The sequence below is a fragment of the Lolium perenne genome, chromosome 4 (assembly GCF_019359855.2).
Source record: "Lolium perenne isolate Kyuss_39 chromosome 4, Kyuss_2.0, whole genome shotgun sequence".
Classification (NCBI taxonomy): Eukaryota; Viridiplantae; Streptophyta; class Magnoliopsida; order Poales; family Poaceae; genus Lolium; species Lolium perenne.
Genome location: NC_067247.2, coordinates 291,908,810 through 292,052,988, shown reverse-complemented (window position 1 = coordinate 292,052,988; position 144,179 = coordinate 291,908,810). Strand labels below are relative to the sequence as shown.

Here is a 144,179-nt window from a genome sequence, read left to right as displayed (position 1 = left end):
CCTTGACAGAGTGAGGAATCTGTTGCGGTATTCCACCACGGACATCCTTCCTTGCTTGAGTTCGTGGAACTCGTCTCTCATCTTCTTGATCAATCCTTGGGGCACATGGTATTTGCTAAACTTGAGCTTGAAGTCTTCCCAGGTCATCATTTGTCCGGCATTCATTGCGCGGGCACTCGTCCACCAGGCTCTGGCAGGCCCTGATAGGTAGTGGGTGGCGAACAGTACTTTTTCCGCGGCTTCTACTCCCGCAACTTCCAGGTTGTTCTCCATTGTCTGGAGCCAGTCATCAGCGTCCAGGGGCTCTTCTGTCTTGCTAAACATGGGAGGGTTAGTGTTCTGAAAGTTCTTCAACTTCGATCCAGGGTGATCGTGGTTTCCATGGCCTTGATTGTTCTGAGCTATCTGTTGCAGTGCAGCAATATTGGCTTGTCGTTCAGCTCTCTCGGCTTCGCGGTCTTCCATCATCATCTGGATCATCTGCATCATTGCGTCTTGGTTGGTGCTGCGGGTTGGTGGGGCCATCTGAATATGGAGGTAGATGATAAGATAAGAGGGAAATTTCTATGGTTTGTTTGGTTTAAGTTTAAAAATTTCAAAACTAGAAAACTTGAGTAGTGTTGAGGGGGTAAAAACCAACAACACTTTTTCATTCATACCAAACATCACACATTACAAATCTAACACACTGTTGGTTTGAAGAACCATTCATTCGCTCTACGATACAAGGGGACAGATATAAACTCACACCTACTCAAGTGATTTAGTGATACTACTCTTCATGGTGGGTTCTTCATCTTCATGGGTAATGTGCTTAGCGAAAGGCGCGGGCGTTGTCCAACTCCTTGCGGGTCTTGTGAAGCAGGAAGTCCAGGCATGCGACATAGTAGTTCATCTCCGGGTGCGGTGGCATGGTTAGTGGTCTTCCCATGGGGTCATGTCTTGGGTAGTAAAAAAAGCGAGTGTTCTTGATCTTGTTCTCATTTTGTCCACACAGACGGGCAATTGCTTCCTGCATGGCTTTGGCTATTCCATCCTTCCAAGAGTTCCTTGTTACAGAAAACCATATGGTTTCCCATATTGGGGCTCCTAGCTTTCCTCTCAGATCTGCAGTAACTTCCCACCAAGGTTGTCTTCCCGATGGGTTGTTGAGTGGCACTCCAAAGAACTCGGGATACGGGCGTCCTAGATATTCAACTAGTTTCTCCAGATCCTTCTCAAACATTAGGTCTCCTCCGTGGCCAAGCTGGTAGGACTCACATTTGTACTCCATCTATGAACAATGAGGATGAGTAAGTTAGAGAAGTGACCAAGTGTGTCAAATTTTATGTAGAATTTACAAAGAAAGGTAGAGTATGGATTTCTCTTTTGAAAAGATCTCAAGGATAAGAGTGAGAATAAGTTTTCATAAATATTCACTTCATTGGTTTTGAAACTAAGTTTTTCAGACGTCCATTCTAACTAGGGTCTCCTAAGGTCAAACAATGGCTCTGATACCAACTTGTCAACACCCGGATTTTTAAGTCCAGATGCCTATTATGCCATTCATCGCAATCCCAGGAATATTGTTTTTGCGAGACATAATAGATTGATATCACAACACATCATTCCAAGGTTTTCAAAGTCATTTCATTTCACCTGTTCCCATCTAGAGTAGTAACTTTTATTGGTTAGCACTAGCAACTAGTCATGAGGGGTGCTAACTAGCTTGTAGCTTTCCAGGCTAAGTGTGATGTTCTTGTAATACTCCATAGCTAAACCAAGTGAATCATGACTCCAAAATAATCTTTGATAAACCAAAGTCAAAAACTTGTAAGGTAAAAACTTGGGATAGGATCATTAAGCATAAAGTAAATTGTGATGAGGCCTTTCTCTTGTAGAGCTTTGCCATAGGGTAGCTTGCAAGAATATTAGCTTGCCTTGGTTGGTGTACTGATCAAAGTGGTCTTCTTCTCCTTGGAAGTAGACCTCCTCCTCCTCTTGATACTCCTCGGTACTAGCGTCTAAAAAGGGATACGGAGTATATAATAACCAAACACATCTTAAAACTAGACTAAGCATACCCATGAGTCACACAATTTATTCTAGCATCACAACACTGTTATTATCATGTTGGTTGACTTTGTTTTTCTTCTTTAAGAAAAATAATTTCCTCTCATTACAAATATTGATTAGGGTTTCTATTTAATTCTTTGAGAAATAATTTCCTCTCACTGAATCTTGTTAAGATTTAAGTTCCTCAAATAATAATGTATGAACCCATGTTGACCAAAGTCAACACTTCATAATCATCATTTGGGAAAATGATTTAAATGAGGGAATATACCTCATGCAATTTAATACTACCTTATTAATAATTTAATATCATCAAATAATACAACATGAGATTTATTAGACTAGGGTCACCACCTCATGTTGAATCATTGGAGACAAGATTTAAATGAGAATAATACTTCTCATATTATTTAATAAATCATTTTGAATAATTTAAATGGACTAGAAATAGCCATAGAGCCATTATTTAATCTAGACCATGATCCTATGAAGCAACCATGTCATATTATTAAATATTCAGATAGACAATATGAAATGTGAATTTTGAGAGTTGGAATCAACTCAAAAGCATTTTTGGTTGATTTTTATTAATTGTTTGAAGTTTGAAAAATCCCTGCCTTGTTATTTTTACCACATTAATTCTATAATGAATCTAGGGTTGAGGCTAGTGTAGTTATTTAGATAATTTCATAAGCTTTCCAAATATATAAAATATATTAAATTTCGTTCAGTAGATTTTATTCTATTTAATTTTGCAAGCAACATCTGCAAGGAAATTAATTTAATTCGAAATATTTGAATTTGAATCAGTGGGCTAGGCGGGAAAGGAATTGGGCCGAAACAGTTTAAAAACAGGAAAGCCAGCCCACCACGCATCCAGCACGCGTGGGCTGCCTAACAAGGTGGGCTCCACCCATCAGTCTCTCTTTAAACCGCGAATCGGTACGCAGGAGGTGAGCCGTAGGATTAGAATAGAGATCAACGGTCCACGACCATCGCCGTCTCCGACGAGATGCGGGCTTGCTGGCGGCGAGGGTCGGGGGTTGGAGAGCCTACCGGTGCTCTGGCGGTCGTCGGCGAGGTGCGCAGCGACGTTGGCGTGGATGGCGAGTCGACTGGTACCGGCGGCGTGTCCTGGGGCGGCGTCTATCTCCGGCGAGCTTCTGCGGCGGTCACGGGCTCCGATGGTGAAATTGTGTGGCTACAGCGGCTAATCGAGAAGGAGAGGTGGTCGAGGAGGTTGAGAATGAAGAGGGGAGGCTGCTGGGGTGGTGAGTTGAGCGAGGGGAGCTCGCTATTTATAGCGGCGGAAGGATGCAGTGTGCTGCGGCAAGGGCGACCATGGCGACGCGGTTGTAGCGAGCTAGCGAGCTAGGCGAGGGCACTGCGCTGTTCAGCGTGTCCAGGCGGTCCTCTTGGCGGCAACGGCGAGGCTGGGCGGTGCCTAACTTTGTCGGGCGCGTGCGAGCATCTGCGCGGCTGCGGTGGATTTTGTTTCCGTCTCCAGCGACGGCGGGCGTGGGTCGGGGACAAGTCGATGTCTCGCGTGTCCGTGGTGCTCTGGCGAGTCGCGGGGTAGAAGAGGGGGTCCGGGGGAGGTCTGCAGCGTCGGGGCGACGCGTGCCCGGGGCGCGCTCCATCGTGCACACGTCGACGTGGCCATGCCGACCCTAGCGTGACTGGGCGTCGCGGGCGCCACACATGTCCGGCGTGGTGGTGCTTCTCTCCGACCAAAGCTAGTCCAGGCGTGTCCAGTAGAGTGTGGGGAGGCAGAGGGACATGGTCTGCCAAGCTAGAGAGGAGGGAGGCTAGGGTTGGCATGGTGACATGCATGGCACGGCCGGCATGGGCATGGCATTGCCATGTTGGCCGTGTCTAGGGTGAAAAAGGGTTGGTTTGGTGTTGGAGGGGACCAGGGGACAAGGAGAAACAAGTTGGGTTCAAATTTGGGGCCAAACACTATTCCAAATAGTGAAAATGATTTGGTTTGATTTCTGCCCACAAGGTGTTTGACACAATGGCCGCATGAAAAATATTTTCAAATTTTTGAATGAAATTTGGTGGAGTTGATTTATATGATCAAAGGCACACAATGGTGGTGGTGGTGAGCAAAGGGGAGTTGATTTGGAAAAATCCAATTTGGGCATGATCTTGAATCTGCTTCAAGGTTCCATCTTGGCTTGAGCATAACTTTGAATTCGGCAAGAATTTGCAGGGGTATGCTTTACCAAAGTTGTTCACCTTGATGTGGTATTGGATGAGGTGCCAAGAGTTGGAATTGTTTGGTTTGAAAATCTCTTAATACAGAAGCTCAAAGTAGGCATCAGGTTAAGAATTACAGTTTTGACCATTAGTGCATGTGAGCACAAATTGATTTCAAATTTGATTTGATTTGAGTTTCTTTGATTCCAAAAGTGTTTATAAGTGTTTAGTAACATTTTACAACTAATGGCACAAGCCAAATTGGCCTAGTTTAAAGATTTGCAAAAATGGCCATAAGCACATATGTGCATTTTATGTTTTTATTTTCTTTTCCCTTTCTTTGACCAAGGGTCTTTGTTTTGAGTTCATGGAGTGTTAGATTAAGTTTAGTAAGGGTTTCAAACCATTTGGGCCAAGTATAATGGCATAGGTCAAGATTTGGTATTAGGGCTATGTGCCACATATGCCTCTATGTATAATTTTATTTTCTTTTTGTTTCACCTTGGATTTAGTTGGTAAGTGATAGGTCGGGTTTGTTGAGGTTTTGCAAACCATCTAAACAAGTAGAACATGGCATAGTTGATTATTTGTAAAAATAGCCATAGGCTTACATAGGCCTTTCTTTTCACTTTAATTTCTTTTTATTTTGTTTTATCTTGGATGGTGAAATGAAGAGTGAGGTTTAGGGTTTTGGAACATTTGATAAGCATACCAACAATCATCATGGCAATAACACAAGGATTAAGTATGAGCACTATGCACAGTCATTGATTTAATAAAAGTTTTTGTTGGTTCTCATTTTTGGAAAAAGGAAATTCATTTTCTTCTTTGTTTGAAAATTTGGGATGTTACACTGCCCCATGACATGGGAGCATTCCCATACCAAAATGACAAGACAAATAGACAATAAGCATCCCAACAATCTTTTTATTTACTATGGGTATATCTTTTTATTGAAAATGCTTCATAGAATGCTCACTATGGTTCGCTGTAAATTTCCACCATGAATGATGCATGGCTTAGATTAGCGGCCCAGGCGTTTCTCTAACACATATACAAACTCCATGGACTTACAAGTTTCCATTTTATTTCACACCGCTAGGCATCCATAGACAAAAGAACATGACATCAACTAAATACGATAAGTGCAATGTTGAAAGTGTTCCCCATGAAATCATGGTTGTGCTAACTCCCAACTCGCAATTTGCAGACATATATATAAACTTCATAAGATAGTCACAATAATCGAATTTATTAAGTGCAAGAAAGTAAATGTGCCATCAAGTTCGTGAGAGCGTTACTGACTAATTTTCTCATGCCAAAATTTAATCTGGAAGATAAATAAAAGCATGATGAACATACTTGGAATAGCAATAATGCTAGTAGGTAGATATGGTGGACACAATTGGCAAACTTTGGTTTTTGGTGGTTGGATGCACGAGTAGAGCTCATACTCAGTACATATGAAGGCTAGCAAAAGACTGGAAGTGACCAACTAAGAGAACAATAGTGGCCATAATCATGCATAGAGACAAAACATTATTAATCAAAGCATAAAGTGATATTACAAGTTAAAAACTAAATGATCATGCATAGAGGCTTTAGTTGACTGGTTATAGTCATAACATGGTATAAGCATGTGCCAAGTCAACCCAATAAAGCATCAAAGGAGAATACCACAACTTTATGCTTTTTATGATGGAAACAACACATGATTCTTTCAATAGCACATTATGCACTCTCGGCTATTTCGGAGAAGTTATGATACAACAATAAATACTAAGCATATGACAAGAATAACATCCAACATGATATGCTAAAGTCTATGCCACAGTCTAGACAAGCTTCCTTTTGCATCACTATAGGCATGAAACTTTTTACTCGTCTCCAACACCAATCAACTTATTTGAAATAGCTCTCAGAGATGAAAAAAAATATGGACCAGAGTGCTAATCATACATAAATAAAGAATACTAACGAGCTCTAAACAAAATTCGAGTGAAAGAACAAGAGCTAAACGTGGTACTAGAAAACTAGAACACTCGTGGAACAATAAGAGCAAAAACTAGAGTGTTCTATGCAATTAAACAGAGCGTGTGTCTCTCCAAAACAAATATGTTGGGATCCAACCATATGCTACAGCAAACAAAACTAAACTAAACTAAAAACAAAAATAAAGACGCTCTAAGAACAACACATAGCGTATGAAGCAATAAAATTATAGCGCACAAAGAGATGACCGGCCTATTGCTTTGTTGATGAAGAGGGGACGCCTTGGGCATCCCCAAGCTTTGATGCTTGTACCTCTTGGATATTTCTTGGGGTGACATGGGCATCCCCAAGCTTATGCTTTTGTCCATTCTTCATCTCATCACATCATTCTTCTCTCCCCACACTTGATAACTTACTTCATACAAAACTTCACACAATTCTTTATTAGCAGCATTAGTACAATCAAAATAACAAATCCACTTGGGTTCAGTTCTAACATATATCAAACACATATCAAAGAATTATATACTGTAGCAACTCTTCAAAAGCTCTTTGATCAAAAGAACTCAAAAAGAAAGAGATTAAGAGGCAAATACAAATAGTGGCAGAAATATGTCAAAACAGAACAGTAGGTAAAGATCGATTTTTTTGAAAATCTTCTGTTGCTCAGCTTGAAAAGTTCAAAACTAACGAAAGTTAGATAATAACCTGGGGAATATGCCAAAAAAATCGTAAGATCAAAATTCTGCCCTGGCTGTTCATACGAATTTTTATGGTGACAGCACAGAATCTGTTTTGAGGACAGCAACTTTCCAAATCTTACTTTTTTCCTATTAGAGGCTATTATTGGCACAAAACACGAAATAAAAATGATAAGGAGATGTTATTACAGAGACAATTACTTCCAAGACTCAATAAAAGAAAATTTACAGTAAATAAACATGGGTTATCCCCCAAGAGTGCTTTTCTTTAACGCCTTTCAGCTAGGCGCGGAAAAAGAGCTAGCATCAAGTATTATCAAGTGAAGAAGTATCAACATCATAAATATTTCTAATAATAGAGTCATATGGTGACTTCTTTCTTTTCCGTGGGAAGTGTTCCATACCTTTCTTGAGTGAGAATTAATATTTAATAATCTCATCTCTCATATCAATAGCAGCACCAACAGTTCTAAGAAATGGTATTCCCAAAATAATTAGACAAAAAACATTGCATTCAATATCCAAAACAACAAAATCAACGGGGAAAAAGTTATTGTTAACCATAATAAGAACATTATTAACTCTCCCCAAAGGTTTCTTTGCAGCAGTATCAACAAGATGAACATCCAAATAACATTGTTCCAACGGCGGCAAATCAAGCATATCATAGATTTTTCTAGGCATAACAGAAATACTTGCACCAAGATCACAGAAAGCATTGCAATCAAATCCATATACTTTCATATTAATGATGGGCTCCCAGCCATCTTCTAACTTTTTTGGAATAGAAACTTCACGCTTTAATTTCTCTTCTCTAATTTGCATGAGAGCATTTGTAATATGCTTCGTGAAGGCCATATTTATAGCACTAGCATTAGCACTTCTAGCAAGGTTTTGTAATAACTTAATTACTTCAGAGATATTGCAATCATCAAAATCAAACTCATTTTTATCAAAGGTGAAAGGACTATTGTCTCCCATACTCCGAAAAATTTCAGCACACTTATCAGAAACAGTTTCAGTGGTTCTAGGAAATTTTGTAGAAGGAGTGGGGATTTTTCCTACACCAATTATTTTACCATTAATAGTAAGATTGTGGCTAGAATTTGAGACTTCGTTACTACTGCTGGTGGTGATGGTACAAATTTTAGTCAAATTATTATTTCTAACAATTTCATATTCTCTTTCCCACCTAGCATGCAATTCCGCCAACATCCTAACATTTTCATCAATTCTAACTTGAATGGCATTTGCAGTATCAAAGGGATTTTCATCCATAGCTATGGGTTTAGAAGCCATTTTCTTAATCAAAGAAGTTTGTGCTTAGACAAGGATGAAATACAAGTTTCAACATTGGAAATTTTGGCTTGCAAACCAGAAATTTACCTATTTAAATTCTCAAGTTGATGGCTAATATTTTTCAACATAGCAGATTGTTCTTCCATGGTTTTAGTAAACACTTTATTTTGCTCATATTGCATTTGCATAAATGTCGGGGGGGAAGACCCCGGGTAGGGAAAAGGACTGAGAGCAGCCGGCTCAAGGCCGGCTGGCCCGCGGCAAAGGCCGGCTGAGGAGCAGCCGGCTGCCTTGGGAGCCGGCTGGCTCAAAGTCTATGTTGGTCTGGCCATGGCCGTCTGCGCTATGGCTGGGCCGGCTTCTACATGCCATATTGATGTCTACGCACGCTTCTATTCCTGTAGACAGTGTTGGGCCTCCAAGAGCAGAGGTTTGTAGAACAGCAGCAAGTTTCCCTTAAGTGAATCACCCAAGGTTTATCGAACTCAGGGAGGAAGAGGTCAAAGATATCCCACTCAAGCAACCCTGCAATTACGATACAAGAAGTCTCTTGTGTCCCCAACACACCTAATACACTTGTCAGATGTATAGGTGCACTAGTTCGGCGAAGAGATACTGAAATACAAGCAATATGGATGAATATGAGTGGTAATAGCAATCTGAAATAAAGATGGCAGCGAGTAAACATGTAGCAGAACTTGTTGGAAACGGTGTTTCAATGCTTAGAAACAAGGCCTAGGGATCATACTTTCACTAGTGGACACTCTCAACATTGATCACATAACTGAATAAACAAATACTACTTTCTCTACACTCTCTTGTTGGATGACAAACACCATTCATTGTGTAGGGCTACAAGAGCACCTCAATGCCGGAGTTAACAAGCTCCACAACATTCGATGTTCATATTTAAATAACCTTAGAGTGCATGATAGACCAACGCAATTATACCGAGTACTAACATAGCATGTGCCTATCAACATCAGCTATGAAAGGGGGAATAGATCACATCAATACTATCATAGTAATAGTTAACTTCATAATCTGCAAGAGATCACAATCATAACCTACGCCAAGTACTACATGATGCACACACACTATCCACATTACATCATGAAGGAGGAATAGACTACTCTAATAACATCACTAGAGTAGCACATAGATGATATTCAACTAGATCACAAAGCTCATGATCACATAAAGATCACATGGGGGAGAGAGATGAACCACATAGCTACGGTAGAGCCCTCAGCCTCGGGGGAGAATTACTCCCTCCTCATCATGGAGACAGCGATGGCGGTGAAGATGGCGGTGAAGATGCCTTCCGGGGGCACTTCCCTGTCCCGGCAGGGTGCCGGAACAGAGACTTCTGTCCCCCGAATTGGAGTTTCGCGATGGCGGCGGCTCTGGAAGGTTTTCTGGTGTTTCGTCAATCCGTGTCGAAGATTTAGGTCAGGACGGCTTAAATAGGCGAAGAGGCTGAGTCGGAGGGGGTCTGGGGCAGCCAGACAACAGGGGCGCGCCCCCCCTTGGGCCGCGCCGCCACCACGTTTTGGGCCCCCAGGGCTCCCCTCCGGTCCCTCTCTGGCTCTCTAGAAGCTTCCGGGAAAAATAAGGTTCTGGGCGTTGATTTCGTCCGATTCCGAGAATATTTCCTTTGTAGGATTTCTGAAACCAAAAAACAGCAGCAAACAGCAACTGGCCCTTCGGCATCTCGTCAATAGGTCAGTTCCGGAAAACGCATCAAAACGATATAAAGTGTGAACAAAACATGTAGGTAATGTCATAAAACTAGCATGGAACATAAGAAATTATAGATACGTTTGCGACGTATCAAGCATCCCCAAGCTTAGTTCCTACTCGCCCTCGAGTAGGTAAACGATAACAAGGATAATTTCTTAAGTGACATGCTACCAACATGATCTTGATCAATACTATTGTAAAGCATATGAGATGAATGAAGTGATTCAAAGCAATGGTAAAGATAATGACTAAACAACTGAATCATATAGCAAAGACTTTTCATGAATAGTACTTTCAAGACAAGCATCAATAAGTCTTGCATAGAGTTAACTCATAAAGCAATAAATTCTTAGTAGAAAGCTTTGAAACAACACAAAGGAAGATATAAGTTTCAACAGTTGCTTCCAACTTCAACATATATATCTCATGGATAATTGTCAACATAAAGCAATATAACAAGTGCAATAGGTAAACATGTAAGAATCAATGCACACAGTTGACACAAGTGTTTGCTTCTAAGATAGAAAGAAGTAGGTAAACTGACTCAAGATAAAGTAAAAGAATGGCCCTTCGCAAAGGGAAGCATGGATTACTATATTTGTGCTAGAGCTTTTATTTTGAAAACATAGAAACAATTTTGTCAACGGTAGTAATAATTCATATGCGTTATGTATAAGACATCCTATAAGTTGCAAGCCTCATGCATAGAATACCAATAGTGCTCGCACCTTGTCCTAATTAGCTTGGATTAACATGGATTATCATTGCATAGCATATGTTTCAACCAAGTGTCACAAAGGGGTACCTCTATGCCGCCAGTACAAAGGTCTAAGGAGAAAGTTCGCATTGGATTTCTCGCTTTTGATTATTCTCAACTTAGACATCCATACCGGGACAACATAGACAACAGACGGTGGACTCCTCTTTAATGCATAAGCATTCAACAACAGATAATATTCTCATAAGAGATTGAGGATTAATTGTCCAAACTGAAACTTCCACCATGGATCATGGCTTTAGTTAGCGGCCCAATGTTCTTCTCTAACAATATGCATACTCAAACCACTTGATCATGAAAATCGCCCTTACTTCAGACAAGATGAACATGCATAGCAACTCACATGATTTTCAACAAAGGTGTAAAAGTTGATGGCGTCCCCAGAAACATGGTTACCGCTCAACAAGCAACTTATAAGAAATAAGATACATAGCAACATATTCAATACCACAATAGTTTTTAAGGCTATTTTCCCATGAGCTATGTATTGTAAAGACAAAGAATAGAATTTTAAAGGTAGCACTCAAGTAATTTACTTTGGAATGGCAGAGAAATACCATGTGGTAGGTATGTATGGTGGACACAAATGGCATAGTTTTTGGCTCAAGGATTTGGATGCACGAGAAGTAATCCCTCTCAATACAAGGCTAGGCTAGCAAGGTTGTTTGAAGCAAACTCAAGTATAAAACGGTGCAGCAAGACTCACATATGAACATATTGTAAGCATTATAAGACTTTACATCGTCTTCCTTGTTGTTCAAACACCTTAACCAGAAAATATCTAGACTCAGAGAGACCAATCATGCAAACCAAATTTTAACAAGCTCTATGTAGTTCTTCATTAATAGGTGCAAAGTACATGATGCAAGAGCTTAAACATGATCTATATGAGCACAACAATTACCAAGTATCAAATTATTCAAGACATTATACCACTTACCACATGAACCATTTTCTGTTTCCAACCATATAACAATTAACGAAGCGGTTTCAACCTTCGCCATGAACATTAAGAGTAAAGCTAAGAACACATGTGTTCATACGCAACAGCGGAGCGTGTCTCTCTCCCACACAAGCATGAATTTATTCAGAGAATGAAAATAACAAAACGAAAATAAAAGCACACAGACGCTCCAAGTAAAGTACATAAGATGTGATTGAATAAAAATATAGTTTCACTAGAGGTGACCTGATAAGTTGTCGATGAAGAAGGGGATGCCTTGGGCATCCCCAAGCTTAGATGCTTGAGTCTTCTTGAAATATGCAGGGATGAACCACGGGGGCATCCCCAAGCTTAGACTTTTCACTCTTCTTGATCATATTGTATCATCCTCCTCTCTTGACCCTTGAAAACTTTCTCCACACCAAACTCAAAACAAACTCATTAGAGGGTTAGTGCATAATTGAAAATTCATATATTCAGAGGTGACATAATCATTCTTAACACTTCTGGACATTGCACAAAGCTACAGAAAGTTAATGGAGCAAAGAAATCCATCAAACATAGCAAAACAGGCAATGCGAAATAAAAGGCAGAATCTGTCAAAACAGAATAGTCCGTAAAGACGAATTTTTCTGGGGCACTTAACTTGCTCAGATGAAAAAGCTCAAATTGAATGAAAGTTGTGTACATATCTGAGGATCACGCACGTAAATTGGCAGATTTTTCTGAGTTACCTACAGAGAATTCTACTCAAATTCTTGACAGCAAGAAATCTGTTTCTGCGCAGTAATCCAAATCTAGTATCAACCCTAATATCAAAGACTTTACTTGGCACAAAAATGCAATAAAATAAAGATAAGGAGAGGTTGCTACAGTAGTAACAACTTCCAAGACACAACAAAACAGTAACAAAATAAAAACATGGGTTATCTCCCAAGAAGTGCTTTCTTTATAGCCATTAAGATGGGCTCAGTAATTGTAATGATGCTCACATAAGGATGAGAGTTGAAGCAAAAAAGAGAGCATCAAAAAGCAAGTATGAAACAAATTTAAGCCTAACCCACTTCCTATGAAAAGGAATCTTGTAAATAAACAAGTCAATGAAGAACAAAGTGAATAGCATAGGAAGACAAAACAAGTGTAACTTCAAGATTCTCAACATAAAGAGGGGAAACTTAATATTATTAAGATGCATATAACCATGTTTCCCTCTCTCATAATAACTTTCAGTAGCATCATTGATGAAATCCACAATATATCCATCACTTAAAACATTCTTATCATGGTTCATGTGCATAAAAGTATCATTAATTTTGGCATAAGAAAAACTCTTCTCATTAATAGTAACTAGCTTGATGACCCGCGCAATTGGGCGGCTAGATATATTATATTTTGTTTACTCTTATTCCTTGTATTATTTTTTAGATGTTGGCATGCGGTTATGTACATTCCGAGAAATAGAAAACGTCGATCGGGGCCAAACTGTACTATGTAGACAATTTAATTTAAAATATATTTGGTATTATTTCCTCGAATATTTTATTTTATTTTCTCGTATATTTGGTATTATTTTAAAAAAAATCGCCTGCCATTTGGTACATAATACATAATAGGAAACCTCTACCATAGCCAAACTACACAATGTAGAGACTATAATTTAAAACCTTACATTCGACCTATTTTTTGGTGGCATACGATAATGCAAGTATGAATATATATATTCACAAAGTTGCATGCCAATTAAATCTTCGGGCCCAATGCAAAACATATCTTACAACTCTTTTATGTTAACTGGTTCTAGCCACTGCAAACTTCCCTAATGGAGACGAATTCATGCATATCTATACTCTTGCTGGATTTCAAATTTAGGATGATTTTCATATGTAGATCATCTAGCTACAGATTCCATATACATCTTGTTCCAAAGTTTCGCTACTTCTTCACATTATATAGAAGTATGTATGTGTTTGTTCAACAAAGTTTAATATTTTTTACCATTTTGTTAAGCAATATATTCCTATTATACTGTTTTTACAGTGGTTATAATGTAATATACGTGATTACTTATGCCAGGATAGAGTTTAGGCTGCATATGTATTAGATGTCCTTACATGATCTTCATGACTCTCATCATTAATTATGACGTAAGAGAGATGTTGATATGTTCATTGGATGTGAGAAAGCAGCTTAAGTATATGAGGTAATCATGCAAAAAAACAGATCCAATTGATAATTGAATCACACTTTACCTGACCGGTCTGGTTTTTCTCCAGTCGGAAACTGGCCGGAAAAGCGATGCATCGCGTGCAGAGCTCGTTGGACGCTCCAGTTTTTCTCGGATCTGCCAACCGTCCAGCCATATTGATGCATCACAGAGCTCCATGGATGCGTCCAGCGACTGGCCATGTTAACGGATCTGTTTTGATCGGCCGGACATGTCGAGGCAGCCTGATGTTTCTATCAGCTGGTTAGTCAACAATACTGTATGAAATCTGGATAGACGGATTTACCGGTCTGCTTTTTCTCCAATGTGGTAACCGGCCGGCCTAGCCATATCAATGCATCGCAGAGCTCCATGGATGCGTCCAACGATTGGCCATGTTGACGGGTTTGTTTTGAGCGGCCGGGCATGTTGGTGCAGCGTGGTGTTTCAATCGGTTAGCGATAATACTTGAAATCTGGATAGATGGAACTGTTTTGATCGGCCGGATAGTCTGAGACAGTATTTGTAGTCGGGAGAGATTGGATTTAACCTATCTTGATTGGACGTGCAGGTACCGATTCCGTTTTTTTCTAAGTAACGTCTCGTGCATGTCTCCTTTTCCTTCTTCCGTTTTGTTTTTCCTTCGGAGCAAGTATATGAGACGGTTCGGTTAATCTAATCCATTGATTTTACAATGCTTAATCTTTACCGTTTATTGTCTTCTACTTTAATTATATAATAGATTGGAGCAGGATCATTATCAAGAATTTGAACATGGTAAACAAGTTGCATACTAAGGGAATGGTTTTTGGCAATCCCATCATAACTATGAAAAGTTTCATAAGGATAATTATAACATGTGTCATAGCATTCTTTATAATAATCATCAAAGATTGGAGGCACAGTGTCATCATAAGAAATAGAATAGTTATCTTTCACAGTATGTTCATCTGTGATCATACCATCATTGTTACTAGAAGGAGATGTATCAAACATATAATGATCAGTAGCAAAAGGATTTTCAAACACCTCATCCCCAAGCTTAGAGCTTTCTATATCATTATGGGAGGAAGCATGGATAGTATTGATACTATGGCAATTATTAACATTATCATTTTCAGAATTAGTTTCCCAGAGATTTGCAATATCAAAAGTAGTGTGCTCTTTCAAATCATGATTACTAATGTAGGTAAAGGGCATAGGAAGATCATTTTACTCAGATTCATTATCATAATAATCATCAGGAGCAACATACTTACGGTTACCTATCGTTATCTCATACACGCGGGGATATGTCGTTACCTCTTTCTTTTTATTCCCCCTCTTCTTCTTCTTCTTCTTCTTCTTCTTCTCCTTCTCCTCGTTCCCTTCTTTAGGAGGAAGAGGCTTGAAGGGAGGCTTTTCCACAGAACCTGATTTATTTCCAGAAACAATAGAAGAAACTTGGGAGGATTCCTCCTTTTCATTAATAAGTTCAAAACACACAGAGGTCCTATCATATTTTGGCAAAGTGTCGTCTTCTAAAATATTTTGTATGTAAGTATTTGTATGGCAATTATCAATGCAATAAGAAAAACACCCATGCAGGACATCATCAATATCAAGATCACTCATATGTAACAAAGAGATTTTTCTTGATAACTCTTCACACCACAAAAATAAAGTAAGTTCATAATGCTGATTAGGAGTAATTTCATCATCACAATACAAATTTGCAGCACTCATGGGGTTCGAATTATCATTGGAGGAGCATTGAAAATTAAAATGTCCCGCTCTATGGCAAAGTTCACAAATAAAGGATAGAGGGCACAAACTTTTTTACCAAGATCATCTAGAGCCCTAGACCACTTTCTAGTTTTTTCATTTCTGTGATGGATACAATATTCATCTTCGATTTGATTAATTCCACACGGTCTATGTATTCCACAAAAATTAACATGCTTATAGGAAATAGCATTCTCAGAAGTTTGAGCATGTTTATTGCAATCATTAACAACAATTTCATTTTCCATGCAAGTGTCTTTGAAAGGTTCATGATACTTATCAAAATTCTTCCTAGGCAATTCAAAATGAGAGGCAAAAGCTTTATAAAGATTTGCAACAACTTGAGAGTCAAGACCATAAGTAGCACTCATATTTCGAATTTTATCAGTATCCATAAAAGTTTCAATGCATTCATAATTATAATTTATACCTGACTCTTTACCTTTGTTGTTCTCCCATCCTTCAGTATTCTCCTGAATCCGATTAAGAAGGTCCCATTTAAACTCTTCTTTATTGCGCGTGAATGATCCAGAACAAGTAGTATCCAGCAAGGTTTTATCTTGAAAAGAAAGTCTTGCATAGAAATTATCAATGATGATATTACCAGGAAGCTCATGAATGGGGCATTTGAGCATTAAAGACTTCAATCTTCCCCATGCTTGGGCAATACTCTCTCCATCATGAGGCCAGAAATTATATATGCGGTTCCGGTCTTTGTGAATTTCACTTGGAGGATAAAATTTGGAATAAAATAGAGGCACAATATCCTTCCAATCAAGAAAATGCCCATCCTTCAGCAGTTTATACCAATGCACCGCTTTAGCAGACAACGACATAGAGAATAATTTTTTCTTCACTTCATCCATAGAGATACCTGCACACTTGAATAACCCGCATAATTCATGTAGAAACAGTAAATGATCTCCAGGATGAACAGTTCCATCCCCTTCATAGCGGTTATCTATAACTCGTTCAATAATTTTCATGGGTATCTTGAAAGGAACACTTTCAGTAGGTGGATTTAAAATATCACAAGCATTATTAGAGTTATCGCATATGGGAGATAAAGCATTATCAGAGCAAATTTTCTCCCCTAAAGATGGGAAGCTAAAAAGATCATAAAAACTAGCTTCCCCAAGCTTAGACTTCTCCATACCATTAGCAGTAATTGCGTTCATACTAATAACATTGCTACTAGCATGCAAATAAGGTTCCATAGGTTTTTTAATTTTCGCATCAAACAATTCTAACACAGGAAAAAGATTAAAAAGCTCACCAAATTTTTTATTGTTTTTCCATTATGCCTAACTAGTGAAAATAAAAACAAGAAACAAAAATATGCAATTGCAGGATCTAAAGGAAATAGCTTCGAGCACTCACACACCGGCAACAGTGCCAGAAAATAGCTTATGTCTACGCACGCTTCTATTCTTGTAGACAGTGTTGGGCCTCCAAGAGCAGAGGTTTGTAGAACAGCAGCAAGTTTCCCTTAAGTGAATCACCCAAGGTTTATCGAACTCAGGGAGTAAGAGGTCAAAGATATCCCTCTCAAGCAACCCTGCAATTACGATACAAGAAGTCTCTTGTGTCCCCAACACACCTAATACACTTGTCAGATGTATAGATGCACTAGTTCGGCGAAGAGATAGTGAAATACAAGTAATATGGATGAATATGAGTGGTAATAGCAATCTGAAATAAAGATGGCAGCGAGTAAACATGTAACAGAACTTGTTGGAAACGGTGTTTCAATGCTTAGAAACAAGGCCTAGGGATCATACTTTCACTAGTGGACACTCTCAACATTTATCACATAACTGAATAAACAAATACTACTTTCTCTACACTCTCTTGTTGGATGACAAACACCATTCATTGTGTAGGGCTACAAGAGCACCTCAATGCCGGAGTTAACAAGCTCCACAGCATTCGATGTTCATATTTAAATAACCTTAGAGTGCATGATAGACCAACGCAATTATACCGAGTACTAGCATAGCATGCGCCTGTCAACATCAGCTATGAAAGGGGGAATAGATCACATCAATACTATCATAGTAATAGTTAACTTCATAATCTACAAGAGATCACAATCATAACCTACGCCAAGTACTACATGATGCACACACTGTCCACATTACATCATGAAGGAGGAATAGACTACTTTAATAACATCACTAGAGTAGCACATAGATGATATTCAACTAGATCACAAAGCTCATGATCACATAAAGATCACATGGGAGAGAGAGATGAACCACATAGCTACGGTAGAGCCCTCAGCCTCGAGGGAGAATTACTCCCTCCTCATCATGGAGACAGCGATGGCGGTGAAGATGGCGGTGAAGATGCCTTCCGGGGGCACTTCCCCGTCCCGGCAGGGTGCCGGAACAGAGACTTCTGTCCCCCGAATTGGAGTTTCGCGATGGCGGCGGCTCTGGAAGGTTTTCTGGTGTTTCGTCAATCCGTGTTGAAGATTTAGGTCAGGACGGCTTAAATAGGCGAAGAGGCGGAGTCGGAGGGGGTCTGGGGCAGCCAGACAACAGGGGGCGCCCCCCCCTTGGGCCGCGCCGCCACCACGTGTGGGGCCCCCAGGGCTCCCCTCTGGTCCCTCTCTGGCTCTCTGGAAGCTTCCGGGAAAAATAAGGTTCTGGGCGTTGATTTCATCCGATTCCGAAAATATTTCCTTTGTAGGATTTCTGAAACCAAAAACAGCAACTGGCCCTTCGGCATCTCGTCAATAGGTTAGTTCCGGAAAACGCATCAAAACGATATAAAGTGTGAACAAAACATGTAGGTAATGTCATAAAACTAGCATGGAACATAAGAAATTATAGATACGTTTGAGACGTATCACATATCCGGCTTGGTTTACACCTCCCCTGACCGGCTCGAAGCTGGTGAGCCTTGCAGGAGAAGGAACTGGAAGGGCGATCCGGCTGCTAAAGTCCACGCTGATCGCACCTCCCGTGAAGTAAGGGGCACTGTGGAGCAATAGTGCCCCCGTCGAACAGGCTATCATGGCTCAGGCTGCGCCGTACCGCTACAGGCCATCGAGGGTGACAGAGACATTTCCTCCATGCCGCTGACCTAGGCAGCAGGATGGGATAGGCCTCAACGCCTCAACGAATCCTAACGTCAGTACCTCGGGAAGGAGCGGGAAGCAGGAGCCGGCGCAGTCGGCCACTAGTCATAGGGACTTCTCTATAAACTGCCAGCGCCTATATAAGCTGTGCCACCTCTCTCGTGCGGGGGGGGGGGGGGGGGGCGATCGATCCTTTAGCCATTCTAGTCTTATCGCTACTCTCCACTACTAAGAAAAGGCCTATAGATGGAAATAGCACCCCCGGCGCACCAGCAAATCCATGCGCCGGTGGCAAATAGTGTCGGCGCACCTATATGTCGCCGCGCCGGCGATGGTGTCTTACTGCCGGCGCACAGGCAAAAAAGATGCGCCGGCGATAAAGTTCGAAGGGGACCAGACCAAATCAAAAAAATCGAGCTCTTACCGCCGGCGCACCACCATGTTGGTGCGCCGGTGGTAAATTACTTACCGCCGGCGCTGCAGCATGATGGTGCGCCGGCGGTAAGGGCTGCCATGGTTTTCACTCCCCACCCCCCCCCCCCCCTCCCCGTGGACCGCCTTTTCAGTTTTCGAAAAAATAAAAGAAAATGATAGAAAATTCAAAAAATTAAATCCTTTGAGATTCTCATGTAATATGTCATCTAGGTTTAGTGAAATTTTAAAAAAAATGAATTTTGATATATTATGCAAAATGACATCATCTTTCGGTAAAACGGGATTTCTAGTTGCATACGACCTCCGATTAAAAACTTTTTTTATATCAAAATCTATCTACGCGAAATTTCCTATCCGAATTCAACCGCCTACGGCCGTTTGGACAAAAAATGGATTCGTCAATTGGAAAACAGAAATAGGACTTTTTTGAGATTTAAGATTTGGGTGAAAAAAAAAGTAAAAATACCCCCGGCGCACAACCCTACTTGGTGCACCGGCGCTAACATCTCCTATATATAATGCAAACCGTCGACCTCCTCCTCACTTTCCTCACTTTCCCCTCTTCCTTCTCTTTTCCTCCTTCTCCACCTCCGACGGACTCCACCAACTGCTGCACCGTCGACCTCCTCCGGCCTCCTCCGCATGGCCTCCTCCGGCCTCCTCCGCATGGCCTCCTCCGCATGGCCTCCTCCGGCCACCTCCAACAGCCTCAACCTCCTCTCCGGCGTCGTCCACCTCCTCCGGCCTCCTCCGCATGCATGGACTTCTCCGGCCTCCTCCACCGGCCTCAACCTCCTCCGGCCTCCTCCGCATGGCCACCACCACCTCCTCCGGCCTCCTCCACCTCCGGCCTCCCACTCCTCCACCTCCTACACCGGCGCAGCAACAAGAACGACAACCTCGGCCTACTAGACTGACAAAAAAATGGCACCACAACCGCAGCTCACGAGATCTAGATCTAGATCTAGATCTAGATTTAAATTTTTTGTTTTATGGTATAACTTACCGCCGGCGAACAAGGCAGGTGCGCCGGGGATAAATCGAGTTACTGCCGGCGAACCATCAGGTGCGCCGGCGGTAAGCCATTATCACCGGCCTGTTCCCACCGGCGGGCGCTAGTGCGCCGGTAATAAGCAATTTTGGTCCGCCGGCAATAAGCCTTTTCCTAGTAGTGCTCGGAGAGAGACCTTCGTCTACCTTAGCCTCCCCGAGCAGCCGGATATAGCTCAAGGAGCACCATTGTACTGTGATATTGCTTATACACTCATAGCAGGAGTAGAGGTGTTACCTCCACAGGAGGGCCTCGAACCTGGGTACGTCGCCGTGTCGCTTGTGCCCATACCCGCATCCAGATACCGCCGTAGAACATACTAGGAACCACTCTCATTAGCCACCCTATGGCATATGCCGTGACGATACCACGACATTTGGCGCCCACCGTGGGGCCTTCAGCGTCTGCGGCCGGTGTCTTCATCCGAACGGGCCTCACCATCACCACCAGCGAGCGAGTCGCTTCAGGCTTGATCTGGAGATTCGGCTCCCTCGACTGCGTCAGCGACAACGCTGGCTGCTTCGCCGACCACGACGTCTACGTCGCCACCGTCGCACCGCCGCGCTACCCGCGGCAGGTGCTGCACTGCGCAAGCCCTCCTCCTGGAGCCGGCGCCAGCGGCAACCTCACCAACCCCTGCACCATGCAGGAGGTCATGACCACCGCGGAGGAGAACGTGGACAAAACCACGCGAATCCGCGGCCCCGCCTTAGAGCGTGCAGGCGCAGACGGCGCATCCGGCTCGGGCCCAAAGGAGCCTTAGCCACCATCCCGGTTGGATGAAGTCCGGGCAAAGTTGAGCTCCCCGCTCACAGCAGGCGGCGACCCCACCACCATTGAGGCAGACCTGGAGGCGCACCGTCAGCTCCTCCTCAAGCAGGCTGCAGAGCTGGCTACTGCCAAGCGCCAGCTGGAAATCACCCGGCGCGAGTATGACCGCGCCCACGGCTTCACGCCAGCCGGCGACAACCCAAGCCGAGCCGGCCAGATTCGCCGGAGGGGAGGCGGCCTGGGCGCCGAGATCAACAGAGATGGCGCGGAAGCGCCGGCTCCATCCGCGGAGCTGCCATTCTACAACACCCCCGACAAGAACATGCGCGCGGCTCAAGCCGCCGCAGAAGATCTGAGCCGCCTTGAAGGCGAAGAGTTACACCGCCATACGAGGCGGGTGACTGACCTGCTACACGCCGCCACCGAGCAGGCGAAAAACCCCAGGTACGCCAATGCTCCCAGAGCTTCTCACGCTCTTGGTGCCGCAGGCAACGATAGGGACAGCCCCAGGGACACGGCCGAATCCTCCTCACCAGCACCAAGCCGGCACCGGGACTCCCGTGCCACCCACGCAAGTTCCAGCCGGACAAGCCGGCTGGGAAGCGGCAACAGCGGCCGCAGACGGCCTCCACCAAGCCGGAACCAGGAGCAAGGCTCCGAGCAACCGGCGCAGAGACGCCCGCACTAGCCAGCCCCAGAGGCAAGCGGCCACCGCCAGCCGGCGCACTCCCGGCTGGGCCCACGCATTGAGCCGGCAGACGCCAGAGACCGCCTCAACCGGCTGGTCGAATCCCGCATCGCGGAAGAAGAAGGGCCAGCCGGCCCAAAGTGCTTCGGGCTGCGGATCCTAAACGAGCCCATGATCGACGGCTTCCAGCTCCCGCGCGACACCCCCAAGTACGACGGCACCGCCAAGCCGTAGGACTGGCTGCTGGACTACTCCACCGCAGTCGACATTGCCAAGGGAAACAAGCGCTGGGCTATGCGCTACTCCCACTGATGCTGCTCGGCTCCGCCCGCACCTGGCTCAACAACCTCCTGGCCGGCAGCATCAACGGCTGGCTGGACTTCGAGGAAGCCTTCGTCAGCAACTTCACCGGCACCTACCGCTGGCCGGGCCGCCCCCAGTAGCTAGAGATGTGCAAGCAGGGCCCAGACGAGACGGATCGCGCATTCCTGACGCGTTGGTGCGAGATGCGCAACTCTTGCGAGGGCGTGCACGAGATCCAGGCCATCAGCTTCTTCATGGGCGGCTGCCGGCCCAACACCATGATGTGGCACAAGCTGCATCGCAGCGAGCCCAAGACGATGGCCGCCTTGATGGCCATTGCCGACAAGTACGCGCTGGCTGAGGAAGCCAGCAAGGCTCCGGCTGAAGCTTCGCCGGCTCCGTCCAGGCGCGACAACCACAAGCCGGCCGAGAACAAGCCGGCCGAGGGCGTCTCTCATGGCAGCCGGCGAGACAACTACCGCGGCAAGCGGCACAGCGACTAGCCGGACCACCGGTACGGTTCCGCCCATGTGGCAGCCGTGTTGGATCATGCGGCGGCTGGCGGCAGCCGGCGCCAGAAGCAGGACCGGCCCTGGAAGCCGAAGTTCACTTTTGAGCAGATGCTCGACGTGCCGTGCAAGTACCATAGCGGCAAGAACCCCTCCAACCACACCACCCGCGAATGCCACTTCACCAAGCGGCGAACCGCTCCCGCCTCCACCCCCGCCTCCACCAGCCGGCGGGCCGGGTGGCCAAGCCGGCACAGAGAACGCCAACCTCGAGAACCACGAGGCTAACCAAGTGCACCATGGCCGATACTTGGCCGAGGACGCCACCCACATCGTCTTCACCACCGAGCCCGAGGACAAAACGAGCCAGCAGCGCCGTTCCCTTAAGGTAAATGCGGTCATGCCGCCGGTCCCCCAGTACCTAAACTGGTCAGAGCAGGCCATCACTTTTGATCACCGCGACACACCGGCTGTCCTACCGAAGCCGGGCAGCTACGCCATGGTGTCAACACCCAGATTTTTAAGTCCAGATGCCTGTTATGCCATACATCGCAATCCCAGGAATATTGTTGTTGCGAGACATAACAGTTGAATATCATAAGTCATCATTCATTACATACCGTAGTCATCTTACAAATAGAGATCACATGATCCATATTACACAAATAGTTGATCTATTGATCAACATACACCAAGTTCATAGTTTCATCGCGGAAGCGTAAATAGAAGGGACTCTCTAGTCCACAGGCCAACGTCTGACGTCAGAAGATTCCCTAGTTGTCGTGGGCGTCCTGCTGGTCGTCCTCTTCATACTGCTGTTCTGCTTCACAGTCTGGCCATTTGAATAGCCAGGGACACAGCCGTGAGTACTTTAAAGTACTCGCAAACTAATACTAATGAAAGTACTAACAATTCTAGTAAGGGGTGCTAAGCTCTAGTTTATTTTGCATAAAGCCAATTTTATTTCACAAACATTTTTGTAAACAACTCTTTCTGTACTAACTAACTCAAGTGGGAACATTAGTGTCATTCCCACAATTTCCGTTGTGATTCAAAGTCAGAATCACCTTTCAAATTCAAATTCACAAGTCACCATTCACCATTTTGAGAAAAGTTCTGATGACGGAATAGTATGGCCTTTCCAACTGTCCATAACCGAGGACGCGGCTATTCGAATAGGTTTAACTCTGCAGAGGTTGTACACTTGTGCCACAACAATTGCAATAGCTCGTCGGGGAGTAATCGGCCTGATTTATCGTACGCAGTACGCGAACTACCAATCATAACCTTTCATTTACATACCCTAGTATAGGCACTTCTCCCCATGAGCTTGGCCTCCCAGTGAAGACAGACAGTCAGCCTGGGAACTGCATAGGGCTTGGGCCGGACATTCACCTCATTTCGCATCATATCATATCATCTTAGTTGTTTGTGGCAGAGGCAGCCTTCGGCATAACCCCGATGACGCTTGTTTAGAGGGAACCCATACTAAGACACACAAACTTCCGGTTAAGCCCTACCCAGATTCAGGTATTGTGGGGGTACATGTAAAATTGGAATGGTATCGCATCCGAACCCAACCATCAGTGTTTTTTGTAAAATTCACCAAGTCATTCCCCGGTCATATTCACCTTCAAAATCTTTCAATAGAATGACTCATCATTCCAAGGTTTTCAAAGTCATTTCAATTCCCAAGTTCCCAAATGGAGTAGTCACTTCCAAATTTAGCACTAGCATCTATGTATGAGGGGTGCTAAGTATTTTGCTTGCTCCTAGGCTAAGTTTGATACTCTTGTACTAATCCAATACTAACCCCGTGAATCATGAATCAAAAGTACTTTGATAAACCAAAGTAAATAAAGCTTGTAACGGAAGGCGGGAAAATAGGATCATAAGCATAAAGTAAATAAGGTAATGCCTTGCGCATAGTGAGCTTTGCCAGTTGCAAGATTATTATCTTGCATTGGGGTCAACTTGCAAAGGTTTAGTTTGCATTGGTAATAGCTGGCTAACTTGACTACTCGAGTAAACTTCTTTACTTTGACCAAAGTTAACTATAAAAGTAACTCATTTTAAAAAAAACAGTAAACTTGTAAAGTAAAAACTTGGGATGGGTTTGTATAGGAAAAGATAAGAATCAGGGTGCCTTGCCCCAAGGGGCTTTGCACTTTGCAAGAATATTAGCTGGCAACATTATAACTTGCAAGAATAACAGCTTGCAAATAATATCAGCTTGCTTGCAAGAGTATAGCTTTGCATTGATAATAGCTTGCAATAAGATAGTTTCTATCAGTGTTAGCTTGCCTTGGTTGAAGTGAGGGTCCACGTTTTCTTCTCCTTCCTTGTTGTAGAAGTCCTCCTCTTCTGGATACTTCTTGGCACTAGCGTCTAGAATACGAATACGGGGTATACAATCATCATACCAAACTTACATACTAACTAAGCACACACGAGTTTTACACAACTTAAACTAGCATCACACACTACTATTACGTGGGTGGATGTGTTCCTCTTATTTAAGAAAAATAATTTCCTCTCATACTAACTTAGGTGTTACTTTTAATTACTTAGAGAAGTAATCTCCTCTCATTATCTTATTAAGATTTAATTTCTCTCATGAACAAAATATGACCTAGGTTGACCAAAGTCAACCTCTTCATACTCATCCTTTAAGAAAATGATTTAAATGAGGTTCCATACCTCATACAATTTAATACTAACATGGTAGTGATTTAATGTCACCAAATAACTCAATATGAGGTTATATAGACCATGGTCACCACCTCATGTTGAAATACTTGAGACCAAGACTTAAATGAGAGGGAAACCTCTCATATGATTTAACACATAGTTGTAACTAGGTTAACAATTATCATTGAGGTGATTTAACATCCTCAACAATTCATTGGCTATTCTAACATTACTTGTATTTACACCAATTATTCTATTCACACCAATACTACAATTGGGGTGCATTGGTGGTGTTGCTTGAGGAAAATAATTTCCTCTCCTTACATATGTAGGTGAGAATTTCCATAGGGTTCTTGAGAAATACTTTTCTCTCATTGAAAACTTCTCACGATTTAATTTCTCAAACAATCATGCATGAAATCATGTTGACTCAAGTCAACCATTCATTATCATCATTTGAGAAATAGATTTAAATGAGGTGGAGTACCTCATACCATTTAGTAACACTACATATGATTTAAATCTCTAAGTAATTCATATAAGTGAGTTTGGCCAGGGGTCCAAACATCACATGAATTCATTTGAGACAAGATTTAAATGAAGTATAAGACTTCATATGGATTACTTAATAGTTTTGGGACAATATCAACTAGTTAAACTAGCCATATTATCCACTACTTAAACTAGGGCATGATCATGCAAAGTGACCACACCATTTTATTGCATAAACAATTAGTGTAAGTCAAATGTGAGTTATTGGAGTTGGAATTAACTTCATATCTATTTTGGTTGATTTTTAAGAATTATTTGAATGTGCCAAAGTCCCTGACTTGTTATTTTTGTCAGATTAATTCTACATATAATTTTGAGATGGGACCAGTGGCATTTGATAGATAATTTCACTAGCTTTCCAAATATATAAAATTCATAAATTTTGGTTCAGCAGATTTGAAACTATTCAATTTCAAAGTGGGGTTCAGTATTTAAATTTATACTAAATTTATCTAACCGGATTTGAAAAATGGGCCGGCGGGAAAATAAACGGGCCCAAGGATTTGAAAATGCCAGGGGGCAGAGTTGGGCCGGCCCAACAGTGCGTCCAGCGCGCAGCGGGCCAGCTGACAGGGGGAGGTCCACATGTCAGCGACGGTGGCTTACCGAAACGGTATGGAGGATCGTGGGCGGTTGGATTAGATGCTGATCGGGCGGTCGAGGCGCGTCGTCTCCGTCGAGGGGAGGGCTTGCTGCCGCGGCGGAGGTAGGGGTCGGCGGCGAGCTGGGACTCCGGCGAGGGTCAGCGGCGGCGCAGGACGGCGTGGTTGACGATGAGGAGGGCGCTGGTACCCGCGGCGTCGCTCGGGGAGGCGTCAATCGACGGCGGCTTCTGCGTCGGGTTCCGGTGATCAACGGAGCAATTGGCGAGCTCCGGTGAAGATTGGAGAGGGGAAAGGGGTCGAGGAGATCGAGGAGAAGGAGGCGAGCAGGTTTGGTGTGGAGATGAAGGCGCGGGGATGGCTCTATTTATAATGGCAAGGTGGCCGTGTGGGGTGCAGCGAGGGTGACAACATCGCGGCGGCTCCGGCGAGGGAATTGGGTCGGCGAGGTAGGCACTAGCTAGGCGGCGTCCAGACGGTGCTAGGGAGCTAGAGAACTAGGTGGGGGACGGTCTGGTTGGCGCGCGCGACGTCGAGCTCTGGCGGCACGGGCGCGGGATAATGGCGATGATGTCGACGGCGACATGCGGCGCGGGGACACGGGACCGTGTCAGGCGGGTTGGCGCGGTGACGGTGATGCTCAAGGTGCAGAGAGGGGGGCCAGGGGCTGTGCAGGTCGTCGGGGTGGCAGGTGGCCGTGGCGCGCGCTGGGGCGTGTCCACGCCGTGATCGGCATGGCCTGGGCCACTCTGGGCGCGCGTATTTCGGCCGCTGTCGTCGTTCACCTCGACAGGGGCATGGCTAGGGAGGTCTATGGAGGTGAGGTGGAGCCAGAGGACAAGGTGGCCCGAGGGTTAGTCGAAGGGGAGAAGGGGAGGAAGAACATGGCCGGCATGGCCATGTACATGCAAGCTAGGCTTGCTCCCTTAGGGTTTCTGTGGGTGGTGAGGCAGAGAGGGGACAAGGGAACAAGGTGGAGAGATTTGGGGCAGGGTAGGGTTGGCTAGGACACTATTTCAAATAGTGTGGTATTGTTCCATAATTGAATTTTGATGTAACTCACCAAATTTGGTTTGATTCAATTGATTCGAAAATTTGAGAATGGGGTAGTTGAATGAGTTGCAAAAGACCAGAGCCAAACATGTGTGGTGGTGGAATTTTAAAATTCAAAGGAAAGCAAAAAGTGACAAAGTGAGATTGTTGATCCTAATAAAAAGTCCCAACTTTGGATGAACCTAGCTATTGATCAAAGATGATTTTGGCATGGCGGGCTTTACCAAAGTTGTTCACCTTGATGTGCTCTTGGATGACATGCAAAGAGTTGGGAAAGTTTAGTTTGAAAAACTTGAAATAGAGAGGCTCAAAGTAGTGACCAGAATATAAATGGCAGATTTGACCATTATCACATGTGATCCCCTATTGAGTTTGAAAATCATTTCAATTGTGTTTCTTTGATTCCAAAAGTGGTACTAAGTGTTTATAGACATTGTTCAACTAATGGGGAAGCCCAAAATGGTCTAGGGTCAAAATTCATAAAAATGGCATAAACCATATGTGAGGTTTTTGTGAATTTCTAACTATTCATTCTTTTATTTTTCTTGGCCTCACTTTGACAAGGGTGAGGTTTATTTGATGTTAGAGTGTGTGGGGACAAAGGTTCCAACCATTTTGAGGCAATGGGGGTGTCTAGGTCAAGATTTGCAAAATTGGCTAAATGTGTATGTGAGTGAAAATGGAATTTTCTCACTATTTGATTTCTCTCCATTTGATTTGACTTTTCTTGACTCTAATGTGATTCTTATTAGTTTAGAAACATTTTCAAACCATTGAAACTATTTCAAATGGTCTTGTTCAAAGATTTGCAAAAATGGCCATAACACATAAGAGGTGATGTGTCAAATTTCATTAAACTTGTAAATTGTTCCCATTGTTTTACTTGGGCATGGGTTAGGGTCAATTTAGTGTTATATTAGGTTGGGAGATGGTTTCACATCATTTGGGGAAGGTTTAAAGTCATAGGGCAAGGATTGGGGATTATGGCTATGTGTCATATATGCTTCTATGCATATGTGGCATTTGATTTTTAATTTGACTAGGCTTGACCCAATTGATGTTGTTGAGTTTTGAAATGGTATATAGGAGTGATCCAACCATTCACTATAAGTCTTAGGGTCAAGATCCTTAATTTCACAAGTTTGATATTTTGCTCTCATATGCCTCTATGGCATTATTACTTTCTTTTTGAAATCTCTTGTTTTATTTTGGATTGGGTTGGAGAAGTACTAGATAAGGGTTAAGAAGGTTTTCCAAACCTCTAAATAAAGTAGAAAGGCCTAGGGTAAAGTTTTACAAAAATAGCCATAGGCACATATGCCTCTTTCTTAAATAAGATTTTTCCTTTTTATTTTATTTCTCAAAGTTTGATGACCAGAGGGATGAGGTTTATGGTTTAATAAGTTTTGTAATGGTTCACCACCATTTAGCAAAATAAGGAAAGGTAGGGTTCAAGATTCACATATTGAGGCTATAGGCCCACATATGGCTTTTTCCTTTATTTTAGGTTTCTCAAAATATATCCAAGGGATTTTGGAGAAGGTTAGGGTTTAGGGTTTTTCTTATTTGATTTCTTTCTCTTTTAATTTTATTTGGTTTGTGATCTTCACTTGATCACTTTAGGTTTTTAGGGTTTATCACATAAGCATAATAACACTCATCATGGCAAAAATACAAATAAGAGGTAGGAGCACTAAGCATAGCACTCTATTTAAGAAAAGTTTTTGTTGGTTCTCATTTTTGTAAAAAGGAAATTCATTTTCTCTTTATTTTGAAATTTGGGGTGTTACAAACCCTTCCCCCTTAAACAAATCTCGTCCCGAGATTTTAAGAAGAGTTAGGTTCCTAAGAGAGATTGAGTGATATGATTTAGCAGGAAACATACTTGGCATGTTCTGAGGTGATTCTTGCGCTTCGGTGGTCGTCATGTTGTAGTAGCGACCGTTGCGGTTGTTCGGGTAGTTTGGAGCAAACTTTCTCCTAGTTGCGATATGGCGCTGCTGCTGTGCAGGTGCAGCGGTGTTGGCGGCCATCTTGGCAAGCTTCTTGGGGCATTCATTGGAGTAATGACCCACAGTTCCACATTCATAGCAGGTTACCGTTGACTTGTCTGTTTGTGCGATGGGTACAGCATTGCTTCCAGTCCTTGGGGCATTGTTGGCGGCTTTCATCGGGCACTTGTTAGAGTAATGACCAGTAACACCACATTCATAGCAAGTCACATTGGACTTGCCTCTGGGGGCATGGTGGGGTATTGGGATACGCTGCTCCAGTGATGCTATCTTCACGCGGAGGCGAGCAATGAGGTAGTCCTTCCTGGCGTGCTGATGGCGAAGTGCCTTGCGCTCCATTGCAAGGATGTTGATGGTGTCAGTCATCTTGGCGTGCTCAATGTGCATCTGGTTGGCCTGGGCACGGGAGTTGTTGCGGGTCGGAGGGGCCATCTGAAGATTGAGGTAGATGATGAGATAAGAGGGAAATTTCTATGGTTTGTTTGAGTTAAAGTTCAAAAGTTCAAAATTTGAAAACTTGAGTAGTGTTGAGGGGGTAAAAACCAGCAACACTTTTTCATTCATACCAAACATCACACATTACAAATCTAACACACCGTTGGTTTGAAGAACCATTCATTCGCTCTACGATACAAGGGGATCCTGATACAACTCACACCTACTTAAGTGCTGGGGTGATACTACTCTTCCGGGTGGATTCTTCTTCTTCACGGGTGAGGTGCTTGGCGAGAGGTGAGAGCATTGTCCTAATCCCTGCGGGTTTTGTACTGCCTGAAGTCCTGAGGTGCTTCATAGGGGTTCATCTTTGGTTGTGGTGGGGGCATGGTCATCGGTCTTCCCATGGAGTCATGCCTTGGGTAGTAGATGAAGCGAGTGTTCTTGATCTTGTCCTCATTTTGTCCACACAGACGGAAAATTGCTTCTTGCATAGCTTGGTCTAGTCCCTCCTTCCAAGTGCTTTCCTTTACAGAAAACCATATGGTTTCCCAAACCGGTGCATCCAGCTTCCTTCGTAGATCAGTAGAAACGTCCCACTGGGGTGGTTCTCCTGACTGAGCTTTGAGGGGTATTCCGAAGAACTCGGGGTACGGGTGTCCTAGGTAGCCCACTAGTTGCTTCAACTCCTTTTCGAACTTTAGGTCGCCTCCGGGACCAAGCTGATAGGACTCCCATTGGTACGTCATCTGTGCACAAAGAGGAGGAGTAAATTAGAGAAGTAGTCAAGTGCGCAAAATTTTATGTAGGCTTGCAAAGAAAGTAGAGTATAGATTTCTCATCTTTTTGAAAAAGGATTTCAAGGATAAGGGTAAGAACAAGTTTTCACAAATATTCACTTCATTGGTTTTTGAAACTAAGTTTTTCAGACGTCCATTCTAACTAGGGTCTCCTAAGGTCAAACAATGGCTCTGATACCAACTTTGTCAACACCCGGATTTTTAAGTCCAGATGCCTGTTATGCCATACATCGCAATCCCAGGAATATTGTTGTTGCGAGACATAACAGTTGAATATCATAAGTCATCATTCATTACATACCGTAGTCATCTTACAAATAGAGATCACATGATCCATATTACACAAATAGTTGATCTATTGATCAACATACACCAAGTTCATAGTTTCATCGCGGAAGCGTAAATAGAAGGGACTCTCTAGTCCACAGGCCAACGTCTGACGTCAGAAGATTCCCTAGTTGTCGTGGGCGTCCTGCTGGTCGTCCTCTTCATACTGCTGTTCTGCTTCACAGTCTGGCCATTTGAATAGCCAGGGACACAGCCATGAGTACTTTAAAGTACTCGCAAACTAATACTAATGAAAGTACTAACAATTCTAGTAAGGGGTGCTAAGCTCTAGTTTATTTTGCATAAAGCCAATTTTATTTCACAAACATTTTTGTAAACAACTCTTTCTGTACTAACTAACTCAAGTGGGAACATTAGTGTCATTCCCACAATTTCCGTTGTGATTCAAAGTCAGAATCACCTTTCAAATTCAAATTCACAAGTCACCATTCACCATTTTGAGAAAAGTTCTGATGACGGAACAGTATGGCCTTTCCAACTGTCCATAACCGAGGACGCGGCTATTCGAATAGGTTTAACTCTGCAGAGGTTGTACACTTGTGCCACAACAATTGCAATAGCTCGTCAGGGGTAACTGGCCCTGATTTATCGTACGCAGTACGCGAACTACCAATCATAACCTTTCATTTACATACCCTAGTATAGGCACTTCTCCCCATGAGCTTGGCCTCCCAGTGAAGACAGACAGTCAGCCTGGGAACTGCACAGGGCTTGGGCCGGACATTCACCTCATTTCGCATCATATCATATCATCTTAGTTGTTTGTGGTAGAGGCAGCCTTCGGCATAACCCCGATGACGCTTGTTTAGAGGGAACCCATACTAAGACACACAAACTTCCGGTTAAGCCCTACCCAGATTCAGGTATTGTGGGGGTACAGGTAAAATTGGAATGGTATCGCATCCGAACCCAACCATCAGTGTTTTTTGTAAAATTCACCAAGTCATTCCCCGGTCATATTCACCTTCAAAATCTTTCAATAGAATGACTCATCATTCCAAGGTTTTCAAAGTCATTTCAATTCCCAAGTTCCCAAATGGAGTAGTCACTTCCAAATTTAGCACTAGCATCTATGTATGAGGGGTGCTAAGTATTTTGCTTGCTCCTAGGCTAAGTTTGATACTCTTGTACTAATCCAATACTAACCTCGTGAATCATGAATCAAAAGTACTTTGATAAACCAAAGTAAATAAAGCTTGTAACGGAAGGCGGGAAAATAGGATCATAAGCATAAAGTAAATAAGGTAATGCCTTGCGCATAGTGAGCTTTGCCAGTTGCAAGATTATTATCTTGCATTGGGGTCAACTTGCAAAGGTTTAGTTTGCATTGGTAATAGCTGGCTAACTTGACTACTCGAGTAAACTTCTTTACTTTGACCAAAGTTAACTATAAAAGTAACTCATTTTAAAAAAAAAAGTAAACTTGTAAAGTAAAAACTTGGGTTGGGTTTGTATAGGAAAAGATAAGAATCAGGGTGCCTTGCCCCAAGGGGCTTTGCACTTTGCAAGAATATTAGCTGGCAACATTATAACTTGCAAGAATAACAGCTTGCAAATAATATCAGCTTGCTTGCAAGAGTATAGCTTGCATTGATAATAGCTTGCAATAAGATAGTTTCTATCAGTGTTAGCTTGCCTTGGTTGAAGTGAGGGTCCACGTTTTCTTCTCCTTCCTTGTTGTAGAAGTCCTCCTCTTCTGGATACTTCTTGGCACTAGCGTCTAGAATACGAATACGGGGTATACAATCATCATACCAAACTTACATACTAACTAAGCACACACGAGTTTTACACAACTTAAACTAGCATCACACACTACTATTACGTGGGTGGATGTGTTCCTCTTATTTAAGAAAAATAATTTCCTCTCATACTAACTTAGGTGTTACTTTTAATTACTTAGAGAAGTAATCTCCTCTCATTATCTTATTAAGATTTAATTTCTCTCATGAACAAAATATGACCTAGGTTGACCAAAGTCAACCTCTTCATACTCATCCTTTAAGAAAATGATTTAAATGAGGTTCCATACCTCATACAATTTAATACTAACATGGTAGTGATTTAATGTCACCAAATAACTCAATATGAGGTTATATAGACCATGGTCACCACCTCATGTTGAAATACTTGAGACCAAGACTTAAATGAGAGGGAAACCTCTCATATGATTTAACACATAGTTGTAACTAGGTTAACAACTATCATTGAGGTGATTTAACATCCTCAACAATTCATTGGCTATTCTAACATTACTTGTATTTACACCAATTATTCTATTCACACCAATACTACAATTGGGGTGCATTGGTGGTGTTGCTTGAGGAAAATAATTTCCTCTCCTTACATATGTAGGTGAGAATTTCCATAGGGTTCTTGAGAAATACTTTTCTCTCATTGAAAACTTCTCACGATTTAATTTCTCAAACAATCATGCATGAAATCATGTTGACTCAAGTCAACCATTCATTATCATCATTTGAGAAATAGATTTAAATGAGGTGGAGTACCTCATACCATTTAGTAACACTACATATGATTTAAATCTCTAAGTAATTCATATAAGTGAGTTTGGCCAGGGGTCCAAACATCACATGAATTCATTTGAGACAAGATTTAAATGAAGTATAAGACTTCATATGGATTACTTAATAGTTTTGGGACAATATCAACTAGTTAAACTAGCCATATTATCCACTACTTAAACTAGGGCATGATCATGCAAAGTGACCACACCATTTTATTGCATAAACAATTAGTGTAAGTCAAATGTGAGTTATTGGAGTTGGAATTAACTTCATATCTATTTTGGTTGATTTTTAAGAATTATTTGAATGTGCCAAAGTCCCTGACTTGTTATTTTTGTCAGATTAATTCTACATATAATTTTGAGATGGGACCAGTGGCATTTGATAGATAATTTCACTAGCTTTCCAAATATATAAAATTCATAAATTTTGGTTCAGCAGATTTGAAACTATTCAATTTCAAAGTGGGGTTCAGTATTTAAATTTATACTAAATTTATCTAACCGGATTTGAAAAATGGGCCGGCGGGAAAATAAACGGGCCCAAGGATTTGAAAATGCCAGGGGGCAGAGTTGGGCCGGCCCAACAGTGCATCTAGCGCGCAGCGGGCCAGCTGACAGGGGGAGGTCCACATGTCAGCGACGGTGGCTTACCAAAACGGTATGGAGGATCGTGGGCGGTTGGATTAGATGCTGATCGGGCGGTCGAGGCGCGTCGTCTCCGTCGAGGGGATGGCTTGCTGCCGCGGCGGAGGTAGGGGGTCGGCGGCGAGCTGGGACTCCGGCGAGGGTCAGCGGCGGCGCAGGACGGCGTGGTTGACGATGAGGAGGGCGCTGGTACCCGCGGCGTCGCTCGGGGAGGCGTCAATCGACGGCGGCTTCTGCGTCGGGTTCCGGCGATCGACGGAGCAATTGGCGAGCTCCGGTGAAGATTGGAGAGGGGAAAGGGGTCGAGGAGATCGAGGAGAAGGAGGCAAGCAGGTTTGGTGTGGAGATGAAGGCGCGGGGATGGCTCTATTTATAATGGCGAGGTGGCCGTGTGGGGTGCGGCGAGGGTGACAACATCGCGGCGGCTCCGGCGAGGGAATTGGGTCGGCGAGGTAGGCACTAGCTAGGCGGCGTCCAGACGGTGCTAGGGAGCTAGAGAACTAGGTGGGGGACGGTCTGGTTGGCGCGCGCGACGTCGAGCTCTGGCGGCACGGGCGCGGGATAATGGCGATGATGTCGACGGCGACAGGCGGCGCGGGGACACGGGACCGTGTTAGGCGGGTTGGCGCGGCGACGGTGATGCTCAAGGTGCAGAGAGGGGGGCCAGGGGCTGTGCAGGTCGTCGGGGCGGCAGGTGGCCGTGGCGCGCGCTGGGGCGTGTCCACGCCGTGATCGGCATGGCCTGGGCCACTCTGGGCGCGCGTATTTCGGCCGCTGTCGTCGTTCACCTCAACAGGGGCATGGCTAGGGAGGTCTATGGAAGTGAGGTGGAGCCAGAGGACAAGGTGGCCCGAGGGTTAGTCGAAGGGGAGAAGGGGAGGAAGAACATGGCCGGCATGGCCATGTACATGCAAGCTAGGCTTGCTCCCTTAGGGTTTCTGTGGGTGGTGAGGCAGAGAGGGGACAAGGGAACAAGGTGGAGAGATTTGGGGCAGGGTAGGGTTGGCTAGGACACTATTTCAAATAGTGTGGTATTGTTCCATAATTGAATTTTGATGTAACTCACCAAATTTGGTTTGATTCAATTGATTCGAAAATTTGAGAATGGGGTAGTTGAATGAGTTGCAAAAGACCAGAGCCAAACATGTGTGGTGGTGGAATTTTAAAATTCAAAGGAAAGCAAAAAGTGACAAAGTGAGATTGTTGATCCTAATAAAAAGTCCCAACTTTGGATGAACCTAACTATTGATCAGAGATGATTTTGGCATGGTGGGCTTTACCAAAGTTGTTCACCTTGATGTGCTCTTGGATGACATGCAAAGAGTTGGGAAAGTTTAGTTTGAAAAACTTGAAATAGAGAGGCTCAAAGTAGTGACCAGAATATAAATGGCAGATTTGACCATTATCACATGTGATCCCCTATTGAGTTTGAAAATCATTTGAATTGTGTTTCTTTGATTCCAAAAGTGGTACTAAGTGTTTAGAGACATTGTTCAACTAATGGGGAAGCCCAAAATGGTCTAGGGTCAAAATTCATAAAAATGGCATAAACCATATGTGAGGTTTTTGTGAATTTCTAACTATTCATTCTTTTATTTTTCTTGGCCTCACTTTGACAAGGGTGAGGTTTATTTGATGTTAGAGTGTGTGGGGACAAAGGTTCCAACCATTTTGAGGCAATGGGGGTGTCTAGGTCAAGATTTGCAAAATTGGCTAAATGTGTATGTGAGTGAAAATGGAATTTTCTCACTATTTGATTTCTCTCCATTTGATTTGACTTTTCTTGACTCTAATGTGATTCTTATTAGTTTAGAAACATTTTCAAACCATTGAAACTATTTCAAATGGTCTTGTTCAAAGATTTGCAAAAATGGCCATAACACATAAGAGGTGATGTGTCAAATTTCATTAAACTTGTAAATTGTCGTCGTGGTGAACGAGCAGATGCCATAGGATGGCTTAGATTGGGGCCGAATGGACGCAAGAGGATTCGGGGGAGGGTTTGCGATCAGGTGGGAAGAGATTCCGGATGGTTTCCTCAAGAACTTGGCCAAGGCCAGAGGTTGAAGAAGAAAGACACAAGGAAGAACTCCCTCTAGATCACCATTTTCATTGATGCACAAGCTACAGGCTCTGCCTTCCTACACACGCGCGTACATACTTTTTCTCTCTTTGAGAAGGGCTGCCCCCTCTCCTTATATAGGGGAGAGGGTGGCTTACACTGCAAGAAACCCTAACGGCATCTTTGACTGGACAAACTACTTTACAGAGCTACTGTACAAAGCTACTTTAATCATAGATGACACCGGGGCCTTCTTTTATCGTGGCTCTTGATGTCCTCCGGCTTCTTTGGACGTCACCTCTCTCTTTGGCGCCAGGGCTCTGAATAAAGTTACTTTGCTTGGCTCATCCTTGTCTTCTTGCTCTGAAGAGAATCTTTGACCAGACCTGCCGACAGGCTCTCCTTTCCGGTATCTTCTATACCGGGTTCCGGCATACCCCTTTGGGGATACCGGTTTAGCCTTGCTCTCCCGGATTCCTACTAGGCTTCCGGCAAGAACATTAAACCGGTATCTTGATGGCTCAAACCATCCGGTTTGGCATGCCTTTGGCATACCGGGGGTTATCCCCCCAACATTAGTCCCCGAAGCTGGTATAGTCTGGAGGATCCTATCCTACGGACCATGCCAGGTTTTCATCTTTTTAAGATACCGGTTTAGTCACTCATCTTTTGAGCTTGGTTCCGGCACCTTTACCCTTGTTCCTTTTCTTCTCTTCGCAAGGCTTGTTCCGGCATCTCTTTTCTCCGGCACCTTGTGTCTTTACTCCCTCCTCGGCGAAGTCGAGAATATATCGGGTCCCGCGCCTGCCGATGACATGCGCATCAGAATCGACGCGCCAGTGTCCGCTGTCACATCGTTTCGACTCCCGCGCACGCATTAAATGCAGCGCAGCGGATCCCACTAGCCGCTCTGGATCCTTTGGGTATCTCCGTGTGGCCTCCTGTTTTTGCGTGTATCTCCTTGACACGTGGCGGCCCATGATGCGAACCGCCGTGGGCCGCGAGGCGAACCGCCGCGGCCCAGCGGTTCCACGCCCACTTTCTCTCTCTTATATAAACGCAACTGCCCGTTCCTCTTCATCTTCTTCGCATTCTTCTCCTTCGCGCACAGAGCTCCACGCCTTTGCGCCTCCGCCGCTCTCCGTCCGCCGTCGCCCGTTCGAGCTTCGGTGCCCGGCGAACTCACGCCGTGCCGCCGCCGGACTTCGCTGTGCGGAGATCTTCGGCAGCAACTTCTTCGCGTCTGCCGCATTTGTGCTTCTTCGCGAGCTTCTCCGCCTCGCCGTCGACGGTGCTCGCCGGCGGCTGTAGACCCGCTTCTTCGCCAGCAAACTCTCTCCCCAGCGACCGCGCCGCTCAAGGTTGGTATTAATTTCTCTTTACTCGCCGTTCGCTTGCTTTCCAGATCTTGAGCCTTTGGTGTTCTCATTTGCTCCTTTTTCTTTGGTTTTCCTCTTACTCGTAGATCTTCACGCGGGGTTCGAGTCTGGGATTTCTGTTTCTCCACCTACCCTCGCGATGTCCGACGAGGAATCCTCCTCCGCATCTTCTTCTTCCCTTTCTCTTAAGCGCCGTAGACCTTCTCCCGGTGAATCTACGGCCTCAGATCCAATGGAAACCGATTCCGGCAGCGGCAGGAATCCGGTAACCCCCAAGAGTCCGGCGGCAACCTAGAATCCGGTAGCTTTAGCCAAGCTTCCGGTAGCCAAGAGGCCAGCAGCTCTGGCCAAGCCTCTAGCAGCTCCAGCCAATCTTCCGGCGAGGAGCCTTCCCCACCCACTCGCGGAGCCTGGATGGGCTCCAACGTTACTGAGTTCGAGATTGATTGGCTGTACCGGTCTCGAAGGATTCCGGAAGAAGTTTCCTGTCGGATTCCGGATGACGAGATCGAACCGGATCCGGAAGACGACGAGTTTGTTGTTTTTCTTGCTCACTTTGAGCGTGGCTTCGGCCTTCCTGCCTCTACTTTTTTCCGGGAGTTCCTAGATTTCTACGAACTCCAACCTCACCACCTTCACGGCAACGCCATTTTCTATCTCTCTTGTTATGCCACCTTCATGGAGGCTTACATCGGCATTCGTCCCACTTGTGAGACGTTTGCCCGCTTCTTCAACTTGCGGATCAACTCCGTCCAGGGCAAGGAGATTCCTAAGCCCAAGCCGCCCGTGCAGTGCGGCTCCTGCATCGTCGGCTCCCGCCAAGGGAGCACTTTTCTTAAGTTTACCGGCCTGGAGTCTTGCCGCACCTGGCAAGGAACTTTCTTCTACGTGAAGAACACCGGCCGCGCCGATCGCATCAACCTTCCTCCATACCAAGAGGGCCCCCCAGCGAGCCAATCGGAGCTACAACCCGAGGACAGAACATGCCGAAACCAATCGGGTGGTGCGCTTCTTGGCCTCTTTGAAGAAGGAGACCAACATCTGTTCCGACGATGTCATCCGGACTTTCATATCGCGCCGGGTGCTTCCTCTTAAGCGCGCGCACATAGGATGAGCGAGATGTATGGCCTGTGCGATCCTACCAAGATCACCGGCCGTGCTCTCAAGAAGAAAGATGTTGTTCTCAAGGCTAAGCAGATTTGTCAAACTGCTATGCCTTTTACTTGGGAATGGGGCCTCCTTCCCTCGGTTCCTCTAACCGTCCGACCCAAGAAGTAAGAGATTACGCACTTGGGGTTGTCTTCTTGCCAGTAAGTTTCTGCTTTTGCTAACCTTCTTTTACCTTGTTTCGAGGCCGGGGACCGCTTCCCCTCTATCCGAGGCAGAGCCGCGAGGACCTCTCCGGAAGCGTGCCTTTGACTCCTTCGACCCGGATCCCTACATCTATTGGAAGGACCTGAAGATGGGGAAGACCCCGGCTGCACGCCTTGGCCGGGACCCGCCGGAGCCCACCGGAAACCCCGAGGAGCTGGTTGTGCTCGAGGTATTTTCTTTTCCGGCTTCTTATACTTTGCCATTATCGCTTTCTCGCGAATCGCTTCTTAGCCATATCCAACTCACAGATCCACGAGCGCGTGCCGCCCCTGCGCGCCGATGCCGGTCCTGAGTTTGTGGACAAACTCATGGCCCAGGGCCAGAAGAACAAGCAGCCGGCATCTACTGCCGGCTCCAGCCATGCTCCTCCCTCCAAGCGCTTCCGGACGGAGCCCTTGGGGAGAAAGAAGTGGCGTGCGCCGCTACGGCGCAAAGCGATGCCAACCGCTTCCGGGTAATTTCCTTTTCCGGCTTGCCTCCTTTTTTGCTAAGTTCCTTTTCCGGTTGCTTTTTCTCAACCACTTGTCTTTTCTCTTTTTCTCAGCCCCGCTCTCAAACTTGGCCCGAGGCCATCGGGCTCTGAGGGATCCGCAAGGACCTCAACCCCTCCTCCTCGTTCAAGCCCGGCACCATCTGGTGCCGGCTTCTCTGCCTCCCTTTCGGGGGCACAACTACGTCGGGGCGTGCGGCCCCTTCACTGTCAGATCACCGCACGGAGGAGGATCTTTCCTTCCTCCCGGAACACCAAGACACAGGCGCCAGCAACACCGGCGCCGGAGAAGAAGAAGCTGCCGGGCGGGCGGAGCCTTTTGCTCCTCCCGTCCTCGAAAAGACAACTTCCGCGCCGGAATCTTCCGCGCCGGAAGGCTCCAAGACGGGTGACGCTCCTAGCGCTCCCCTTCTCCACGCACCATCCTCATGCCTCCGCGAGGCTCCTCGCGCCCAGCCCTCCAAGGCCGCTCCCGGCGCGCCGCCGGCTAAGACTTCCGGGGCCTCTTCTACCGCGCCGCCGCCAAGCCCTCCAAGCTCATCAAGGGGAAGGCGACGGCCTCCAGCGCCCCTTCGGGCGGCCAGCAGCCCTTGGTGCTGCACGTCTCCAAGGCTGCCAAAAGCGCCAGCATGAAGGCCACCGGCCTCCTCGGCCGCATTACGGAGTTTCAGCGCCAAGGCCGGGACCTGGGGCACCTCCTGCCGTACGCCCAAAAGTGGAACGCCGCGGACATCACTCCGGCGACCCGCGGCATGGGCAAGGATCGGCTGCCGGCACCTGATCCTGTCGGGGATCGGTGTTCTGAGGAGCACTTCATGCGGCTCCGGGCTGCCGTAAAAGAGCTTGACAGCGCGTGGTACGATTCCACGAACAATCTGACGGTATGTTCTATTAACTTTCAACCTTTGCCGGTTTCTTCGTTTCCGGTTCTGCTTTATCTTTTCCTTAGTTTCATGCCGGTTTCTCTCTTGTCTATCTTCCCAGTCCCCGAGTTTTGTGGTGAGAGCGCAGCTCTTAGCGCAAAACTTAACTTAAGTTTCTAGCGCAAACCGCACTGCCAGTCCCCGAGGTTCGGGGTAAACATCTTCTTCTTACCACATCATGTACCTTAGCAATGCGCACAACCGGCCCTGCCACTCCCCGAGGTTCGGGGTAAGACCTTTGTTCTTAGCGCCAAACTTAACTTAGAAACGCAAAACCGCACCGGCTACCCCCGAGTTTCGGGTTAAGAACTTTGTTCTTAGCGCAAAATTTTACCTTATTTCTTCTTTTTCTTGAACAGGTCACCGCTGACACTCGGAAGGCCCTCTTCGAGGAGCTTTTATGGGAGCACCGGGAGCTCGCTGAGGCACATGACAAGTGCCAAGGTAAGTTTTTCGTTTCACCGGCATCTTTGCTACCGGAAACCTCTTTTCCTTGTGATATTTACAATTTCTGTTCAACAGTGATCCCGGAAGCTTCCATCGATGCTCTCAAGGAGCAGCTCGCCACGGCCCAACGTACTATTTTTCCCTTCTCCTTTGAACTTGGTTTCTTTTCAGTTTTACTAGTGTAGCCTTGCTAACACTCATTTTTTCCGATTCTGAGGGGAAAAGGACGAGCTCAACCGGCAGCACCAGGATGAGCTGAACGCCCTCAAGACCAGCTACCAGGATCTCAAGTCTCAGCTGATTCAGCTGGGGCTCGATCACGCCAAGGCCCTCAAAGCCGCTGAAGTGAGCGCAGCGGCCAAGTTGGACGAGGCTCTGGAGGATGCTTCCAATGCCACTGTGGTGTTGCGGGCAGAGCTGGAGGAGATGGCCAAGGCCCGGAAGGGCGCCGAGGAGAAGGCCGCGGCTGGAGGAAGAGCGTAAAGAGTGCGATCAGCTGATCCTGTGCACCGATACACTTGCCCTCCGTAAGTTGTTTTCTTTTACATTTTGACTACTGCATACGAGCCTTTTTTCTTTCTACCCCATTCTCTTTCCGTTATCTTTCATTCCGGACTCTTTTCCTTCCGGTCTCTTTTTCTTCCGGACTCTTCTCCTTCCGGTCTCTTTTCTTCCGGACTCTTTTCCTTAAACTTTTTCTTTCTTTGCATAGGCCTCTTTCCGGACTCGCAGAGGTACGCTGTCAAGAAGGTCGATGCGCAACGCAAGGACAAAGGCCAAGCGGATCTTACTGTGCCATGGACGCCGAAGGACCATCTGGTCGCGCTTAACGCGCGGGTGTCCCATATGCGCTGCATAGACCGCAATCTTTCGGACATCCCTGATGTAGCTACCCAGCTATACAGGACTTTGTGGCCTGGCGAGGCGGTGCCGGACACCTTCTCCCTCATCAGCGACCGTCTGAAAGGTGCCGGCAGGAGGATCCGCGAGTGGCAGTGCTCTGCTGCCCGCGCTGGAGCGGACTCCGCCCTCCGCGTCGCCTGCTCCTGGTACCCGGAGCTCAATCTGGACGCCATCAGGCGTGCGCGAAGGCGCGCAGAAACGGATCTGGACCCGATCCTCTCCGCCAAGCGGCAGGATCGCGCGTACCGCATCGCGGAGTATGCCGACATGCGCACCTTCATCCCTCCCCCTCCTGGCGTCACGGACTATCTCGACGAGGAGGAGGATGAAGCCGAAGAAGAGCTTCTGGATGACGCTGATGCCGGTGCTGCTCCTCCGGAAACCCCTGCCGCATGATGATTTCCTTTGAAGTGCTTGCTCATTATATCTGTTGGTCCTGTTGCTTTAAGACAATATCTGTTAAATTCTGCCCCGGAATGCCGGGGCTTATGATGTAAAACTTAAGTTTGCCTGTGGTTGTGCTACAACATTTCCTGCCGGTAAGTTATACCGGTAGCTAAGTACTTATGAGTTTGCCTTAACATATTTTGCTTTTGGTTCCGCTTTTATCCTGCACTGCAAAGATTTCTCAATTGCTTCCGCATCCAATTTGATGCATACTTGGTTCTTTTGCCTTGGCTCGCCTGCCTTCTCTGGCGTTCTTTGGCGTATGAGCACAAGGTTCTTTCACCAAACAAGCATCTTCTTGAACTTAGAAATAACTTTGAAATTTTGCAAAAAACCGGTTAAACCGGGGTTAGTTAAACCTTCCGGATTGTTCTTTCCTGCTCTCCCTTTTCGCAGTTCATGTGCTTATCTCCTACCGGTTTATCTTGCTTGCCATGAAGCCGGTTTGCGGACAGCAGCAGAGTCGAAGACTCCGGTAGGATTTAGCACACTACTAAACCGGAAAGAAAAAACATTCAATAAGCAACCGGTAAACTGAAAAAATAGACAAGTTACATGCAACTTAAGTTGGGGTAGTCCCCGAGATTCACTCAAGGTTCCGGCATCTTTTATTCATAGCATATAAGGTACAAAAAGGAACTTCTTACACCACCACTTCAAGAGTAGAAAGGACGCAACAGAGCTACGTTCCATGGACGCTTGCTCTCCTCGCCGGACCTGTCCGCCTTTCCTTTCTTCCATTCCTGTGCATCTATCAAGTAGTATGCATCATTGTGAAGCACCTTGCTTACAATGAAGGGACCTTCCCATGGTGGCAAGAGCTTATGTCGGCCTTCAGCGCTGCACCGTGCGAAGTACAAGATCTCCTTCCCGGAAAACTCTCGGGTTAACCTTCCGGTTATGATAGCGTCTTAGGTTTTGCTGGTAAATGGCTGTTCTTGCCAAAGCCAGCTCTCTTGCTTCTTCTAGCAAGTCCACATCGTTTTCTCTAGCCTCTTTGACCTCTTGCTCAGTATAGAGCTGTACCCTTGGTGAATCATGGATGATATCGGTTGGTATCACCGCTTCTGCTCCATAAACCATGAAGAAGGGAGTGTATCCGGTAGACCGGTTTGGAGTTGTTCTTATACTCCACAGTACTGATGGTAGCTCATCGAGCCAACATCCCGGTGACTTTTCCACCGCATCAATGAGTCTAGGCTTGATACCGGAAAGCACCAAGGCATTCATTCTTTCTACTTGGCCATTGCCCTGTGGATGTGCCACTGAGCACAAATCCAACCGGATGTTCTTTTCTTCACAGAACCTTTTGAACTCACCTTGAGCAAAGTTGGTTCCGTTATCAGTGATGATGCTGTGCGGGTATCCATACCGCAAAATGACATCTTTCAAGAATTTCACAGCTGTATGCCCATCACACTTTGCGATAGGTTTTACTTCAGCCACTTGGTGAACTTATCCACCATGACCAAGATGTGAGTCATGTCGCTTCTTGCGCTTTGAATGGTCCAACCATGTCAAGGCACCAAACAGCGAATGGCCATGTTAGCGGTATTGTCTTTAAACCGGATCTGTGGGGTATGGTTACGCTTGGCGTACCTCTGGCAGCCGTTGCATTTTCTTACCAAATCCTCAGCGTCCTCCAAAGCAGTGGGCCAATAGAACCCATGCCGGAATACTTTTGCTACCAAAGCCCTTGATGAAGCATGATGCCCACATTCTCCTTGGTGAATTTCCTCAAGCATTTCTTTTCCTTCCTCCGGTTCCACACATCTTTGAAGGACACCGGTAACGCTTCTCTTGTACACCTCACCATTGATGAATGTGTAAGCTTTGGACCTTCTTTGTATCCTCCTTGATTCATTTTTCGTCAGCCGGCAAGGTGCCGCTGATCAGGAATTCCTTAATAGGTTTAACCCATGATGGTATTTCTCGAACCAAAAACACCGGTGCATCTATCTCCATGCTATCTACCAGCATCGTTTCTTCCGGTATGGGTACAGCAGTCCCCGAGCCTACCGGAGCAGACCCCGGGTTCCCTTCATCGATATCCATGGGTACTACGTGTGACTCTGGTACAAAAATTGATTCTGATTCGGGCTCGGCTTGATCGATGGCACTCTTAGGTGAGCCAAAGCTATTCCGGGAGGAATTTCTTGCCTAGATGAGCCCAACTTGGACAAAGCATCCGCGGCTTCATTTTCTGCTCGCGGCACATGGTGAAACTCACATCCTTCGAAGAATCCGGCAATCTTTTGCACGTGAAACCGGTACGAGGCCATGTTGGCGTCTTTTGCATCCCAATCTCCTGAGCACTGCTGTACCACAAGGTCTGAATCGCCATAGCAAATGATCCGGTGTGCACCGATTTCTTTTGCGACCTTAAGCCCATGGATCAAAGCTTCATATTCAGCGACATTGTTTGATGCCCCAAATGTACTTGCAAAACATACCGGAGGTGGTCTCCTTTTGGTGAAGTAAGCACCACACCGGCACCTAGACCTTCCTTGAGCTTAGATCCATCAAAGTGCATCTTCCAGTATTCTATCCTCTGATCTGGCGGTTTGTATTGCATCTCCGCCCAATCAACAAGGAAATCAGCCAAAGCCTGTGATTTTATGGCATCTCTTCTTTCATATACCGGCACGTACGGTGATATCTTGGATCGCCCATTTTGCAATCCGGCCGCTGGCATCTTTGTTGCACATGATGTCGGAAATTGGTGCTTCACTCACCACCTTCATGGGGTGCTCCTCAAAGTAGTGCTTGAGTTTTGTGGCGGCCATGTACACGCCATAAGTCATTTTCTGGAAGTGAGGGTAGTTTTGTTTTGAGAGGGAGAGCACCTCGCTCAAGTAGTATACCGGCCTCTGGACGGTTTTTCTTCCTCTTCTCTTTCAACCACAACCACTACACTCACAACCCGGTTTGTTGCTGCTATGTATAACAGCATAGGCTCCCTTTCTAGAGGTGAAGCCAGTATGGGTGCTGTGGCTAGCATCGTTTTTAGCTCCTTAAACGCTGCGTCTGCCTGAGGGGTCCAGACGAACGTGTCAGATTTCTTCATGAGAGCATAGAGTGGCAGAGCTTTTTCTCCCAACCTGCTTACAAACCGGCTCAGCGATGCCAAGCTTCCGGTAAACTTTTGCACATCTTTTAACTCTCGAGGGATAGCCATTCTTTCTATCGCCGGATCTTTACCGGATTAACCTCTATGCCCCGGCTTGAAACCAGGAAACCGAGCAGCTTGCCGGCGGGGACACCAAAGGTACATTTTGCCGGATTGAGTTTCATCCGGAACCGCCTTAGGTTATCGAATGTTTGCCGGATGTCATCGATTAAAGTGTTTTTTACCTTAGTTTTTATCACGATGTCATCCACATAGACTTGCACATTTTTTCCAATTTGATCAAACAAGCATTTTTGCATACAGCGCTGGTACGTCGCACCAGCCGCGCAACCCAACACGCATACTGACCTAGCACTACGCCCCGTGCGGGGTAATGCACGCAGTTTTTAGTTGAACTTCCGTTCTTCAGGGAATTTGGTGGAAACCGGAATAGGCATCCAGGAAGGACAACAACTCACACCCAGCAGTTGAATCAATCACTTGATCGATTCGTGGCAAAGGAAAAGGATCTCTTGGGCAAGCCTTGTTAAGATTGGTGTAGTCGATGCACATGCGCCACACCTTCGGAGCTTTTGCCTCCAGGTTCTCATCTTTCTTCTTTTCAACCATTACCGGATTGGCCAGCCACTCTGTGTGCGTGACCTCCACAATGAATCCGGCAACAAGCAGCTTGGTTACTTCTTCTCCTATGATCTTTCTTCTGTCTTCAGCGAACCGACGCAGTGGCTGCCGCACCGGCTTGGCATCTTTCCGGACGTTTAGAGAGTGCTCAGCCAGCTCCCTCGGAACACCTACCAAATCATCAGTTGACCAGGCAAAGATATTCCGATTCTCACGGAGGAAGCTGACGAGCGCGCTTTCCTATGCTTGATCAAGGCCGGCGCCGATACGAACGGTGCGCTCTGGGTAAGCCGGATCCAGCACAATGTTCTTTGTTTCATTGGTTGGCTTGAATGCCGGTGTGCCCATGTTTTCACTCATTGCCGCCAAACTCATTTGTGAGGATTGAGCCAGAATAAATTGTCTGCATTCTTTTCTTTTCCTCCGCGATCACCAAGCGATTCTGCTAGGTTTGATCCGGCAGATGCGATTTCCGGTGAGATCTTATAGTTTCCCACCACAGTCAATGGCCCACGAGGTGCCGGCATCTTCATCTTGAGGTAAGCCGTATGAGTGGTGGCCATGAAAGCAGCCAACGCCGGTCTCCCCAGCAATGCATGGTAGGGACTGTCCAGATCCACCACCTCAAACTCCAGATTTTCCACCCGGCAATTGTCACGTCCTCCAAATGCCACGTCCACCCGAACTTTTCCTATCGGGGCACAGGACAAGCCAGGGACGATCCCATGGAACGTTGTGCGCGTTGGCTGAAGCATGTTTTCTGTTATGCCCAGCGTTTGCATGGTGTGCTTGTACATGATGTTGATGCTACTGCCATTGTCTATCAGTACCTTGCTGAACTTCACTCGAGTTTGCGGCCCTTTCATGATCGGGTCCACAACAAGAGCATATCCACCCGGATTCGGCATGATCTTTGGGTGATCCTTGGATGACCAGGTAATTTCCTGATTGGACCACATCATGTACTAGGGAACTGCCGGCATCACAAAGCATTGACCTCCATGGAGCGCCGGTGTACACTTTGCCGGTCTGTTGGCTCAGTGACAAAGACAACACAGCACAGATGCGGATCTTCGTAAACATTCCGGCCTAAAGGTGCCGGTGGAGGTGGCTGGTTATCATTTTGCTCCACCCGGTTAACTTGCTGGTACTGCTGCCGGTTTGGCTGCACCGGTAAGGCGTTTGCCCCGGTAAGTGGTGGTGGTGGCGGTAGCTGTTGTTGCTGCCGCGGCATGTCTTGCGGTGGCCGCGCATCTTTCACTGTTCCTTTTTGCATCAAGTACTTGGTCCAGGTACAATCCTTCGTCAGATGGTTTGACGGATGTGCCGGATTCGGCGTGTGCCACCGGCAAGGTTGATCCATGGCAGCTTCCATGGTGTATTTCGCGGGTTCTTGCCAGTTCTTCTTCTGGACCCAGGGTTTCTTTTCCACCCATTGTTTCTTAGGACCCGCCCATGGCTGCGATCCGGTTTTTTGCCTCTGGCTGTCGCTGGCCTCAAAGTTTTCCTGCACAGCAGCAACTTGCTGCGGACCGTACCTTCGATCCGGAAACTCTTCTCTTCTTTTGTTATTCCGGTTGTCCCGATGCTGTTCGTGGCGCAGCTGTTCCGGCTCCGGTTGCACTGCCGGCTGCGTTGGGTCTCCCAACGCATAGCTATCCGCCACACGTATCATCTCTGCCAACGTTGTCGGCATGTTGCGCTGCAACTTTTGCCACAACGGTGAACCTCTTCTGCATCCACTGCTAAACCAAGCAATGGCTTGTGCCTCGATCACCCCTCAGGAGTTCCTTGTGGTGTTCCACCGGGCTAGATAATCCCGGTCTGTTTCGTTCGGGCGCTGCACGCACAGAGCAAGTTGCTGCGGCCTGTTTGGCCTCTGATAGGTGCTGCTGAAATTGCTCACAAAGGCCTCCTCAAAATCCAGCCAGCCATTTATGCTTCCTGCCGGCAAGTTGTTTAGCCAGATTCTTGCCGGTCCAACCAAAAACGATGGTATGATTCTCACGGCCCAACGCCGGTTTCCTCCTCCTGCTACGGTTCCTCCACCGCCTGCAACGTATACCGCGGTCACGTAATCCGCGAGCCAATCTTCCGGCTTTGTGGTGCCGTCATACGTTTTTGTGTCACGGGCAACATAAAGTTGCGAACTGGTGGTTTTTCTTTCATGATCCTTGGGCCAAAACACTTTGGACCTGGAGGACCTTCCTCCTCGATCATTTCTCGACAAGTATACTCTATCCAGACGGTGCCTCGCATCCCGTTCCGGTAAGTATCTCTCTCCCAGGCGTTCTCCCAATGGGTTCCGGTATGCTGCCGGTCTCGTTGAATCGGCTTCATCGTGACATTCCGGTACCGCGGCCCTTGCCTGCCGATACCTTGGGGGATCTATTTCCTCCTCCTCGTACGCTGCCCTTGCAGCTCGATAGTTTTGCCCGGTCTCATATCTACCGGCATGATTGTTTCCGGCATAGCCTCTAGCGTAGCCTCGCTCTGCCCCTTGGCTTTTTCTACCGGCATCGTGTTGCCCGGCTTGTTGCTTTCCGGCAAGAACCGGATCGTACATACGATCATCTGCTGCGCATTCACTTCTTTTTCTCTCCTTTTATCCGGATGGGGACGAAGCCTGCCCATGGGATTTGCTACCGGCATTCTTTGTTGAACGCGCGGATTTTGAGGCCGCTGCCTTGTTCAAATTTTAGCCAGCTGCTCAGCATTTTGCTGCTCAATGGTTTCAAGCAGCTCTCTAACACGCTCTTGCTGCTTTACCAAAGCCTCTCCGGAAAGCGACTCGCACGGCTCTGGCCGGCCTTAGCAGCTCTTATAGTTTTATCCGGGCTGCTATACTTAGGCTTTTCCACGATGCTAACAGATGCAGAGGCGCTCTTGCCGGTAAGAATCTCTTTGCGCAAATCTTGATCTAGGTTGCGAGCTTTTAGCCGGTTTTCCGGCATCCTAGCAGCATGTGCGCTAACAGAAGCAAAGCCATGGGCAGCGTTATACTCACGTACGGTTAGGTTCAGCTCGCGCTGCGCCCTGACGATGTCCTTGCCGCTCTCCAGCATCTTCTGGCGCTGCGCCTCCAGCTCCGCCTGAGCCGCTGCTGGGTCGATGTTCTGCGCGATGGGGGTGGCGAGGACGTTCATCGCCGCCTGGAGCGGTGTCTCCGGTGGCGCGGATGATGCTCCCGCTGCGCCTGCGCCGCGCTCCAGCGGTGGCTTAGCCGCACGGGTCGAAACCGCGCGACCGGCACCTTCAGCCGCAACCTCCTTTCCTGCACCAGCCACACCGGTCATCATTACCTCGACGCTGCCGGCGGCGCGGCCAGCACAGAGCCATCTTGGCGGGTCCGGTGCCACCAGCACCGGCGAGAGGCGCTGGCGCACGGGGACGGTGCCGAAGTAGACGCGATGGCTGCCGAACTCGATGATGCGGCCGTTCTTGGGGAAGACGCCGCCGTTGGCGAAGCAGCCCGCGTTGTCGTTGATGAAGTCCATGGCGTAGATGCTCTGCACCAACGCGGACACCGTACGTTCGCCGGAGATCTCGAGAACGCCCGCCCGAATGTGAACTCCATCAAGCGCCACTTCAGGCCCCACGGTGGGCGCCAACTGTCGTCGTGGTGAACGAGCAGATGCCATAGGATGGCTTAGATTGGGGCCGAATGGACGCAAGAGGATTCGGGGGAGGGTTTGCGATCAGGTGGGAAGAGATTCCGGATGGTTTCCTCAAGAACTTGGCCAAGGCCAGAGGTTGAAGAAGAAAGACACAAGGAAGAACTCCCTCTAGATCACCATTTTCATTGATGCACAAGCTACAGGCTCTGCCTTCCTACACACGCGCGTACATACTTTTTCTCTCTTTGAGAAGGGCTGCCCCCTCTCCTTATATAGGGGAGAGGGTGGCTTACACTGCAAGAAACCCTAACGGCATCTTTGACTGGACAAACTACTTTACAGAGCTACTGTACAAAGCTACTTTAATCATAGATGACACCGGGGCCTTCTTTTATCAGGGCTGCTGATGTCCTCCGGCTTCTTTGGACGTCACCTCTCTCTTTGGCGCCAGGGCTCTGAATAAAGTTACTTTGCTTGGCTCATCCTTGTCTTCTTGCTCTGAAGAGAATCTTTGACCAGACCTGCCGACAGGCTCTCCTTTCCGGTATCTTCTATACCGGGTTCCGGCATACCCCTTTGGGGATACCGGTTTAGCCTTGCTCTCCCGGATTCCTACTAGGCTTCCGGCAAGAACATTAAACCGGTATCTTGATGGCTCAAACCATCCGGTTTGGCATGCCTTTGGCATACCGGGGGTTATCCCCCCAACATAAATTGTTCCCATTGTTTTACTTGGGCATGGGTTAGGGTCAATTTAGTGTTATATTAGGTTGGGAGATGGTTTCACATCATTTGGGGAAGGTTTAAAGTCATAGGGCAAGGATTGGGGATTATGGCTATGTGTCATATATGCTTCTATGCATATGTGGCATTTGATTTTTAATTTGACTAGGCTTGACCCAATTGATGTTGTTGAGTTTTGAAATGGTATATAGGAGTGATCCAACCATTCACTATAAGTCTTAGGGTCAAGATCCTTAATTTCACAAGTTTGATATTTTGCTCTCATATGCCTCTATGGCATTATTACTTTCTTTTTGAAATCTCTTGTTTTATTTTGGATTGGGTTGGAGAAGTACTAGATAAGGGTTAAGAAGGTTTTCCAAACCTCTAAATAAAGTAGAAAGGCCTAGGGTAAAGTTTTACAAAAATAGCCATAGGCACATATGCCTCTTTCTTAAATAAGATTTTTCCTTTTTATTTTATTTCTCAAAGTTTGATGACCAGAGGGATGAGGTTTAGGGTTTAATAAGTTTTGTAATGGTTCACCACCATTTAGCAAAATAAGGAAAGGTAGGGTTCAAGATTCACATATTGAGGCTATAGGCCCACATATGGCTTTTTCCTTTATTTTAGGTTTCTCAAAATATATCCAAGGGATTTTGGAGAAGGTTAGGGTTTAGGGTTTTTCTTATTTGATTTCTTTCTCTTTTAATTTTATTTGGTTTGTGATCTTCACTTGATCACTTTAGGTTTTTAGGGTTTATCACATAAGCATAATAACACTCATCATGGCAAAAATACAAATAAGAGGTAGGAGCACTAAGCATAGCACTCTATTTAAGAAAAGTTTTTGTTGGTTCTCATTTTTGTAAAAAGGAAATTCATTTTCTCTTTATTTTGAAATTTGGGGTGTTACACATGGTCCTCAATCCCACCATCGGCACAAGCCGGCGTAGCGTGCGATTCTCGCGCGTCCTCATCGACGGCGGTAGCAGCATTAACATCCTCTACCGCGACACCGCCCGCAAGTTGGGCATCCAGGAGGCCGAGCTGCGCCCCACCCCTACCGTCTTCCATGGCATCGTTCCAGGCCAGTGCTGCTAGCCGATTGGCCGGATCACGCTGGAGGTCATGTTCGGCAAGCTGGACCACTTTTGCACCGAGTTCGAGGTGGTTGACCTGGCCAGCCCCTACCACGCGCTCCTGGGCTGGCCGGCCCTGACCAAGTTCATGGCGGTGCCCCATTATGGGTACCTGAAGATGAAGCTGCCGGGCCCAAAAGGGGTCATCACCGTAGCCGGCGACTATCGCCGCTCCATGGAGTGCGCCACGCAGAGCTCCAAGATGGCTCAGACGCTAGTCATCGCTGCTGAGAAGCAGCTCATCCACGACGCCGTCACCATGGCCAAAGCCGCGCCGGAGGGTATGCCGGCTGTAGGCAACCCGGCTGGGATGACTCACTTCCAGTCGGCCAACAACACCAAGCAGATCCTGCTGGACCCGGCGCAGCCGGACAAGTACGTCACCATCGGTGCCGGCTTGAACAGCAAATAGGAAAGCGAGCTCACCAGATTCCTCCGTGAGAATCGGGACATCTTCGCATTGTCTCCAAGGAACATGTCGGGTGTGCCGAGGGAGTTGGCTGAGCACCACCTCCACGTCAGGCCAGAGGCCAGACCGGTGAAGCAACCCCTTCGCCGCTTCGCCGAAGAAAGAAGTAAGGCCATCAGTGAAGAAATCGCCTGGCTGCTCGCAGCCGGCTTCATCATGGAAGTACTACACCCGAACTGGTTGGCGAACCCGGTCCTGGTCCTGAAGAAGAACGGCTCCTAGAGCATGTGTATCGACTACACCAGCCTGAACAAGGCGTGCCCGAAGGACCCCTTCCCCCTGCCGCGCATTGATCAACTCATAGGTTCGACTGCCGGCTGTGAACTGTTGTCTTTTTTAGATGCCTATTCAGGCTACCACCAGATTCCTTTGAATCCGGCTGATCAAATAAAGACTTCGTTCATTACCCCGTACGGGGCTTATTGCTACACGACTATGCCATTCGGCTTGAAAAATGCAGGCGCCACCTACCAAAGGTGCATGCAAAAATGCTTACAAGAGCAAATCGGCAGAAATGTTCACGCATATGTGGATGATGTCGTTGTAAAAACCAAGGAGAAGCACACCCTCCTTGATGACCTGAGAGAAACCTTCACCAATCTGCGAAGATTCCAGATGAAGCTCAACCCGGCTAAGTGCACCTTTGGCGTGCCAGCCGGCCAACTCCTTGGCTACCTCGTCTCTCAAGAGGGATTGAAGCCAACCCGGAGAAGATCAGTGCCCTAGAGAAGATGAAACTGCCGCAGTGCCTCAAGGACGTCCAGAAGTTCACAGGTTGCCTGGCCTCCTTGAGCCGCTTCGTCAGCCGGCTGGGGGAGAAGGCACTGCCCCTATACCAGTTGCTCAAGAAATCGGACAAATTCCTCTGGTCGCCGCAGGTGGATGAAGCCTTCCGTGACTTAAAGCGTGTGCTCTCAACCGCACCCGTCCTGGCGTCGCCGGCTTCAATGGAGCCGATGTTGTTGTACATCGCAGCCACCAATCGAGTGGTTAGTGTTGTCCTGGTGGTGGAGCGCAAGGAAGCCAGCAAGGAGCAGCCGGTTCAGCGCCCAGTCTATTACCTCAGTGAGGTGCTTTCCCAGTCGAAGCAAAACTACCTCCACTACCAGAAGGTCACCTACGGCGTGTACATGGCGGCCAAGAAGCTCAAGCACTATTTCCAAGAGCACCCCATCAAGGTGGTGGCCACAGCACCCTTGGCGGAAATCATCGGCAGCAAAGACGCCAATGGCCAGGTTGCCAAGTGGGCCCTGGAGCTGGCTGCCCATACCATCCTTTACGAGCCACGAACGGCCATCAAGTCGCAGATCCTCGCGGACTTCTTAGTCGACTGGGCCGAAATGCAGTACCTGCCACCTGTGCCTGATTCCACACACTGGAAGATGCACTTCGACGGATCAAAGATGCGCACCGGCTTGGGAGCCGGCATTGTCATCACCTCTCCCAAGGGAGACCGACTGGACTACGTCCTACAGATCCACTTCTCCACATCCAATAATGTGGCGGAGTACGAGGCGCTCATTCACGGGCTCAAGCTGGCCAAGGAGATTGGCGTGCGTCGCATCCTTTGCTTTGGCGACTCCGACTTGGTTATACAGCAAGCGTCTGGCGACTGGGATGCGAAGGATGCCAACATGGCGTCGTACCGCTTCCACGTCCAGCAGCTATCCGGCTTCTTCGATGGCTGCGAATTCCATCATGTGTCGCGAGCAAACAACGAGGCGGCTGACGCCCTGTCCAAGATAGGCTCAACCCGGTAGGCAATTCTGCCAGGCGTAGCTCTGCAACATCTGCGGAAGCCGTCCATCACACCGTCACCGGACTCGGATTCCATATTCGTGCCTGCTGACCCGGGGGCTTCTCAGTCAAAGCCGGGGGCTTCATCGCCCAAGTCGGGGGCTTCTCAGCCGAACCCGCCGGATCCACAGCCGAACCCGGGGGCTTCTCAGCCGAACCCGGGGGCTTCTCAGCCAAATTCGGGGGCTTCTCAGCCACACCCGCCGGCTCCACAGCCGAACCCGGCGACCATGTAGTCGACTCCGGAAGCTCCCACGCAGGAGGCCTTGTTGGTTAGCGTATTCGAGATAAGATGCGTACCATCATGGGCACAAGAATTCCTCTCCTACCTCACCGATGGTGTGCTGCCCAATGATAGGGCCCAAGCCAGGCAGATTGAGAGAAGGGCCAAGGCATATACCATCATCAACCACCAGTTGTACAAACGCAGCGTAACTGGGGTGTTCCAGCGGTGTGTCAAACCAGCTGAAGGGATTGAACTCCTACGGGAAATCCATCAGGGAGAATGCGGCCACCACGCCTCCTCTAGATCCATAGTAGGTAAAGCCTTCCGGCACGGCTTCTACTGGCTGACTGCGCTAAAGGACGCAGAAGAATTGGTGAAGAAATGCAATGGCTGTCAGCGCTTTGCCAAGAAAAGGCACTCGCCGGCTTCCGCCTTGAAAACCATCCCCATCACTTGGCCATTCGCCGTGTGGGGTTTGGATATGGTGGGCCCATTCAGAACTGCCCGAGGCGGCATGACACACCTCCTGGTGATGATTGACAAATTCACCAAGTGGATTGAGGCCAAGCCGATCAAGAAGTTGGACGGCTCCACAGCCGTCACATTCCTCAAGGAAATCATTGTGAGATACGGCTACCCCCATAGCATCATCACTGACAACGGCAGCAACTTCGCCCAAGGCATTTTCTCTCACTATTGCGAGGAAATGGGGATCCGAATGGACCTAGCGTCCGTGGCACACCCGGAGTCCAATGGACAAGTAGAGAAGGCCAACGGCTTGATCCTAGCCGACATCCGGCCCGGACTGGTGGAGCCGCTCGAGCGAGCAGCTGGCTGCTGGATATAAGAGCTGCCCTCTGTGCTCTGGAGCCTGTGCACCACGCCAAACCACTCCGTCGGCTTCACACTGTTCTTCCTCGTATACGGGGCCGAAGCCATCCTGCCGACTGATATTGAGCACGACGCGCCAAGAATCAAGCTATACACAGAAGCCGAAGCCAAAGAGGCTTGTGAATATGGAGTCGACCTGGTCGAAGAGGCCCGGCTGCTGGCTGCGTCCAGATCCACAATCTACCAACAAAGCCTTCGACGCTACCACAGCCGGAAGGTTCAACCCTTAGCATTCCGAGAAGGAGACCTAGTGCTCCGGCTGATCCAACGGACAGCCGGACAGCATAAACTATCATCCCCATGGGAGGGTCCCTTCATCATGAGCAAGGCGGTAGGAAATGATTCCTACTATCTCGTAGATGCCCAAGAGGCTAACAAAAACAAGTCGAACCAGACTGACGAGGAGACTAAACGTCCCTGGAATGTCAACTTGCTTCGCCCATTTTACACTTGAGAGAAGGAATGTATGTATCCCTTGTGCTCCTTTTGTAACCTGTGCCAATGAAAAAGCATGCGCCAAGAGCGTCGGTTTCAACAAGTTTTTTCGCGTACTCTATTGCTTTCACCAATTGGCCTGCACCCTCTCACACGGTCGGCTTAGTACTGTGAACCGGCTTCCCGACAGCCAGCTCCCGATCCAACTACAGATCACAACCCGGCTGTCCGGCTGGCGGGGGTAGATGCTTAAGGAGCCGGCACGCAAAAAACGACTAAGGGAAAGAGTGAAGGCGAATTGACCCTTGTCAATTTTTTTCATAAAAGCGCCGGATTGTCCAACTCGGCTCATCCGGCTGAAATACTATCGGCCTCACCCAGCGGCACGCTCTTGATCCGGCGACGGATCGCAAGTCGGACGTACGATCGGAAAGAGCAAAGCCAAAGAGTGGGGCGGATGGGAAAAAGCGAATGAGCAGAGGGAAAACAAGCCGGCGCACAAATGATTAAGCAAACAAACTAAAGTGTGACTTCATAAAAAGGATAATAATATTGTCTTACATATGCACCCGACATTCCGGGGATTTAACCACTTGTCTTGGCGAAAGCAAAATGCAAACAGGTAAAACTAAGCGCCGGCTGGAGGAGGACCAGCCGGGGGAGCGTCTGTCGAGCCGGCCGCCGGGTCCGCCTCTGGCGCATCCGGCGCGTCCTCCATCTCTTCATCATCAGACTCCTCATCCTCGTCCTCTTCAGGAGGGTTTGGATCCTCGATGAAGGTGCCCTTGTTGACGAAGTCAGCGATGGCGCAGGCGCGGGCGAGCCAGGCGGTCTTGTTCTCCGCGCTGAGCTTGTCCTCCACGTCGGCCCGCTGGTGCTCCAGCTGGTCAAGGCTGACCTCGTCATACCAGGAAAGCATGAAGGACAACGCCATGTCGGCTACGGCACGCGCGGCCGAATCCTTCCAGTCGAGGAAGCGGTCAGGAGCCTTCTCGAGCCAGTTGATGAGCTTGGTGAGCTCGCCCGGCAGCGTCTCCGTTGGCCAAAGCAGCCGGAACAGCTCCTCGGCCGCCTTCCGGAGCTCGTAGCCCAGCAGGGTTATCGGCTCGACGCGGGCGGCCATGGACGCCAGATAGTCATCCATGGAGAAGTGATCAGAGCTCTCCTCGCCTGTGGCCTGCCTCCGGGCCTCCCGCGCCCTGCCTGCCGCCTCTAGTGCTACCGCCTGCGCTTCAGGGAAGGCCGCTGCAAAGATGGGAAAAAAGTCAGAAGGTTATAAGTCCGGCTAACAACAGCCGGCAGATCCCAGCCGACTGCAATCAGCCGCAAGCCGGGGAAAGAGCAGAAAAAACGCAAATTTTCGAAGTAAAAAAGAGAAGACTGGCGGCAGCCGGCAAGAAATGCCGCCTGCCGCCAGCCTGAAGATGGAGATCATCAAAAAAGAGAAGACTGGTGGCAGCCGGCAAGAAATGCCGCCTACCCCCAGCCTGAAGATGGAGATCATCGAAAAAGAGAAGACTGGCGGCAGTCGGCAAGAAATGCCGCATGCCCCCAGCCTGAAGATGGAGATCATCGAAATAGAGAAGACTGGCGGCAGCCGGCAAGAAATGCCGCCTACCCCCAGCCTGAAGATGGAGATCACCGAAAAAGAAAAGACTGGTGGCAGCCGGCAAGAAATGCCGCCTGCCCCCAGTCTGAAGATGGAGATCATCAAAAAAGAGAAGACTGGCGGTAGCCGGCAAGAAATGCCGCCTACCCCCAGCCTGAAGATGGAGATCATCAATAAACAGAAGACTGGCGGCAGCGAGAAACGCAGCCTGCCCCTAGCCTGAAGATGGGGATATCTAACGTTAAGTGGTTTCAGCCGCCGTCTGCCCATGTAAGCCGGCAGCCGACAGCAGAAAGCCGGCAAAGGGAAAGGAACAGAGAAAAAAGCAAGGACTTACCCGCCAAGCCGCGGTCGAGGGCGCTAATCTCTTTCACCCAGCGCTTGGCGATAGCCGATAGCTCGTTCGACTTGGAGGTCACCTCTTCACGAAGCGCCAGGCGCTGCTGGTCCACCTCCTCCAGCCGCTTGCTGAGGTCCGCCACCTCCTCTCGCCCAACCTGCTTGGCAGCTTCAAGCTCGGTGAGATGGTTGGCCTCAAGTCGGCGCAACCGCGTCAGCTCCCCCTCAGTCTCCAGCGCCTTGGCGGCTGCTGCCTGGGCCGCCTTCTCGCTCTCAGCGCATCGGGTGCGGGCGGCCCGAAGATCTTCCTCCAGTTGAGGGACCCGAGCGGCAGCAGCTGCAAGCCGGAAAACAGAAGCCGTCAGCCTGATGAACCAAATAAAGAAAAAGAAACAAGTCAAAGCAAAAAATCCTTACCCTTGGCAACCTCGAGCTCACGGGCCATATCGCCCCGCTCGGTCTTGGCCTTGTGGTAGCTGGCCACGAGCCGGTTGTACAGGGCAGTCCGCCTGTCCGTCACCGTCTGAAAAGGAAGAGCAAAAAATAAGCATCCGAACGAAGCCCGGGCCGGCTCCAAGTAGCCGGCCCATGCCTCGGAGGGCTACGAGTACAATACTGAAAATACAAAAAAGAAACACACATATGAACTAACCTTGCCGGCCGCCTCCACCCGCTGCAGGCGGTTCTCGATCTCGGCGGCTGAGGCCTTAACGAAGGCGCGGAAGCTGGAGAAAAAACATCTCCATGGACGCCACGCCCCTACCTCCCTCCCGGCTGGTCACCTTGCTGACGTCCGCCTGGTGCCATTCCTTCTCCATGGTGCCGGCTGAGCCGAGGCTGGAGTCGGGGGCGGACGCCACGTTCAACAACGAGGCGGCCGGAGAAACGTGGAGGCTGACCACCGGCTGCGTCGGCCCCTGAGGCGCCTGCGCCGGGCCTTTTGCCTTCACTAGCGCCCTGGCGTCAGCATCAGCCGGACGGGCCATCTCCTGGCTCACCGGATCCTCCCTGGTCGGCTCCGAAGCTGGAGGCAGCGCAGCAGTGCCTGTCGGCCCAGTGGGGATGGTAGATTCCGGCGGGGCCGGCGCGTCGTCCGAGCTGGTGCCGAGGACGACGACGTCAGGCGCGGCCCTGCCGGCTCCGGCCGCGGGCGCTATAGGCCGGCTGCGGCTCGGAAAGAGATCGTCCAGCGAAGGTTGGCCGGCACGGCGAGCCGGCTCACTTCGGGAGCCGGGTGCACCCGGCGAAGGCGCAGTTGAAGTACCCGCCCTCGCAGCAGGCGGCGTGATGACGGGCGGCGTGCGCAAACGCGGCGGAGGCTGCGGAGTCGGCTCCCTCCTCTGTCGCTGAAGCGGCGACACGATGCTCGAGGCTGGTCCCGAGCCGATGCCCTTGGAAAACTTTATAGCGGCCCTAGACGGTCGAACAAAAAAAAGAGATAAGCAAAAGAGGAAAGAAAAGGAATCAAACAAGAAAAGCAAAAAACTTACCAGGTCGCTTCCGGAACCTTCTTCGGCCCCACCCGGCTGCTTCTTCAGCTTCGCCTCCAGTTGGGCGGTGGTCCACTCGCTGGGCCGCTTGCGCCCCTTGGGCGCAGATGAGGAAGTCGTCGAAGCCGGAGGCAGCCTCACCGACAGAGGCACCGCGCGGAGCGGCGCTGAGGCGGACGGCGCCTGCTCCTCCTCCTGCTCCTCCTCCTGCTGCTGCGGAGACGGTGGCGGATCGTTTTGCCCATGGGCGGCTTCCTCAGCCGCCTCCGGGCTCTCGTCGTCGCCGGCTTGGTCGGCCGGATCAACATGATCCGGCGTCCACTGCTTCGACTCCAGGTTGCCATCTTCAACCTGCTGCCGGGCGAAAAGCTGCAAACAACAAACAAACAAATAAGACGAAGTCGGCCACGCAGCCGCAAGCCGGCATTCGGCCAGAAGAAAAAAGACTTACCTGAGGCGGTAGCTCCTTCCGGCTGTAGGGCTCCATCCCCCAGTCCCAGTTGTCGGGCAACTTCGCCTGGGAGACAAAGTTCACCCGCTGGGCGACTTGAACCTTGGTGACCTCCACCTTGGACGTCCGGGTCGGGTCGAACCGGCCGGACATGTGTCAGATCTTGTGGGCGCGTGCCTGCAGAGGGAGCACCCGACGGGAGGCGTAGCAGCAGAGAAGGTCGGTTGTGCACAGACCCTCCTCAGTAACACACTCCTGGAGGAAATCCCAGAGCATGTTCCCCTCCGCCCGCGGATCCGCCGACTTGTGGTTGGCGCCCCAGTTGAGTCGGCCAGCCGGCGGGTCCGGGTTGTAATCTGGCAAGTTGATGTAGTCGAACGCCGGGTTGTCATTCCTCACATAGAAGAACGACATCTGCCATTTCTTCACCGAGTCCATAGTCGGGATCTTCGGGAAGGGCGTGGACGTGCGTGAGTAGATGGAGGCGGCGCCGCAGGCTCACAGGTGGCCGTCGATGGTCTAAGCCTTGAGGTAGAAGAGCCAGCTCCAGAAGTCCACGTCGGGCCACAAGCCGGCGTAGCCCTCCATGAAGGCCACGTAGCAGCTCAACGTGACGAAGACGTTGGCCGGCAGGTGGTGCGGCTGCAGGCCAACGAAGTCGAGGAAGTACCGGAGAAAAGCTGAAGCCGGCAGCCCCAGCCCCTGATCGAAATGCGCCCCGAAGACGACGCGCTCGCCCGGATCCGGATTCGGCGCCACCTCGTTTCCCGGAGCCCGCGTAATCACTTGCGTCGGGATCCGGTGGAGGCGCACCAAGCTGGCAATGTCCGCCTCGGTCATGTACGTCCCTTCCCAGGATCCGCTCGGCAGAGCCATGGCCGTGGAGGAAGAAGAAGGGGAAGACCAAGAGAGGGAAAACGGCGAAGAAGAACCACTCGGCGACGGGGAACGCGGCGGCGGCGAGCATACCGTGGATGCGCAGGGTCCCATGGAGCCGGATCGGTGGGGCGACGGCTACAGATCGGTGGAGAAGCTTGGCCGCAGCTGGTCGCCGGAGTTCGCCAGAGGTCCGCCGGCAGGATCGACCGGGCGCGAAGAATCGCTCGAACAAGAGGAGAGACGAAGCGACGGGCGCAGCGAGGAAGAAGAAGTGCGGGGAAGATCTGCCTCGGGGCCGTGCCGCCTCATTTATAGGCGCCTGGTGGGAGGCCAAGTGGCGAACGTGGGCCACGATGCACGGATTTATTGCGCCACGATCTCCCCCCCCCCCCCCCCACGCCTCCAAACAGTTACCAGTAACGGACACGCCATGATGCCCACTACCGCAAAGGATCCGGAGGAGGCATTGATGTGACCATATGAGGAGACACAGCAGTGCATCCGTCAGAGCCGGTCAAGTCGGGCGCAAGGCCCGAGGCGGCAGAGACTCCGGTGCGCCCAAGCCGCAGTCGGACGTCCTCTCCCAATCCGGCATGTGTTCTTCCAGCAAGGCGGAGGTGCCTCCAACACTTATGAAAACTAAAACCGCAAAAACAAAGCGGCGTCCGGCTCGAGCACAGCCGGATGAAATCGAGCCGAATGAGGGCGCAGCCGGCTGAACGAAAATTCTCGGCCGGCCCCTCGAGTGCTTTCCAAATAAGATTCGTGGGATCAAAGACTAAACGGTTAGGAAAACCTGCCTAGGTCCTTATCTACGCAGGACCTTGCCAGCTTCAGGGGCTAATGTCGGGGGGAAGACCCCGGGTAGGGCAAAGGACTGAGAGCAGCTGGCTCAAGGCCGGCTAGCCCGCGGCAAAGGCCGGCTGTTGGAGCCGTGGCCGGCTGCCTTGGGAGCCGGCTGGCTCAAAGTCTATGCTGGTCTGGCCATGGCCGTCTGCGCTATGGCTGGGCCGGCTTCTACATGCCATATCCGGCTTGGTTTACACCTCCCCTGACCGGCTCGAAGCTGGTGAGCCATGCAGGAGAAGGAACTGGAAGGGCGATCCGGCTGCTAAAGTCCACGCTGATCTCACCTCCCGTGAAGTAAGGGGCACTGTGGAGCAACAGTGCCCCCGTCGTACAGGCCATCATGGCTCAGGCTGCGCCGTACCGCTACAGGCCATCGAGGGCGACAGAGACACTTCCTCCATGCCGCTGACCTAGGCAGCAGGATGGGATAGGCCTCAATGCCTCAATGACTCCTAACGTCAGTACCTCGGGAAGGAGCGGGAAGCAGGAGCCGGCGCAGCCGGCCACTAGTCATAGGGACTTCTCTGTAAACTGCCAGCGCCTATATAAGCTGTGACACCCCTCTCGTGCGGGGGGGCAATCGATCCTTTAGCCATTCTAGTCTTATCGCTACTCTGGGAGAGAGACCTTCGTCTACCTCAGCCTCCCCGAGCAGCCGGATACAGCTCAAGGAGCACCATTGTACTGTGATATTGCTTATACACTCATAGCAGGAGTAGAGGTGTTACCTCCACAGGAGGGCCTCGAACCTGGGTACGTCGCCGTGTCGCTCGTGCCCATACCCGCATCCGGATACCGCCGTAGAACATACTAGGAACCACTCTCATTAGCCACCCTATGCCATATGCCGTGACGATACCACGACAATAAAGTTCTTAGTGGCCTTTTCAACTTCTAAAATCTTTTTTCTCACTAGGCATAGATCTACCATAATAACCATTGCCACTATTAGAAGGATATGGCATATAATTGTTACTACCAAAATTATTCCTATAAGCATTGTTGTTGAAATTATTGTTTTTAATGAAGTTCACATCAACATGATCTTCTTGAGTAACCAAAGAAGCTAACGGAATATTATTTGGATAACATGTGCTTTACCATTAACAAGCATAGACATAATGGTATCAATTTTATCACTCAAAGAGGAGGTTTCCTCGATAGAATTTACCTTCTTACCTTGTGGAGCTCTCTTGGTGTGCCATTCAGAATAATTTATCATCATATCATCAAATAGTTTTGTTGCAGCCTCCAAAGTAATGGACATAAAGGTACCTCCAGCAGCTGAATGCAGAAGGTTTCGAAGAAAATTTTAGTCCTGCATAGAAAGTTTGGACGATCATCCAAATAGTCAGTCCATGAGTAGGACAATTCTTTACCAAAGATTTCATTCTTTCCCAAGCTTGAGCAACATGTTCATTATCAAATTGTCTAAATTTCATTATGTCGCTTCTCAAAGATATAATCTTAGCAGGAGGATAACATTTTCCAATAAAAGCATCTTTGCATTTAACCCAAGAATCAATACTATTTCTAGGAAAAGATAGCAACCAGTCTTTAGCTCTACCTCTCAAACAGAAAGGAAACAATTTCAGCTTTATAATGTCACCATCTACATCTTTATATTTTTGCATCTCACAAAGTTCAACAAATTTATTAAGGTGAGAAGCGTCATCTTCAGTACTAAGACCAGAAAATTGCTCTTTCATAACAAGATTTAATAAAGCAGGTTTAATTTCATAGAAGGTGGAGCAATAGGTGTACAAATAAAATCATTGTTGTTTGTGCTAGTAACTTCACACAACTTAGTATTTTCAGCGGAGCCCATTTCAGCAAAATTAAAATAAAGCAACAGAAATAACAGCTATAATAGAAACTATTTTTTGTGTTTTTGATATAATGAAGCAAACAAGACAAAAAAAAATTTAACTGAGAAAAACAATAACAAAGTAAAGAGATTGGAGATGAGAGACTCCCCATGCAGAAATCCTCTTTCTCCCCGGCAACGGCGCCATAAAAGTCTTGCTGGTGTGTGATGTAGCATAGATTTCACACCGTTAGGAAACCTAATACGTCTCAAACGTATCTATAATTTCTTATGTTCCATGCTACTTTTATGATGATACACACATGTTTTATACACACTTTATGTCATTATTATGCGTTTTCCGGAACTAACCTATTGACGAGATGCCGAAGGGCCAGTTGCTGTTTTCTGCTGTTTTTGGTTTCAGAAATCCTAGTAAGGAAATATTCTCGGAATCGGACGAAATCAATGCCCAGCATCCTATTTTTCCACGAAGCTTCCAGAACACCCGAGAGCCAGCAGAGGGGGGCCACAGGGCCACCAGATAACAGGGTGGCGCGGCCAGGGCCTGGGCCGCGCCCCCCTATTGTGTCACCGCCTCGTCAGCCTTCCGACTCCGCCTCTTCGCCTATTTAAAGGTCCCTAACCTAAATCTTCGAGACGAAAAAGCCACGGTACGAGAAACCTTCCAGAGCCGCCGCCATCGCGAAGCCAAGATCTGGGGGACAGGAGTCTCTGTTCCGGCACGCCGCCGGGACGGGGAAGTGCCCCCGGAAGGCTCCTCCATCGACACCACCGCCATCTTCATCAACGCTGCTGTCTCCCATGAGGAGGGAGTAGTTCTCCATCGAGGCTAAGGGCTGTACTGGTAGCTATGTGGTTAATCTCTCTCCTATGTACTTCAATACAATGATCTCATGAGCTGCCTTACATGATTGAGATTCATATGAGTTTCGTATCACTATTAGTCTATGTGCTACTCTTGTGATGTTATTAAAGTATTCTATTCCTCCTTCACGGTGTAATGGTGACAGTGTGTGCATCGTGTAGTACTTGGCGTAGGTTATGATCATAATCTCTTGTAGGTTATGGAGTTAATTATTACTATGATAGTATTGATGTGATTTATTCCCCCTTCATAGTGTAAAGGTGACGGTGTGTACGCTATGTTAGTACTCGGTTTAAATTGCAAAGATCTATTATGCTCTAAAGGTTACTTAAATATGAATGCCGAATGTTGTGAAGCTTGTTAACTCCGGCATTGAGGTGCTCTTGTAGCCCTACACAACGAATGGTGTTCATTATCAAACAAGAGTATATGTAGCACAAAGGAAGAGAACTTATTTATTATGTGATCAATGTTGAGGGTGTCCACTAGTGAAAGTATGATCCCTAGGCCTTGTTTCCAAATACTGCAATCATCGCTTGTTTACTGTTTTACTGCATCTTTACTTCCTGCAATATTACTACCATCAACTGCACGCCAGCAAGCACTTTTCTGGCGCTGTTACTACTGCTCATATTCATTCATACTACTTGTATTTCACTATCTCTTCGCCGAACTAGTGCACCTATACATCTAACAAGTGTGTTGGGGACACAAGAGACTTCTTGTATCGTGATTGCAGGGTTGCTTGAGAGGGATATCTTTGACCTCTTCCTCCCTGAGTTCGATAAACCTTGGGTGATCCACTTAAGGGAAACTTGCTGCTGTTCTACAAACCTCTGCTCTTGGAGGCCCAACACTGTCTACAAGGATAGAAGCACCCGTAGACATCAAAACCCCAAGAGGAATGTATGATGAGTACAACAGCAAGTTTTCCCTCAGTAAGAAACCAAGGTTTAATCGACCAGTAGGAGAAAGGCGTGACTTCTGAAGGTGTTGCTAGCTGACTTGTGGCAGGGCGCACTACCGGCATCAGCAACAACGTGGAACCTGCACACAACACAACCAAAATACTTTGCCCCAACTTATAGTGAGGTTGTCAATCTCACCGGTTTTTCTGAACACAAAGGATTAAATGTATCGAGTGGAACGAGATATTTGCAAAATTAAAGAGAATAGAGCTTGCAGTAAGTAAACATAGCAGGATTGCACTGGTTGAATTTATCAGTGTAAAGGAAAGGACTGGGGTCCACAGTTCACTAGAGGTGTCTCTCCATAGAGATAAATAACATGCTGGGTGAAAACATTACAGCTGGGCAATTGACAGAATACCGACCATACATGAAAAGATGATTACTATAAGATTCGTTTGGGCATTACAACATAATACATAGACCGTAATCCAACTGCGTCTATGACTAATAATCCACCTTCCGGTTATCGTCTGAACCCTTCCAGTATTAAGTTGCAAGCAACAGATTATCGCATTAAGCAATGTGTGTAAAGTAAACAATAGAATTACCATCAGATAAAACATTGTTGTTTTCTCCCTAGTAGCAACATCACATTTACAATCTTAGAATTTATTGTCACTCTTCCAGAAAACTAGAGGCATGAACCTACTATCGAGCATAAATACCTCCTCTTGGAGTCACAAGCATCTACTTGGCCAGAGTATCTACTAGCAACGAAGAGCATGCAAGATCACAAATAACATATGACAAGAATATATAATCGATCTCAACATAGTATACAATATTCATCGAATCCTAGCAAACACAACATGTAGCATTACATAAGGATGATCTTGATCACGTAGAGCAGCTCACAAGATCTAAACATGAGGCACAAATTGGAGAAGACAACCATCTAGCTACTGCTATGGACCCATAGTCTAGGAATGAACTACTCACGCATCACTTCGGAGGAGGGCATGGCGATGTAGATGCCTCCCGTAATGATTTCCCCATCCGACAAGGTGCCGGGAAGAGGTTCAGAACCCTCCCGAGCTAAGGTCTGCAATGGCACCGTGACGGAACTTTTCGTGGATGGAGGCTCGGGTGTTCAGGTTTTTCCCGAGATCGTGAATAAATAGGCGGAAGGGCGAGGTCAGTGGCCACCTGGGTGGACCACACCATGCCTTGGCGCGAGCCCAGGCCTGGCCGTGCCAAGGGGTGGTTTGGCCCCCTGTGGCTCCTCTTCGTCTCCCCTTCGAACTTCGTCTTCGTTACGGTAAAATATTGACTTCGGCTTTTGTTTCCTCCAATTCCAAGAATATTTCCGTACAACTTTGCTGAAATATAAAACAGCAGAAAATAGAGAACTAGCACCATGGCATCTTGTTAATAGGTTAGTGCCGGAAAATGTATAAAAGTTCAATGAAGTATGAGCAAAACATATATAAATTGGTGTAAAACAAGCATGGAGCATCAAAAATTATAGATATGTTTGAGACGTATCAGTGCTACCTTTAAACCTTCAAACATTATTACTTGTTTTGTGTTTTGTTTTAGCTCATGAGGAAGTATTGAATGGTTTATTGTATTTTCATGACTTCATACCTTGACTAGCATGCATAATGTGCTGGTCCTTAATATTGCAAAAAGATCAAGGCAACTGGGTGCCCAGCCCAAACGAAATATGGAATAAACAAATAATGCTCCGCACATTATGTACTGGAGAGAGATCCTAAATAATGGTGTGCAATGGAGAACTACATGAGAGCTGCTCTTGAGGTCACTATATGAAAGGATGATAGATCATTTGATGCTATTCGTTGACATAGACATGGATACCTCTCAAAAAAAATCAACACCTCTATTGCATTTCAAATAAAAAGGTCTAGCACATGAGTAATCTGACTTCCCTCTACGCAGGGCCTTTCTTTTACTTTTATGTTGAGTCTTCATATTCTTACTTTATGCACCAATTAAGAGAGCGTAGTTGTCATTCTGAGTATAATGTGCATAGTCCCAAAATTTATTATTGATTGATTTATAATTATGATTATTGCTTGTTCTCAAATTATTTGTATCTAGTCACCCTCTAAACTTTAAAGGTGTCCTGGCATTTATGTTTTTTTGTTCCATAAAGGACAAGTTAAATACCACTTTGCTATGTTTTCTCTATGCTCATAAACAAACAGTTGATTTCAGTGCATTATTATTCAAGATCTTTTGTTTGAGTTACTACTCATGTTATAACTTAGTTGCTAAATTCTATTGAATTATATCTATCATGCCAATGTTAGAGTACTTTGATCCCAACTCACAATGCTTTTACAATAACTTGATCAAGATTGTGTTGGCTTCATGTCACCTCAAAAATTATTTTTGTTATCACTTACCTACTCGAGGATGAGCATGAGTTAAGCTTGGGGATGCTTGATACGTCTCAAACGTATCTATAATTTTTGATGCTCCATGCTTGTTTTACACTAATTTATATAAGTTTTGCTCATACTTCGTTGCAATTTTAACATTTTCCGGCACTAACCTATTAACAAGATGCCACAGTGTCAGTTCCCTATTTTCTGCTGTTTTGTATTTCAGAAAATTTCTACATGAAATATTCTTGGAATTGGACGAAACAAAATCCGAATATCTTATTTTTCCATAATGAAGACGGTGTCCAGAGGAGAGACGCAGGGGCCCCACAGGGCGGCCACACCACCCCATGGCGCGGCCAAGGGTGGGCCTGCGCCATGGCATGGTGTGGCCCCCCAGGCGTCCACCGGCCTCGCCCTTCCGCCTATAAGTTCCCTTCGACGCAAAAACCCTAAAATAACCAGGCTCCGTCCATGAAAAATTCCATCGTTGCCACCATCGTCCAGACAAGTTTTGGTGTCAGAAGTTCCTATTCCAGCACCCTGTCGGGACGGGGATTGACCCCTGGAGCCATCTCCATCGACTCCACCGCCTCCACTTCGACTCCGTGATGGTTCGTGGGTAGTTCCCCCTTGGATTACGGGTTCTTAGCTGTAGCTAGTTGGTACTCTCTCTCCCATGTACTTCAGTAGAATGATCTCATTAGCTGCCTTACATGATTGATATCCATATGATGTAATTGGTGTTGTGTTTGTTAGGATCCGATAAATTCTGGAATTGTGATCAGATTGTTCATCATGTTATCATACTATTGTTTATTTAAGATCTTGCATGCTCTCCGGTACTTGTGGTTACCCTGATCAAGTAGTTGCTTCTATCTCCAAAAGGGAGTATTTATGCTCGATAGTGGGTTCATGCCTCTAGTAATTTTGGAGAGTGACAATAACTTCTAAGATTGTAGATGTGTTGTTGCTACTAGGGAGAAAACAATAATGTTTTGGCTAAGGATAATTCTATTGTTTACTTAATACTGGAAGGGGTTCAGATGATAACCTGAAGGTGGATTATTAGTCATAGACGCAGTTGGATTACGGTCTATGTATTATGTTGTAATGCCCAATAAAATACTACAATAAACTTTATCTTATCATAGCATGCATTCTCATGCCCTCACAATTATCAATTGCCCAACTGTAATTTGTTCATCCAACACATGTTATTTGTTTCGAGAGTTACCACTAGTGTAGATAGCTGGGAACCCCGGTCCTTCTGTCATCATCATTGCTCTACAGTCAATTACGCACTAGAATACTTTCTGGTGCCATCTCCTATGTGTTACTGCTACTACTGTTGTGTTACTATTGCCATTTCTCTCATATTACTACTGCTTTCACATCACACATGTTACTAGTGCTTTTCCAGGTGCAGCTGAATTGACTACTCTGATGTTGAGGCTTATAAGTATTATTTACCTCCCCTTGTGTCGAATCAATAAATTTGGGTTTTACTTTGCTCGAAGACTGTTGCGAACCCCAGATTTGTGGGTCATCAGAGGTAACATCACTATGAGCTTTCTTCTCTCTTTTAGATTTCACATTGTCTTTTATTTGTCTTGTTTTTAGTCTTGCTTGTTAGTTCTTTTTCTTAAAAATTGAAAAACACATAAAAAGTAGTAGTAACTATTTTTTGAAAATCATGGAAAGAAGGACTCATTGGCCTTTTAGTGTGAAGAATTTTCCTCAAGATAATGATATACCTATTGAGTCTTTTGAAATTGATCCTAAAGTGGTAAAAGTCATTTATGAACATCTCTTTTATGGAAGACCTGATGATTGCCATATGGAGAATTTAAAAAGATTCAATGGAAAATGCAAAACCCTTAATGTGAGGAACACGAATAATAATATAATCAAGGTTAAACTTTTTCCTTACTCTCTCGGTGGTACAGCTTTAGATTGGATTTTAAAATGGCCACCTGGGAACTTTAGCTCTTGGTTTAATTTTAAAGTTTCCTTTGTTGAAAGATTTGGATCTCCCGAAATAGTAAGCCATATTAGAGAAATCATTACTTCCTTTAAGAAAAACAAAAAATGAATTACTAGTAAATGCTTGGGGAAGATTTAGAGGGCATGCATATGGAACAGAAAGTGGTCTTAAGGATTGGATGCTAATATACTTGTTCTATACTGGTTTGGGAAGCACCTTCAAAATGTATCATGATAATCGAAGTGGTGGTATCTTCATGAATTTAACAACCCAAATTGCTTTTGTGATGCTAGATGGTTGATGTCTACTTCCCCCTCCTTTTCCTGTAGACAGTTGGGCCTCCAAGAGCAGAGGTTTGTAGAACAGCAGCAAGTTTTCCCTTAAGTGGATCACCCAAGGTTTATCGAACTCAGGGAGGAAGAGGTCAAAGATATCCCTCTCATGCAACCCTGCAACCACAAAGCAAGAAGTCTCTTGTGTCCCCAACACACCTAATAGGTGCACTAGTTCGGCGAAGAGATAGTGAAATACAGGTGGTATGAATATATATGAGCAGTAGCAACGGTGCCAGAAAATAGCTTGCTGGCGTGTAGTTGATGGTGGTAGTATTGCAGCAGTAGTAACGTTAAAGAAACAAAGAAACAAGCAGCGATAGCAGTATTTAGGAACAAGGCCTAGGGATTACACTTTCACTAGTGGACACTCTCAACATTGATCACATAACAGAATAGATAAATGCATACTCTACACTCTTGTTGGATGATGAACACATTGCGTAGGATTACACGAACCCTCAATGCCGGAGTTAACAAGCTCCACAATTAATGTTCATATTTTAGTAACCTTATAGTGTAAGATAGATCAAAAGACTAAACCAAGTACTAACATAGCATGCACACTGTCACCTTCATGCATATGTAGGAGGAATAGATCACATCAATACTATCATAGCAATAGTTAACTTCATAATCTACAAGAGATCATAATCATAGCATAAACCAAGTACTAACACGGATGCACACACTGTCACCTTTACATCGTGCAGGAGGAATAAAACTACTTTAATAACATTGCTAGAGTAGCACATAGATAAATTGTGATACAAAACACATTGCAATCATAAAGAGATATAAATAAGCACCTCACTATGCCATTCAACAGTGAATAAGTATTCTGTGAAATATAGCCTAAGAGACCCACACGGTGCACACACTGTCACCTTTACACACGTGGGACAAGGAGTCTCCGGAGATCACATAAGTAAAACTCACTTGACTAGCATAATGACATCTAGATTACAAGCATCATCATATGAATCTCAATCATGTAAAGCAGCTCATGAGATTATTGTATTGAAGCACATATGAGAGAGATGAACCACATAGCTACCGGTACAGCCCCGAGCCTCGATGGAGAACTACTCCCTCCTCATGGGAGCAGCAGCGGTGTTGAAGATGGCGGTGGAGATGGCAGCGGTGTCGATGGAGAAGCCTTCCGGGGGCACTTCCCCGTTCCGGCGGCGTGCCGGAACAGAGACTCCTGTCCCCCAGATCTTGGCTTCGCGATGGCGGCGGCTCTGGAAGGTTTTCGTGGGTTTCGTCGATCGTATCAGGGTTTTCGATCCAGGGGCTTTATATAGGCGAAGAGGCGGCGCAGGAGGGTCGAAGGGGTGCCCACACCATAGGGTGGCGCGGGCCCCCCCTGGCCGCGCCGCCATGTGGTTTGGTGGGCCTGTGCCCCCTCCCTGGTGGCTCTCGGGTGTTCTGGATGCTTCCGGGCAAAATAGGAACCTGGGCGTTGATTTCGTCCGATTCCGAGAATATTTCTTTACTAGGATTTCTGAAACCAAAAACAGCAGAAAACAGGAACTGGCACTTCGGCATCTTGTTAATAGGTTAGTTCCAGAAAATGCACGAATATGACATAAAGTGTGCATAAAACATGTAGATATCATCAATAATGTGGCATGGAACATAAGAAATTATCGATACGTCGGAGACGTATCAGCATCCCCAAGCTTAGTTCTGCTCGTCCCGAGCAGGTAAAACGATAACAAAGATAATTTCTGGAGTGACATGCCATCATAACCTTGATCATACTATCTGTAAAGCATATGTAGTGAATGCAGCGATCAAAACAATGGTAATGACATGAGTAAACAAGTGAATCATAAAGCAAAGACTTTTCATGAATAGTACTTCAAGACAAGCATCAATAAGTCTTGCATAAGAGTTAACTCATAAAGCAATAATTCAAAGTAAAGGCATTGAAGCAACACAAAAGAAGATTAAGTTTCAGCGGTTGCTTTCAACTTGTAACATGTATATCTCATGGATATTGTCAACATAGAGAAATATAATAAGTGCAATAAGCAAGTATGTAGGAATCAATGCACAGTTCACACAAGTGTTTGCTTCTTGAGGTGGAGAGAAATAGGTGAACTGACTCAACAATAAAGTAAAAGAATGGTCCTCCATAGAGGAAAAGCATCGATTGCTATATTTGTGCTAGAGCTTTGATTTTGAAAACATGAAACAATTTTGTCAACGGTAGTAATAAAGCATATGTATCATGTAAATTATATCTTATAAGTTGCAAGCCTCATGCATAGTATACTAATAGTGCCCGCACCTTGTCCTAATTAGCTTGGACTACCGGATCATCACAATGCACATGTTTTAACCAAGTGTCACAATGGGGTACCTCTATGCCGCCTGTACAAAGGTCTAAGGAGAAAGCTCGCATTGGATTTCTCGCTATTGATTATTCTTCAACTTAGACATCCATACCGGGACAACATAGACAACAGATAATGGACTCCTCTTTTATGCATAAGCATGTAACAACAATTAATAATTTTCTCATTTGAGATTGAGGATATATGTCCAAAACTGAAACTTCCACCATGGATCATGGCTTTAGTTAGCGGCCCAATGTTCTTCTCTAACAATATTCATGCTTAACCATAAGGTGGTAGATCGCTCTTACTTTAGACAAGACGAACATGCATAGCAACTCACATGAAATTCAACAATGAATAGTTGATGGCGTCCCCAGTGAACATGGTTATCGCACAACAAGCAACTTAATAAGAGATAAAGTGCATAATTACATATTCAATACCACAATAGTTTTTAAGCTATTTGTCCCATGAGCTATATATTGCAAAGGTGAATGATGGAATTTTAAAGGTAGCACTCAAGCAATTTACTTTGGAATGGCGGAAAATACCATGTAGTAGGTAGGTATGGTGGACACAAATGGCATAGTGGTTGACTCAAGTATTTTGGATGCATGAGAAGTATTCCCTCTCGATACAAGGTTTAGGCTAGCAAGGTTATTTGAAACAAACACAAGGATGAACCGGTGCAGCAAAACTTACATAAAAGATATATTACAAGCATTATAAGACTATACATTGTCTTCCTTGTTGTTCAAACACCTTACTAGAAATTATCTAGACCTTAGAGAGACCAATTATGCAAACCAAATTTTAGCATGCTCTATGTATTTCTTCACTAATAGGTGCAAAGTATATGATGCAAGAGCTTAAACATGAGCACAACAATTGCCAAGTATCACATTACCCAAGACATTTATAGCAATTACTACATGTATCATTTTCCAATTCCAACCATATAACAATTTAACGAAGAGGAAACTTCGCCATGAATATTATGAGCTAAGAACACATGTGTTCATACGAACCAGCGGAGCGTGTCTCTCTCTCACACAAGCATGATGTAATCCAATTTATTCAAACACAAACAAAAACAAAAGCACACAGACGCTCCAAGTAAAGTACATAAGATGTGACTGAATAAAAATATAGTTTCAGGGGAGGAACCTGATAATGTTGTTGATGAAGAAGGGGATGCCTTGGGCATCCCCAAGCTTAGACACTTGAGTCTTCTTGATATATGCAGGGGTGAACCACCGGGGCATCCCCAAGCTTAGAGCTTTCACTCTTCTTGATCATAGTATATCATCCTCCTCTCTTGACCCTTGAAAACTTCCTCCACACCAAACTCGAAACAAACTCATTAGAGGGTTAGTGCACAATCAAAATATACATGTTCAGAGGTGATACAATCATTCTTAACACTTCTGGACATTGCATAAAGCTACTGGACATTAATGTATCAAAGAAATTCATCCAACATAGCAAAAGAGGCAATGCGAAATAAAAGGCAGAATCTGTCAAAACAGAACAGTTCATATTGACGAATTTTAAAATGGCACCAGACTTGCTCAAATGAAAATACTCAAATTGAATGAAAGTTGCGTACATATCTGAGGATCACTCACGTAAATTGGCATAATTTTCTGAGTTACCTACAGAGAATTTTGCCCAGATTCGTGACAGCAAAGAAATCTGTTTCTGCGCAGTAATCCAAATCTAGTATCAACCTTGCTATCAAAGACTTTACTTGGCACAACAAAACACAAAACTAAGATAAGAAGAGGTTGCTACAGTAGTAAACAACTTCCAAGACACAAAATAAAAACAAAGTACTGTAGCAAAATAACACATGGGTTATCTCCCAAGAAGTTCTTTTCTTTATAGCCATTAAGATGGGCTCAGCAGTTTTAATGATGCACTCGCAAGAAATAGTATTTGAAGCAAAAGAGAGCATCAAGAGGCAAGTATGAAACAAATTTAAGTCTAACATGCTTCCTATGAAAAGGAATCTTGTACACAAATAAATTCATGAAAAGCAAAGTGACAAGATCAGGAAGATAAAACAAGTGTAGTTTCAAAAATTTCAGCACATAGAGAGGTGTTTTAGTAACATGAAAATTTCTACAACCATATTTTCCTCTCTCATAATAACTTCCAGTAGCATCATGAGCAAACTCAACAATATAACTATCACATAAAGCATTCTTATCATGAGTCTCATGCATAAAATTATTACTCTCCACATAGGCATAATCAATTTTATTAGTTGTAGTGGGAGCAAATTCAACAAAGTAGCTATCATTATTATTCTCATCATCAAATATAGGAGGCATATTGTAATCATAATAAAATTTATCCTCCATAGTAGGTGGTACCAAAAGACCACTGTCATTATAATCATCATATATGGGAGGCAAAGTATCATCAAAGAAAATTTTCTCCTCAATGCTTGGGGGACTAAAAAGATCATGAAAACCAGCTTCCCCAAGCTTAGAACTTTCTATATTATTATCAACAATGGTGTTCAAAGCGTTCATACTAATATTACTACCAGCATGCAAATAAGATTCCATAGGTTTTTTAATTTTCGCATCAAACAATCCATGTTTTAAATCAGGAAATAGAATAAGAAGATCATTCTTGTCCATTATGCCAAACTAGTGTAAACAAGAAACAAAAAGATGCAATTGCAGGATCTAAAGGAAATAGCTTTGAGTACTTACGGCGCCGGGAAATAGCTTGGTAGCCGAGATCCGGAGTGTGAGTACCTTTTACCTTTCCTCCCCGGCAACGGCGCCAGAAAATAGCTTGATGTCTACTTCCCCCTCCTTTTCCTGTAGACAGTGTTGGGCCTCCAAGAGCAGAGGTTTGTAGAACAGCAGCAAGTTTTCCCTTAAGTGGATCACCCAAGGTTTATCGAACTCAGGGAGGAAGAGGTCAAAGATATCCCTCTCATGCAACCCTGCAACCACAAAGCAAGAAGTCTCTTGTGTCCCCAACACACCTAATAGGTGCACTAGTTCGGCGAAGAGATAGTGAAATATAGGTGGTATGAATATATATGAGCAGTAGCAACGGTGCCAGAAAATAGCTTGCTGGCGTGTAGTTGATGATGGTAGTATTGCAGCAGTAGTAACGCAGTAAAACAGTAAACAAGCAGCGATAGCAGTATTTAGGAACAAGGCCTAGGGATTACACTTTCACTAGTGGACACTCTCAACATTGATCACATAACAGAATAGATAAATGCATACTCTACACTCTTGTTGGATGATGAACACATTGCGTAGGATTACACGAACCCTCAATGCCGGAGTTAACAAGCTCCACAATTAATGTTCATATTTTAGTAACCTTATAGTGTAAGATAGATCAAAAGACTAAACCAAGTACTAACATAGCATGCACACTGTCACCTTCATGCATATGTAGGAGGAATAGATCACATCAATACTATCATAGCAATAGTTAACTTCATAATCTACAAGAGATCATAATCATAGCATAAACCAAGTACTAACACGGATGCACACACTGTCACCTTTACATCGTGCAGGAGGAATAAAACTACTTTAATAACATTGCTAGAGTAGCACATAGATAAATTATGATACAAAACACATTGCAATCATAAAGAGATATAAATAAGCACCTCACTATGCCATTCAATAGTGAATAAGTATTCTGTGAAATATAGCCTAAGAGACCCACACGGTGCACACACTGTCACCTTTACACACGTGGGACAAGGAGTCTCCGGAGATCACATAAGTAAAACTCACTTGACTAGCATAATGACATCTAGATTACAAGCATCATCATATGAATCTCAATCATGTAAAGCAGCTCATGAGATTATTGTATTGAAGCACATATGAGAGAGATGAACCACATAGCTACCGGTACAGCCCCGAGCCTCGATGGAGAACTACTCCCTCCTCATGGGAGCAGCAGCGGTGATGAAGATGGCGGTGGAGATGGCAGCGGTGTCGATGGAGAAGCCTTCCGGGGGCACTTCCCCGTTTCGGCGGCGTGCCGGAACAGAGACTCCTGTCCCCCAGATCTTGGCTTCGCGATGGCGGCGGCTCTGGAAGGTTTTCGTGGGTTTCGTCGATCGTATCAGGGTTTTCGATCCAGGGGCTTTATATAGGCGAAGAGGCGGCGCAGGAGGGTCGAAGGGGTGCCCACACCATAGGGTGGCGCGGGCCCCCCTGGCCGTGCCGCCATGTGGTTTGGTGGGCCTGTGCCCCCTCCCTGGTGGCTCTCGGGTGTTCTGGATGCTTCCGGGCAAAATAGGAACCTGGGCGTTGATTTCGTCCGATTCCGAGAATATTTCTTTACTAGGATTTCTGAAACCAAAAACAGCAGAAAACAGGAACTGGCACTTCGGCATCTTGTTAATAGGTTAGTTCCAGAAAATGCACGAATATGACATAAAGTGTGCATAAAACATGTAGATATCATCAATAATGTGGCATGGAACATAAGAAATTATCGATACGTCGGAGACGTATCAATGGTTTTCTCATAGAAGTAAAAAAATTTATAGGAAGTCCTGAAAAAACCAAAGTTCCTAAAGATGATTTTGATGATAGGCATGAATTTTTTTAGCTATACAATAAGGAAAATAAAATTTAAGAAGTTAAAATGGTTAGTGAAGCTAGGAAACCACTCTTAGATCTTAATAAATTTAGCTTGAATGAAATGATTGCTATACTTGAGAAATTCGCTAAAGATTCTTTGGAAGACCTTTTTTGAGAACAACAGGAGCTATAATTGATTCTAAAGAAGGGAATGTAAAGTTTCAATTCCCTCACAATAACTGTATGGAGAAATTTTTAAGGAAAAATGAGGTATCATTTATACTACCACATAATTTACATGACACTTAAATCAAGTAAGTAAGCCTAGCTATATGGCTATAAAGAAAACGCTTTACGGGAGGCAACCCGAGATGTTTTTATATTTGGTTTTTATTTTTCATGCTTTCTTAGCATTTTAGTTTTCTCTTGGTTTACTCTCTGGTTTGCATTATTTTTGAGCTATACAATAAGAAAACGCTTGCAAAGCATGTTGTCGAGAAGCTCGCAGGTTTTCTTCTTGTGCTGCTCAATCTCATAAGATTGAGCATCAGCTTTTCTCCACGCATTGCTCAACAAGGATTTTGAGTGAATCCTGCTCGAGCTCCCATTTCTCCGCCTCCGTAAGCTTATAGAAAAACTTAGTGGCTTAAGCTTTTGGTGGCATGGAAGTCAGATGGTTCAGTTTCTGGCGCAAATACGAGGGCATCATCAGCCGGAGCTTCAGCCTTTTTTTTTACCAGCAAACCGTAGGGGAGTCCCCCGCGGTAATTTGATTATTATTAGAAGAGAGAGTCCAACAAAATCTCACATAGCCATATTTACAAGAATAAGGTTGAGAGAATCAACCCTAATGGAAAAAAACACACACGTACACACAAAAGATTAAACTAGTGATGCTATCCAAGTTTTCAAGCTCTCAACCAGAGCTTCAGCCTTATCAGCAGATGCCACCTCCGCCTCCTCTTTGTCCTTGGTTTTTTCAGCAGCATCCCGGAAATTTTCGGAGCAGCTTTCGTCTTTACGCCCGCTGCTAATAGGGATGACTTCTTTCGGAGCTTGTTCTCCGGCAGTGGGGTCAGTGGACGGCTGAGGACCAGCCGGAGGCTGTTCAGGAGCAGCGGTGGAGGTGCTTGGCGGAAGGACGGGGGTGTTTGGGGCAACGACGGCGGGAGATGTCTTCATAAACGTCGTGATCATCTTTTGAGTTTTTCTCCGAGAAGGAACGACCTTCTGGCTCCTGATCCAAGCAAAAAGGAAAAATAAATAACAGCTTCGCCAAAAAATATGTAGAATGACTCAAACGTTGGATCTTACACAGCTCCGGGAAGATTGGGTTGGGTCCCTTATATGGAATTCGCGAGCAAGTTGATGCGCTCGCGCTCCGCCTGTTTGGAATCAAGGCGCTGTGGGCCTCCAGCCGGAGTAGATTTGAGCTTCTTGGCGGAGCCCTCGGTGCTGGGACCAACGTCAGATCTGGAGGATCCACCCCGGGGACGTTTGGAGGGTCCAGGAGCATATTTATCCGTTTTCTTCTCCTCTTCCTCCTCCTCCTCTTCCAGAGTTTCTTCCGCCTTTCTGGAGTCAGTGGTGGCGATGCAGAATATTTCTCCGAAATCCTCCTCCGCCAAAGTGTGGAGCTGGAGAAGAGGTGTTGAAAAGTTAGAAAATATAACAAGTCAAGAAGTACGAAACCAAACGACAAAATGACTAAGTGCAACTCACCGGAGGGTAGTTTCTGTTGACATAAATGTCCTTGGAGATCTCCGGCACGACCTGGCCTCGGGTCACCTTCACCAGCGTTCGGATCCTCCAATTTAGAGAGTCCACGGGGAGGTTGTCCTTGGTGACTCGCAGCGGATCATCCACGCCCGTGTAGGCGCAGATGAGACGCTTGTTATACCATAGAGGTCGGATCCGGCGGGTGAACCAACTCAATGTGAGGTCGATTCCGGTCAACCCCTCATGAACCAACGTCAAGATCTTCTAGGCCATCTTCTCCAGCTCCGGATGCTGGGCGAAGTTGGGGATATAGCTCCAAAAGTCCAGCTCCGGATGCTGGGCGAAGTTGGGGATATAGCTCCAAAAGTCCAGCTCCACCGGAGGATTGTTGATGAATACGGGGAGGCCTTGGTGACGATCCGGAACGATTCAGTTGTTGATGTAGAACCATCCAGTGTTCCAGTACCGGATGGATTCCTGCGAGGAGAGAGGCGGATAGATTCTCTTCGGACGGACCACAAAGGTCATACTGCCGCAGTTGACCATGTTCTTCTCCTTCGTCTCCTTCTTCACGCGATAGAAGAATTGGAGGAGCCGGATATCTGGGCGGACTCTAAGGTGACCTTCGCACAGTGTGACGAGGTTGGAGAGAAGGAGGTAGGCGTTGGGGCAGATGTTGTGCAGCTGCAGCCCATAGGTATTGAGGACGTCCAGGAAGAAATCCGAAGGTGGAAGCGAGAGGCCTCTCTCCACCCAAGATTTGGTGAGGACCGCTCGTTAACCTCCGGAGTCGGAGTAGAGGAATCCTTGGTGAACCTGTAAGATCCCGGAGCAATGGAGCCTTCTTCTTGAAGGGCTTTCATCTCAAATCAGTTACGATACCGGGCCACCACTGGCCCTTCTCTCCCTCCCTGTTCATGGCCTTGGAAGCCTTCTTCATTTACGTCTCCTTTACTTTTTTGCCATGCGAGCTTGCCCTTCTAACTCTTCTACCAGCTCCGCTTCAACCGGACTTCTTCCGAGTGGATTGCTGGAAGATGCGGAGTAAGATTGAGCTAAACGCAGGTCAGAAACATTGGGTGTCAGAAATGCTAAGGGTGCTATGTGTAAATGTTCCGGTTGAATGGGTGGAGGACTGTTCGGAATGTTTTCAATAGAGTTTGGGGTGTTTTGTGACATACCTCCGGCTGCAAGTACAATGATTAAAAGCTTAAGGCTATCCGGATCTTGCTACAATCTTTCTCTCTCAAGTCCGGTGGATTTACCTGCAATGGCATGGCGGTTTCCTGTGCTCGCCGGCGGTGGTCAACGGCTAGAGGAGGAGGCATGGGCGTCCTACGCGACCAAGAATCGGCGGCGGGGTCGATTTCCCGATCAAAGGCGTTGAGCTCGGGTGTGGAAGAACTATTGCAGCGGCGGCACGTGAAGCTTTCCCGGAAGGATCTCGCCGATGATTAGATCTGCAGGGCGGCGCTGGCGCGAGGAGGAAGAAGAAGTGGTGAGAGCGGTGGAAAAGTGGAAATGATCGTGCCCGAGGACTATTTATAGGCCCGGCGTGGAGATGCGTGCGCCAGATCCTACGGTGGGAGCTAAGCGGTCGCCCCGTTGGATTTCCGCCACGTGTCCTAGGTCAAAAGCGGTGAAACTGAAGCGACGGTGACCTAACTGTGTGGATCCGAATTACCCGGGAAAGATTCACCTTACCAAAAATTTAGCGCGGGAAACGAGAAAGTTGTGCGCAGTATGGGGCGCAGATTCCGCATAGTTACCGTTATAAGCAAACAAGATGAATTTATTTCCGGTTGGTTTGAAGTCGTAAGCGATGAAGTTTTGGAAGCTCTTCGAGATTCTCTCCGGATTCAAATGAGACAAAAACTAGGCGGAAGAGAGCTGAATCTTGAAGAACTTCGGGGGCTACCGTTGTGGGTATACTTCATGGGTATGCCAACAATATGGTCTAGATCCGGCAAGCCCGGGTGGCCCACAGATGGTGGTGGTGGCTTACGGCCCACCGGGCGGCCCAGTTGTTGTTGATAGAAGATGGAGGAAGTCCAGCCCAGGAACAGGAGCCGAATCCCAACCGACCTACGCAGGAGTTGGATCTACGAAGGCCCATGAAGGTGTCCGGATCCATGATGACAAGTTAGATGTAGGTGGATCCTGGACGTGCACGGCAATGTATATTCCGTTGTTAGGCATCTTGTATTCCGGCTAGGACTCTCCGTAGAAACCCTAGATCCTAGCGCCTTTATAAGCCGGATCTTGGGAGCCCTTGAGGCACAAGCACACCTCATTGTAACAACGCGGAAGCGCCTAGATAATTCCAGACAAGCAGCAGTAGGCCCTGCCTCTGAGCAGCGTGTTCCGAAGCTGGGTAAACCGCGTACCACCGTTCCGATAGCTCTGCGCCCAATGGCCCCTACCCCCCCCCCCCCCCCCCCTCTTCGTGAGGATCCCTCCTTCGGGTACCGTCGAATAGGCAACGACATTGCCTTTGTGAGGAAAAAATGCTTGCTACAACACTCTGCATTTAGAGTCCCAACGAGTTGGTACATATAATATTTTTGCCATCAACACATATTTGCACTCCACGTGGCCCAACAATTTTCTTCTCGAGACACAGCCACAAGTGGCAATGCTGTGAGGGTCGTGGATGTGTCTGTAGCGCACAATTCCATGGTGTTGTGGACTCTCTGAAGATCACAAGCATCCAAACTCAACACTATTATATAACTATCTGAACTCCTTATGTTTTAATTGTATCTTTTTTGCAATGTATGATAATTTTCGTACAATTTCACCATCATATATTTTCCTTACAAACAATAACATTTCCCAACTTTTACACTACATATTTAATTAGTTTGATCCGTTTTGATCTGCGTTAAAAAATTATAAGCATTTATATAGATTGTTAGAAAGGGTGAGCATTTGTATATCTACACAACAAAATTTGGCATATATTAAACGATTGTACTTGATAGTAGAAATATGGCACATTCATAAAAAACCGATAGTTATGAACACACCCAAAATAACATGTAAAGTTGTAAACATGCATGATCAACTCCTTCTGACGCGATAGATCCAGATACCAACTTAGGATTATATGCTAATCCCAAGTTTGGCCATAAATGTCAACAAACGGAATTTTACAAATTCAATACTTAATTCAAGATTTTTTATCTAATAATGGATATAATTAGATAGGCATGCAACTTTTTGATGGAGTTTTAATGAGGGACAAAACCTGAATTGTTGTTTTAATATCTGAGATAGCTCGGTGTGAGACACCGGGACAAATACATGCTCTATATATAGCATCAACATTGGACCCGCCGCTAGTGAGGTAGAGAAAACCCTAGAGAGGTGATCGTGTGGCGTTCTGCGCCGCCACTCCTCCTCTATCAATAGATCGTTGCCCCATCCTCCTCCGCTAGCTCCTTTGATGTGGGAGTACGGGGAGGCCCCGATCTATTGGCTAGAGGTATGGTTTCCCCCTGCTTCAGGTCTTTTAGAAGGGATCTCGTGAGACACTTTGCTGATGGCGACGATGGTGCCGAGATGGCGACTAATTTTTCTCTGAGCTTCTCGATCTCGACGGTGTCGGCCGCGACGACATCGATGATGGCTCATTGACCTAGATTCCCGTCGGTCTCTCTTGTCATTGAGGTTAGGGTTTGCAATGTTTATCGGCACGGAGGCGACGGATTCCCTTTGTAGTTTGTTCCTCCCTCCTCTCCGCCTTATTGGCATGGTCTCCGGTGCCAGCATCAGGCCTATGAATATTTTTGGAGATTAAGATCTTGGATATATGGATCTTTTGAAAACGATGATTTCGATGTTTTCTTCTCCAAGCATTGTTCATGCAGGGTCGTCACCTTGATGATTTCCTATCTGCAATCAGCAGCGATGGGCTGCCTCTATGATGGAGGAGCAGCGACGGCAACACACTATCGACGCGTTCATGAGGAAGAAGACATTCGCCCCTAGGGACCACAATGTATTTTGTTTATTTTCAGGGTACTGATGAATAGATCTAAGGTCCTTTTCGCAGCAAAGAAATATCATCAAGATACCAAAGAAATTATAGTGAGTTTTTTTTGAAAACATCATATATTAGGTCAGCAAGCCGCCTCATTAAAAACCTCCCAGCCCCCGTAGGTACCCTGGTGAGGAAAAGAGTGCGTAAGAAACCTGCCGCCTTGAACTCAAATAATCCTTACATCATGCGAAAGCCTATCCAAAAGAAAACTAGGGGGATCTTCGTCCCAATTACAGCACAAATTATTGGAATAACAATGCTTAGCTAGCGAGTGAGCCACTTCATTGGCTTCCCTGGAGCAATGTCTCACAGTAACTCTGGTAATGGCTTGTGCTTGATGAAGACAATCTGCCAATATTGCCGCATATGGACTCCAAAGCTCATTGTTATCATTAAAGGCATTAACTATTTCTAGGCAATCTGATTCCACAACCGCAGGAATACACCCCAGAACTTCAGTAAGTTGGAGCCCATCCTTTAGTGCCAACGCTTCAGCAGTCGCTGCATTAAGAACATTAGAGAATAATCTGCTTCTCCCTGCCAAAGCCACTCCTTTGTGATTGCGAAGAATAACCCCAATAGCACCAGAACCATTTGGAAAGTAAGCAGCGTCAACATTAATCTTATAAGTATGAGAATCTGGCCTTGTCCAGGAAAGAACCCTTGGTTCTTTTGCCGTTTCAGCTCCATAGTAATTTTGTGCCAGGCCCGCAATAGCAAAAGCTGTTCTTCCCGGAGTAGCTACTGCCTCTCCCTTTTTAATTTCTCGTCTTTGCCACCATATATACCAGGCAGCAGTAGCAATGAGTTCCTTGATCCCCACAGAATCAATCGGTGATGGTACCTGAATGTCACCGCAAATAATTCCCTCCAACACCACTGAACCAGATCGATCAATAATGGCCGGCTCCACTACATGCCTTAGGCCAAGAGCTCGCCACACTTATTTCGCACGATTACATGTGAAAATAAGATGCAGAATATCTTCAGCTCCTTGGTGACAGACCGGGCATTCCCCAGAAACTGGAATATGTCTATTAGCCAGAATTGACATTCCGGGTATGATCCCATGAAGAGCCCGCCAAACGAAAATTTGAATTTTACTTGGCACTCTGAGTTTCCAAACCTGTTCCCAGACAGGGTTATGCGATGAGGTACTTTGATCCGCTGTCCTGTCTAGCTTGTGTCCGTGAAGATGATTCCACTGAGTATAATAAGCAGACCGTACTGTGAAACAATAAGATTTTGTCATATGCCATGCTATGAAATCTTCATCAATACTTTCACTCAATGGTATCCGTAAGATTCTGGCTGCATCAATTGGGTTAAAAATATCTTGAATCAAAGCTGAATCCCACTGTAAGGTGGTCGGATCGATCAGCTCATTAACCAACTTAATTAGCACTTGGCCTTTGGGAGTTTGGATCTTACGGTCTGGACTATCTGGAATCCAACAGTCATCCCAAATATTGATTTTTTCTCCTGTACCCACTCTCCAAATATACCCTCTTTTAAACACATTCAGTCCCGCAATGATACTCTGCCAGGTAAAAGATGATCCTTTCTTTGGTCCAGCTTTCAACAGGTCACTATTTGGATAGTACTTTGCCTTCAAAATTTGGGCACAAAGAGAATCAGGCTTGGTGACAAGACGCCAACATTGTTTTGCCAACATAGCATGATTAAAAGCATGTAGATCCCTGAACCCCATACCACCATATTTCTTGGGTATGCACATTTTCCACCAAGCCATCCAGTGAAGCTTATTCTTCTATTTGGTTCCTATTTGGAAGATTTTGCAATTATGTTGTAGCTTCCACAAGAGAATGGCACGGTGTTATTGCCATCACGTGGCTGGTAGTAATCTGCCACTATCTTTTAAATAAAATCTAACACGTGAAAGGATCTTGTAGATTACGCACGGTATCTTTTTTCCACTAATACCGTGAAGAACCGATATAGAAGGGGGAAAAGCATAACCTTTTTGAAGAAAATTAATGGAAAATAAATAGCGCTATACACAATACATGGTTTAATTCAAAACAAGCGGCCGTGTGTATGGTATTTCGAGGTGTATGGTGGTTTTGAGGCCACTGTTCGAAATACTCAGGTGTCTAGGTTTCCCTCCAGACATTATAAAAGGAGGACAGGTATTCTAAGAAATACGTAAACTAAGATAGAGCGATTTTCATACAGTAGTTTGCAATTTGCGACACCCATCGAGATGGCTGAAGAGATTCGGAAGTGTGGTAGCCGCTTCAAGCACTTCCTGGCCTTTATCCCTCTGGTATGTAGAGCACACGGGTCTATCTGTCACATAGCTTATTTATTTATTTATGGAAGTCATTGCTAACGGCTTATTTTTCAGCCGAAAGTATGCATTTTTTTCCATTTTGTAAGATCTGGTCCATTATATCCTCCCACGTGGTGTGGTGGGTGACCTTGAGATATAGATCTAGAGTAGATAGTTTTCATCCGCCCTAGATGGTTTTCATCATCTTGTCCAGACCCCGGTCGCCCTACCATCCCGCCATATGAAAAAATAGATGCAATATGAAGCATTGGGTCTTCTCCTGGCTTTCCTTGATTGACAGATTAAACATGCGTGACGTGCTTCGTAGATGCTGCTTTGACATCGGGGAATACTTTTTGTGTCTCATTTGTGGATCAGACCACTTACAGACGCTTGTTCTTCGACTGTTGCTTTAGTCCTAGTTGGTAGGAGATCATGGACGTTGCTGGAAACTATAGTTTTTATCTTGCAACATTCTGCCTTCATTGCAAGGATATGCTCATACTTATGTAAGACATAAGCTCAGAAAGTTAGAGACAATTTCACCATGCAAGATGACAAGGATATCCTCCCATGTGTGTTATGTGTATGGGCTCGAGAAGTTTGACCCATATAGTTTTTATCCTGTAAACTTCCACTACGTGCAATACGAATATCCTTCCAAGATCATGAGGCGGTGGCGAGCTAGCCCGCAAGTAGGGGAACACACTTTGGCGTATGCTCTACTAATGTTTTCTTTATATTGTGATGTATCACACCTATTGATGAGATGCCAAAATGATCGGTACACTTTGAACTTTATGTTTTACGTACTTACACTTACCGGTTGAGTGTAGCGACAAATAAAAGTGTTAGATGAGTGAATACAATTGAATCTTGACTTCGAATGTCACTGCCAATGATACCTCTTGATGAGTAGAGCGCTCAAAATCTCAACTTAATACTTGCAGCTTCTATCGAATGTCGCGACAAAAATTACCGTTGGACGAGCAGAAACACTTGGTGTCCTGCCTTACTACTTGCAACTACAAGTCATAACTCATGAAAAATGTTACAATTGGATGAGTGGAGACACGTGGGAACATCTCTTGTCACGTCCCCGTGAACAAAAAAAATATTTATGATTGCGCGATCTTTTAAATATTTGATAAAGATTTTGATATCATATACATTAATGAGACGAGAAAATAACCGTCATCGAAATATACACTAGTGATATTAATATTTGAATAAATATATACGAGAAATGATGTCACTTTCTCCGTATTTATTTTGCAATATTTTAAGTATTAATGACATAGATTATAGTTTTTATTCCTTTGTCAGTAGTTTCGATTCTTCCATTTTGTGGATCTACCTTGTTTTTAATTTTTGCTTTAATCCTTGTATATATAACTTCTCCCAATCTTAAAGGAAATGACATGCAAGTATTTCATGTATTCTAAAAAAAATACAAATGATACGTAGCAAAGTGACATTATTTTTCAAACCTAGATATGCTTGAGTAGTTTCGGTCCATCAAAATAACAATGTAACGTATCATCATTTTGAATTTCACTTTTATGTACTTACACTTACTGACATCGTTCCGTTAGATGAGTGAAAACACTTGAATCTTGAGACTTGGAATGTCATGGCAAACAATACCTCTAGATGAGTAGAACGTACCGTTAGACGAGTTTAAACACTTGATGTCCTTCCTTACTACTTGCAACTACAGATCGAAAGTCATGAAAAATGTTGTCATTACATGAGTGGAGACACGTGGCAACAACCCTTTGTCACGTCCTAGTGAGCTGAAAAACATTTATGATTGCACAATCTTTTGAATATTTCAAAATAGACTTATATATCATATATACATTAATGAGATGTGAAAATAAATGAAAATGATATGCCAAAGAGGAGAATGTGGCATCATTCTCCACGAATTAGCAGGATAACACAACACACTTTAAGCAAAACAAAAAAAATGTAAGCACAATATCTCCACGAATGACTCAGTAGATAGGGTACATCAAAACAAAAAATGTAAGCACAATATCTCAACGAATTGGCAGGTTTACACAACTCACTTGAAGCCCTGGTGCAACATTGCAAACCGCGCAGACCCTGCTGAAAAAAACTAGACCCATTCGTAAGTATGTTTAGTTTTGGCGATGATATTTATAAATTATTTAGTATGAACATTGCTTTTGGATACTTTTTGGATACTGTCCGTTGGAAACACTTAATTATATATACATGTGTTTCTATTTGATGTTTATATTAAGAGGCCTGAACTGTGTATGCATATGCAGGTTGTCCAGGGTGCGATTGTTCTCGTGGTAGCTCTGGCCTACATTTCTGTCTCTAGGCATGTAAAAGAATCCACTAGTGCTGCTGTGTCGAGCTCCATGTACGCGTCGCTGGACCACGTCGCCGACGGCATGCAGGCTATCCTGGCAGGCAACCATCCCGCCTTCGTAGTTGCAAACTACCTAGCGGCTACGAGCAACAGGAATCGTTTATCTCACGTAATCGCCTTGATTTTGTTATGCCTTTTTGTTGGCAATGCATGCATGACTAACGTTGATGCATTTTTCTTTCCAAACACAATCTTTTAAAACTTTTAAAAATATAATACGTATTAATCACTCTGGTATATGTTTTGATATACAGTGATATAAATTTGAACATTAATGAATATATTTTGTAATATTGATTAATTATATGTATACGCAAACCATGTTTTCTTAGTTGTAAAAATATTTTGCAATGCATGCACGACTAATTAGTATTTTTATGCAATTTCCTTTCCAAACACAATCTTTAGATGGAAACGTAATATGTACTACTAATCACTATACTGTACAATGAAATATACTGTGATAAATTTGGGCATTTATGAAGATATTTTGAAATATCGAGTAATTATTATGTATGTATGCATAAATATTTTCTTAGATGGAAAAATATGACCTCTTCATACAATGTTAATTTGATAATAATGAACACGGCCAAAAAGAAGATGTAACATGTACGCACAGCTAAATTAGTTCAATTCATGAATTACTCATGTATATTCCGGTACATGTTGACATGTTAGGTGACAAACAAAAAATACTGTGATAAATTTGGGCATTTATGAAGATATTTTGAAATATTGAGTAATTATTACGTGTGTATGCAGTAGTTGGAAAAATATGACCTCTTCAAACAAAGTTAATTTGATAATTATGAACATGCCCAAAACAAGATGTAAACATGTATGCACGGCTAAATTAGTTCAAATCTACTGTACTTCAAATTACTCATGTATAATCCGGTACGTGTTAACATGTCACGTGGAACAAAACTTGGTCATGGCGTTTGCAATGCAGTCGCACGTGGCCGAGATGTCATACGCCGGTGTCGACGGCTCCGCCTTCACCTACTACCGCGGCAAGGGCGGTCGGCCCAGAAAGATGTTCGTCAGCCGCCGCGGCAAGTGGTACAAACAGGCCGCTGATCCGGTGACCGGCCTCCCCGTCGAACCCGTGCGGCAGTGGCGCCGCCGAAGCACCTGCCGAACGCCGCACGGGCCCTAACGGATGCCAAGAGCGGCCCACTGGTGGCCCTCGGGGCCGAGTTGGCCCGCCCCAGCGTCCATATGTTGGTCTTCTCCACGCCAGTCGGCGACGCTGGCGTGGTCTCCGCCTTCGTCCCCATTAAGGACATCCGACCGATCGCTGATTGGGCTGTTGTAGGCTTCGGCGCCGTGGACGCATACTACTCGATCACCGACACTAAGCACAACGCATCCACGGGCTATAAACCTTTGGTCGTTGGTTCTGACACGAGGAAGAATAAGAAGATGGAGGATCTATTCTCATACATCAAATGCACCGCGTCCGTCGTTGACGCTCCCAAGCTAGAGCTCCACGACGTCCGGATCAGGTCCCACCAAAGGGAGTACACAGTCGCGTGCATGAGCTTCGACCTCTCCGAAGGTGTACACCTGGTACGTGTGCATGTATCATCTTTTTTTATTAGGGAATCATGCATCATCCCTACATTATACCCTATATAAAAGTTAATCAATTTAGTGCCCTCCATAGTGATTTGGGCACTGTAGATGTGCTATTTATCCTGTCATTCCTCCAATTAATTGCTGGCGCGTGGCTTTTCTACCTTGTGTATTTGGTCAATCCAATCGTGTGTTGCCTCTTTTATTGACTGGAGAGCTACCGGCTACCGGTTAATATTTTTGCCTCTCTGTGTTGTTTGGAAACGCCTCCCGGTTATCTCTCCTTTCCTTTTTCACATGTTTGATTCACTTTGGTCAAAGCGGTGGTAGACCCCACCATCCACCAGGACCACCACACACACGTCATCTTTCTGGACTCTTCCCCAATCCCCACGATCTCCTCTATTTTCCACCTTCTTGGCCGACCTCCATCTCCGTCGGCCTCCCGAAGTTTCTCCTTGGCCAACATCCTTCCCCATATTCATCTCAACAGCCACACCTGGAAGGCTGGACATGAGGAGTAGTAGGGTTGCAAAAAAAACCACCAGTGCCCTAGGTCTCTCTGTAGTCACGCAGAGGAGCGAAACAGCATCGCGGCGGTGGTGAATCGGCGGAGGAGATCGAACGTGATGATGTACCGATGGGAAAAATCATTGGAGAAATTTGTAGATCGCTGGAGTCGTGCTAATGGTGGCGAATCAGCGAAGGAGAACGTTGCGGTGCCGGAGCATGGGAGGAGGTCCGAGCGGCTGTGAAGTTGGCCGGTTCCTTCGCCGGCGTTCTGGTCATCGCTGAGGCGCTCCGGCTCTTCGCGGACACAGATGCGCGATTGACGGCGGCCCCGACTGGCCCCGATCCACCGGTTGGTCTGCCCTGTGCGCGCTCAGTGCAGCCGCTTCCGGGACAACACTGCGACTATTCTAACTGGAGGCGCGTGCCTCCATGTCCTCTCTCCGCCACCAAGGGAGGGGAGCAGCAGTGGTACGACATGGTGAATTGGTGACTGGACGTCACCCTCCTGGAGCTGCGCATGGCCATGGAGGCCCAAGTCGCCTATTTGTGGTCTCCTATTATCATAGGTCAGGTTCAGATCGGTTTTGGTTGGGTGATTTTTTGATTCCTTGATTGCGTTGTCCACAGCTTCTCACTGCCCCGCTGTTCTCCACAGGCTTCTCCATTTGTGATTCAGTCGATGGCGATGACAATCTCTTCTGGCCATTTTTTGATGTGTCTAGGATTAAATTTTCAGTTCATTGGATTTTGTTTGCAGGCTGCCCCTGACGCTGACTAATTTGACGACAAGATCTTCCTTTGGTCCTTTCACTTTGCGTGCTCCGCTCCTCCATGCGAGCTCTCAGACATTGTTTGGTCATCGAAGGTTTGTAGCCCTGTTTTATAAGGCGAGCTAATTGTCCCCTGCTAATTATCGGCTAGCTGAGTTCAGACGAGTTTTGTTGAACTGCAAATGTAGAGATTGAGAAATACAATGAGATAGTGAGCTAAACTTCTGCTATTGCTATTAGGTTATTGTGAACATGTATTAGAGCAGAAAGACTGATTCAGTCAAGCAGAAAGACTGATTCAGTCAAGTTTGATGGTATGTACATTCTATTTCTTCACAAGCTTACACGTTCAGATTCAAGTTATTGTAGAATTTGCTTACTATGGTAAAAATGATACAATATTATCAAGGAATTGATTGTATGTTGTTACCATCCCATAACAGTCTAGGGTATATTATGGAGAACTATGTTTAATTGCAACTTAACAGTAATATATTTGCAGTTGCTTACTTCACCTGAACTGAATGACTATGGAATTACCTAGCTTCATAATGATTTTGGAGGTATCTTCGATCTTCTTAATACATCCGAATATGTTTGCATTCCCTTCTGATTGCAATTTCTCGGGGCGGCAATTCAATCTTAACTTTGTGGCCCTCGCTGCTCGCCAGACCTGGGCATGCATGGTGACCAGCAGCAGCCAGCCTCGATGAGGATGCATGGGGAGCAGGTCTTTGCCCCAGTATGTTTAGTGTTTAATGCAGCCTAGCCTCATCCTTGCATTGTGTGGTTTCTATTCTATCAGTCATGTTCTTTCTCACCTACATGCTTTGTGTTGTTACTCTCTTGCAGGCACTTCAGGGAGTACGTTTCCTTCTGATTGGCAGGTACGCAGAGTTTCTGCTTGACGCCCTAGATATACTCAACAGATTGACACAAACAGACAAGTTTCAGCTATCAGTGGTATCACGGACAATATGTCGTACAATATACTAAGTATTTTTACGGTTTATTTACATGGGCCAAAATGTTTCTATGCACCGTGAGATACATAATTGGTTTAACTTCATATAATCTGTTGCGATGAGTGTACACCCTGGTTACGTAAGCATGATTAGTTATTTAAGTACATAAGTAGTTGGTATTTGTTCCCTACTTTATACAAGAAAATCTTCTGAATAGTTCTCTTTACATTCTTGCATGTTGTGCCATTACATGTCATATATAATGTCAATGCTATACTATGCTTTCGGGACATCATTTTTCTTTGTATTCAATGCTCAAAGGCATACATTATTTCTCTGACTTGGTTTTTGACCTGGTGGTGTGAGCAAAGTCAAGCTAGATACCTGTGTCGATGAGGTGACGGGCTATCTCTTGGTTTGATGCAAATATATTTTCTCATTTTCCTCCTACTAGCTAACTCAAAAAAATGCATTTAGGCTGCCGTTGCTAAACTGAGACAGCCCATGAAATTTCTCCGGAGGATGAAGTTATTGCCTAGATTCTTAGGTATATGATTTACTTTTCTCCTGAAAATATAATATCAACTATGTTTATTTTACTTCTCTTTCCTGAATTATATCGAGACCAACTTAAGTACAGGGAATGATTGTTCGTTGTAATGGCAGTCAGTTCAAAAGCTATATGCAGGAGCTGAAGAGCTAAAGTCGCTTAACGCACTCAGATTAAATGGCCAATGCTTAGTTCTCTGTCAGTTTTCAGGAGACAGAAAAGGCATATAGCTGAGAACTGCTCCTTCCAACTGTTTGTTCTATATTGTGTGTTATCCTGTGTATATGCACTGCACGAAGTGTATAAAAAGTTGACTTTTTTGATGTTCCCTGTTTATATGCTGATTACGATTGTTGTTGAAAATAGCATGGTGACGCTAGGTTTCAGCTGAATGAATCCACACCTCACGGTTGCTTACAGGTTCTGGGTAGGAGACTGATGGGGAGAGCACCGATAAAACAATTTACATGTATTTCAGTAAATTATCGACTACCAGATTTTAAGCTACTGCATCTACGTTTTTTTTTTGCTTCAGTTTTCAGTTAGCAACCACTGTACTAACGTGTAATTTCACCGAAATCTGTAAACTGATGGCATATTTCTGTGTATTAAAACTGATTTCTCCCTCTAGCCTTTTCACTTCAATTTCTTCGGCACAATAACCTTGACTCGAATCTACCCAGTATCAGTAAATATAAATAGAGATCTCGATACACTACAGGAAATGAGGAAAGGATAACATATCAGTCAGTGACGGCTCAATCCATGCTCGCTTATGCTCATCCTTAAACGATTGCACCTTCAGGCTTCTTTTCACTGACGCAACGCCTCGCTCAAATAGCGTCTCCTAGCCGGCTGGCTACTCTGCAACGGACGAAGGCGTACACAGCAACTCCAGAACCAAACTCAGTTTCCGTTCCCCTTCTACGCATCCCGTACACAATATTTTGTTTTCTCTTTCTGTCTTCACCAGTGTAGTATCCACTTTTATTTGCTGTTAAAGCTCGCTAACTAATTACGCGAGGCTAAATATACCGCCACTATAGTTTTCTCGCCGCTACCTATTAGAACATATCTACATGGACTAATTTTATAGCATAATCATTTAGCCCGATCATCGCCTCAGATATAGCACCACGGGCGCGGCGTGCCGCCGCGCCTATGCCTCCTAGTACTCTCTTTATTAGGGGATACAAGCACGTACTCCGTACAAAGCATATCTTTTTTGAGGGAATCGTACAAAGCATATCTAACAGGGATGGATCTAGCATGGTGGAAGCGTGGGGGCCCACACCATACTAAATCGCATTTGCTCATATGGGTCTAAGCCAGTCAATATTACGCTAGGAAAATACTCTTACCTAATTAACCCCCGCATCTCGTAGGTGCGCATGAGCAGGGCATCAGTGTAGTATGTAGCAGGGCGGGCATGGGCATGACCAAACCGACTGGTAGCACACGTATCGCATCACATCCTTTTGAGATGTAGAATTGCGACATTCACTCATACATTTATTTACGTTCTTACAAATATTAATATTCTTATCTGCATATTTGCACATTTTAGATGTAACCATTTAATCTAGGATGCTTGTGAGATCTTACCATCTATCTCTATCACTTTATTTTAGTAAATTCTATACATGTACATTAGCATGTTTATATGTTTGTGGCCCTAGCGTAGAAACCTGCATCCACCTCTGATGTCTAACACAATTATTGCTTCCATTTTTTCGGAATATCTCTTCCATTTTTGTTGTATGGATAATGAATCAACATAGGGCCGACGAAGATGTGGTTGGGATATATAAGAGTAGATGAGCAAATCTTCACCGTTGGATGCAAATCTAATGGTAGTAGAAACGTGATGACTTGGAGTGGGAGCAACTTTTCTAACTATAAACATAGGGCACGTTTGGTAACCTGTGAGCCCCTTGGCTCGCATCGGGCCAGCAATTTTCGGCCCGTTTGGATGCCTAGGTCGAGCCGCGTTCTTGCATGAACCGGGTTTTAAAGCTCCCCGGGACAGCCCTGGAGGAACGCCCGGGTCGGTAGTTCTCCAGGGGCAGGCCCGTTCTCGAGCCTCCTTGGCTTCACTGATGCAACGTCTGCACTTACTTTGTGTTATGCTCACTCTCCCTTACGCTACTCCACACACCCTCTCCTTAAATCAACACAAACATAGTCCGAATCGAAATAAGTTGTACATGAAAAAGATGCGTGTTGATGATAGTAATCAATTCCCACAATCGGTTTCGAGTTTCGTCGGTTGTAAATCATCAATTTCGTGTATGAAGTTTTGAGAGAATTTTGCGAAATTCGTCGCACACGCTCAACCGTTTGAAATTTCCTTTGAGGGGTGGGTTCACCTCACCATTTCGCATGATTTTCATGTTGAAAGTTTTTTGTTTTGGTGGACATAGACGGATAAATAAATGACTCACTAGTATACTGTAATATGTACGTATGTGTGAGTATAGTTTACATTACTTTTTTTTTTGAGGTTAAAGTATCTCATTCATTCTAAAAAACAAGATCCGGTTACAATCATTGTTTAGGTCTCTATTGATCTGTTCTGGAAACATATTGTTCCAAAGGTTCCAGATCCTAATCTCCTAACATAATCAGCACAAACATGTGCTGCAGCATTTCGCTCTCTTTTAACAAACATACATTTCCATCCTGGGAAGTTGGAACTATTATGAAGAAAATCAGAGACAAAACTCCTCAGCTTGGACTAACAATCATTCTTCCGATGGATAGAATTCACTAGTGTCAGGCAATCCGATTAAAAAATGATCGGTTGTTTTGTCCTGTTCATCGCCAGACGGCATCCATCCAATAGGGCGGTGGCTTCAGCTTCCTCTGCACTGGGGCATTTTGTAATGATTGAGCCTCCCGCCAAAATTGTGTGTCTCATATGATCTCTAATAACCACTCCGGTAGCTCCATTTTCTGTTTCCTGCACAAAAGAGCCATCTATATTTACCTTGAGCCAACCTCGTGGCGAGGATTCCAGTAGCCTTTTGCTTTGGATTTCTCTTCTTCATTCTTCATGTCGAGGCCTTTCTTGCCCTTTAAATCTGTGTTAGTCTGGTTTGTATCATCTGTAGGATTAGAATTCCAGGTGTTGGCATACGTAATAAGAAAGTCAATAGAGTGTTGTATGGTGGACTTTCCTTTTCCGTGGTAGATGTCGTTTCTTAGTTCCCAGTCTCTCCATAATAATAGCAGAATGGCTTGATGCATTCTCTTGTGAGTGATGTCTAGTAACACAAGAAGCCAATCTTTACCTGTTCTAGTGAACTTCTTCTCATTAGGTAGCTCCCAAAGTTGTCTCATGCTGTGGTGTAGGGCTTTAGCTTTTGTACATTCTACAGTCTCATGGAAGCTATCTTCAAATCCATTTCCACATATAGGACACATGTTGTGAATCTCAAGTGTTCTCCTCCATTTGTTTCTTTGTGTTGGCACTTGGCAGGTTGTCCGAGGCCAGTCTCCAACTGATAACCCGAACTTTATTTGGAACCGAGGCTTTCCAAATGTTAGTCCATATTTTCCTTTCACCGTTCGGGTTGTTGCTTGTGCTATTCCCAACTCCCTCTCTTATAGTAAAGGCTAATTTGTAAGCACTTCTCACACTAAAATTTCCATCTTTCTCATAGTGCCAGGCAATTTTGTCATATGTAGTTTGGTTTGGTATCTTGGTTTTTAGAATCTCTTCTGCATCGTGAGGTAGAAAAATTTCTTGCACCAGTCTGACATTCCATCCATTGTGACCATTTCCTAGCAGACTTTTAACCCATTTTATTCTGGTAAATTTTCTCCTTCCTGTGATTTTTAGTCCTCCATCTCGACTGATCCAGTTACCTCTCCACACCTGAATGTTTGATCCATTTCAATTACGCCAGATAACTCCTTGCTTTAGGAGTTCCAGGCCATGTTCCACCCCTTTCCAGCTTGCCGAGCTATCTTTTGTGAAGACTGTGTCAAGGAGGTTGCCATTTGGGTAATATTTTGATTTTAGTATTCTTGCACATAGGGAATTTGGTTTTTGAAGCAGTCTCCATGCTTGTCTTGCCAACATCGCTTGGTTGAAAAGTTTGGAGTCTCTGAATCCCATACCACCCTTGCATTTTGGTTGAGTTAACAGGTCCCACGAAGCCCAGTGAACTTTTCTTTCATCTTCATCTTCTCCCCACCAGAATTTCCTTATCATTCTCATATAATCATCATGGAAGCTGTCATTCATTTTGAACACTCCCATAACATGATTTGTCAAAGATTGAGCCACAGACTTAATTAAAATTTTCGTTGCCGCCATAACCATAAACTTTTCAGACCAAGTCGACAATCTTTTCCTCAATCTTTCTTTTGTTGGTTGAAATGTAGATGCCTTCATTCTTCCTTGTGGTGTCGGAAATCCCAGATATTTCTCTTCAAAAGAGTTGTGTTCAACTTCAAGAATTGCTTTGATGTCGTTTTGTGTTTCCTCTGAGCAGTTTGCATTGAACAAGATTGAGCACTTGGAAGGGTTTATTAGTTGGCCAGATCCAATTTCAAATATACCGATAGCAGCCTTTACCACTCCAGCTTGACTAGTGTTAGCTTTTAGGAACAGCAGACTATCATCGGAAAAAAGGAGATGAGACACTCCTGGTCCTCTCCTACTGATCTTTAATTCACAAAGTTCTTGTAAATAAACTGCCCTCTGTAACACTTTGGAAAGGCCTTCTGCGACAAAAAGAAATAAATATGGGGACAACGGGTCGCCTTGTCTAATTCCTCTTGTGGGTTTAAAACCTTTGGTCAACTTTCCATTGATTCTCACTTTGTAATGAACTGAGGAAATGTAGCTCATGATCCAACCAACGAACTTTGGGTCAAAACCAAATTTAAGAAGTATAGTCTTCAAATATTGCCAGTCCACTCTTTCATAAGCTTTGGTTAGATCGAGTTTGTAGGCACAAAAACCTTCAGGTTTCTTATTGGTTTGAATTGCATGAAAGCATTCAAATGTTATCAGAAATAAGTCTCCCCGGTATAAACGCACTCTGTCAATCCAAGATCAAGGAGTCCAGCATTGGTCTCATTCTGTTTATGATGCACTTTACCACTACTTTATAGATGACATTGCATAAAGCAATAGGTCTGTAGTCCTTTAGAGTTTGGGGGTCATTTATCTTCTGGATAAGCACAATAATTGTTTCATTGATTTCCTCTGGCATGATTCCATCGCTGAAAAATTTTCTGACTGCAACGGTTGTTTCATTCTTTAGTATTCCCCAATTTCTTTGGAAAAAGTGAGCTGGGAAGCCATCAACTTCAGGAGCTTTTAGGGGCCCAATCTGGAATAGGGCGTCACTGATCTCCTCATCGGAGAAATCCTTGGTGAGTTTTTCATTCATCTCTGTGTCCACTTTTTGTTCGATGAGTTCCTCTATTAGCTCCAGCACAACCAGTTTTTCTTTGGTGTACATCTCTTTGAAATATTGGTTTGCTTATATTTCCATGTCACTTTGTTTATCCACCACCCGTCCATCCACCTTCTTTAATTTCCAGATTCTGTTCTTTTTTGCTCTCCAAGATGCTTTCCTGTGAAAAAACTTTGTGTTTTGGTCCCCATGTTTCAACCAAGAAACTCTAGATCTTTGGCGCCACATTATCTCCTCTCTCAGTAACAATTCATCTAGCCTTCTATTTACATCTTCAATCTCTTTTCTGTTTCTTGAAAAATGCTTCGATTGTAGCCATTCTAGTCTTTTCTTCAGCTTTATTATTTCTTTTGACACAGCCCCAAACTTAGATTTACTCCAGCTTGTGAGGCACTCCATGGTGGATTTAAGTTTATTTTGGACATTTCCCAGGCAGCTAGCTGGCTCATGTCCATTCCACGCTACCTCAATCTCTTCTCCTAGAGAAGCTTCTCTTTCCCACATCATTTCATACCTGATTGTTTTCGAATCTTTCCCCCAGTCAGCATCTTTATTCAGTGATACTAATAATGGATAGTGATCAGACCTGGAAGAAACAATGTGTCTCACCACAGTCTGGGGAAACATACTGGACCAAGTCGGACAAGCAACTGCTCTGTCCAGTCTGACTCTTACATTTTTTATGCCTTTTTGTTTGTTGTTGTATGTCCAGGGTAGACCCACGAAGCCAAGGTCATAGAGGTTACACTGAGAAAGTACCTCTCTAAAATCTGTCATTTGTCTTTCATTCCTTCTTGTTGCTGAAATGTGTTTGTGCTGCCACGTAGCTTCGTTGAAATCTCCTACCATCAACCAAGGTTCTTCCACATCAAGCTTTATTCTACGCATCAGAGTCCACATCTCATGCCTATCTTGTGCCTTTGGTTCTCCGTACACAAAAGTACTTCTCCATGTCATCCCATCAGCATTGACAATCCGCACATCAATATGATGGGTGCCAAAGCTGACTAAGTTCACATTGATTTCTTCACTCCAAAAAAGAGCCAGTCCTCCCCCTTTTCCCTGAGTGCAAATAGGAAAACAAAATTTCAGACCCAAACGCAAACACAAACTCTGAATTATTTCTTTTTTTTGTCTCGCTTCAGAACCGAAGACCACACGAGGACAGAATTCCCGCACCAGGCGGATAAGCTCTTGAACTGTCCGAGGTTGTCCCAAGCCTCGGCAGTTCCATACTAGGATCCTCATTTGTCCTGCCAGGTGCTCTCATTAGCTCCCTGCAGTTCTTCGGTTGCCCCTGGGCCGGTCGCATCCTTTCCACCCTTCTGTCCATGTTGCTTTTCCTTTGCCTCACTTTCCTTTACAGATTGTGGTTCCTCTTCCTCTCCCTCTTGTGAACCTCCCCTACTCTCCTTTCCTATCAACAGGTTCTCCTTTGAGTTATTATCTACTAGAATATCTAGGGATTCATCACTACCCTCTGTCGCAGCAGAGTTCATATCTACCTTTCCTTGGCTATTCCTAACATTTTGGCTCAGATACATTTTTTCTTCCTCTCTCATCTTTCTCAGATTTTCCTTTCCCGGGCTCTCCTCCAAGGATGGCACTGGAAGGATGATCTTCCTCTTCAAGGCTGGTTGTAAGTCAGCATCTTCTTCTTCAAGTCTTGGTCTGATGCGTGGAGCCCCCAGGTCGCCTACCTGGGTTGTCAACGCAAGTTTCCTGGTTGGGGAGTCACTTCCAGTTCCCTTCTGAATCCTCTTCCATCGAGCCTCCTTCTTCGCCAGCCGGTTTACAGAGCCCACCTTTCTTGCATCATCGTAGTGCTTCCTTTCCTCCTCATTCCTCTTGACGCCTACTTCCGGCACCTTGACTCTAGAAACAACTGCAGCCATGTCGAGGGCGTGTTGCAGTTGTTTCCATGAGACACGTTTGGCTGGCAAGGTTGTTGACGAATTCGCTTCATGGGTCTTGCTCGTGTTGTTGATCTCCTTGTCTGTGTTGTCGATGGCGGCCTTGGTGTAGGTGGTGGAGTCCTGATTCTGGGTTCCTTCTTTGTCGCTGGTGTTCGTGTTGTTGTTGGTGCAGATCATGATGGAGTCGTTGGCGATCTTCCTTGGGTTCTCCTTGTCCTGCATCCACAGCTTCTCCACCTTCTCAACGACGTGAGCCACGATAGTGGTATGTCGTGGCCCACCCTTCTTCATCTTCTCGTCGTCACCCTCCTAGCCAGAGCGCCATGGCAAGGAGTGGCGAGGTGTTCGGCTTCTTTGTCCCATTTTCTCCGGCAGGGGCCAACTTCTGATATCATGGCGACTAATAGGAGGAACACTTAAGCTTGGATTATACCTTTATGGTTTTGGCATCTCCGGCATGTCGCAGTTTTGTTTGTTGTGGCCGATTCCGCAGAAGAGGCAGAAGTTTGGTAGCCTCTCGTACCGAAGAGAAACCACCACTTCCTCATCAGTGAACTCGTCTTCGATGGGTATCCCTCGGAGAAGAGGGCGTCCAAGCGGCATCCAGACCCGGGCTCAGAGGATTTTGTCGTTGAGGTCACCGCGCGCGTTGTTGTCGATGCAGATGAACTCGCCCGTCCGTGCTGCGAGGTCCCTTGCCAGCACCTTGGTGAGGAGGTAGAAGGGTATGTTCTTGTATTGTACCCAGATGGGTACAACCTCGAATTGCGCCGCCTCCGGGTCCTCCCCTTCTCTAAGCTTGCGGACGAGCACCGCGTCGTCCCTGTAACTCCATGGGCCGCCGCAGATGACGTGCTCGAAGTCTCCTTCCTCCGAGAATTCGATGAGAAAATGCTTGTCAGCAAATTGGTTTGTTTCCATATTACCTCTCACTTTCCAGATGTTCCGCATGTAGCCGATCAGCTGCTTGGATGTGATGGCGATGACGGAGAGGAAGACGCTGACCGCAAGCAAGCGGACCGGTGCCAGCCCCCGGGCCTTCACCATGTTGACAATGATGGGGCGGACGTTCGCTTCTACCTCCTCCATGTTCATGATCTGTTTGTCCTTGCGCTGGCCTGAAGAACTTGCGTGGATCATCAGCGTCGTGCTTGCTCCATCTTTGCCAGCGGCAGCAACACTGGAGCCCCTGTTCTTGTTTAACATTGTTTCCTCGGGGTTAGTTTCACTGTGGGGTGTTTGGGTTTTCTCAGAGGACATCTTGGCGTAATAGTAGCTGCTGTTGTGTCGATGGTTCTGGCTGAAGAATTCTCCTCCTCCTCTGTTTATAGTGGTTCCGCCTGGGTCTAAAATCCAGCTCATAATGGTTCCTGCGGAATTCCATCCCAAATCAACGCTACCAGCCGTTGGGTGTGTGGTATATATCTTCTTAATTGTGGATACAAATTCGTGCACTCCTGTTTTGGGAGGTAATCCGTTGATAGTTTCCTCCTCTATCTTCAAAAGGTCAAAATCTGCTCTTGATTGGACAATAACTATATGTTGCCTAGTGAGATAATCAGGGATCAAGGAGGAGTCCGTGAATGTGGGGATTGGTGTTGATACCTTCTTAAAAGTAATTTCCGCGCGGATCTCTTACTGCTGCTTTTCCTCCTCCCCTTCCAGTTTGGAATTAGTGGCACGAATCGGTACTTCAGTCCCGATTTGATCTTCTGTGATCTGGTGGGCGACCTTCTTGATTCCGGGGCTCCGGTTAAGGAATTCCTCCGATTTCATCTGGAAGTAGGCTAGCCTTTTCCTTGGATTTGGGGATTTCCTAATCAGGTCTCTCAATCTCTCTTTCGTGACCCATGGGAAGAAATCCTATTTGGTGGATTGGTATGTTTGGGTAGTGGGATCAAACTTCTCTCTCTCAATCACGATCTCCCTATCTTTCTCGGGATTCAGAGTACTCCGGGGATTTTCTGGCGGATCGCCGCCACGGTCGCCATGGAGGTCAACCGTCATATTAAGGAAAAGCCATTTCTCTAAATTAGTCTTGTGCTGTTTGCATTACTTTTGCTCAACTTCTCGCTTGTCATCTTCATAGACGGCGACGTGGTGATGATATGTGAGAAGTGAGAGGTGATAATCCATGGTGGTGGCAGCATGGTGATGTTCATCTTCGTGGTCCACGACGTGGTGATGCTTGTGACCGGCGTGACCGACGGTATCATGGTGGTATTCAGCTTCGTCATCAGCGACATGGTTATGCTTGTGACGGGTGTGAACGGTGGTGTCATGGTGGTGTTTGTATTCGTGGTCGGCGACGTGGTGATGCTTCTGACCGGCGTAACCGGCGGTGTCATGGTGGTCTCGTCTTCGTGGTCAAGGACATGGTGATGCTTGTGGCCGGCTTCACCAACTGCGTCATGGTTGTCTTCGTCCTCGTGGTCGGCGAGGTGGTGATGCTTCTGGCCGGCGTCAACGATGGTGCTATGGTGGTCTTCATCTTCGTGGTCGGCGACGTGTCCATGCTTCTGACCGGCGTGACCGACGGTGTCATGGTGCTCTTCGTCTTCGTGGTCGGCGACGTGGTGACGATTTTGACCGACATGATCGACGATGCCATGGTGATGTTTGTCTTCGTGGTCGCCGACGTGCCGAACCTTGTGAACGCCGACGTGAGGCTTTGTGATAGGTGAGGAGGTGAGAGGTAAAGTCACCATGTGGATAAGTGGTGAGGCTTTTACTGAGCTCGTATGAAACCAAACGAGCCATTCGTTTCTGCTGGGCCAAAAAATTCTGCACAACCTATCAAACAACAGCCCAAAACTGCACCATGGCCCGTTCGCAACACGCAGGGGTTCTCATCTCGCTGGCGCAGTCATGCAAGAAATCGGTCCAAACCAAACGCGCCCATAAGGACGGCCCATCTTTCTCCCTTTGCAAACACAGCACCACCAAATTAAGCTTTTAATAGTGAGGTAATTATACCGTCGCACGTATTAAGGAGTATCTGCGAAATCTTCACAAAACAAATGTCATTAACTATCCAGGATGATAAGGTGCATGCGTCAACCTCGAAAAAATAAGGTGCATGCGTACGTAAAAACTAAAAACTTTCCATGAAGAGAAGTGATGGAAAACAGATTTGCTTCCATATCACACGGATCCGAAGCAGACCAGCCCAGCCATGCATATCAGAAAATCTGAAGGACAGAGCTAATCAGGCATTCGGAGATCTTTTATCGAGAGAAAAATTAGGGGATAAGCAGTAGCAACCGCGTCCAACTGCTTGGATTGATCCCACGACCCCGCCTGCAGTCTCCGCTCGTCTCCTCCTCCACGATCAGCGAATAGAGATGTCAGGTCGCCAGAGGCTGGCGCCACGCCCATGCCCAGCTAGCTAGGTCCAGCCGCCGGCAGTTTCGTCAGCGACCAGCCGGCCATGCCGCCACACCCGTCAGTCGTCCATGAGCATGAGCGAATCATCGATCACCACTTCAGCTGAACCAATCTGTCTGGATGTTGGTCACGCCGTCACGCGGCACACCGGGCCAAGAACCTAGACGCCAGTTCTCCCTTTGCCGCTTGGGCCGATACGCCGCAAAGCGCAAACAAGCCAGTTCGTCCATCGCCGGCCGGGATCCCACGAGGCCACGGTAATCCACGTCGGTACGCCCCATGCATCCAGACTCAGCAGGCACTATACTAATCTATGAACTATTGATTCATATCATTGCTAAATTTTGCTAAACATGTTTTTTTTCTTTTTTGCGGGGTATTGCTAAACATGTTGTGCATGCTATAAATTGTCCTATATGCATTTTTTCTCAAACTGTTTAGTTATGAAGAGAAACTTATACATTACCCATGAACCTGCATCAAGGAATTGTAATTTATACAACTTTCCAACTTAATTCATGATTGCTTATTATTTATTGCTTTTATATCATATTAGATGCAAATTTTATAATTGTTTGTTGAATTGGTAAAAAGATTCTATTGAAATGGCCATTAAATTTTCCGTGCGGCATGTCCATTGATAAAATCTTAGGTCCGCCACTGATCCGAAAGATTGAACCTCCATGATTTTTTGTTCCTCACTTCGATCCTTTCATCGTACTAGCAGCTACCACGGACGCAACATGCTTGAAAATTTCAGATTGGTCGTCTGCCGCAACAGCGTAGTACTAACATCACCAGAGATAATCATCTCCTTCTTCTTCAGGGACTCCGGCTGGTGTGGCAAAAGGAGGCCATGTTTCACTAGATAGGGGTGGCCGTGGTCTCTGTCGTGTGCTTGCTCCCGGCCATGGCGGCTGTGACGTGCTTCTTCATGGCGCGGGCGTTGTGGCGGTCGGGGTCGCGGGAGGCGGCGCTCCAGGGTGACATCATGAGGCAGAAGGAATTGCTCCAGCAGGCAGAGCGCAAGAGCATGAATAAGAGCAACGCATTCGCGTCCGCTAGCCACGACATCCGTTCCTCGCTCGCTGCTGTCGCCGGACTCATCAATGTCTCCCGGACAGAGGCGCGGGCAAACCCCAACCTCACCTACTACCTCGACCAGATGGAGATTGGCACCAAGAAACTCTTTGGTCAGTTTCATACATCCATATATCTCCCTACGTACCATGCATGTCATGTATGCTTGCCACTTTTTTTTGGAAGATATGATCCGTTCATGGTAATTTAGCTAATTAATGTAATCACATCACTACAAATTTGCACGTCATATATAAAGTGAGGTTGTACAAATAATGAGTTCACAATTTTTATTTGGAAAGTGTGCAACAGTTCAGTTGAACCTTTTTCCAGTAGAAAAAAAGTAGTCCACAGTTTCTACAGTGTGCACAGTTCTATTTTTTGACGAGTTAACATTCATTTAGTTCCCAAGAAAGAATACACTAGTAGAAAAAGAGGCTTCCGTCCACCCCCATTAGTCCCGGAAATATTCGAACCGCGACTAAAGGGGGCTTTAGTCGCGGTTCGGGAGGTGACCCGCGACTAATGATCCTTTAGTCGCGGTTCGGCGGAGGGATGCCAACCGGGACTAAAGGGCTACGGAGGGATGTGGCCGGCGGAAAAACCTTCAGTCGCGGTTGGGGACACCAACCGCGACTAAAGGGTCCCCTTTAGTCGCGGTTGGTGTCCCCAACCGCGACTAAAGGGTCCCCTTTATTCGCGGTTGGGGTCCCCACCCGCGATCGAAGGTTTTTCCGAGTTTTTACTCCCACGCACCACTGCACAAACCCCCCCACCCCGTGGAGCGCCTTTTTTTGGTTTGTAAAATACAAAAGAAAATGATAGAAAATTAAAAAAAATTGTTTTCAGATTCTTGTATGTTATGCAACCTACTATTCGGAGAAATTAAGAAATTCGAATTTTCATTTTTTTTTGCAAAAAAAGTTTTAAAAATGGTAAAATCGCAATAACTTTTGCATACGACGTCGGAAAAAAACGTATAATATATCAAAAAAAATCCAGGGAAAAAGTTACATCCGAATTCACCGGGGTTTACCCGGTTAGCCAATTTTTAGATTCTCAAAATTCCAAATGAAAATACGAAAGCAGGGAGATTTTAGTTTTTGCTATAAATTATGGATTTTATATTTTTTAAATTTAAAAAAAAATAAAATTAATAATTGCATCCAGCATAAAGATTACTATTACTTTTACCCAAATTTTAGATTTTCAAATTTTTAGGTTTTGGCAAAAAAAAATTTATGAAAAATAAAAAAATTTAAAAATTAAAAATTAAAAAGTTAATGTTTATTTATTTATTCACGATTATTATTACATCATTATTTGTTTATGAAAAAAATTATTTGAAATTCAAACAATAAAAAAATGTGACATCGACCAACATGTTAATAGGATTGATATGATACTAGTATCACATACATGGGTGCGTAGCACTTGGATGCGGGACGGAATGGAACTCGGAAGTTAAGCGTGCTAGAGGTGGAGTAGTGGGAGGATGGGTGACCGAGCGGGAAGTCTGACCACGAGTAAGTAATTTGACTAGAGATAAGTGTAGTTAGAGATAGAGACTAAGCTATGCAAATAACTGAAATAATAGAAATTTTGAAAAAAATAGAAAAAAAACGGAGTGAAAAAAAATTAGAAACCCAAATGAATTAAAAAAAAAATAACGAAATAGCCTTTAGTCCCGGTTGGGGACACCAACCGTGACTAAAGGTCCTTCGCCCAGGCGCACGCTAGCCGCCCACGTGGACGGGCCTTTAGTCGCGGTTCGTAAGCAACCGCGACTAAAGGGGGGGCCTTTAGTCGCGCTTAATTGGTCGCGGTTGCGCAACCGCGACTAATGGCAGTTGCGAACCGCGACTAAAGGCCATTTTTCTACCAGTGATATATACTCCCTCTGTCCCTTTTTAATTAACTTGGGGGAGGAAAACGTTTCACAGATGTCATTTTAGAGTCTAGTCCTGCATATTTCAAAACATAACAAAAAAAACTCCCAGATCTGATCGGTCAGTCCCAGATCCATTCGCCGTCCAGACGGAATCGATCGATCGTCAGCTGGAGCGGCAGCTCCACCACGCGATCGTCGGCTGCTGGAGCGGTAGCTCCACCAGGCACCTCCGCCTGGAATCTGGAGCTGGAAAGATCGATTCGATCGTCAGCTGGAATCAATCGATCGATCGTCAGCCTCCGGAGCAGCGCCATGCTCTCCACCCTGCTGGAGCGGCAGCTCCACCACGCGCCTGTGCCTGGTTCTCCTCGCCCGGCTCTGCTCGGCAATTTACTGGAGCGGCAGCTCCACAAGGCACCTCCGCCCTGGTTCTCCTCGCCCACCACACCTGCTCGACACCGCTAGAGCGGCGACTCCACCACGCGCCTCCGCCTGGTTCTCCTCGGCCACCTCTGCTAGACAGCTGCTGGAGCGGCAGCACCGCCACCCGCCTCCGCCTGCTTCTCCTCAGCCCCCTCCTGCTCGACAGCCTCCTCCACCTGCTTCTTCTCGGGCCCCTCCTGCTCGACAGCTGCCGGAGCGACAGCTCCGCCACCCGCCTCCGCCTCCTCCTCGTCGACACCCTTATTCAAGCTCGCCAGCCTCCAGTTCGCCACGCTCCTTCATCCGGCGGCAGCAGGTCGTCTTCATCCGGCAGCGGCAGGTCGTCTTCATCCGGCAGCGCCAGCTCTTCTTCATCCGGCAGCGGCAGCTCATCTTCATCCGGCAGCGGCAGCTCATCTTCATCCGGCAGTGGCAGCTCATCAAGGTTATATTCTGATCATTGCAAGTGCCACATGGTTACCAATTCAAATCTTGTAAAGGAATTTTGTACTGCTACAAAACATATTGCTCACCGTAGTGTAAAGTATAGAAATCTGGTTCAGTCATTAAAATTTAGCCTAACACAATTAATTTTCAGTTAAGTTTCACAAAATTTAGCTTAACACAATTTATCTACAGTAGTTCAAGACACAACAAACAGTAGATTCTTCAACCCTTGCTGCAACAAAGAAATCTATGCATCCAAATTTAAATCCAAGCAATGCTAGTATTGATCAAGCACAACAACGAAAAGAGCATTGCCATTTACGTCAAAAAAGATCTGCTGTCATAACAAGCATCAGTAATAAAAAGTGGAAACGAAAGAATGAGCAATAGTCTATAGCATGCCCAAATGGTGTCCAGGGGGGAGTTGAATTAGCCAGGTGACAGGGAATTAGCTGAATGACTACCTGAAAGTTCTTGCAGAAAGCTCCAGATAAGCTGTTGTTGTTCAGTTTCCTGGTAGCAACAAGAAAGAGAAACAAAAGTGAGTTGTTGTATACGGAGTACATCAAGAAGGATGCGGCATCAAGAAGAACCATGGAATGAAATCTCACAGATAGTTGAGGTTCTTGAGATCCCCAACTGAACTCGGGATGCTCCCAGTAAGATGATTGTCTGACATGTCAAGTGTCTTTAGCATCCCCAGCCTGCCTATGGTGGCAGGAATAGTGCCAGAAATCGCGTTGTTCTGCAACAGCCTGTCCAAGAACAAGAAATGTGAACACTTGCAGTTTCTCATTTGTCTAGAAACCTGTAATTTTTTGGCATATTTCCAATTTTAAAACACCAGCGTGAGGTTGCCGATGCCAGGCGACAGTTTACCGGAGAGGCGTTGGCTGGGCAGACCACTGCGAATCACACGAGAAGATTAGTCCCCACCGCAAAAGCTCACCGGAGATGGGCGTGAGGAACCGGGAGATGGCACATTGTACTCCTGAATTGCGGCGATGGAGTATTAACCAAGTACCGATAAGCCTTCACAGCAATAGAGCAAATTTACTTTCATGGAGTATAACAATTTCAGCACATGAAACTAAGACTAAGAATTGAGTAACTCGAATATTGCAAGCAAGCATAAGCACAAACATCAGCAGATTTGCAAGCATAGTTCTTACAAGCACATGCATCATCATCAGATTTGCACAAGCATCATCATCAGTACTTATCTGTTCTTCTTGTCATGCAGTTCCATCATGGTTGAAGTGGAAGTACTCGAAGAAGATAACGGCCATGTAGTCAATGATGCAGGAGGTGTTGGGCAGCCATCTGGAAAAGACCTATCAGACCAAGCAAGATTTGGAGCTTACTTTGCAATGCAATTTATACAGACCAGAGATGGAAAGGTGGATAAAAAAGACAAGGAGCTTGTTGCTGGTCTATTAAAGACAAGTCTAAGTACCGTTGAAAAAATCTGGAAAGATGCACGACAACAAATTGCAGCAGGGCAAGAAGTAGATGTTTCATCGAAGAAAAAAGGCAGAGTTGGACGTAAGAGAAAAGATCTAGAGCTCTCCAGGGTAACCTCAATCCCATTGAATAGAAGAAAAACAGTCAGAGCTCTAGCAAGGGAACTCAATGTTAGCCGAACAACCTTGCACAGAAGGTTAGAATGGGGTGAACTAAATCGCTGCTCAAACACTTTGAAGCCAGCTCTAAAGCCAGCTAACCGAATTGAAAGACTGAAGTTCTGTATGTTTATGCTCCAAGAGTGCACAATGACAGATATGAGTGTTTTCTTCAAGGAAATGGATAATTTTGTCCATATCGACGAAAAATGGTTTGACTTGACACAGAAAAACAATGTGTACTATCTAGTCCCTGGAGAGCCTACCCCATATCGGACAGTGCATAATAAGAACAGTATAGGGAAGGTTATGTTTTTAACTGCTGTGGCTAAACCAAGGTTTTCCATTGTTGATGGAATAAAGGTTTGCACTTTTGATGGAAAAATAGGCACATGGCCATTTGTCACTGAAACTGCAGCTATTAGAAGAAGCGAAAACAGGGAAAAAGGTACTCTTGAACTCAAATCAATGAAAGTTAACAGAGATGTAATGAGAGATTTCATGTGCAATAAAGTAATCCCTGCTATACTAGACAAGTGGCCAGATGAGGACGCAGGGAGAACTATCTATATACAACAAGAAAATGCCACCCCACACATCAAGCCTAACGACCCTGTTTTCCTACAAGTTGTTGCACAAACTGACCTGAACATTGTGTTACTGCAACAACCACCTAATAGTCCTGATATGAACATTCTAAATCTATGCTTCTTTCGGTCCATTCAATCTCTCACCGACTGCAGAGCACCTAAAAATATTAGAGAACTGATTGAAACTGTGGAGGAAGAATTTGAGAACTATGAGGTGGATAAGCTATCTAAAAGCTTTCTAACATTGCAAACATGCTTGAGAGAGACTATGAAGAAGCAAGGAGGGAATTGCTATGACATCCAACACATGGGTAAAGATAAAAGGATAAAGGAAGGAAGACTCCCTATCTTTCTTACTTGCAAGGTTGATCTAGTTGCAGATACATTAAAAATTATAGAAGAAGCACAAGCTATTGAGAATAGCACAAGCAGCAAAGAAGCAAAAGCAGAGCAGCTTAAGCAGTTGATAGAAGAGGCAGAAGCAAGAGCAAAAGAAAAAGCAGAAGCAGCACAAGAAGCATCTTGAGTAGTTTTAAGTTATGCAATACTCCGTAGTTTTAAGTTATGTGGAACCTGCTGTATATATGCAGCAGCTCAAATACATCATGTGCTGTACTAGTGGAAGGACTAGTACAACATCAGTCTCAAAATATTCATAGTAGGAGTGCAAGCAAGATATGTTCACCATGAAGGGATTGTGAGGTGCTGAACCATATGGCAGCTGTTTCTGTTTCTGCATCTGCCTGTAGGCTCCATCGCCATACAAGCTATCCAATGTGAGCTTGTCGAGTCCACCACCCTGCGGCAGAAATAAGAGTAAATAAATTTGACAATCAGCCAGATTAAATAAGCACATTATAATTTTGATAAGAAAATTTTAGCTGTACGCAAGAAATCTACGGCTTTGCATACATCTAGCTAGCCGTAGGCCTTAATCATCAATTTTGTTTGCAGTTGTGGATTGAATGTTAAGAATATAATGTGGTGTGAAGCAACCAACAGAAATTATGAACTTTGGGGATTGGGAGCATTTCAAATTCACAAACTTTCCAGAGGTGCATTTGGATCAATGTTTTTATGAGTTCAGTCATTCTAAAGGGAACCTAGAAGTGTCCCTTTAGTTATGCAAATATCTCCGCTAGACCATTGGTAATAGAGATGTGTTCATGTGTTCCAAAGCCCGTTTAGCCGATTCACGGTGTACCAACTAAATCGATCCTACGATCAAGTTGCAGTTACCCCAAATCACAATATACACATAGCGCGGGTGGACTGGAAAACCCTCCTACAGATTCACCGACACATGGTAAAGTACCACCACAAACATCGAGCATGATCCGCAATGGGTGCTGCTGTGAGGAAAGTGGTGTAGTAGTATTGCAGTAGTACCACCACAAACCATCAGTTCCATGATCAACAAGAACCTGATACTGTACTAGATTAACAATACAGTTCACTATCATAACATAAATCCCCGAAGACAGTGAACTAAGGCAATCATAACCTGACGCAGCATCCTAGTAGGCGAAACATCAGACCCATGCACAAACAACCACCGCTCAGAATCGTACTGGCTAAACTATTTGCAAGCATTTCAGGCTGCAATTGAAAGCGTCTAAATCAAAACACAAGCTAACGAGCTGCTACTAGGATGTCATGGACTACAACAGGACCAATACAAACAGCCAAGCAGCTGCCATTCAGCATACGACAATGATGGGATCGTCCAAACTAAAGCTAAATCTAACACGCATCGACGAACAGCTAATCAGTGGCTCAACTAAAAGGACCAAGTACTCCGGGGCAAGAAGAGGACGGGCTGGGTCTCACCTTGAGGCCGATGTAGCGGTCGCTGTGCGCCCTCTTGAAGTGCTTGGTCCTCTTCTTCACGATCTTGGTCGTCAGCAGCGGCACCGCCATCTGCACATCGAAGAGCGGAAACTCGGGTTGAGAAGATCCAAAACGGAGGACGTATCGATCGATGAGGCGTGCGTCGGCGGTACCTTTGCGAAGACTGCGGAGGAGCGGGCGAGCTAGCGGCGGCGGCGGCGGTGATGGAGTAGCAGAGATGGATCGCGGCAGCTAACCTGAGGGCGACGCCGCGTGAGCGCCATGGCGAGGTCGGGGCCGGCGAGATCTTTCGGCGGCGAGGGCGAGGCCGGCTTTCCCGGTAGCTGATCTTGCGTCGCTGCCACGGGATCTGTGGAAAAGGTCGAAAAAATTCAATTTTTTTCACGGATCCAACCGCGTGGAGATCAAGATCTTCTGGATATGGCGGAGAGGAGGAGAAGGGGACGGGGATGGCGCGGAGGAAGAGGAGAAGGGGACAAGTAGGGCGATGGGGAGCGGAGGCGATGCGGTGCCGGCGGAGGCGATGCGGTGCCGGCGACGGCGATGGCCACGGCCAAGCTGTCGCAAGGAGGAGGACATATCGGAGGGGACTGAGTTCGCGAGGAGGGGATTGGTTGGTTAGGACTTACGACACGCGGTGCACAACGTTAGGGGGGTTTTCGCAAAATTACAGCCGAGTTAATTAAATTGGGACGGAGGGAGTATAATGTTTTGAGTAGTTCACAATTTCACATAGATGGCCGCACTCATGTTAGCCACACCATGTGTTTAGTCTTTGTCTATTAAAGAGCTAGGCTAATATTTTATCAAATATTCAAATGTACGATTCATCCTGGTTGTGTACGTTTTCGGATGTAGGACCACATTGAGGCTCCATCTTTGTTATGTGCGTACTTGGATGTGTAACAAGTTTCTTTGTTCAACACATGTTGATTCGGCTCATATATGTAACACGTGTGTTGCAGATATACTTAACACCATACTAGATATGGGCAAGGTGGAGTCCGGGAAGATGCAATTGGAGGAGGTGCAGTTCAGCATGGCCGACGTCCTTGAAGAATCCATGGATATGGTGAACGTCGTCGGTATTTATAGAGGCGTTGAGGTGGTTTGGGACCCCTGTGACTTCTCTGTTCTTCGATGCGATGCGGTCATCGGTGACTGCAAGCGCTTCAAATAGATCCTTGACAATCTTCTTGGAAATACCATCAAGTTTACGCACGACGGCCATGTCGTGCTCCGTGTGTGGACCAACCGCCCTATCGTAAGGACTTCCATGATCAGCACCCCATCTAGGTTCGCCCCCCGCTGGCGTGCGAGTGTGTTCTGTCGGAGGCTGCTAGGAATGAGGGAAGAAGGTGCCGAGCAGAATGCTAACCGACCACTTATTCAGAATGATCCTAACGCCATTGAATTTTACTTTGAGGTAGTAGATCAGGTGTTGGGATTCCAAAGGAGAAAAGAAAATCTGTATTTGAAAACTACGTACAGGTAAAGGAAGGGCATGGTGGCACCGGCCTAGGCCTAGGCATTGTGCAATCCTTTGTAAGTGGCTTTCGTCCTTATATTATTTATTCATGTTCAACTACCACAATTAGAACGGTGATTGTAGCCAATGCTCTATTTTATTAAAAGGAGTTTCATGGGAAATTTGGATTGTAATACATAGAAAATTTTCTATGTTTGCTGATTGATCGTAGGACCTAATAACATAAGGATTTTTTTTTAAGGATTCATTTGCGCTATATTGATGATAAATTTTATATCCACTCAATCCTCTTGGAAATAATCCTTTTATTTCTTTAGAATACCCTTTGTTTTTTTATTATGATGTAATCAAAGAAATAAATATCCCATAGGATTCAAATGGGCATGAAATTGCAATATTGTGTCTTAGAGTTCTGAAAATCCTTTGCTTTTATTGTAATCCAATCAAACAGTTGTATGACCGGATGCATAAATTATAGACTAGTAAAATTTATACTCTTTTTTCCTTTTGCAACTTCAGTAAAAATAACGGTGTATTTTTTTTGCTTTGTGAATTAGGATGGCTACATATTGATCCAAAAGCTATTTTTTCACTAGGTTTATAACTAGAGACAACACTTATGTTGCTTTTGTTAATAACACAAGGTATTGTGTATTAGTGTACCTTTTGGTTTGCAGGCTATGTATAACTTTGCAGGCTGTGATGTTTTTTTTACTTTGTATTTCTTACAATGTTGTTACTTATTTGTTGTTCTTGTTTTGATAAGGTACGTTTGATGGGTGGTGAAATAAGCATCAAGGACAAAGAGCCTGGAGAAGCGGGAACGTGCTTCGGATTCAACGTCTTCCTCAAGATCAGCGATGCTGAAGAGGACATCGAGCAGGGGAGGGCGGCGCCGTCCTTGTTCAGGGAGCCTGGCTGCTTCAAGGGTGGGCAATGCGTCCTCCTAGTCCACGGGGACAAGACCCGGTGGATCCTCCAGACATGGATGGAGAACCTCGGGATGAAGGTCTGGCCCGTCCCGCGCGCCGAGCTCCTCGCCCCGACAATGGAGAAGGCACGCGCCGCCGTGGGCGCCTCGCCGTCCAGGCCAGCGTCGATCTCTTCGCCACAGGGCGGCGGTGATGACTTGGACGGTGTAGCTGACTGATGTCTACGCACGTTTCTATTCTTGTAGACAGTGTTGGGCCTCCAAGTGCAGTGGTTTGTAGAACAGCAGTAAGTTTCCCTTAAGTGGATCACCCAAGGTTTATCGAACTCGGGGAGGTAGAGGTTAAAGATATCCCTCTCAAATAACCCTGCAATTACGATACAAGAAGTCTCTTGTGTCCCCAACACACCCAATACACTTGTCAGGTGTATAGGTGCACTAGTTCGGCGAAGAGATAGTGAAATACAAGTAATATGGATGATTATGAGTAGTAATTGCAATCTGAAATAAAAATGGCAGCAAGCAAACATGTAGCATACTGGTTGTAAACGGTGCATCAATGCTTGGAAACAAGGTCGAGGGATCATACTTTCACTAGTGGACACTCTCAATAATGATACCATAATTGAATACATAGTTATTATTATTTCACTATGCAACTCTGAACCACTCTCCGGTTTACTAATAAACACAAATTCACTGTGTAGGGATACATAAGCATTCCTTAAAGTTCGCATTCCCAATTATGGACACCCCACGCTGTCACTTTGAGCATACAAAGATGGTACTAACTAGTCACCACAATTCATAAATATTTATGTAAAAGCAACATGGGGAAAACGTTTCGTCGCCCCGACGAACGCGGTGGCGATTCCCAGGAACCCGACGATCCCGACCACGGAGATCGAGTGAAAGAGTTTGAGAGTGATCCCGAGAGAGTGAGTGAAGAGAGGATCAACCCGAAGCTTCTGCCCGCCATCTCGAGACTTCCCCATACCAAATCCCCTCAATCCCACCACGATCCCCAGAGCCATTTTCTTCCCATCGAAGGAAGGAGTAGATTGAAAGAAATCATCCTCAAATCCCAAAATCCACAGAAAAGCCTTGACTACTTCAGATCGAAAGTCTTCGATTTCCAGTCCCGGAGCATAAAGTTGGAGCAATTTCTCGTTCCACCCACAAAGATCCACGTGCACCGGCGGTCCCCCCATCCCCAGATCGATGGAAACTCCCAGCATCACATCCACATCCCTGAACCTGAGCCAGTCGTGGCGGCTGAGTCTCTCATGGCGCCATCCACTTTGGATACCGGTTCAGATCGCGGCGATTCAATCCCGGCGGCCGCGGCTAAGGGCGCGCGGGAGCCAACGATCACACAAGAGCAGGAACCACTCGATGATGGATTGAGAAGCCCGCGACAAGACCCCTCTGGTAAGGACCCCATCCCCCTGCAAAAGAAATCATCCTTTGCTCAGTTCGACGGTGACCGGAAGATCGTCAGGATCATAGCAATGTATCCTGTTGGGCGCCATATACGCATCCAATTCATTCGTTTCTTTGAAGGGGGCAATCATAGGATCAAATCCCCCATAGGAAAGGCAACAAAAAGCAACTCAGACCACCAATGCGTCCATCACCAAAAGGAAAAAAGAGCCATACGCACAACCTCTACACCGTTGATATATTCAGGTGGAAACAAAGACCAACAAAAGGAAGCAAGCAGACTGGATGGCCAGGCAACAAATAACAGCGTGCACAACACAGCGGCCGTGCTGGCCCGTGGAAAGCTTACTGAATATTCAAATGCCCGCTTGCATGTGCGAGATTCTCCGATCAAGAGTGAGCCTGTTACTCCTACGGTGGTTGCAGGAAACAGTAATGCAAGAGAGGAATATAATCTGGAGAATGAAGAAAATGTGCAGCGCAACATAGATGGAGTCCGTGCACTTCGGAGGCAGAAAACTAAGAAGGCTTCTATGGATGGTCATGACGTGCTATCAGCTGGTGAAGCGGCAGACAGAACAGGGGGGTCGGCTGCACCAATTCTGGTTCAGGGATCGGGTGCCCTTCTGAATGGGAAAGGCGAACACAAGCTGCAGAATAAACGGAAGAGTAGACACACTGTATCGGATACAGAATCACAACATTTGGGCAAGCGATTCCTTGGGCTCAGTGGCTCCCCTAGCTTTGCTTGGAAGCTGGGGTCTCCTCAGTCGACGGAAAAGACTACACAAGACATGAAGGGAGCCAGTGATGTGGCGGCACAAGATGAGTTAGTGGAGGGCTGGATCGTTACCACACCTGCTGCAGATGTTCTGCAGATGGAAGGGACGGTTGAAAACCTTCTAGTGAATGATGGTAAGAATGCAGCTACTAGTGACATTGTGCCAACTAAGAAGATCATGAAGGCTAAGGAGAACATGCCGAACAAACATCAATGGATCCGTCAGTTCTTGGTCAAGGAAAGAAGGCTAGTGGCCCAGCTCTCCCATTCCGTGGATCGGTATGCGCAGGCAGCGCCAGACGGCCCTAGTGGCTCTCCTCTGATGTGGGTGCCGGCTACAGAGTACTACCTGTTCTCAGGCAGTAGTCTTCTCAAGGACCTGAAGGAGAGATCAGAGCGCACGACATCAGTTTTACTGAAGAAAAAAAATAAGCATGCGAGCAAGAGTTTGTGCCAGGCAGACGAGGTAAATCACACTGAAAACCAGAGTGTCAACACATGCAGTGGCGATGGGAGCAGGAGGAAGAGCTTTGAGTTAATAGATGTTGCTAACGAGGTAGGGAAGGTTGATGAGAACGAGTTTGTAATGGAGGCAACCAGCCATGGGGCCGCTGGTACCCTGACAGGCGTGAAGGAGCGCGCCTGTCAGGAGCCATGACGATCATGGGATGGAACTGTCACGGGCTTGGCCCTCCCGCGACAGTTCAAGAGCTCGAAAGGCTAGTCCGTGCTCACAGACCAAAGCTGCTCTTCCTTTCAGAGACAAGACAGAAGAAAGATTACGTGGAAGGGCTTCGCTGGAGGTTAGGCCTAAAGCATGTCCTTACCTTTAATGAGAAGGGAAAAGGGGGCGGTTTAGCTCTCTTTTGGGATGATAGCATTGACGTAGAGTTGTTCAAAATAAACAACCGCCTTATTGATGTAACTGTTAAAAATCACCCTGTTGGAAATATTTGGAGATGCACCTTCGTTTATGGAGAACCTCGTACACATGAACGTTATAACATGTGGAATATGCTTAAACGTATAAAACCCCTTTTGCCTGGCCCTTGGTTTATGTGTGGTGATTTCAACGAATGCATGTGGCAACAAGAGCATTTCTCCGCAAGACGAAGAAACGAACGACAAATGAGGGATTTTAGAGAAGCGTTGTCCTTCTGCGATCTCCATGATTTGGGTTTTAAAGGAAGGCCTTGGACTTTTGATAATAAGCAATATGGACAAAAAAATGTGAGAGTAAGATTGGATAGAGCGGTGGCTGATGATAATTGGATAAAAATGTTTCCTAACTGTCAGGTAAAGCATTTAACTTCTTCCCGGTCCGATCATTGTCCTCTTTTAATTGAGTTAGAATCTTCTGGTGCTGTGAGACCTTCTCCTCCTATACGCAGGTACGAGGCCTTCTGGGAGAGAGAAGCTGAGTTAGGAGAAGTGATTAAAGATGCTTGGAGCATGCACAAGCAGCCAGGAGACCTGGGAGACGTTGCAAGTAATTTAATGGGAGTCATGGACTCTTTGCATGATTGGAGTAGGAAGGCTATTGGTTCGGTTCCCAAACAAATAGAAAAGAAAAGAAAGCTGCTGGAGTCTTTGTCTTTGCGATCAGATGAGAGAAGTAAAGTTCAGGCCAGAAGAACAAGTGCAGAACTGGATGAGCTACTTGAGAAGGAGGAACTACGGTGGCGACAGCGCTCTCGCATTTCTTGGCTCCGTGCAGGGGACAAAAATACACAGTTTTTCCACAGGAAAGCGACATGGAGGCAGAAAAAGAACAAAATTGAACAGCTAGAGAAAGAAAATGGAGTGGTGACAACAGACGTAGCTGAGATGGAGGAAACGACAACTGATTTTTTCCAGAATCTGTACACAGCAGATGCTTCAGCTCAGCCGGATATCATAACCCAAACGTGGCAGCAGAAGATTGATGAGCATGCTAATGCAACGCTTTGTGCGGAATACACAGAAGAAGAAATTAGTTTTGCATTATTTCAAATTGGACCTCAAAAGGCCCCCGGACCAGACGGATTCCCGGCATGCTTCTATCAGCGGAATTGGGGGACACTGAAAGATGATATCATTAGAGCAGTAAAAAAGTTCTTTGACTCCGGAATCATGCCTGATGGAGTCAATGATACAACTATTGTTTTGATTCCAAAAATAAAGAATCCGACTTCCCTAAAGGATTACAGGCCAATCAGCTTATGCAACGTCATCTACAAGGTTGTTTCCAAATGCTTGGTCAACCGCCTCCGGCCGTTGCTTCATGACATCATCTCCCCTACACAAAGTGCGTTTATCCCAGGTCGCATGATAACTGATAATGCAATTATTGCTTTTGAATGTATCCATGCTTTACAAAATGGGTCGAAGTCGGCTGGCAAATTTTGTGCATACAAGGTGGATCTTATGAAAGCATATGATAGAGTGGATTGGAGATTCCTTGAGGTGGCTATGAGAAGACTTGGGTTTTGTGAGAAATGGATATGTTGGATCATGACATGTGTCAAGACAGTTAGATTCTCTGTGAGGTTTAATGGAAAACTGTTAAAAAGCTTTAAACCATCAAGGGGGCTGCGACAAGGGGACCCCCTCTCCCCATATCTGTTCCTGTTCGTTAGCGAGGGTTTATCGACCTTAATTCAGAACCAGGTAAATACAGGGGATTTGGAGGAGTTAAAGATTTGCAGAAGGTCTCCAGGAATCACCCATCTTTTGTTTGCGGATGACAGTCTGTTATTCTTCAAAGGTACTGCCGAACAAGCTGGTAAAATAAACGATATTCTCCGAGCTTATGAGAAAAGCACCGGACAACAGTTGAGTCCAGCAAAGTGTTGTTTAATGCTGGGGCAAGGTTGCGCACAGGAGGATGGGGATGCGGTTGCATCTATCCTCGGGGTGGAATCCACAAGTTTTGATGAAAAATACTTAGGCTTGCCAGTTCCAGAAGGGAGGATGAAAGATGATAAATTTCAACCAACTAAAGAAAAATTATCAAAGAAATGTTCAAATTGGACTGAAAAATATACGTCAGGGGCTGCAAAGGAGGTTTTGGTGAAGTCTGTGGCACAAGCTATTCTAACATATGCAATGAGTGTGTTTAAGGTTTCTGCCGGTTTATGTGACGAACTCTCCCAGATCATAAGGAATTTCTGGTGGGGAGATGACGATGATTCTAAAAAAGTTCACTGGTTGGCTTGGGATAAAATGACAAAACCCAAGGTGAAGGGGGGACTTGGTTTCAGAGATTTGAGGCTGTTTAACCAAGCTTTACTTGCTAGGCAGGCTTGGAGACTAATCGAATACCCGGACAGCCTTTGTGCACGCTTGTTAAAAGCTAAGTATTATCCATCAGGGGAGTTAATTGATACTGCCTTTATTAAAAATACTTCTCCTTCTTGGCAAGGGGTCATGCATGGGCTTGATTTGCTAAAAAGAGGAGTCATTTGGCGGATTAACTCCGGTTCTAAGGTTCAAATTTGGAGAGATAACTGGCTACCAAGGGGAAATTTAAAGGTAATTGGTAAATCTTCTAACTCAAGAATTAGATGGGTGTCTGACCTGATTGACCCCTCTACTAAATTGTGGAAGGAAGACCTCGTTCGCAAACTATTTCATGAAGCGGATGCTGATTATATATCATGGATCAAATTACCTAGCTTCACGGGTAATGACTATTTAGCATGGCATCATGAGAGAAATGGAATTTTCTCGGTAAAGAGTGCTTATAAACTTGCTTCGGACATACAATCGGGAGCTTCACATTCTTGCAGTACCAGTACTAATGATCCTGGAAAGCGAGATATGTGGAATCTTGTTTGGAAAGCAAAGGTGCCTCCAAAGGTCAAGGTGTTTGGCTGGAAATTAGCAACTAACTCGTTGGGTGTACAAGATCATAGATGCAAAAGGAAAATGGATATTGTCCCTACTTGTAACATTTGTGGAGTGGAACCTGAAACGGCGCATCATGCCATGATTGAGTGCACCAAGGCAAAAGCTCTACGACAGAGGATGAGAAATGACTGGGATCTCCCTGATGAAAATATGTTTAGGTACACTGGAGCAGACTGGGTACTAGTCCTACTTAACCAGTTGGATGATAGCACCCGGGCAAAATTACTTCTCATATGGTGGAGGGCATGGCACATGAGAAATAATGCTTTATTTGGTGATGGCAAATGTGGCATAGAGCAATCCTCCTTCTTCTTGCAATCGTATCTTATTTCCTTCCAGGATACTCGAGAGGTGGAGATGCTTACTAATCCAAAAGGTAAGCACTCTGTGATAAATCTTGTACCAGGAATGAATCTAAGAAGAAAAGAACCTGAAGCTAGTTGGTCCAAACCAGATGTTGGTAAGGCCAAATTAAATTTCGATGCTAGTTTTCTGATCGAAAATCACTCAGGCTCATGGGGAGCTGTTCTAAGGAATGATGCTGGTCATGTTTTGATGTCAGCATGGGGACCCATTAACCAATGTTCTAGTGCTGAGGTTGCAGAAGCAGTAGCAGGTCTGCATGCTGTCAAGATTATCCTCACGACATATGCAGGGCCCCTCCATATAGAAAATGACTGTGCTGCCCTAATTTCGGAACTCAATGGCATAGGTGGTTCAAGATCTGCTATTCGGGACACAACGAAGGACATAAGAAACATTCTCAGTGCGCTGCCAGATGTAACTATATCTAAGATCAATAGATCAGCAAACAAAGTGGCACATGAGTTGGCTAAATTAGGAAGTTCTGGGGTGTGCGTGAGTTTTATGATTGGTTCAGCTCCCCCCTGTGTGGAGGATCTGGTCAATCAAGAATGTAATGAATCTGTTTTCTCCTGATTAATATAAGTAAAGTTCAAAAAAAAAAAAAAAATATTTATGTAAATTAAGCTTAAGAAACAAACACGGTGTGCACACTATCACCTTCACACCGCGAGACAAGGTGTTCCCGAAGTTCACATAATAAAACCACTTGAGTAGCACAATAGTTGAAGAATAACATCTACTTATTCAACTAGATTACAAAGCTCATGATCACATAAAAATCATACATGAAGAGATAGATAGACCATGTAGCTACCGGTAAAGCCCTCAGCCTCGGGGGAGAACTACTCACTCCTCATCATGGGAGTCAGCAATGGCGATGAAGATGGCGGTGGAGTCGATGGAGATGGCTCCGGGTGCAATTCCCTGTCCCGGCAGGGTGCCGGAACAGAGACTTATGTCCCCCTAATTTTGTCTGCGATGGCGGCGGAGCTACAGAACCTTACGTGGATGGAGGCTGGTTTTTTAGGGTTCACGCGTCGGGAATCTTCTTATAGGCGTGATACGTCACAAACGTATTTATAACTTTTGATGCTCCATGCTTGTTTTACACTAATTTATATATGTTTTGTTCATGCTTCGTTGCACTTTTATACATTTTCCGGCACTAACCTATTAACAAGATGCCAGAGTGCCAGTTCCCTTTTTTTTGTATTTCAGAAAAGTTGTATAGGGAATATTCTGAGAATTGGACGAAACAAAAGTCGAAGTCAATATTTTTCCGTAACGAAGACAGAGTCCAGAGGAGGTTGAAGAAAGGCAGCAGGGCGGCCAGACCAGCCCTAGGCGTGGCCTAGACCTGGCCCGCTCCTAGGGGTGGTGTGGGCCCCCTGCCCTCCACCGACATCGCCAATCGTCCTATTTATTCATGATCTCGAGAAAACCTTGAATACTCGAGCCTCCATCGACGAAAAGTTCCGTCGCGACCGCCATTGCAGACCCTAGCTCGGGAGGGTTCTGAAGCTCTTCCCGGCACCCTACCGGAGGGGGAAATCATCACCGGAGGCATCTACATCGCCATGCCCGCCTCCGAACTGATGCGTGAGTAGTTCATCCCTGGACTATGGGTCCATAGCAATAACTAGATGGTTGTCTTCTCCAATTTGTGTCTCATGTTTAGATCTTGTGACCTGCCCTACTTGATCAAGATCATCCTTATGTAATGCTACATGTTGTGTTTGCTGGGATCCGATTAATATTGTCTAATATGTTGAGATCTATTATATATTCTTGTCACATGTTATTTGTGATCTTGCATGCTCTTTGTTGCTAGTAGATACTCTGGCCAACTAGATACTTGTGGCTCCAAGAGGGGGTATTTATGCTTGATAGTAGGTTCATGCCTCTAGTTTTATGGAAGATTGACAATAACTTCTAAGATTGTAGATGTGTTGTTGCTACTAGAGAGAAAACAACAATGTTTTATCCAAGGGTAATTCTATTGTTTACTTTACACACATTGCTTAATGCGATAATCTGTTGCTTGCAACTTAATACTGGAAGGGGTTCGGACGATAACCGGAAGGTGGATTATTAGTCATAGACACAGTTGGATTACGGTCTATGTATTATGTTGTAATGCCCAAATGAATCTCATAGTAATCATCTTGTCATGTATGGTCGGTATTCTGTCAATTGCCCAGCTGTAATTTGTTCACCTAGCATGTTATTTACCTTTATGGAGAGACACCTCTAGTGAACTATGGACCCCGGTCCTTTCCTTTATATTGATAAATTCATCCACTGCAATCTTGTTCTGTTTGCTTACTGTAAGCTATGTTCTCTTTAATTACTGCAAATATCTCCTTCTACTCGATACGTTTAATCATTTGTGTTCAGCAAAACCGGTGAGATTGATAACCTCACTGTAAGTTGGGGCAAAGTATTTTGGTTGTGTTGTGTGCAGGTTCCACGTTGTTGTTGACGCTGGTAGTGCGCCCTGCCACTAGTTAGCTAGCAACACCTTCGGAAGTCACGCCTTACTCATATTGGTCGATTAAACCTAGGTTTCTTACTGAGGGAAAACTTGCTGATGTGCTCATCACGCCTTCCTCTCTGGGTTCCCCAGCGTGATTGCCAACTTCCTTGGCAGCACCATCAAGGCGGAAGGGCGAGGCCGGTGGAGGCCAGGGGGCCCAGACCACCCCTAGGCGCGGCCAGGGCCCGGGCCGCGCCTAGGCCTGGTCTGGCCGCCCTATGGCGCCTCTTCGCCCCCCCCCCCCCCCTTTGAACTTTGTCTTTGTTACGGAAAAATAAGATCTTCGGCTTTCCTTTCGTCCAATTCTGAGAATATTTCCTCTACAACTTTTCTGAAATACAAAATAGCAGAAAACAGGGAACTGACATTGTGGCATCTTGTCGATAGGTTAGTGTCGGAAAATGTATAAAAGTGCAACGAAGTGTAAGAAAAACATACATAAATTGGTGTAAAACAAGCATGGAGCATCAAAAATTATAGATACGTTTGCAACGTATCACTGACCGGTGCTTCAGCTCCAAAGAGATGGTCACCCAGGTCCTGCGGAACAGCAGCGGCAACCACGAAGGGCACCTCCACCCATTCGGCCTGCTCATCGTCGTCGACATCTCCGGTGGGAGGCTCAACGAGATACTCCAGGAGGCGCTGAGCCTCGCGAGGATCAAGCACCAAGTTCCGTGCATGGTGGTGTGCATTACTGACCTAAATGACCTCCTCCGAGGATCTGAGGAGGCTCAAGTAGGCGGCGAGCTGCGACATGGACCTGCGTAAGTCGATCCACTGCTCCCGGCTACGCAAGCTCCTCCAGGTCATGAGAGAGCTCCAGGCCTCTCAATTTCCGCAACAGCATTCACATTATGTCGGGATCACCATCAATGAGCTACCGGCGGTGGATCAGGCCACTGCCGCGTCGTCTGAAATCACATCTGCGGCGGCAGTGCCCAGGAGCCACCCAGGCTTGGAGACGACAAGCCTCTGGAGGCCACGCCACGTCGTCTGAAACCACGTATACAGCTGAAGTGCCCCAGGAGCCGCCCAAGCTTGAAGATGACAATCCTCTGGAAGGGAAGCGCGTGTTGCTGGTGGAAGCCACGAGGGCGCTGCAGTTTATTCAGAAGAAAATGTTGAGCACTCTGGTTGCAACTGTTGTGGTAGCAGTGGATGGATCCGAGGTTGTGGCAATGTTCATCAATGCTCTTGAGATTGCAAGTGGTGGTGCTGCTTCAGAGGAATGGGTGGCCTTGCCCTACGACGTGATATTCATGGATTGCCAGTACATTTTCCATTTTTCGATGCCAAGCAAGTCAATTCAATCAATCTTTTGTTTCTGATGACGGTTTTGACACTGCTCGATCTTCTTTGTTTTTCATATGCCGGTGATGGACGGCTACGAAGAGACAAAGTGCATCCATGAGGAAGAAAGCCGTTACGGGATCTGCACTCCAATCATCACGTTGACTGTGCACTCTGAGGAAGAGGACCTGCAGAAGACCATCCAAGCAGGGATGGATCTCCACCTAACTAAGCCAATACAGAAGAAGAAAGTTGTGGAGGTTGTTCATCAAGTGTGGAAGGAAGATAACTGATGAATGATGATGTTCGTTTCTCTGGTGGCATCGAGGCGTGTGTGGTTTTCCAGTAATTAGGATGATGATTGTGGCATGTATTGAATTTCGCTATATAATATGAATAGTACATGTCTACTACTATATTGTGTACAATACATTTTTTTACTTTTGTGTAGGTGACATAACTGGATATTTAGTTCCAAATGTGATATACACATACCTATATATATTCCCTTTTTTGCGAGGGTCCTACATACACTAGCCATATAATTTACTAGACCATAAAAGCGCGCGTTGCCGCGCCCGCCCATGTTTAGAAAAATGATTGAAATATTTAATAAATTTTAAACTAAAATAAAATTAGCAAATTTCTGAACATGAGTGTCATGTGGGGCCAATCCTACAGCCGTCGCAAGGGCAAGGGCCCTGCGACCCCTTACAGTCTTCCTAGATTAAGTTAGTAGAGTTTGAGTATAATTGGAAAGGTTTAGTCTCGAAGAAGGTTACCCTGCCAATTACCTAAACTGGAGTTAGAGTTAGATGCAAATTCTGTAATTGGCTATTATATAAAGCCACCCCTATGCATTTTAATGGACAAGAAGAATTAATCCAATGTCTCACCTCTTGCTCCTGCGCCGAGGCGCCTATCCTCACCTCCTTCTCCAACCATAGGCCGGCGGGATTATCGCCCTAAGCCACCCACCGATCACACCTACAACCTACGATCCAATCCTCCCCCAACCCGTGACAACTTGGTATCAGATTCATCTTTGATCCCGGCGGCTGCCATGGCGCCTCTGCCGCCACCTCCGCAAATCCTAGCCGAGATCATCGACAAATAGCAGGAGGATCACCAATCTGTGCTCGCCACCCTCACCAGCCTCGCCGATGAAAATCACCAAGCAAGGGTTGAACGTGCGGAGGACCGCGCCACCCTCAAGTCCATCGCCGAGATGATCCAAAAGCTTCAGGGCGATATCGCGGATACAGTTCAGCAATGCTTGATACGCGTACAACACGCGTCCGTTGGGAACCCCAAGAGGAAGGTGTGATGCGTACAGCGGCAAGTTTTCCCTCAGTATGAAACCAAGGTTTATCGAACCAGTAGGAGCCAAGAAGCACGTTGAAGGTTGATGGCGGCGGGATGTAGTGCGGCGCAACACCAGGGATTCCGGCGCCAACGTGGAACCTGCACAACACAACCAAAGTACTTTGCCCCAACGAAACAGTGAGGTTGTCAATCTCACCGGCTTGCTGTAACAAAGGATTAGATGTATAGTGTGGATGATGATTGTTTGCAGAAAACAGAGAACAAAGATTGCAAGAGATTGTATTTCAGTATAGAGAATTGGACCGGGGTCCACAGTTCACTAGAGGTGTCTCTCCCATAAGATAAACAGCATGTTGGGTGAACAAATTACAGTTGGGCAATTGACAAATAGAGAGGGCATGACCATGCACATACATATTATGATGAGTATAGTGAGATTTAATTGGGCATTACGACAAACTACATAGACCGCTATCCAGCATGCATCTATGCCTAAAAAGTCCACCTTCAGGTTATCATCCGAACCCCCTCCAGTATTAAGTTGCTAACAATAGACAATTGCATTAAGTATTGCGCGTAATGTAATCAGTGACTACATCCTTGAACATAGCACCAATGTTTTATCCCTAGTGGCAACAGCACATCCATAACCTTAGAGGTTCTTGTCACCCCTCCAGATTCACGGAGACATGAACCCACTATCGAGCATAAATACTCCCTCTTGGAGTTACTAGCATCAACTTGGCCAGAGCATCTACTAATAACGGAGAGCATGCAAGATCATAAACAACACATAGACATAACTTTGATAATCAACATAACAAGTATTCTCTATTCATCGGATCCCAACAAATGCAACATATAGAATTACAGATAGATGATCTTGATCATGTTAGGCAGCTCACAAGATCCGACAATGAAGCACAATGGGGAGAAGACAACCATCTAGCTACTGCTATGGACCCATAGTCCAGGGGTAGACTACACACACATCACTCCGGAGGCGACCATGGCGGCGTAGAGTCCTCCGGGAGATGAATCCCCTCTCCGGCAGTGGTGCCGGAGGCGATCTCCTGAATCCCCGAGATGGGATTGGCGGCGGCGGCGTCTCGATGGGTTTTCCGTATCGTGGCTCTCGGCACTGGGGGTTTCGCGACGGAGGCTTTAAGTAGGCGGAAGGGCAGGTCAGGGCGGCACGAGGGCCCACACCACGGGGCCGCGCGGCCAAGGGGGCCGCGCCGCCCTAGGGTGTGGCCACCTCGTGGCCCCACTTCGTCTCCTCTTCGGTCTTCTGGAAGCTTCGTGGCAAAATAGGACCCTGGGCGTTGATTTCGTCCAATTCCGAGAATATTTTGTTACTAGGATTTCTGAAACCAAAAACAGCAGAAAACAAAGAATCGGCACTTCGGCATCTTGTTAATAGGTTAGTTCCAGAAAATGCACGAATATGACATAAAGTGTGCATAAAACATGTAGATAACATCAATAATGTGGCATGGAACATAAGAAATTATCGATACGTTGGAGACGTATCAGCATCCCCAAGCTTAGTTCTGCTCGTCCCGGCGAGTAAAACGATAACACAGATAATTTCTGGAGTGACATGCCATCATAACCTTGATCATACTATTTGTAAAGCATATGTAGCGAATGCAGCGATCAAAACAATGTATATGACATGAGTAAACAAGTGAATCATATAGCAAAGACTTTTCATGAATAGTACTTCAAGACAAGCATCAATAAGTCTTGCATAAGAGTTAACTCATAAAGCAATAATTCATAGTAAAGGAATTGAAGCAACACAAAGGAAGATTAAGTTTCAGCGGTTGCTTTCAACTTATAACATGTATATCTCATGGATAATTGTCAACATAGAGTAATATAACAAGTGCAATATGCAAATATGTAGGAATCAATGCACAGTTCACACAAGTGTTTGCTTCTTGAGGTGGAGAGATATAGGTGAACTGACTCAACAATGAAAGTAAAAGAATGGTCCTCCATAGAGGAAAAGCATCGATTGCTATATTTGTGCTAGAGCTTTGATTTTGAAAACATGAAACAATTTTGTCAACGGTAGTAATAAAGCATATGTATCATGTAAATTATATCTTACAAGTTGCAAGCCTCATGCATAGTATACTAATAGTGCCCGCACCTTGTCCTAATTAGCTTGGACTACCGGATCATCACAATGCACATGTTTTAACCAAGTGTCACAAAGGGGTACCTCTATGCCGCCTGTACAAAGGTCTAAGGAGAAAGCTCGCATTGGATTTCTCGCTATTGATTATTCTCAACTTAGACATCCATACCGGGACAACATAGACAACAGATAATGGACTCCTCTTTTATGCATAAGCATGTAACAACAATTAATAATTTTCTCATATGAGATGTAGGATATTGTCCAAAACTGAAACTTCCACCATGGATCATGGCTTTAGTTAGCGGCCCAATGTTCTTCTCTAACAATATGCATGCTTAACCATAAGGTGGTAGATCTCTCTTACTTCAGACAAGACAAACATGCATAGCAACTCACATGAAATTCAACAAAGAGTAGTTGATGGCGTCCCCAGTGAACATGGTTATCGCACAACAAGCAACTTAATAAGAGATAAAGTGCATAAGTACATATTCAATACCACAATAGTTTTTAAGCTATTTGTCCCATGAGCTATATATTGCAAAGGTGAATGATGGAATTTTAAAGGTAGCACTCAAGCAATTTACTTTGGAATGGCGGAAAATACCATGTAGTAGGTAGGTATGGTGGACTCAAATGGCATAGCGGTTGGCTCAAGTATTTTGGATGCATGAGAGGTATTCCCTCTCGATACAAGGTTTAGGCTAGCAAGGCTTATTTGAAACAAACACAAGGATGAACGGCGCAGCAAAACTCACATAAAAGACATATTGTAAACATTATAAGAATCTACATCGTCTTCCTTGTTGTTCAAAACTCAATACTAGAAATTATCTAGACCTTAGAGAGACCAAATATGCAAACCAAATTTTAGCATGCTCTATGTATTTCTTCATTAATGGGTGCAAAGCATATGATGCAAGAGCTTAAACATGAGCACAACAATTGCCAAGTATCACATTACCCAAGACATTTATAGCAATTACTACATGTATCATTTTCCAATTCCAACCATATAACAATTTAACGAAGAAGAAACTTCGCCATGAATACTATGAGTAGAGCCTAAGGACATACTTGTCCATATGCTACAGCGGAGCGTGTCTCTCTCCCATAAAGTGAATGCTAGGATCCATTTTATTCAAACAAAACAAAAACAAAAACAAACCGACGCTCCAAGCAAAGCACATAAGATGTGATGGAATAAAAATATAGTTTCAGGGGAGGAACCTGATAATGTTGTCGATGAAGAAGGGGATGCCTTGGGCATCCCCAAGGTTAGACGCTTGAGTCTTCTTAGAATATGCAGGGGTGAACCATCGGGGCATCCCCAAGCTTAGAGCTTTCACTCTCCTTGATCATGTTGCATCATACTCCTCTCTTGATCCTTGAAAACTTCCTCCACACCAAACTTAGAACAACTCATTAGAGGGTTAGTGCACAATAAAAATTATCATGTTCAGAGGTGACACAATCATTCTTAACACTTCTGGACATTGCATAAAGCTACTGGACATTAATGGATCAAAGAAATTCATCCAACATAGCAAAAGAGGCAATGCGAAATAAAAGGCAGAATCTATCAAAACAGAACAGTTCGTATTGACGAATTTTATCGAGGCACCAGACTTGCTCAAATGAAAATGAACAAATTGAATGAAAGTTGCATACATATCTGAGGATCACTCACGTAAATTGGCATAATTTTCTGAGTTACCTACAGAGAAAACAGCCCAGATTCATGACAGCAAAGAAATCTGTTTCTGCGCAGTAATCCAAATCTAGTATGAACTTTTCTATCAACGACTTTACTTGGCACAACAAAACACTAAACTAAGATAAGGAGAGGTTGCTACAGTAGTAAACAACTTCCAAGACACAAAATAAAAACAAAGTACTGTAGGTAAAAACATGGGTTGTCTCTCATAAGCGCTTTTCTTTAACGCCTTTCAGGTAGGCGCAGAAAGTGTGTATCAAGTATTATCAAGAGACGAAGTGTCAATATCATAATTTGTTCTAATAATAGAATCAAAAGGTAACTTCATTCTCTTTCTAGGGAAGTGTTCCATACCTTTCTTGAGGGGAAATTGATATTTAATATTACCTTCCTTCATATCAATAGTAGCACCAACAGTTCGAAGAAAAGGTCTTCCCAATATAATGGGACAAGATGCATTGCATTCAATATCCAAGACAACAAAATCAACGGGGACAAGGTTATTGTTAACGGTAATGTGAACATTATCAACTTTCCCCAAAGGTTTCTTTGTAGAATGATCAGCAAGATTAACATCCAAATAACAATTTTTCAGCGGTGGCAAGTCAAGCATATTATAGATTTTCTTAGGCATAACAGAAATACTTGCACCAAGATCACATAAAGCATTACAATCAAAATCTTTAACCTTCATCTTAATGATGGGCTCCCAACCATCCTCTAGCTTTCTAGGAATAGAGGCTTCGCGCTCTAGTTTCTCTTCTCTAGCTTTTATGAGAGCGTTTGTAATATGTTGCGTGAAAGCCAAATTTATAGCACTAGCATTAGGACTTTTAGCAAGTTTTTGCAAGAACTTTATAACTTCAGAGATGTGGCAATCATCAAAATTCAAACCATTATAATCTAAGTCAATGGGATCATCATCCCCAATGTTGGAAAAAATTTCAGCAGTTTTATCACAGGCAGTTTTAGCAGTTTTAGCAGTTTCAGGCAGTTTCTCGCGCTTTGCATTAGAAGTGGAAATATTGCTAACACCAATTCTTTTATTATTAATAGTAGGAGGTGCAGCAACATGTGTAGCATTAGCATTACTAGTGGTGGTAATAGTCCAAACTTTAGCTACATTCTTCTCTTTAGCTAGTTTTTCATTTTCTTCTCTATCCCACCTAGCACGCAGTTCAGCCATTAGTCTTATATTCTCATTAATTCTAACTTGGATGGCATTTGCTGTAGTAACAATTTTATTATGATGATTCTCATTAGGCATAACTTTCGATTTCAAAAGATCAACATCAGCAGCAAGACTATCGACTTTAGAAGCAAGTATATCAATTTTCCCAAGCTTTTCTTCAACAGATTTGTTAAAAGCAGTTTGGGTACTAATAAATTCTTTAAGCATGGCTTCAAGTCCAGGGGGTGTGTTCCTATTATTATTGTAAGAATTCCCATAAGAATTACCATAGCCGTTGCCATTATTATAAGGATATGGCCTATAGTTGTTACTAGAATTGTTCCGGTAAGCATTGTTGTTGAAATTATTATTTTTAATGAAGTTTACATCAACATGTTCTTCTTGTGCAACCAATGAAGCTAACGGAACATTATTAGGATCAACATTAGTCCTATCATTCACAAGCATAGACATAATAGCATCAATCTTATCACTCAAGGAAGAGGTTTCTTCGACGTAATTTACCTTCTTACCTTGTGGAGCTCTTTCCGTGTGCCATTCAGAGTAGTTGATCATCATATTATCAAGAAGCTTTGTTGCTTCACCAAGAGTGATGGACATAAAGGTACCTCCAGCAGCTGAATCCAATAAATTCCGCGAAGAAAAATTTAGTCCTGCATAGAAGGTTTGGATGATCATCCAAGTAGTCAGTCCATGGGTTGGGCAATTTTTAACCAGAGATTTCATTCTTTCCCATGCTTGTGCAACATGTTCAGTATCTAATTGTTTAAAATTCATTATGCTACTCCTCAAAGATATAATTTTAGCAGGGGGGATAATATCTACCAATAAAAGCATCCTTGCATTTAGTCCATGAATCAATACTATTCTTAGGCAGAGATAGCAACCAATCTTTAGCTCTTCCTCTTAATGAGAAAGGGAACAATTTTAATTTTATAATGTCACCATCTACATCTTTATATTTTTGCATCTCACACAATTCAACAAAATTATTAAGATGGGCAGCAGCATCATCAGAACTAACACCAGAAAATTGCTCTCGCATAACAAGATTTAGTAAAGCAGGTTTAATTTCAAAGAATTCTGCTGTAGTAGCAGGTGGAGCAATAGGTGTGCATAAGAAATCATTATTATTTGTGGTTGTGAAGTCACACAACTTAGTATTTTCAGCGGTAGCCATTTTAGCAACAGTAAATAAAGCAAACTAGATAAAGTAAATGCAAGTAACTAATTTTTTTGTGTTTTTGATATAGCAAACAAGATAGCAAATAAAGTAAAACTAGTGATGGCGTGTATTTCACACGTTCGTTGGGCAACCCCAAGAGGAAGGTATGATGCGCACAGCAGCAAGTTTTCCCTCAGAAAGAAACCAAGGTTTATCGAACCAGGAGGAGCCAAGAAGCACGTTGAAGGTTGATGGCGGCGGGATGTAGTGCGGCGCAACACCAGGGATTCCGGCGCCAACGTGGAACCTGCACAACACAACCAAAGTACTTTGCCCCAACGAAACAGTGAGGTTGTCAATCTCACCGGCTTGCTGTAACAAAGAGTTAACCGTATTGTGTGGAAGATGATTGTTTGCAGAAAACAGTAGAACAAGTATTGCAGTAGATTGTATTTCAAGAAAGAGAATTGGACCGGGGTCCACAGTTCACTAGAGGTGTCTCTCCCATAAGACGAACAGCATGTTGGGTGAACAAATTACAGTTGGGCAATTGACAAATAAAGAGAGCATGACCATGCACATACATATCATGATGAGTATAGTGAGATTTAATTGGGCATTACGACAAAGTACATAGACCGTCATCCAACTGCATCTATGCCTAAAAAGTCCACCTTCAGGTTATCATCCGAACCCCCTCCAGTATTAAGTTGCTAACAACAGACAATTGCATTAAGTATGGTGCGTAATGTAACTAGTGACTACATCCTTGAACATAGCACTAATGTTTTATCCCTAGTGGCAACAGCACAACACAACCTTAGAACTTTTCTGTCCGTCCAGGTGTCAATGCAGGCATGAACCCACTATCGAGCATAAGTACTCCCTCTTGGAGTTACAAGCATCTACTTGGCCAGAGCATCTACTAGTAACGGAGAGCATGCAAGATCATAAACAACACATATATATAACTTTGATAATCAACATAACAAGTATTCTCTATTCATCGGATCCCAACAAACGCAACATATAGAATTACAGATAGACGATCTTGATCATGTTAGGCAGCTCACAAGATCCGACAATGATAGCACAATGGGGAGAAGACAACCATCTAGCTACTGCTATGGACCCATAGTCCAGGGGTAGACTACTCACACATCACACCGGAGGCGACCATGGCGGCGTAGAGTCCTCCGGGAGATGATTCCCCTCTCCGGCAGGGTGCCGGAGGCGATCTCCTGGATCCCCCGAGATGGGATCGGCGGCGGCGGCGTCTCTGGAAGGTTTTCCGTATCGTGGCTCTCGGTCCTGGGGGTTTCGTCACGGAGGCTATTTGTAGGCAGAAGGGCAGGTCAAGAGGCGGCACGGGGGCCCCACACCACAGGCCGGCGCGGCCAAGGGGGGGGCCGCGCCGCCCTATAGTGTGGCCCCTCCGTGGCCCCTCTTCGTCTCTCCTTCGGACTTCTGGAAGCTTCGTGAGAAAATAGGCCCCTGGGCTTTGATTTCGTCCAATTCCGAGAATATTTCCTTACTAGGATTTCTAAAACCAAAAACAGCAGAAAACAGCACCTGGCACTTCGGCATCTTGTTAATAGGTTAGTTCCAGAAAATGCACGAATATGACATAAAGTGTGCATAAAACATGTAGATAACATCAATAATGTGGCATGGAACATAAGAAATTATCGATACGTCGGAGACGTATCAGCATCCCCAAGCTTAGTTCTGCTCGTCCCGAGCAGGTAAAACGATAACACAGATAATTTCTGGAGTGACATGCCATCATAATCTTGATCATACTATTTGTAAAGCATATGTAGTGAATGCAGCGATCAAAACAATGTATATGACATGAGTAAACAAGTGAATCATAAAGCAAAGACTTTTCATGAATAGTACTTCAAGACAAGCATCAATAAGTCTTGCATAAGAGTTAACTCATAAAGCAATAATTCAAAGTAAAGGCATTGAAACAACACAAAAGAAGATTAAGTTTCAGCGGTTGCTTTCAACTTGTAACATGTATATCTCATGGATATTGTCAACATAGAGTAATATAATAAGTGCAATAAGCAAGTATGTAGGAATCAATACACAGTTCACACAAGTGTTTGCTTCTTGAGGTGGAGAGAAATAGGTGAACTGACTCAACATTGAAAGTAAAAGAATGGTCCTCCATAGAGGAAAAGCATCGATTGCTATATTTGTGCTAGAGCTTTGATTTTGAAAACATGAAACAATTTTGTCAACGGTAGTAATAAAGCATATGCATCATGTAAATTATATCTTATAAGTTGCAAGCCTCATGCATAATGTACTAATAGTGCCCGCACCTTGTCCTAATTAGCTTGGACTACCGGATCATCACAATGCATTGTTTTTACCAAGTGTCACAAAGGGGTACCTCTATGCACTTTGTACAAAGGTCTAAGGAGAAAGCTCGCATTGGATTTCTCGCTATTGATTATTCTTCAACTTAGACATCCATACCGGGACAACATAGACAACAGATAATGGACTCCTCTTTTATGCATAAGCATGTAACAACAATTAATAATTTTCTCATTTGAGATTTGAGGATTGTTGTCCAAAACTGAAACTTCCACCATGGAGCATGGCTTTAGTTAGCGGCCCAATGTTCTTCTCTAACATATGCATGCTTAACCATATGGTGGTAGATCTCTCTTGCTTCAGACAAGACGGACATGCATAGCAACTCACATGAAATTCAACAATGAATAGTTGATGGTGTCCCCAGTGAACATGGTTATCGCACAACAAGCAACTTAATAAGAGATAAAGTGCATAATTACATATTCAATACCACAATAGTTTTTAAGCTATTTGTCCCATGAGCTATATATTGCAAAGGTGAATGGTGGAATTTTAAAGGTAGCACTCAAGCAATTTACTTTGGAATGGCGGAAAAATACCATGTAGTATAGGTAGGTATGGTGGACACAAATGGCATAGTGGTTGGCTCAAGTATTTTGGATGCATGAGAAGTATTCCCTCTCGATACAAGGTTTAGGCTAGCAAGGCTTATTTGAAACAAACACAAGGATGAACCGGTGCAGCAAAACTCACATAAAAGACATATTGAAAACATTATAAGACTCTACACCGTCTTCCTTGTTGTTCAAACTCAATACTAGAAATTATCTAGACCTTAGAGAAACCAAATATGCAAACCAAATTTTAGCATGCTCTATGTATTTCTTCATTAATGGGTGCAAAGCATATGATGCAAGAGCTTAAACATGAGCACAACAATTGCCAAGTATCACATTACCCAAAACATTTATAGCAATTACTACATGTATCATTTTCCAATTCCAACCATATAACAATTTAACGAAGGAGAAACTTCGCCATGAATACTATGAGTAGAAACCAAGGACATACTTGTGCATATGCTACAGCGGAGCGTGTCTCTTTCCCATAAAGTGAATGCTAGGATCCATTTTATTCAAACAAAACAAAAAAAAACAAACCGACGCTCCAAGAAAAAGCACATAAGATGTGATGGAATAAAAATATAGTTTCAGGGGAGGAACCTGATAATGTTGTCGATGAAGAAGGGGATGCCTTGGGCATCCCCAAGCTTAGACGCTTGAGTCTTCTTGATATACGCAGGGGTGAACCTCCGGGTGCATCCCCAAGCTTAGAGCTTTCACTCTCCTTGATCATGTTGCATCATACTCCTCTCTTGATCCTTGAAAACTTCCTCCACACCAAACTCGAAACAACTCATTAGAGGGTTAGTGCACAATATAAATTGACATATTCAGAGGTGACACAATCATTCTTAACACTTCTGGACATTGCATAATGCTACTGGACATTAGTGGATCAAAGAAATTCATCCAACATAGCGAATGAGGCAATGCGAAATAAAAGGCAGAATCTGTCAAAACAGAACAGTTCGTATTGACGAATTTTAAAATGGCACCAGACTTGCTCAAATGAAAATGCTCAAATTGAATGAAAGTTGCGTACATATCTGAGGATCACACACGTAAATTGGCATAATTTTCTGAGCTTCCTACAGGGAGGTGGACCCAGATTCGTGACAGCAAAGAAATCTGGAACTGTGCAGTAATCCAAATCTAGTACTTACTTTTCTATCAACGGCTTAACTTGGCACAACAAAACACAAAACTAAGATAAGGAGTGGTTGCTACAGTAGTAAACAACTTCCAAGACACAAATATAAAACAAAGTACTGTAGGTAAAAACATGGGTTGTCTCCCATAAGCGCTTTTCTTTAACGCCTTTCAGCTAGGCGCAGAAAGTGTGTATCAAGTATTATCAAGAGATGAAGTGTCAACATCATAATTTGTTCTCATAATAGAATCAAAAGGTACCTTCATTCTCTTTCTAGGGAAGTGTTCCATACCTTTCTTGAGAGGAAATTGATATTTTATATTACCTTCCTTCATATCAATGATAGCACCAACAGTTCGAAGAAAAGGTCTTCCCAATATAATGGGACAAGATGCATTGCATTCAATATCCAAGACAACAAAATCAACGGGAACAAGGTTATTGTTAACGGTAATGCGAACATTATCAACCTTACCCAAAGGTTTCTTTGTAGAATGATCAGCAAGATTAACATCCAAATAACAATTTTTCAGCGGTGGCAAGTCAAGCATATTATAAATTTTCTTAGGCATAACAGAAATACTTGCACCAAGATCACATAAAGCATTACAATCAAAATCTTTAACTTTCATCTTAATGATGGGCTCCCAACCATCCTCTAGCTTTTTAGGAATAGAGGCTTCACGCTCTAGTTTCTCTTCTCTAGCTTTTATGAGAGCATTTGTAATATGATGCGTGAAAGCCAAATTTATAGCACTAGCATTAGGACTTTTAGCAAGTTTTTGCAAGAACTTTATAACTTCAGAGATGTGGCAATCATAAAAATTCAAACCATTATAATCTAAAGCAATGGGATCATCATCCCCAATGTTGGAAAAAATTTCAGCAGCTTTATCACAGGCAGTTTCAGCAGTTTTAGCAGTTTCAGGCAGTTTTTCGCGCTTTGCATTAGAAGTGGAAACATTGCTAACACCAATTCTTTTATTAGTATGAGTAGGAGATGCAGCAACATGTGTAGCATTAGCAATACTAGTGGTGGTAATAGTCCAAACTTTACCTACATTCTTCTCTTTAGCTAGTTTTTCATTTTCTTCTCTATCCCACCTAGCACGCAGTTCAGCCATTAATCTTATATTCTCATTAATTCTAACTTGAATGGCATTTGCTGTAGTAGTAATTTTATTATGATGATTCTCATTAGGCAAAACTTTTGATTTCAAAAGATCAACATCAGCAGCAAGACTATCGACTTTAGAAGCAAGTATATCAATTTTCCCAAGCTTTTCTTCAACAGATTTGTTAAAAGCAGTTTGGGTACTAATAAATTCTTTAAGCATGGCTTCAAGTCCAGGGGGTGAACTCCTATTATTGTTGTAAGAATTCCCATAAGAATTACCATAGCCGTTGCCATTATTATAAGGATATGGCCTATAGTTGTTACTAGAATTGTTCCGGTAAGCATTGTTGTTGAAATTATTATTTTTAATGAAGTTTACATCAACATGTTCTTCTTGTGCAACCAATGAAGCTAATGGAACATTATTAGGATCAATATTAGTCCTATCATTCACAAGCATAGACATAATAGCATCAATCTTATCACTCAAGGAAGAGGTTTCTTCGACAGAATTTACCTTCTTACCTTGTGGAGCTCTTTCCGTGTGCCATTCAGAGTAGTTGATCATCATATTATCAAGAAGCTTTGTTGCTTCACCAAGAGTGATGGACATAAAGGTACCTCCAGCAGCTGAATCCAATAAATTCCGTGAAGAAAAATTTAGTCCTGCATAGAAGGTTTGGATGATCATCCAAGTAGTCAGTCCATGGGTTGGGCAATTTTTAACCAGAGATTTCATTCTTTCCCAAGCTTGAGCAACATGTTCAGTATCTAATTGTTTAAAATTCATTATGCTACTCCTCAAAGATATAATTTTAGCAGGGGATAATATCTACCAATAAAAGCATCCTTGCATTTAGTCCATGAATCAATACTATTCTTAGGCAGAGATAGCAACCAATCTTTAGCTCTTCCTCTTAATGAGAAAGGGAACAATTTTAATTTTATAATGTCACCATCTACATCCTTATACTTTTGCATTTCACATAATTCAACAAAATTATTAAGATGGGCAGCAGCATCATCAGAACTAACACTGTGAAAATTGCTCTCGCATAACAAGATTCGAGAAAGCGAGTTTAATTTCAAAGAATTCTGCTGTAGTAGCAGGTGGAGCAATAGGTGTGCATAAGAAATCATTATTATTTGTGGTTGTGAAGTCACACAACTTAGTATTTTCAGCGTTGGCCATTTTAGCAACAGTAAATAAAGCAAACTAGATAAAGTAAATGCAAGTAAACTAATTTTTTTGTGTTTTTGATATAGTAAACAAGATAGCAAATAAAGTAAAACTAGCAACTAATTTTTTTGTATTTTGATTTAGTGCAGCAAACAAAGTAGTAAATAAAACTAAGCAAGACAAAAACAAAGTAAAGAGATTGAGAAGTGGAGACTCCCCTTGCAGCGTGTCTTGATCTCCCAGCAACGGCGCCGAGAAAATGTGCTTGATGGCGTGTATTTCACACGTTCGTTGGGCAACCCCAAGAGGAAGGTATGATGCGCACAGCAGCAAGTTTTCCCTCAGAAAGAAACCAAGGTTTATCGAACCAGGAGGAGCCAAGAAGCACGTTGAAGGTTGATGGCGGCGGGATGTAGTGCGGCGCAACACCGAGGATTCGGCGCCAACGTGGAACCTGCACAACACAACCAAAGTACTTTGCCCCAACGAAACAGTGAGGTTGTCAATCTCACCGGCTTGCTGTAACAAAGAGTTAACCGTATTGTGTGGAAGATGATTGTTTGCAGAAAACAGTAGAACAAGTATTGCAGTAGATTGTATTTCAGTAAAGAGAATTGGACCGGGGTCCACAGTTCACTAGAGGTGTCTCTCCCATAAGACGAACAGCATGTTGGGTGAACAAATTACAGTTGGGCAATTGACAAATAAAGAGAGCATGACCATGCACATACATATCATGATGAGTATAGTGAGATTTAATTGGGCATTACGACAAAGTACATAGACCGTCATCCAACTGCATCTATGCCTAAAAAGTCCACCTTCAGGTTATCATCCGAACCCCCTCCAGTATTAAGTTGCTAACAACAGACAATTGCATTAAGTATGGTGCGTAATGTAACTAGTGACTACATCCTTGAACATAGCACTAATGTTTTATCCCTAGTGGCAATAGCACAACACAACCTTAGAACTTTCTGTCACTGTCCCAGGTGTCAATGCAGGCATGAACCCACTATCGAGCATAAGTACTCCCTCTTGGAGTTACAAGCATCTACTTGGCCAGAGCATCTACTAGTAACGGAGAGCATGCAAGATCATAAACAACACATAGATATAACTTTGATAATCAACATAACAAGTATTCTCTATTCATCGGATCCCAACAAACGCAACATATAGAATTACAGATAGAAGATCTTGATCATGTTAGGCAGCTCACAAGATCCGACAATGATAGCACAATGGGGAGAAGACAACCATCTAGCTACTGCTATGGACCCATAGTCCAGGGGTAGACTACTCGCACATCACACCGGAGGCGACCATGGCGGCGTAGAGTCCTCCGGGAGATGATTCCCCTCTCCGGCAGGGTGCCGGAGGCGATCTCCTAGATCCCCCAAGATGGGATCGGCGGCGGCGGCGTCTCTGGAAGGTTTTCCGTATCGTGGCTCTCGGTCCTGGGGGTTTCGTCACGGAGGCTATTTGTAGGCAGAAGGGCAGGTCAAGAGGCGGCACGGGGGCCCCACACCACAGGCCGGCGCGGCCAAGGGGGGGGGCCGCGCCGCCCTATAGCGTGGCCCCTCCGTGGCCCCTCTTCGTCTCTCCTTCGGACTTCTGGAAGCTTCGTGAGAAAATAGGCCCCTGGGCTTTGATTTCGTCCAATTCCGAGAATATTTCCTTACTAGGATTTCTGAAACCAAAAACAGCAGAAAACAGCAACTGGCACTTCGGCATCTTGTTAATAGGTTAGTTCCAGAAAATGCACGAATATGACATAAAGTGTGCATAAAACATGTAGATAACATCAATAATGTGGCATGGAACATAAGAAATTATCGATACGTCGGAGACGTATCAACTAGCAACTAATTTTTTTGTATTTTGATTTAGTGCAGCAAACAAAGTAGTAAATAAAACTAAGCAAGACAAAAACAAAGTAAAGAGATTGGGAAGTAGAGACTCCCCTTGCAGCGTGTCTTGATCTCCCCGGCAACGGCGCCAGAAAAAGCTGCTTGATACGCGTACAACACGCGTCCGTTGGGAACCCCAAGAGGAAGGTGTGATGCGTACAGCGGCAAGTTTTCCCTCAGTATGAAACCAAGGTTTATCGAACCTGTAGGAGCCAATAAGCACGTTGAAGGTTGATGGCGGCGGGATGTAGTGCGGCGCAACACCAGGGATTCTGGCGCCAACGTGGAACCTGCACAACACAACCAAAGTAATTTGCCCCAACGAAACAGTGAGGTTGTCAATCTCACCGGCTTGCTGTAACAAAGGATTAGATGTATAGTGTGGATGATGATTGTTTGCAGAAAACAGTAGAACAAGATATTGCGGAGATTGTATTTCAGTATAGAGAATTGGACCGGGGTCCACAGTTCACTAGAGGTGTCTCTCCCATAAGATAAACAGCATGTTGGGTGAACAAATTACAGTTGGGCAATTGACAAATAGAGAGGGCATGACCATGCACATACATATTATGATGAGTATAGTGAGATTTAATTGGGCATTACGACAAACTACATAGACCGCTATCCAGCATGCATCTATGCCTAAAAAGTCCACCTTCAGGTTATCATCCGAACCCCCTCCAGTATTAAGTTGCTAACAATAGACAATTGCATTAAGTATTGCGCGTAATGTAATCAGTGACTACATCCTTGAACATAGCACCAATGTTTTATCCCTAGTGGCAACAGCACATCCATAACCTTAGAGGTTCTTGTCACCCCTCCAGATTCACGGAGACATGAACCCACTATCGAGCATAAATACTCCCTCTTGGAGTTACTAGCATCAACTTGGCCAGAGCATCTACTAATAACGGAGAGCATGCAAGATCATAAACAACACATAGACATAACTTTGATAATCAACATAACAAGTATTCTCTATTCATCGGATCCCAACAAACGCAACATATAGAATTACAGATAGATGATCTTGATCATGTTAGGCAGCTCACAAGATCCGACAATGAAGCACAATGGGGAGAAGACAACCATCTAGCTACTGCTATGGACCCATAGTCCAGGGGTAGACTACTCACACATCACTCCGGAGGCGACCATGGCGGCGTAGAGTCCTCCGGGAGATGAATCCCCTCTCCGGCAGGGTGCCGGAGGCGATCTCCTGAATCCCCCGAGATGGGATTGGCGGCGGCGGCGTCTCAGTAAGGTTTTCCGTATCGTGTCTCTCGGTACTGGGGGTTTCGCGACGGAGGCTTTAAGTAGGCGGAAGGGCAGGTCAGGGGGCGGCACGAGGGGCCCACACCACAGGGCCGCGCGGCCAAGGGGGGGGGCGCCGCCCTAGGGTGTGGCCACCTCGTGGCCCCACTTCGTCTCCTCTTCGGTCTTCTGGAAGCTTCGTGGCAAAATAGGAACCTGGGCGTTGATTTCGTCCAATTCCGAGAATATTTCGTTACTAGGATTTCTGAAACCAAAAACAGCAGAAAACAACAACTGGCACTTCGGCCTCTTGTTAATAGGTTAGTTCCAGAAAATGCACGAATATGACATAAAGTGTGCATAAAACATGTAGACAACATCAATAATGTGGCATGGAACATAAGAAATTATCGATACGTTGGAGACGTATCAAGCAGCAACGTGCCCACAATCTCGCTCTCCTTCGCCTTGAAGGGAAGGGCGCGCCCCAACTTGGTGGCCTAGGCCTCATGCAGGCGCCAACGTCTACGGCCAGGGTTGGTGAACCGCCGGCCATGGCGGACGCATCTGATCGCGCCCCCACCTCTACAAAATCAACTTTCCCCTCTTTGATGGGGCGAGCGACCCAAGACCATGGTTGACGTTCTGCAACCTCTTCTTCCTCGGTCAGCGAACGCAGGAATCCGATAAGACCTAGTTGGCTTCGTACCACCTCATCGATGTCGCCGCCTTATGACACGGCCACCTCGAGGAACAACTGGGTCAGCGGCCATCTTGGGGCGAGTTTCAGACCCTAATCTCAAGCCACTTCGGACCACCGACGCGCGCCAACCCCTTCGGTGAGCTGATCTCGACACGCCGTACTGGCACTGTCGTGGATTACTCCAAGCGCTTCCTCGAAAATCTCTCACGGATCCAGCCAATCGCCGACGCCGAGGAGCGGGATATATTCACCAATAATTTGGGGGAGCCCATGAAGATGCAGGTGGAGATGTTGAAACCTGCTACGCTCGACGCCGCGATGGACTTAGACATATCCTTCGAGCACATGAACATTGTTACTGGAGCCGCCACAACTGCTGCTCGGCCAATCCGCCCGTCCAGGACCGCAGCCAGCCCCACTCCGGCAGCCCAGGAATCAGTCGGGTCAGCACCAGCACTCGTTTTCAAAAAGCTCACCCCTGCTGAGATGGACGGCCGCCGTGCCAAGGGCCTGTGCTTCAATTGTGACGAGAAGTTTGTGCGGGGACATCGCTGCAAACGGTTGTTCTACATACAGTCCGCTGATGACGAGGAGGAGCCCTTAGCGGATGCACACGAGGAGGCCAAAATTTCACTTCTCGCTGTCACTGGAATTCCCACCAGCGATACCATGCAGGATGCTATACGTATCGCGGATCGTGACCTGGTTGCCCTGCTGGATTCTGGTAGTACGCATAACTTCATCCACGAGGAATTGGCCACCGTCGTGGGCTCGTCCTTCACCGGGCCGCTTGGTCCAGCCTCCAGGCGTCCTTGTCGTTCAGCGACGCCAAGAACGCCTCTCGCAGCCCTGGGCAGTCCTCGGGGTCGTCGCTGCTCGCGATGAGTCGCTGCTGCTGGCGCCGCCGCCTTCCCCGCTGCCTCGTCGTCCTGCTCCTCCTTCACCTCTGGCTTCGGGATGAGGAGGGCGCCGCCGCGCCTTTGCTGTTGGCGGTTGCCACTGCCGCCACGCCTCGGATTGACATATGGCTCCTCCTTCACCTCGCGCTTGGGGACGGTGTAGGGCGCGGCACGGTGCGACGAGGACGGCGTCGATCGGGCTGGCCCTGACGACGAAGAGTTGGAGGAGGACGAGTACGTCCTCCTCGGCTGCCAACGCGCTGCGGGAGATAGTGGCGGTTAGGACGGTGTCTCCAACCTTGGAGTGCCGTTGTGGATGTCGTCGATGACGTTCTCCAGGGTGCGCCCCGGAACGCCCCAGAAGAGGACGCGTCCGTCCTTGTTCCAGCTGTTCGGCCGACCGACGAGGCCGGTGGTGCTGTTCATTTCCATGTCGTACTGCGCCTGGAAGTAGGCGACCCACCAGGCGTCATTGCCAGTGGCCGCCCAGGTCGGATCGGCCCACCGGGCCCTGATGGAGTCCCTCCAACGCTCCGAGCCTGGCGACGGCGACGGCGGGATGCCTATGCCGTTGACGGCCATCCTCCAGCCGACGATGCTTGGCAGGCGCATGTCCGGCGGGATGGGATATCCCGCGCGATACAGCGCCCACGCATCCGCTACGGCAGGACGACGACATTGCGTAGCGGTTGGAGCGGCGAGGAGAAGATTTGGGAGCGGCGAGGAGAAGATTTTGGAGCGGCGAGGAGAAGATTTGGGAGTGGCGAGAGATTGGGATGAACAAGAACCGTAGGGCGCTCTTAATGTACAGCAGTGGCAGCCGAAGTGGCAGCGGGTCGTTGGACGCAATAAACATCGGCGCGGACGGCCACGCGGCCATGCACGACGAGACGCTTCCCTGCGTCGCCTGGGAAATCTGGGACGCTATTAATGTCGTTTGACCAAAGGTAGGCGACGGGGTTTTAGGCTTCAGATCCGCTGACGCGTCGGTCCCGCCACGCCTCGCCTCGCTTTTCGTTGTGTCCGGCGTGCCCGGAGTGTCTCCTGTGGGGCGGGGACGGGCTCGGGACGCCAGACACCATATCGGGCTGCGCCGGACAAAAAGAGGCTTTGGGGGACGCGGCTGGGAACGTTTTTTTGTCGGCGCGCCCCAAATCCGTTTGGGGGATGATTTGGGAGACGAGGCTGACCGTATCGAATGGTTTAGGATGCCTAAACATTCTGGAGACTCCTAGGTGGAGCAGTTTTACTGTTAACTAATGAAACTTTTTCTACTAATCTTCTGATGTATTTTCAGTATAGGGTGCGCGGGCACGTGAGAGCCAAAAATTCACGTTCATACTTTTTTTACTTCCTGAGTAGAACGATGCAAAATGCCTCTCCTTTGATTCGCAAAAAAAAGCCTCTCCTTTCTATAGCGATATAAAAAGGCCTCCTGTGATCCATGAAAAGCCAGCCCAGAAGAACAAGCTCAAAAGACTAACAACTAAAAAGGCCTCCCACGTTATACATGCCAGCCTGATAGACCAAGTATACACGGCCCATCCATCGCATCACATCTCGTCGGTCGATTCCTCGGGATTAGAGTTTTATAAGAGCGGTCTCTGCGAGCCACTCACGACTCCTCCCAAACCCTAGCGCCGGCGCCTCCACTTCCCTGCTACCTCGTCTCCTCGCGCCAAAGGTATCTTATCTCCATCTCCATGTTCCTCCGCCGCCGCCTCTCGTTTCTGATTTGTGCATGCTCTACGAATCCAACCTTTGCAGCGGCAGGGCCACGTTTCAAGGGTGGGCAGTGCGTCCTCCTAGTCCACGGGGACGAGACCCGACGGATCCTCCTATTACCATTTTTGTATGCTGAAAGTGACAGCGTGGGGTGTCCATAAATTGGGAATGCGAACTTTAAGGAATGCTTATGTAGCCCTACAGAGTGATTTGTGTTTATTAGCAAACCGGAGAGTGGTTTAGAGTATCATAGTGAAATGATAATATCTATGTATTCAATTATTAGGCTTAAGAAACAAACACGGTGTGCACACTGTCACCTTCACACCGCGGGACAAGGTGTCCCCGGAGTTGACATAATAAAACCAATTGAGTAGCACAATAGTTGAAAAATAACATCTACTTATTCAACTAGATTACAAAGCTCATGATCACATAAAAATCATACATGGAGAGATAGATAGACCACGTAGCTACCGGTAAAGCCCTCAGCCTCGGGGGATAACGACTCACTCCTCATCATGGGAGTCAGCACTGGCGATGAAGATGGCGGTGGAGTCGATGGAGATGGCTCCGGGGGCAATTCCATGTCCCGGCAGGGTGCCGGAACAGAGACTTTTGTCCCCCGAATCTTGTCTGCGACGGCGGTGGAGCTATGGAACTTTTCGTGGATGGAGGCTGGTTTTTTGGGGTTCACGTGTCGGGAGGCTTCTTATAGGCGTGATACGTCGTAAACGTAACTATAACTTATGATGCTCCATGCTTGTTTTACACCAATTTATATATGTTTTGATCATGCTTCGTTGCACTTTTATACATTTTCTGGCACTAACCTATTAACAAGATGCCACAGTGCCAGTTCCCTATTTTCTGTTGTTTTGTATTTCAGAAAAGTTGTATAGGGAATATTCTCAGAATTGGACGAAATAAAAGTCGAAGTCAATATTTTCCCATAACGAATATATAGTCCAGAGGAGGTCGAAGAAAGGCGGCAGGAAGGCCAGACCAGCCCTAGGCGTGGCCTGGACCTGGCCCGCTCCTAGGGGTGGTGTGGGTCCCCCTGGCCTCCACCGACATTGCAACTCGGCCTATTTATTCAAGATCTTGGGAAAACCTTAAATACGCGAGCCTCCATCGACGAAAAGTTCCGTCGCGGCCGCCATTGCAGACCCTAGCTCGGGAGGGTTCTGAAGCTCTTCCCGGCACCCTGCCAGAGGGGGAAATCATCACCGGGGGCATCTACATCGCCATGCCCGCCTCCGAAGTGATGCGTGAGTAGTTCATTCATGTACTATGGGTCCATAGCAATAACTAGATGGTTGTCTTCTCCAATTTGTGCCTCATGTTTAGA

General features: G+C 45.6%; 1 protein-coding gene, 2 long non-coding RNA genes and 1 pseudogene across 18 annotated transcripts; 3 read left to right on the top strand and 1 right to left on the bottom strand.

Moving 5' to 3' along the window:
• Window positions 1-40,775: 40,775 nt before the first annotated feature.
• Window positions 40,776-41,315, top strand: LOC139839163 (uncharacterized). The gene is made up of 3 exons (XR_011756854.1): window positions 40,776-40,862; window positions 40,941-40,994; window positions 41,083-41,315. It is a non-coding gene; the product is annotated as an uncharacterized lncRNA (long non-coding RNA).
• Window positions 41,316-84,142: 42,827 nt separating this feature from the next.
• On the top strand, window positions 84,143-122,662 carry LOC127347714 (probable histidine kinase 2; annotated as a pseudogene).
• LOC127295765 (uncharacterized) lies at window positions 88,679-91,320 on the top strand. Of its 3 annotated transcripts, none has more exons than XR_011743698.1 (3): window positions 88,709-89,278; window positions 89,368-90,994; window positions 91,088-91,320. It is a non-coding gene; the product is annotated as an uncharacterized lncRNA (long non-coding RNA). The 3 variants fall into 3 exon arrangements; XR_011743697.1 differs by having other exon boundaries at window positions 88,711-89,278; window positions 91,114-91,320; XR_011743696.1 differs by having other exon boundaries at window positions 88,679-89,278; window positions 89,368-91,320.
• Window positions 105,186-110,270, bottom strand: LOC127295763 (uncharacterized). 14 transcript variants are annotated; one of them, XM_051325757.2, is made up of 9 exons: window positions 109,792-110,262; window positions 109,619-109,708; window positions 108,474-108,587; window positions 107,844-107,946; window positions 106,749-106,910; window positions 106,456-106,608; window positions 106,188-106,331; window positions 106,041-106,089; window positions 105,186-105,582 (listed from the first exon to the last, which is right to left on the bottom strand). In XM_051325757.2, the coding sequence occupies exons 5-9, from the start codon at window positions 106,754-106,756 to the stop codon at window positions 105,391-105,393; spliced, it is 546 nt and encodes a 181-aa protein (XP_051181717.2). In that variant the 5' UTR covers window positions 106,757-106,910; window positions 107,844-107,946; window positions 108,474-108,587; window positions 109,619-109,708; window positions 109,792-110,262; the 3' UTR covers window positions 105,186-105,390. The 14 variants fall into 14 exon arrangements, with proteins under 14 accessions (XP_051181717.2, XP_051181719.2, XP_051181718.2 ...); XM_051325759.2 differs by having other exon boundaries at window positions 106,749-106,899; XM_051325758.2 differs by having other exon boundaries at window positions 107,844-107,935.
• Window positions 122,663-144,179: the final 21,517 nt, after the last annotated feature.

Coding starts and splice junctions, on each gene's coding strand:
- LOC127295763 (XM_051325757.2), bottom strand. Junction 106,332..106,455: donor GCCCAGCCAACGCCTCTCCG/GTAAACTGTCGC, acceptor GTTCTTGGACAG/GCTGTTGCAGAACAACGCGA. Junction 106,090..106,187: donor CTCAAGAACCTCAACTATCT/GTGAGATTTCAT, acceptor TGTTGCTACCAG/GAAACTGAACAACAACAGCT.